The sequence below is a fragment of the Netta rufina genome (genome assembly GCF_964035555.1).
Source record: "Netta rufina genome assembly, chromosome: 5".
NCBI classification, from domain to species: Eukaryota; Metazoa; Chordata; class Aves; order Anseriformes; family Anatidae; genus Netta; species Netta rufina.
The window spans coordinates 61,986,351-62,107,532 of record NC_140128.1 but is presented as its reverse complement, the minus strand read 5'-3'; the positions used below and the strand labels follow the sequence as shown (position 1 = coordinate 62,107,532).

General features: G+C 45.7%; 1 protein-coding gene across 1 annotated transcript; it reads right to left on the bottom strand.

Annotated features, from left to right (window-relative positions):
- Positions 1-21,151: 21,151 nt before the first annotated feature.
- Positions 21,152-86,518, bottom strand: DDHD1 (DDHD domain containing 1; the record flags this gene model as incomplete). The annotated part of the gene is made up of 12 exons (XM_084287326.1): positions 21,152-22,051; positions 24,551-24,727; positions 26,017-26,269; positions 27,561-27,710; positions 32,286-32,361; positions 34,645-34,907; positions 46,747-46,853; positions 46,995-47,101; positions 57,823-57,970; positions 59,814-59,942; positions 71,701-71,874; positions 85,783-86,518. 12 exons carry the CDS (start codon positions 86,516-86,518, stop codon positions 21,870-21,872), a joined length of 2,502 nt encoding a protein of 833 aa, XP_084143452.1. The 3' UTR covers positions 21,152-21,869.
- Positions 86,519-121,182: the final 34,664 nt, after the last annotated feature.

Here is a 121,182-nt window from a genome sequence, read left to right as displayed (position 1 = left end):
TTTCCCTGGCGCTTTTTGGGCTCCAGCACAGGCTCTGCGCCCCCGTTGGTGCCGCTCCGTGCCATGCTGTGCTTGCGAGCCCGCTGTGCCCTTACTCAGCGCCTTCTCTTAGAGCTGGGGACGTGGAGCCAGGCTTGGAAGGGTGAGAAATAAAATCCCAGGCAAGAGCAAGCCACGGGCCCACGGGCAAGCAGGGCTGGGCAGCAGCACAAATCGCTCCCCGTGCCCTTGCGCCTCTGGCAGTGCGTAATAGCCGGTGAGAGATGTCCAAACATCCGTGTGGTTTTCCCCGCGTGTCTCCATCTCCTCCCAGCGCCCTCAGGACGCAGCCAGGGTTCGCTTTTTCACAAATGACCATTTCCGAGCAGAGGGAAGGTCACGCTCCTGGCAGAGGAAACGTGCTGGTAACTCCGCTTCCTTGTTTATTCCCGGCCACATTCATTCTTCCCCGACTGTGACATTTCGGAAACGTCCGTGTGACGGCTTTTCTCTTTTTTCTGGAAAAAATACGTGCCGGGTAACGGAGTTGTGCCACGGCTTCGCCTTGTAGGAACGGAGCAGAGGTGCGACCGCCTGCTGCATGCACAGGGTTATTCAGCATCCCTGCACTAAAAGGATGGACAAGTTTTGAGTTTAAAAGAGTGGAAGAAGCACTTGAGAGTGGAGGTTCAGGCTTTCCAGACTGTAATAATTCCCCCTGGTGACCTTGCAAAGACAATTAAGCATCCCCATGGCTTGCTCCCAGCAATATTTCCTGATGTCCCTGAGGACACCACTCCACTGGTGCAATCCCGCTGCTTTGCTCACCCACAGCCTTCCGCCAGGCTCATCAGCTCAGCCCCAAATTGTTTGTTCCCGAATGAAAGAAGTCAGAAAAATCCCCAGGAGTTCTTCTCCTCCTTGGGGAAGGAGGATGTGGTGCCCAGGGCCAAACACATGGGGCAGCGTCGCATCTCTTCCTGGAGGGGTCCCTCACAGGCAGGTCTTCAGGCTCAGGTTCTGGTGTTTTCAGGACGAGCCACTTCTCCTCTCAAGGGAAATGCAGCCGGGGTTTTTGGGGAAAGGATCCTGGTGCCATGGTGGGCATCCCTACAGACAGCAAGAGCTGCCCTCCTGGTGGCCAAGGACACATGGGACGAAGCCAGGGAGCAAGAGCTGAGGCTGTCACAGCCATCCGGCGCGGTGCTTCGTGCCCAAAGGTTACAAAACATCCCCCTGAGGCTGGAATAAATCCTGGCTTGCAGGAGATAGCTACTCTCTGATAAGAGACGCCGAGCCAGAGCCACCTTCTCCCTTGATAAGCCGAGCCCAGGGTTCATCACCCTGCAGCTACCAAACTGTGGCTCCTCGCCGTGCCGCGCGTGCCTAGCGTCAAGCCGTGCCCCCGAGCCCATTACACCCACACCACAGGACCAAAAACCCACTGCAGGGCTCATCATCTGCTCAATCTTTTCTTTCTTTCCAGGGACTGGAGACACCCAAGCTGCCGAAGCCCCAGGCCGGGAGGTTTTTGCTTCCCAGCCTCGTCCTCCACAATCAGCTCCGCACAACAAACAACCCCCCGGGCTCTCCTTTGCCGACTCTTGTCAGGCTGTAGCTTCCTGTTGACATTAATCCCTCTTTTTTTTTTTTTTTTCTGGGCTTTCTCTATCACACGGCCGTGTCCTTCCGATGTTCCAGCTGCCAGGAGCGGCCCCCACAGCGTAAGATTCCCAGAAAGGAGGCATTGTGCCCCAAATCAGGGTCCTCGGACGCTGGGTGTCCCTGAAAGGTCCCGGAGCAACCCCTGGACATCTGCCTTAGCCAGAGGGAGCTGTTGGCTTGAATCCACATGATGGAGAATTTGGGTAAATTCTGGAAAATTCTCCCCAGAGCTAATTCATCCCAGGGCTAATAAATGTTCCCCAGCTCCTCGGCCTCATAACCGCTGTGCCCAAGACCCCGCTCTCATCACGAATCTGCCTCTGCCTTGCCTGGGGTCAGACCCCAGCTCTCTTTATTAGGGGCTCCTACACCAGCTGGGCCGCTAGGCAAAGGTTTTCCACCTGGCCATTGCCAAATTTTGCAACTTTTCCAGCACCTGTACCTTTCCCTGCCTGTTTGTACCAAATTTCAGCCGCTGTTACCCTCTGGATGCTCCGCAAGGTGCTGCAACCTTGCGGGTGGTCAGTGTCACTCCTTTTGCTAGAAACTCCTTGTGGAAGATCCTGTGTTTTGATGAGGAAGACCCAGAAATCCATCAGGTTGTAGAGATTTTGGCTAAAAGTGACTTCACGGGGTGCTTCACTGCCGTACTGCTTCGCACTTCCCAAGAGAAGGGGTGACTCCAGCCCAAATGTTCAAACATCTCCCCCCGGCTCCTCTCCCCTGATATATAACACATTAAACCACTTTCTATTGTCCATCAGATTTTTGGAGCCTTTGTCACTCCCGTTCTGGCTTTTCTCCACCTCCTTAAGGCCTCCTATTCATCGGGCTTTACGAGGACAAAGTTCTGGCTGGGAGGCTGGATTTATCTGGGGGAGCCGAGGCTGCGAGCAAACCCAAATGTCACGCAAGGGGCTCCGGGGTGCCAGAAGAAACACCCAGCATCTGGTCCTCGCTGCTGGTCAAGAACAAATGAAAAATCACAAATAATTCACCCGATGGCTCCCACACCATCCTCCACAGGGCTGCCCGGGGAGTGGAAAGCTCGGAGTGGGAAGCGCCGGCTTGGAATTGATTTACTGGGATGCAGCGGGGGAAAAAAAATCCCCGAATAACACCACCGATTATTCCCAGCTGCTGTTGGGGGCTTTCAGGGCAGCTGCTGTGACGGGAAGCGGGGCTACGGGAAAAGCCACCCCACACCCTGCCCGGCCCCATCCCGGCTATATGCAGCCGGTGGCACCGTGTGCGCCCTGCCCCAGCGCTTCCCCTTATCTCTGCGGCCCCGGCTCTCCCCTCCCCAACGGTCCGGGGAGGCTGGCTCCCTGCCCGTGGGTTTTCCCTCCGTGGGTGCAGGGAGCAGCGAGGCCAAGCCCTTTCCCCTTACTCCGTGTTTGGGGATCCACAGCCGGGGTATCCTGGAGATGTGCCCGACCGTTCCCACCTGGGTGGATGCGCTCCGGAGCGGGTGGGAATCGATGGGAGACAGGCAGGGAGCCAGGGGCAAAACCCAGCAATAGTAGCCCCATCTCCTGCCCCATCCTGGGTTTTACTTCGCTTGAATTCCCCCAACCCTGTGCAAATTTTGGGAGGAGTTTCCCAGGGCACGGTTTGACCCCGTGGCATTGCGAAAATCCCCAAATCGTGACCTAGGACGGCAAATCTGGGAAGCGGCTGCCCTGGTGGTGCTCCAGGGATGCGAGGATGGGGATTCACGGGGATGATTTTCCCGTTGCAGAAACCGCAGCCTGGGCCACCCATCTCCTCTGGCCGGTACCGGGATGCTCAGTGCTGGCTGCAGCTCCAGCCTGCCTTGTGCCAGAGTCCCGCTCCCCACCCTGCAACCCCAAAAGGATGCTCTGGAGATGGTTTTACGCTTCCTTTCCCATCACCCGGGGGAACAACAGCAGCCTGGGGTGGGTGGATAGGGAAACCCAGCCCCCCTGCTGATGCTGAGAGCAAACATCCATCACCCGAGCCCCGAATCATTCAAAGCCTCAGGAATTAAGGACTCGGAGCCAGCCGTGCCGCAGCGGCGCAGGGAGCAGGGAGTTCCCCAGCTCTGCAAAACCCCAAAGGCCAAAGAAGCGGAGCAGCAGGCCCATAAATCCCACCCGGCCCATAAATCACACCCTCCCCATAAATCCCACCCCTGCCCGGGAAGCTCTGCAAGGCTGGCTGCGAAGGCTGGCGGAGGAAGGAGGGCGCTGAGGATGGATCCGACGGGGTTTGGCCGCCCTTGCTCCTTGGAGAACAAAAAAGCTCCCGACCGAGTGCTTTTATCAGCACGCACGTCACCGAGCTGCGAAATCGGGGCTGATAACGGGCACGTGAGCAAAGACACAGGCGCCGGGCGGGCACCGGGGCGTTTGTGCCGCGGAGCAGTCGGCTGGCGGAGCCATCGTGCGGCTCTCCCCTGCAGGAATCACCCAAATTTGTCTCCAGACCCATGCTCTGGGTGCAGGAGGAGCAAGCCAGCATCATCCCAAGCGACTGCCTCACTTGGGCACCCCAAAGTCCCCCAAACTGCTTTTCTGGCTGGTTTTTAACCAAGCACATCCCGGTGGGTTTGGGGTGGTTGGGAAGAGCCTCCCCGGGCACCGGGTGCCGGCGTTCCCTGGGTAAATCTGGGCACAAACGCTGCAGGCAAGGAAGCCGCCGGGATTTCTCCCATTTTACAGAGAGGAAAACTGAGGCTGGAAGGGTTTGGAACAAGAGAAATAACAGTAGAAAATAACACAGGGGCTAGATTGGGATAACAGTAACCCCAAACTGCTTCCTTTAGCAGGGAATTGAATAGAAAACCAACACAATTTTTAAAGGGGGGTAGTTTGGGGACCTTTCACTCGCCTCCCAGCCACCCCAGGTGCCCGGTGTGGCCACAGCGAGCTCCGGGGATGGATGGATGATGCCGAGGCAGCCGGCTGGCTTCGTGCTTGCTGGCTTAGGTCCTCGCCAGAAAGGTCAGCAGCAAGCAGGGTGGTAATGCAGTTAGTGCTGGAAAAATAGAGACAGAGCTGATCGGAGAGGTTTAATAAGGTGGGCGTTATTGAATCAGCCGGGCGGGATGAACTTCAGCTCCGGGCAGAGCATCTGAAGCACCAGGAGCTCTGCAGGGGAGAGGAAATCCAGAGGCAAACCCCATTTCCTTCACCAAGGGCACCGCGGAGGGGCTGGGGCTGTGTGGGGTTTCTGGCACAACCCCACAGCTCTGTGAACCCGGGACACGGGGGGACCTGTGCTGCTGGCTCATCGGTGGTCGTGCTGAGACGGGAGGGGGACCGAAGGTTGGAGGAATTCAGGCTGTTTTCCCTAAAGAAAGAGAGATTTGATAATACCTTCGGGCAGATAAAAGAGGGTTTACCTAAGGAAGGAAGGATAAAAGGGGGAAGAAGTGCTCAGGTCCCTCCTGTTTCCACAATGGAGAGGCAAAAAGAGAGGGGAAAGCGCCCAGAGTGAGCTCCTAGGGGAGACTGTTTGGGTACAGGAAGGTGAAGAACTGCAGGGGACGGGGGAAATCAGCATCATCAGAGGTTTTTAAAGCTAAGCCAGAAACCAGGTGTCCAGGTTGGCCCAGGAAACAGCTCGGTGCTCTCCAACCCCAGCCCTTCTGGGCCAGTAAATGCTCCTGGTGGCTCCCTGATGAAATAGGAGGGTGCTGGGGCTGCTCTCCGAGCTCGCAAAGAGCAACACCTTCATCCTCTCCAAAGACAGTCTCAAAACCATGCCCTGCAAAATAAAAGCTCTGTGCCGAATCCAGCGCTGAGGAGGCAGCACAAACCCTTGTGGCCTCAGGATGGAGAGCACGGCGCTGCTAAAAACCCACCCCCGGGGCCACCCAAGACATCAGAGACACAGCCTGGGAGGGAGCAGAGCTACAACAAATGCTCAGGGGCCTGAAGACTTCGTTGTGCCATGGGGAGCTGCTCTGGGAACACTCCCGAGGTGTGTCAGGGTGATACTGATGGGGTGGGAGGTGGTGGCAGGAGGGTGGCCGCGTCCTGCGTCTGCTGCTCCCCGGGGAATGGAGAGGCCAAAAGGAGATTGTGCCACGCTGTAACCTGGTGAGACCTGCAGCTCCCGCACAGCAGGCTGAGATCTCGGTGCAGAGTCAAGTGTGGTCACTGCAGGAAAGGGCAGAAACCAGCTGGGTGCTGGAAAAAAAAAAAAAAAAAAAAAGTCCCCAGAAAATCAGGTCAGGCTCCGAAGGTGGCTCAGAAAGCTGCGGGAAGCAGAACAGTGAAACACAGCTGGGTGAGAGGCGTCCCCATCAGAGAAGTGGCTGGGGTTGGGCTTCCCCTGTGATGGGTGTCATGGTTTCAAGTAGGACCATGGCGCAGAGATGCCCCAAAACAGCCCAGGAAAGCTTTTATCCCTCCTCTGGCTCCCCAGGGCTCTCCACACCAAGCACCAGCCGCTGTCAGGAAACCCCACCTGCATTTAAGAGCCCAAATCTTGGCTCAGCTTCTCCATCCCCATCGCCAATGGTGCTTGTGCAGGGACAGGCAGGTCCCAAAAACAGCCCCACAACTCAGGCAGGGGCCGAGCAGAAGCAGTGGTGCTGCCCCATGCCCAGATGGAAGCACTGCAGCGGCGTGCCGGGATGCGCAGCAGCAAGGAGATGTTCCCAGGACCTCTCTTGTTTTCCCATCTACACAGAAACACGGAAAATGGAGAGGAGGAGAGACCTATTTTGGCTGTCTGCTGTGCTTTTCCTCCCCGAGGGGTTTTAACCAAGGTCCTGTGAAGCCAACGCTGTTTATCCCGGCCTTGCAGCCTTTATTTTGCTCATTTTTAAATAACACAAACGTAGGGCTCCATCGGCTCCTCTGGGACACATTTTTTAAATTTATTTTATTTTTTTTTCCTTAAAGGCTGAGTCCAGGAGATCTGCCTGCCAAAGGATTGATTTTTTTTTTTTTTTTTTTTTTTTTTTTCCAAGCACAGAGGCCCCTTGCCTCCCTCCAGGGTTGTGGTGTGGCCAGGGTCTGCTCACATCATTCCTACTTATTTGGGGTGCTGGGGATGCTGCTGGCGAAGCAGGCAGTCACTGTTCCCGTCAATTCCCTGCAGGGAAGCACCGCTGCCTGCCCTCACCTCCTGAATGATGACATGGAAGGACGGCAGTGCCTGGCCAGGAAGAACAGTGATAGCAGCACTGGAAAGAACGAGGAAAAGGAAAATCACAGCGAGAACCCAAAGTTCAGCAAATCCCATGGAAAGGAGGCTGCGCCTTGCAGGAGCCACGGCAGGATTTCAAGGGACGGGTCGCCAGCACCGTGCAGAAAAGCAGCCTGCGGAGGGGTGGCCATAAAGGACGTGTCCTCCCCAGAAGGGTCCCAACAAGGACACGGAGCCCCCTGTTCAATGGAGATGGGGGGATCCCAGGATCCCTTCCTGTGAGATCCTGGGAGCAGGGCTCGCATCTCAGCTGGCACAGGACTGCCACCTTCTGCGCTCAAATGGCCTGGGGACAGAGCCACAGAGCCACAGGAGCTGGGAGAGCTCCCTGCCCGGGTCAGCCCCAAGTTAATTTTCCAAGAGAAGCTCTAGGAAATGAGAAATGCTCCAAAGGAAAGCGCAAAGGCTGGCTGGGTAATGCTCTGCTCCATCCCAGAAAGCCAAACAGAGAGCTCAAGCCAGGCAGAGCGGTTTGGGGGAGAAATAAAAAGGAGAGGAGGATGTTTCCCTGCAGAATAGCCATTCCAGAGAACGTGGGTGACATTTCCAGCAGGGCAAGGCATGCTCCACGGTCATGTCCCAGCTAATACAAGGAAGAAACGGGCTCGTTTCCAAGCGCTCTGGCTTCGGGCCAGCCGCTTAACTCTTGGCATCTCAGCTCCTCGGCTGGAAAGCAGGCGAGCTGTTCTGCCTGGCCTCTCCCTCGTCCCCTGGGATTTTTGGGCTCTGGGGGGGGGTGAGGACGGGAGGTAGACCCACAGCCCCACACAGCGAGCTGGCCGGAGCAGGGTCTGCTGGATGTGGCTGTGACACAAGTGGTGGTGATGGCTGGCTGTCAGAAACCCCATCCCATGCTCACAGGTGCTACAAAGCCTGATTTTGGTGAGGCCAGGTTCAGGAAGCATCATCTGGGTGATTTATGCTCGCTTTCTGGGGAGCTGTTTCCTCCTGCTCATCCAGCACCGGGGACTGCCCAGTGCTCAGGGCGCTGGGCTTTGGGGCTTGGACACGACCCCATGCTCCTGCCCCACCTTCTCCAAGGAAATTTGGTGGCAGCAGTGAAGGGGACAGCACTGAGAGCTCCCTGGGGCAGCAAGAGGATGTCTCAGAGCTCTCCCTTCTGGGTCAGGTGAACAGGCAAAATGCCAAATTCACCACAAGCGGGATGTGAAGTGCTCACCTGGACATCAGAGGGGACCACGAGCTCCTGGGCAAGCAGGAAAGCTGCCAGGCACAGCGGGAGGTGACGTGCAGGTGGCCAACCTGCCACCCCACAGCATATCCCCTGCCTTCCTCGACCCCGTCCCCACCAGAATTGGGGGATTTGGGGGTTCACGGAGGCAAATCCAGGCACAAAATGCAAAACCTTATGTCAGGAAGAAGTCCCAAGGCATCCTAAACCAGAAGCATATTTGGGGAGTGAGTCAGTGGAGAGGGGAAGCGAACAGAGAGTTGCACCCTTTGACTTGATGAAAAAAGCATATGGCAACAGCCAGGACTCTGAACAACACTCCCTGCTCCGGCGGCCGAGCCAGAAAGCAAAATCATGACTCAACCCTCGGGTTTGATCCAAATCTAAAGGAAAATCTCGTTCAGGAGGGGTATCTGCAGGGAGAGCCGGCGGGAACCGATTTCGCAGGTTCATTACCTAAATTGTTTGGAGGGAGTGAAATGATTTTGCAGACGCTTTCGGGCTCATTTTAAAGCCCTGCTTTAAAACACGGCTTCCACTGTGGGGAAACAAGTGGAACAACAGTGCATGGAGGACATTTACCCCCGTTACATTTACCCTCACATGCGTTTTCCAGACACCGCCGACTCAACTCGCGAGGACCTCAGCGCTTTACCCAGACACAGCTTGCAGCCAGAGCTCCTGCTTCCCCCAGAAGTATTCCCCAGAGGGCTGCGAACACGCATCACCATAAATCATAAATCCAAGGAGGCTGCGGATACCATCGTGATGACGACACGCAGCAAAAAAAAAAAAATAAAAAAAAAAAAATTGGCAAAACGCTCGCGGCAGCATCCCAACACTCTTGCTTTCCCTTGGGCAGCTGGATGCTGCCCTACAGCCAGTCCTCGGAGCTTCTTTCCCAAGCCCTCGTGGGTGCAGATGTCAAAAGCACAGCTTGTGGTCAGCCCAGCGACTTGGGGAGGGAAGGGATGAGATCCCTCGAAAGCAGCCCCGTGGTGTTGGGTGGGAAGCTGGCGGGACGCGGCAATCCCTCCCCGCTTTAGCCATCAGGATCCCAATTTGTGCAGCTCTGGTGAAGGATGAGATGTTTTTGTGCTGCTAGGGCAGGATGGCAGCCCCACCGCTCCTCTTGGGATGGGGCTGTGCACTGGGTAACCACCAGGACGGGCTGAGGAGGATGATTAGGGTCCCTGGGGATGCCCGTGGACCCCGCAAGCTGCCTGCTCCAGCCCTGGGACCGAGCCCCCCTGCTTGGGCAGCTCCTTCCCTGCTGCTGGGAGCATCAAGCTGCGACGTGTTCAGCACGTGCCGGCTGATAGGCATCAGGCTGCTGCCAAGCCCTGCCTTGATTTCATCGCTGCTGCTCCTGCCTGCTGCTTCTCCCACCTGCCTCCCCCCGTCGGCTGCAGACAGGTCCCTCTCCAGCACGAGGAGGTGGCAGATTTATTCTGGGACAGCACAGCACCCATTTTTGGAGGAAGCATCTCTGCCCTCTTTTCTTTTCCACAACCACCACAAAGCAATCCCCGTCTCCTTCCCTCAATGCACTCCAGCAAGACAGCAGCGGGGAGATGAGCAGTGTTTGTTTTGGAAGGGACCCGTCCTCCTTTGCAGCTAGGTCTGACCATTTCCGTCCTGAAAGCACGCCCGAAAAGCACTTTCAAGGTTATTTTTACACGCAAGCATCAGTTAAAAATAATGACAGATGTGAAAATCGTTTCTGACAGGTCCCACAGCACTTAATATTCTGGGAAGTTAGCACGAGAGGACGCCGGCAGTTTGAGGCTGGAAACGTGCGTGCTCCTCGTCTGGTCCTCCAGCACAGGGATAAAAGGTGGAAGGACAAAATGTTTCAGAGGGCTCATTTTCATCTCGCAGAGATTTTTGCCATTTTCAGGGGTTCTCAGTGGGAAATGCACCCATGTGGGCAGCTGATGTGCTGGAGATGTTTATTCTACCACCTAACACGATGCTAGGCACTCATGCAGAACAGGTATGGGGACTCGGAACAGGATCCCAATGTCACCAAACCTGAGGGCAGCTCTGTTTTGGCAGGGCTTGGAGCTGGCTGACAGGGACAGAGCACAGCCAGGACCCCACGGGCTGCTTGAGGAGGTCTGCCACGTTACTGGTGATGTATCAGAGAGCAGAAATCTGGATTCGTAAGGCACTTGGTAAAATTCAGTCATTTCTACTCAAAACAGCTATTACAGATTCAAAACCCAAGGTAAAGGAGACTTCTTATTGTGGTGGTTTTACTCAGGTGGGCAGCCGAGCTCCACCACAACCGCTCTCTCACTCCCCCTCTCCTCAAAGAGGAAGGGGGAGAAAATACAACACAGAGAACTCGAGGTTTGAGATAAGAAAGGTTTAATTAAAGGGAAAGGGAATGGGAGAAAAAAACAGAGACAAAAGAAGCAATCAGTCCGCGCGGAAGCACAGAGAGAGGAAAAATTATTCTCTACTTCCCATCAGCGAGCGGTGTTCGGCCACGTCCTGGGAAGCAGGGCCCCAAACGCGTAGTGGTTGTTCAGGAGGAACAGCCCCCTCCCCCACGAGAGCCCCCCCTTTTATTGCTGAGTGTGACATCAGGTGTTATGGAATATCCCTTTGGTTGGTTTAGGTCAGCTGCCCCAGCAATGTCCCCTCCCCATCACTTGCCCACCCCCAGTCTGCTGGCTCTTGGGGGCTTGGAAGGAGTCCTGATGCTGTGCCAGCACTATGCAGCAATAGACACAACACTGGAGTGATATCAGTGCTGTTCCAGCTACGAGTGCAGAGTACAGCACTGTGTGGGCTGCTGCAGGGAAAAGGTGACTCCAGCTCAGACAGACCCAACACAACTTCCACCCCTTATTCCATAACATTTGTGTCACAATCAGGTACAGTTTAGTATATAGATGTTCTCATCACCATTGTTTTCTGTCCATTGAAGCATTTTTATGTCTGTACTTCTCTTTATTCTATAGGTCTTTTCCCAAAATGCTCATAAAAACTGTTGATGGTTTTGCCTTCATCTGTCAAAGTGGTCACTCAGGGCAGGCGAAGTTGGTTTTCTTGACACCAGCACCAGCTTAGCTCACATCAGTGTTGCACTTGCCCGGTTCCTTGCAAAGTTGACCTGTCATTGGTTCTGCAGTGTCCTCCTACAACACATAACTTGGATGACAGATTAATTTTCTCCCAGTGTTAAATCTCCTTGAGGCACACACTTGATATCCCCATCTTTCTGCATTACCCACCAGGTATACCCTGGTCCTTGGGCAAAGACAATCCCACGAGTGGGTTTGCCTTTTCCCGAGGCAGGGGCAACCCACACCGCCTTCCCCATCCACTTCCCCACACGCACTACAGGGACTTTAGCTTCTCCCACAGTGTGTAGGGGTTTTGTTTCAGCAGGACCAGGACGGTTTTCAGACCCCCTGTTGTTAACTAGCCAAGTGGCCTCTGGTAGATTTATATCCCAATGTTTCCATGTCCCAGCACCCAATGCTCGCAGCATAGTTTTTAACAGTCCATTGTACCTCTCAACCTTCCCAGAGGCTTGTGGGTGATAAGGGATGTGATACACCCATTCAATGCCATGTCTCTTGGCCCAGGAAGTGATCAAATTGTTTCGGAAGTGACTCCCATTGTCGGACTCTATTCTCTCCGGTGTACCATGTCGCCACAGCACTTGCCTTTCCAGGCCCAAGATAGTGTTTCGGGCCGTGGCATGGTTTACAGGGTATGTTTCCAGCCACCCAGTAGTTGCTTCTACCATGGTGAGTATGTACCGTTTGCCTTGGCGGGTTTGTGGAAGTGGTCCGATGTAGTCAATCTGCCAGGCCTCACCATATCGAAATCCAAGCCATCTCCCCCTGTTCCAGGGAGACTTTACCCTCATGGCTCGTTTAATTGCAGCACAGGTCTCACACTGATGGATAACCTGTGTGATGGCCTCAATGGTCAGGTCCACCCCTCGATCACGAGCCCATCTATATGTGGCGTCCCTCCCCAGATGTCCTGATGTTTCATGAGCCCATCGAGCTACAAACAGTTCACCCTTATGTCCCCAGTCCAGGTCCACCTGAGCTATTTCAATTTTTGAAGCTCGATCTACTTCTTCGTTGTTCCGATGTTCTTCGGTAGCACGATTCTTAGGCATATGGGCATCTACATGACGTACCTTTACAGCCAGGTTTTCTACCCGGGCAGCAATATCTTGCCACAGGGTAGCAGCCCAGATAGGTTTACCTCTGCGCTGCCAGTTGTTCTGTTTCCATTGTCGCAGCCACCCCCATAGCGCATTTGCCACCATCCATGAGTCAGTGTAGAGATACAGTACCGGCCACTTTTCTCTTTCAGCAATTTCTAGGGCCAGTTGTATAGCTTTCACTTCTGCATACTGACTTGACTCACCTTCCCCTTCCATGGCCTCCACAACTTGTCGTGTGGGACTCCACACAGCAGCTTTCCACTTCCGATGGCTCCCTACCACACGGCAGGATCCATCAGTGAACAACACATATTGCTTTCTGTCTTCTGGCAACTCATTGTATGGTGGTGCCTCTTCAGCACGCGTTACTTCTTCTGTCGGTGCTCCGAAATCCCTGCCCTCTGGCCAGTCCATAATCTCTTCCAGGATTCCCGGGCGACTGGGTTTCCCCATTCGAGCCCGCTGTGTAATTAACGCTACCCATTTACTCCACGTAGCATCGGTTGCATGATGTGTAGTGGGGATTTTCTCTTTGAACATCCAATGTAACACAGGTAGCCGTGGGGCCAAGAGAAGTTGTGCTTCTGTACCAACAACTTCTGAAGCTGCTCTAATCCCCTCATATGCTGTTAATATTTCCTTTTCAGTTGGGGTGTAATTGGCTTCTGATCCTCGATAGGCCCGGCTCCAGAACCCCAAAGGTCGGCCTCGAGTTTCTCCTGGGGTCTTCTGCCAGAGGCTCCAGGTGAGCCCATGCTCCCCAGCTGCAGTGTACAGTATGTTTTGCACAGCTGGTCCAGTACGGACAGGCCCAAGGGCTACTGCACGAGCTATTTCTTGTTTGAGTTGTTCAAAGGCCTGTTGTTGCTCGGGGCCCCACTCGAAAGAGTTCCTCTTTCGAGTCACTCGATATAGAGGACTCACAAGCTGACTATAGCCTGGCACATGCATTCTCCAAAATCCCACAAGACCTAGGAAAGCTTGTGTTTCTTTTTTGCTAGTTGGCGGAGACATAACTGTTATTTTGTTGATCACATCCGTCGGAATGTGGCGACGTCCATCCTGCCATTTTACCCCCAAGAACTGGATTTCCTGTGCAGGTCCCTTGACTTTATTCTGTTTAATGGCAAATCCAGCTTTCAGAAGAATTTGAATTATTTTCTTCCCTTTCCCAAAAACTTCTTCTGCTGTGTTACCCCATACGATGATATCATCGATATACTGCAGGTGTTCAGGAGCGTTCCCCTGTTCCAGTGTCGTCTGAATCAGTCCATGGCAGATGGTAGGGCTATGTTTCCACCCCTGGGGCAGTCGATTCCAAGTATACTGAATGCCCCTCCAAGTGAAAGCGAATTGTGGCCTGCATGCTGCTGCTAGAGGGATAGAGAAAAATGCATTAGCAATATCAATTGTAGCATACCACTTAGCTGCCTTTGACTCTAGTTCGTACTGAAGTTCTAGCATGTCTGGCACTGCTGCACTTAGTGGTGGTGTGACTTCATTCAGGCCCCGATAGTCCACTGTTAGCCTCCACTCGCCATTGGACTTCCGCACTGGCCATATAGGACTGTTAAAAGGTGAATGAGTCTTGCTGATCACTCCTTGGCTCTCCAGGTGGTGAACTAACTCATGGATAGGAATCAGGGAGTCTCGGTTGGTGCGATATTGCCGCCGGTGCACAGTTGTAGTCGCAATTGGCACTTGCTGTTCTTCAATCCTCAGCAATCCTACAGCAGAAGGGTCTTGTGAGAGACCAGGCAGGGTAGACAGCTGCTTAATCTTCTCTGTGCTCAAGGCAGCTATGCCAAAAGCCCACCGGTACCCTTTTGGATCCTTGAAGTACCCTTTCCTGAGGTAGTCTATGCCAAGGATGCACGGAGCCTCTGGGCCAGTCACGATGGGGTGCTTTTGCCACTCATTCCCAGTTAGACTCACTTCAGCTTCCAATATGGTTAGCTCTTGGGATCCCCCCGTCACTCCGGAGATAGAGATGGGTTCTGGCCCTTGGTGGCCTGACGGCATTAGGGTACACTGTGCGCCTGTGTCCACTAAAGCTTTATATTTTTGCGGTTCCGGTGTGCCAGGCCATCGAATCCACACAGTCCAGTAAATCCGGTTGTCCCTCTCCTCTACCTGGCCAGAGGCAGGGCCCCACTAGTCCTGGTCGGAGTATCTATCAATTATTTCTTCCAAACGTGAAGCAGAAATCTCTTCATCAGGGTCAGGAGTAATACTATTCCTTCTACTGCCTCTGGGGGACTGTTCAACAGAAACTGGGGCAGCAATCCTCCTAGGGGCCCTCTTTGTTGCTGTTGTATCTTTCCGTAGCTCACGTACCCGAGCAGCTAGGGCCGAGGTCGGTTCACCATCCCACTTCCTCATATCTTCCCCGTGGTCACGTAAATAAAACCACAAGGTACCTCGCGGTGTGCGTCCCGGATTCTCCCTTGTTTGAGCTGGGGACTGCTGGCGCTTGATGGCCGAAAGATTTTTCCGTTTAGGTGAGGACGAAGCTATGTGTTCATCTAACCGTTGGGACAGTTTCTCCACAGCTGAAATGCAGCCCCGTACTGGGGGAGAGAGATTTTCTTCATATTTATGAAGCTGGTTGGACACGGTATCCACAGTTGGCCCCATCCCCTCGTCCCAACCCATGACTGCCAGTGTGCTGGCATGTGTTGGGGGTGCAGCTCGTACAAACTTCCGCCACATGGACGTTGTGCATTGCACTTCATCGGGGTCTTTAGGTGTCTGGGCGTTGTTTAAATCACTATAAAGCATCTCCAGCACAGCTAATTCCCGCAGCTGCTGGATGCCCTTATCCATAGTGGTCCATTTGTTTACTTGGTAGACAATATCCTCTTTGTGGGGATACCTTTCTTTCACTGCTGTTAGGATTCGCCTCCAGAGGCTGATAACTTGTGCCTCTCTTCCAATTACTCTATCAATGAGTCTTTCTCTAGAAAGGGATCCCAGCTGCTTGGCTTCGTTGCCTTCTAGCTGTTGGGTATTGGCCCCACTATCCCAGCATCGAAGCAGCCAAGTGAGGATGTGCTCACCTGGATGGCGACTGAAGTCTTTCCGTATTTCTCGCAGCTCACTCAGAGATAGAGACCGAGTAGTTTCTGATTCATCTATGATTTCAGTCTCTTCTTCGCGATGTTGCCGTGATAACGCTGCTTTAGAGCCACTTGCCTTTTCCTCTTCTCCCTCATCCGTAGAAGGAGCTTCTTCCCTTACTAAACGACCTGATCTCCGTTTCCACTGTTTCGTCTTTACTACAGGGGCGACTGATACCATAGATGGTCGGTCCTCTAGGGTGGTCACAGTGTGTGCTGTCTCATTATCAAATTCAGGAACCTCCCTATTCCCTTGAGGGTGCTGGGCAATGTTAATTGACATCTGATAGGCGTAAGCCAGACCCCAGCAGAGTGCAGCCAGCTGGTGAAGTTCTCTAGTATTCCCAGGGTCAGGGCATACGTCTTTCAAACATTCCACCAGTTTTCTTGGGTTTTGTACTTGTTCAGGGGTGAAATTTAGAACCATTGGGGGAGAAAACCGTGATAGGTACCTGCCCAAATCCCCCCACACACCTTGCCACCCACAACTTTGTCTGGGGACAGGTCCTTGAATAATATTCTTAATAAATTGCTTTACTTTGGGGAAGATGACAAACACTAGACCTAGTGATAGGAGGATAATATCTGACCAGGGGTATCCAAGATACTGAAAGGCTGCTGTAATTAGCCCACAGGGAGAAAAGTAGAAGGCACTGTAATTCCTAATATTTTCAATAAGATAATCTCCAGGAGACCAGGAGGATAACAATGCCGGGTCTGAATACCAAACAAAACTGAAGGCCAGTATGTTACAGCACAACATGATAAAAAAAACAAGCACAGACTTCAACACTTTCTCCGATCGGATGTAAAGGAAAAAAGAAAACAGAGAGTGGGCTATATACAACATATCCACACAGAAAAGTATTACCAGAAAACCGAGCATTATGACTACCAATATGTTAGTTGTAAATACTTCAATCAATGCTATTGTTATCTCAACCCTCGAGCCCCACGTTGGGCGCCAAAAAGGACTGTGGTGGTTTTACTCAGGTGGGCAGCCGAGCTCCACCACAACCGCTCTCTCACTCCCCCTCTCCTCAAAGAGGAAGGGGGAGAAAATACAACACAGAGAACTCGAGGTTTGAGATAAGAAAGGTTTAATTAAAGGGAAAGGGAATGGGAGAAAAAAACAGAGACAAAAGAAGCAATCAGTCCGCGCGGAAGCACAGAGAGAGGAAAAATTATTCTCTACTTCCCATCAGCGAGCGGTGTTCGGCCACGTCCTGGGAAGCAGGGCCCCAAACGCGTAGTGGTTGTTCAGGAGGAACAGCCCCCTCCCCCACGAGAGCCCCCCCTTTTATTGCTGAGTGTGACATCAGGTGTTATGGAATATCCCTTTGGTTGGTTTAGGTCAGCTGCCCCAGCAATGTCCCCTCCCCATCACTTGCCCACCCCCAGTCTGCTGGCTCTTGGGGGCTTGGAAGGAGTCCTGATGCTGTGCCAGCACTATGCAGCAATAGACACAACACTGGAGTGATATCAGTGCTGTTCCAGCTACGAGTGCAGAGTACAGCACTGTGTGGGCTGCTGCAGGGAAAAGGTGACTCCAGCTCAGACAGACCCAACACACTTATAAACTGCAGAAAGCAGTTAAGCCCCCCAAATTGAGATTTGCTGGTGCAGAAACACACTCAAAGAGCCTGTTTTAAGCTGGAAGTCAAAGACCTTTTTATCGAGGGGCATAGCGAAACATCAAAACTCCAAAAGTGAAAGCATGGGGCTACTCTGAGATGAGGAACTGGCTTCCAGAGAGAAACTGAAAGAGCCCTAAAACCGGCAGGAACAGATCAGACGTGGGGGCTTCGGAGCTTGTGGGGTCTTTGGAGCATCCCCTCTCCCACGTTCACACTTAGGGTCGATTTGGCACTGGGGATGGGCAGAGTCGCTGAAAGAAATGGCATTTATTTAGGAAACAGGTTTATAACATATATAAGGATATATTTACTATCCTTATATGTCTTATATGTCCTTATATATATGTCCTTAATATATAAGGACATATTTAAGGAGCAGATCTGCGGCAGATGCCCACAGAACCATCAAAGAAGAGCTCTCTGGGTTAAATCACTGAAGGTTTCAAACCCACAAGATGCTTCCCGGGACTCCTGGGGTTTGCTGGGGACCCAGAGGACTTCTTGGAAAGAAAGGACTGCAGCTGCAGCCCGGCAGATAGGGCAGTGCAGTGGAAACAGCTGGCGTTGGAAACTGCTTGCTAAAGGGCCCAGAGAGCACTGGCCTCCAGGATGACCCGAAAGCTTGACAGCCAGGCATTTCTGCCCATATATTAGCCGTCTCCTCTTATTCCTGGGAAGAGGAGGCTGTGTCAGCACACTGTCAGCATCAGAAGCCTCGCATGCTTTCCTAAGTGGTTCTGTAATGTCACGAAACTGTGACATCTATACAGCAAAACGGGGGCCCCACGGGAGAAAGGGGAATCCCACTGAGACTGGGGAACCCATTTTTCGAGAGGCCAGCCCAGATCTGCTGCTTACTGGCAGTGCTCTGAGGACAAATGCTGTCAGGCCCCAAACGAAGCTGACTGATGGCAGTGACAGTGAGGGAGGGCACACGCCCATCCTGAAAGCTCAACGCATCCATCTGGGCTCTGCCGGTGCTCAGCTTTTGGAGAAGTCTCCCAATAGTCAGCAATACCTGCCCCTGGGATTTCAAGCATGTTGCAAAGTGTCCATGGCACTTTTAGGTCCTGAGGATGCACAGGCCATGCTGAGAGAAGCACTGTCTCGAAGCAAGCTTCAAGTCCAGGGCCTGAAATCGAAGCACTAATAAATAAATAAATAAATAAATATGTTAAAAAAAAATAATAATAACAGCAACAACAGCAAACACAACAAAACAAAAAACTGTGGAAGGGGGAGGGAAAAAATACACCAGGAGAAAGTTTGCTTTTGTGGAAAATAATTATTAAATGCAGACCAAATGCGGAGTATAAGAAGAATGGCAGGCTGAAGTCCATCCCATAAACCAGAAAATAACTATCACACAGGTGCATGGTGAGGAGCAGGGGCATGGCTCTGTCCGACCCCACTGCTGCTCGGTTCCAGCCCGGCTCGAGCAGAAAAATGTGGAGAAACCTCAGCTCCAAGTTACCAACAGAAAAATGGGAAACGGAATGAAAGTTGAAATAAATTCCCTAGGCAGAGGATGCAGTAATACACACTAACTATTTAACTGCAAAGAGTTGGCAGGGATTAATGAACTAAAAAAAATATTGATGAATATTTCTCACCCATGTAGCTACGGGCATGTTCAGCTCTGCTGAGAAGTGGCATGGGAAAGGAGCACCAGGATGAACAAAAGTCATAAAAGAGGAAGAGGCAGCAGCCAGGTGTGATATAAATATAAAAATCTGTCAGTTCAGCCTAGTGCTGAAGGTGGCCAAATAAAATGGGAGAATAAAACAAAGGGCCCCCAGCACCAAAAACACTGCCAAGCAAAGAGAAGGGGAGCGCATACAGGGGATATGAAGTTAGGGCACAGCCACGAGAGCTGGGAGGAAAGGGATGGAGTCGAGTACTAAAAAAAGCGCTGACCATCTGCAGGAATGACCTCGTAGGAAAAAATCCCCTCCAAGTGTCAAATTTGGACAAAGAACTCAAGGCCACTTTTCAGAAAACAGCTCAGTATCTGTCAGAAGACGGACGACAACGCAGTGCGTTTCCCTTATCTTCGTTTCTCGAGAAAAAGCACCAGTCAACACAGCTTGTAAAGCTAAACATCGTTCTTGCAAATGAAAACAAGCCAGTAATTGGAAGCCAGGACATTCCAGCTCTATATTATGCTGCGGACCATCTGACCAGAAAGCTTTAAGCATGAAATTTAGACTCTAGCGTGCAGAGACGTGACTCTACTTGCATCTGTGTTGCACCGCAGCAGAGGAACGGGGCAACCCTTTTTCTAACAACTTCAAAATTCAATTACCATACGGTGTTTCATCTTAGCAGGAGGATAAGAGATGTTTTCTTGAGAATTAAAAAGATGAAAGCCTGCCTACAGCACGCTTAATGCGTCTGCATGCACTTTAGAATAGATTCCCATTTATTCTTTAGGTATGCTTTCTCTTTGTAATTAAGCTCAGCGATTAGTAGATGCTTCATGAAGTCACGAGTTGGAACAGAATCACAATCCACTAAATCAGAAAAAAATGCAACGTGATGAATGGGTCCTGGTCCTTCCTCTGCCTTCTCGTGGGGGACTTTGGGGGACTTCTCCCTGCTCTGCCCAGAGGTGCACAGCAGGCAGGCAGGGATCTCGCCCCTTATAGGGAGAGCAGCGAGCAAGCACCAGCACGTCCTGATGCGGGGGAAACTGCTATCCCATAAATCTGAAACACGTTCTGGACAACGGCAGAGTTCGCACAGACCACAAGAATTACAGGAATTAAGCCCCTTTTGTTTACAGCACTGAAAAAGAGATCTAACATCGATGCAGTGCTATAAGGGGATAGCACAGCAGTGACATTATCCAACTCAAAGTACTGAAGCACAGACTGTACACATTTGGAAATGTTTTGCACGCTCTAAATATAAAAGGAGATTCTCCTTTTATGTCTGAGTTCTCCTATTTAGGAAGAGTCAATTAAACAACTTATCTGGAAAACCAGTAATGTAAACAAAAGCCTGCTTTCTGGAGCAGAGGTGTCAATCTTCCTTCTCTTAAAGGGTTGGTTTTAATTTTTAATGATTGTTCATCCACTGAGGTAAACGTGCCAGACACTAGAGTTACAATTCACCGAGGCCAAAAGGGTTTCTTTCCAGAGTTCCACACTGATGCTTTGTGCTTTACAGCACCCACCCACCATTCTTCAGTTTTATTTCACTGCCTTTATGGTAGTGCTGTTTCTGTCACCTTCCCCTCCCCTTTTAGTTTTTATCTCTTCATAATTTTCCTAAATCCATACCCCCCAACACACAGGCCTAATTCCTTCCCCGCTGCACCATGGCCTGGGGCAACAAACAGCCTGAGCAGTATTATTTTGGAGAACAGCCGCCCTCTCCCTCCTGGATTTCAGAAAGGGAAGCCTGGGTGGTTTCCACATCTCTTAACCGCTGGCTGAGGCTGTCTGCTGTTTTGGGCTGATGTTCGCACATCTGTTTACATTGAAAACACAGCTATTCACCAACACCACGGCCTCATTTTTTTTTTTAAACATTAGTTTAGATTCTGCAGCCTCTCAATGTGCCACACAGATCATAAATACCCCCGCCAGAGGCAGCTCTGAGGCCATATATCTGACACTTCTTCTCCAGAGCCTCGCATGTTTTTAAAATCTCAGCAACGACCTTTTAGTATTTCATTTGGAGATTATTGCCTTTCATCACGACACTTCTCTCTTCACAACTCCTGAATTAGTTTCAGATACAAATCTAATCTAAGTTCTGGTGTTCTCAGGCCTCACCAAGTTTATTTTATGCTGCTCTCTTTCCTCTCGATAGGTTCCTTGTACATACACATATACACACATATGCATACAACTTTATACAAACACACACATATATACATTTAATAACGGCAGGCAAAAGACAGCTGGATCCTCTGCACACCAAGGCTCATGTGAGGTCAAAACCTTCATATTCTGGAAAAAAAATGCTTGGAGCCTAAAAAGCACAGGCCTAGCAAAGCAGTTACTTACCTTTGAGAAGAAGGTGACTAATGTCATTTGTGTGAAACCACAAATATTTATTTTAATGAAAAAATACTTAAAGTGTGCCACAGTGTCCATATATTCATTTGAATAGTAGTACAAAGATATGTATTTCTGAGAAAAAGTCTTAACACTGTAGAAAATAAATGTGGTTCTTAAATTATGTCAAAAGAAACCAGTAAAAAAGTAATGTTTTATACACTGGAATAAAATGAAACAGTTAGAGATAATAAATTATAATTACAGTATTTCAAATATTTGCTTCATGCTTTTTCAGCATTAGTTTCTAAATGTGTCACGTATAATATGCCCTCGGAAGCCAGCAGTCAGAATGGTCTTTCAATGGTAACGTGGACAACAGGATGTGGAGCTGAATAAAGTCCTAGAAAAATGACACCACCGCTTGTTATTTACTGATACATAAAACATCAGAACATGGCAGTTTTAGGTTTGTAAGGAACATATATTTTGTTAATGGAAATTAATTTAGTTTTTTAATCAACTAATCTTTTATACCTTAATGAACTAAACAGCAATTATGGTCATTAACAAGTATGTCACCCAAGCACACTGCACAACTGTGCTTACGTGATGCTACACATTGTATCGGCTCTTTATACAGTCAAAGTTAACAAGAATTTGGAATAATTTCAGGTCTAATTAAGCACTGCAAAATGTTTAAAACTATAAAGTGCTTTTAAATACAAATCATTTTTGCTCTTTAGAAACAGGAAAAAATCCAAACATGCACTTAAACCTGAAACCTCCATGCCATATATACTGCAGTTTAACAGTAAGACATCAGTTTTGTGCCATTCGTTTTAAAATTTCCTTTCCCATCCCTCCCCATCCCCAGTCAAAAATTCAAATAGCATCTAAATTGGATTTGTCGGTATCGTCTTGGTCGTGCTTGTACATGAAGGTTAGAAGGAAGAGAGCAATATCCAGAGATGACCAATAGGCAGTGTGTGATGTGACTGCAGACCAGTATCTGCTCTCCACAAGACCTTCCCTGAGCTCGAAATCAATCCTGTGCTCCAGTTCCACTAGAAATTGAACGAGAAACAGAAATGTCATTAGAACTGTATGTAGTTGGAAGAAATCCTTGCATATTTTTCTCTCAAACTTAAGTTCTGCTTGCTGTATATAAAATGAACGCAACCCCATGTTCACATTTAACAGTACACTCATATAAATCAACTGCAATTTTTAAAAACACATGCATACATTTTAACATACACGCATGTAGCAAAAACCTGACCTATGAGTGATGCTTAGTTCAGGAAAAACAAAAAAAAAAAAAACAAAAACAAAGAACAGAAACTAAAACTAAAGCTTGGAAAAACCTGGCGTTTTTTAAGTCGCTGTTTTCCACACAGTAATGATGGAAATCCAGTTATTTACGCACATAACTACACCGAAGTATCCAGGAAATGTTGGGACCCCCTTGGGAAACTGTCAGAATGGGTATGGCTCAGAACTTTCAGCAATAAACAAATTTTCTGCATCTCTAGCAGCTATACAGGGAGACTACACGCAATACTCCATGCCCTTTCTGAAAACGAGCAGTTCCTACATTGCACTAGCCCTTTTAATTTCCAGATTATTCCAAATACATTTCAGCAGTTATCCTTTCATTTCAATGGCTGCTTTGATTAATAACACATTCAAAGTAATTTTCACTGCGTGTTTAACTGGGCCAATGGCTAACCTATTGTGAAGGCACTTTAGTGGTTAGAAAATCTCTACAAGGAGCAATAGAATGAAAAGGACAAAACTAAAAGCCTGCTTAGCTACAAAAGCCAAAACCCCATATTGAGTAAAAAATGTAGCTATTTATCAAAGCCAATTTCAAGGAATTTTAATTCTTGGCTCCAAGACCGCATAAATGGAGCATCACACAAGCGCTGCCTCCGCAGTCATGGCACAGCAGCATCAGGGAATGACAGGCCTTCATATTTTTACAGCAGCATTTCACTGCCTTCCAAAACGCAGCAAGGAGAGGGAGTCGGAGCCTTTGCATACCAGGAGACAACCACAGTCATTTCCACTAAGATGCGTGTGTTCAAAATCAGTCTCTCTGCAGAAAAAAAAACGCCCCGACCAACTCCGTCTCCGTTACAGAAGCTTGGGAGGAAGCCAAAACCCACTGCAAACCGCGCGGCTGTTCCCTCAGAAATGAACACTTCGGCCGTGGATTGCATCATTCTGCTTGCAGCCTCGCTGGCCTCTGCTCCATGTTCTCCTTCTATGGAGCAGGGATGGGGCTGCAGCAGAGAGGGATGCAGGGACCGTGCAGAAGGCCCTGAAGCGCAACCCACCAAAAGGACCTCATCAGCAGCTCCACAACACTCGCTGTCACGTTGGTCTGATTTCCTTAAGTTAGTTAGTTTCCTTAAAACAAAGCCTCTGTCCTCGATACTGACTCAGGAAGGTTATCTGTTGAAAGTAGCAGCGATCAACAGGCTGCAGTGTATCATGTGAACGCTATCACAAGATACAACAGTGCTAATGCTTGTGACTGCTTAGATTGCAAAAAGCCCCGCCTTGTAATGATTTTATTTTTAAACTTCTCAAGGATGAGTGTCTGTAAAGGAAGTACCTATATTTTTTTTTTTAAAAAATGCATCTGCTAAAATTGCTCGCTATGTTCCGGGTGGTTCAGGCTAGGACAAGGACAGCCTCTGTTTCCAGTCATAAATGCCTTTGAATATGGATTGCTTCAGAATTGCAAATATACGGGCAAGTTTAAATAAAATCCATTTCATGGTACACGGAAAGTGGGATTCTCTGCAGGAATTGTTTTGCTTTCCCCAGTGACAGTCTAGAAACTACTGACGTACAGATCTCATCAGCTGGAACTCATACACACATATATGTGTGTGTATACACAACAGACACAAGTACATAAACCTCTTTCAAGAGGAAAAAAAGATAACGGGGAGAACAAAGTCAGTCCTTGGACAGCCTTCACAGAATCACAGCACGGCTGAGGCTGACAGGGTTCATCTGGTGCAACCCCAGCCCAGCAGGGCCCCCCCGAGCAGGGTGCTCAGCCCCATGGCCAGGCGGCTGCTGGAGATGTCCCCAAGGAGCCCCCCAAGCTCTGGGCAGCCTGTGCCTCAGCCTCTCCTCACAGGGAGGTGCTCCAGGCCCCTCAGCACCTTGGGGGCCCTATGTTGGGCTCTCCCCATCATGCCCGGGTCTCTCTGGTACTGAGGGGCCCAGAACTGGACTCAGCACTCCAGGTGTGGCCTCCCCAGTGCTGAGGATGGGGCAAGGATCGCCCCTCCTGACCTGCTGGTGACACTTTGCCTCATACAGCCAAGAAATCATTAAACTTCTTCGCAACAAAGGCACATCACTGTCTTCACTGTCTGAGATTCAAAAAGAACAGACTCAATTTTTTATCATTTTAGAGCAAACCAACAAAACTAAACAGAGGCATACGTTATGGTATTTCCAACCCCACCCCCCCAACACACACGCGCGGCCCACTGAAGGCCTTGTTCCCACAGGGGATGTAAGGGGGACTAGTCACTAACATGTGGGTTCGAGAAAGCCTGAGCTGCTTTGTGAGAAAGGCGGCGTTCCAACAGTAGTGGCCCTCTTGTCGTCCCCCTCTCCTCCATCTTTCCCGGCCTCAGGCGGCTGTGTTGTACTAGAACGACCAAATCTTGAAAAAAGCATCCCTCCGAGGCCCTTCCCAATGCTCGCAGCTCCTGCATTCAGTACGGAGAGAAAAAAACACAAACACAAGCACAAGAGCAGCTAAATCAAACTGCAAATTAAAGTCACTGTAGCACCCATCAATTAGAGCTGAATGATGGAAAACACTATTCATGCTTTTCTAGGGTGGGAACGGCTTATCTGACTTAAGCGTACGCTGCTTACCATGAGACTAATCTAGTGTAGAAGCAAAAGCTATAATTTGGAAACTGTAGTTAAGGGAACAAAAATACAAAATAACACTTTTGAACTTTCAAAGGATGTGTTGTAATTCCTCTTTCATAAAAAGTTGAGGACTAAGACAAAAATGTTTTATAACAGCGGTAGTACTTTCTGAACATAAGGATCCCATCGGGACATTTAAGACACTCCTTTCGTTAAGGGTTCTTATGTTGACATAAGCCTTACGGAGATTTAGAAATGCCATATCACCCTTACTATTTTGGTTGCTCAGGAAGAAGGGTACAAAAGTTAAGAACAAATCTGTGTTGTTTTCTCCTGACTTTGCTGCCACCTTATGGACAAGACATTAAAGTTATTATGGTAAAACAGCAAAAAGCAGTGTACTGTGAGAGAACACTGCTTTGGAACACTGTGTATTTTTACTTGAGGACTAAACTGCTCTTATACACTCTATTTATTAGATTGGAAAGATTCCTTGTGCTAGGTCACATTAACCTTCTTCCAAATATCACATAGAGAGCTAAAGGAAGTCCTTGAGTCAACAAAAACTGCAAGTGCATGCTCAAATATAAGCTCCAGTGAAAGTGAATTTAATCTGAACTAAATCAGAGCTTATTTTGAGTCAGAAAGCCAGAAGGGGACAGACTTCCTAACTAAGCAGCCTGAATTTCCCTCAGTAAAATGATGAATTAAATAGAACTGTAATACTTTATATGGAGTGATTTTTCTCCTATTTGTCAATGGCAGAACATGTAGTCACAAAACAAGCTTTAAAACATTTTTCCATGAAGTACAGTGGAAACTATTAAACCCCCAGGATATTACCTCAATAAGCCAGACAACAATAAGGCGGCAATAGCATAAACTCCCTGACCCACATCCTCTCCCTTCAAGACTTGACTCCAGTGTATTATGTAAACTATCTTTACTTCAAAGTAAATGTTAGTTTGGATTAAAACAAGCAATACACCTACACAGAACAAACACTAAAAATAGCCAGCAATAGCTTGCTGACAGTTGCACCTTAAACATCACACCACAGAGCAGTGAAGCTATACAAGAAGATGCTATATAAAAAAAGGACATAAAAAGCAATTACCCAATATACTGGCTTTGCCTATGTTTGTTATAGACTCCCCGTAGTGGCGTCGAACCATGACTGGTGAAGTAGTTGGGCTTGGTACAGTTGAAGCACTTTCGCCGTCAGTTACTGAGGTAGGTTCTTTTGTTGGGTTGAGAAAACTTGGCTTCATATGCTCATAAGGTAGAGGGTTTGCAGTGTTGTACCAGTGGATCTGGACAGGTGAAATGTTGCTGTAGTGTTTCAGAATTAAAGGTTCTAACCTATAGGCCTGCAAGAATAATTCAGAAAATACTGAGAGAAAATACTTAAGAAAAGTTCCCATACAGAGTCTTCTCCAACCTCAAATCCAAAATATCTGTAACAAGTAAAGCCTAGAAAATGACAAAGTAATGGCATTATACTCTGGTTCAATTATTTTCACCGCCTGGGAGATACATTAGCTGCCCAGTTGCTTATACACACACATTTGCATATTTTTCTGCAACAGCTTTGCTACCCATTCCTCTTACTGACACAAAAACTGCTATTAACAGATGTTTATCATTATGCTTGGAAAGACTACACTTCACACAAGTTAAACTGATTCTGCACAGTGAAACAGAGTGGAAAACCAACTATGTGAACATTTTGTTTGATAAATCTTCACTGATCCCTGCACAAACCGTGAACTGGAAGGGCATTTGTATGTCTATTAAAGAGTCACTTTCTATTGATTCTTTGTTTATTTTTCGTGTTTACTTAGCTATAGAAAAGGGTTCTGCATTTATTTATCCCAGAATTAAGTAAAGTTACAATTTGCTGACTGTAGCCTGACCAATCATCCTAGGTGTCCCAGGAAAATTCTGTTTTTGGAGTTGCTAGAGCTGAAGATGATCAGATGAGCAAGAACCAGCATGTTTGGAGTCAAAAGATACCCAGCTTCAGGTAGAGTTTAAAACCAAAAGCACCCCCAAATTACTATTCTACAGTAAGCATGAAACTCCCAAATCAGACCCATCAAAGAAGTTGCTGAGGCAATACAGATCAGAAGCCCAACATCCTGCCTTTGATAGCAGTGAATACTGTCTGCCTATGGAAGAGCTTAAGGACAGGGCAAAGCTATACCAACACTTCCTTCCCAAGTCCTATCCCACCCTCTAACAATCTGTTTGTTTTCCCAAGGGGTCCTTGAATAACGTCTTTGATTTTCTGCAGTATCTTGTGAACTGCTTGTGTGTGTTTCTTTTAACAGCAGTAGTCTCTTTGGACACGTGATGTTTAACAGAAATCAGTAAGTTATATAAAAGTTGGAACTACAGTGAGAAATTTCATGTCTTTGCAAAAGAAGTTGAGTATTCTCACATCTTACCGTTACTAATATGAAAAGAGAAGCAAAGTATATGATATTTAAGGCAATTATTTGTAGAAAATATTCAACAGTTATACAATAATCATTAAAACATAGTCCTGTGCTGTAACACACTTGCGTTGATTCACATGCTTTGAAGATCACATATTATCACACAGCTGATGCTTAAAAACACTCAAGGCAAAAGCTTGCAACTGCAATTACAACTCACCACTGGATCTGTTGGATGAAAAATATTTAGTAAGCGGTTACAAATTGTTCTGGGCAGAATATGATCTTGACTACCGCTGTTTCCTGGACGGATGCCACGCAATGCCAAAAACACTGCTAATGGAGATCCCATACAGAAGAAATTCTCAACCTAAGGAGAGATTTCATCTACGTTAATACGGGAAGTAATGCTTTCTAACATGGCTGGATTTGATTTCTCTGTTTCATAACCAAGAGACTCGTACAGTATTAGTAACTCAAAACAGGGAAGAGCACTATAACATAGTGTGACATAACAGGTTAAGTTTCCCATTTCCCTTTGCCGTCAGAAGAGAATTATTACATGTTGTGGTGCTGCATAGTTCAAAAAACTGAAAAACAAGTTGGATAATTGAACTGAAATGAGTCTACCAACACTGGAAGGGGTAAGGTGAGAAGAATTTGGAAGACACTTCGGAAATGTGATGAGTTTCACAAGACTGAAGTCTGATTTCTCTTTCCAAAGTCTACCACAGCTCCTCGATCTTACTCTCACCAAGTATGCCAGGACACATTTTGCTACGTACACCATCAAGGAAGTAGAAATGCAAGCTAAACTGAGGATTAAAGGCAACACACAGCATTCTCATGGTAGTCACACACACATATACAGGCTGGTACATCCTCTTAAAAATATCTGGTGTTCAGTGAACAGAATGGTGCTTGTCAAAAGTGCCACCACATCACGTGTTAGGAACCACTACCAAGGTACAGCACACCGAGCTACCCTGCAGGCTACTCCTGTTGTCCAAAGCTACCGTGACTTTGCTCCAAAAGGACTGCCTTTAGCAAGCTGAGTGAATCCGGACTGCAATCACTAACCCATCTGACACAGGTCACTGAACATGCATCAGTGGTAACGACTTTTGGTCACTACCAACCTGGGCCGGGATTCAACAGTGACCCAGAGGTGAATGGCTTCGTATCCCATTACCAATCCTCAGACATCGTCTCCTAGAAACATCAAATGTAAAACTCTGTAGTCAAAAGTATTTTCAGAAGTCAAAGATACTTTAGCTTTTAGAATATCTTCTTATATGAGAGATTAATTTTACCATTATCAGAACTTCACTGGAACTTTCCCAATTGTAGTGCCAATTTGCAAGGCACTGCAACCAAGCAACTATCGATGCACTGCTGCTGAACTGGCGAGAGAAATGATTTAATTCCTGCTAAGTGCACGTGGAGAATGTCTGGATTCCCACACGCCTTCACTGTATGTCAGCACATGGAGCGAGGGTGTGGAAATAATGGTCTGTTTCATCTATCAGATTCCAGCCCTGAACAAAACATTCTTCCTCCTCTTACTTGGCACTGGTACTCCACCTCTTCCATCCAGAAGAACGCACAAGTCCCAGTTCAATAGAAAAAAAAATCTAGGTCTTCAGTAAAGCTATTCAATGTCATATGCTGCAAAGCACTGCTCGCTGTCATCTGTGTTATTACTCTGGCCTAGTTCAAAGCAGCTCTTCTTTCTTTTAATTAAACTTTACAAAGAGCCTTACATTCTTGCAGTTTGGACAAAAAGCTTTCTCATCTTTAAATACAATAGGAACAGACATTCACTGTGTAATCCTTTAAACTGAGTAACTAACTTCTAACCCTGGCCATCTGATACGCCTGTATACCACATTGGGAGTACACAATTATGGTCTTTCTGCTTCAGGAAGAAATCAGAAAGTGACCGCCACCTTAACGCTTGCTTGGAGATAGTTTAAAGATGTTTTAATGAATTCACCTTAGGCAAGTACAGACTCAGTGAGAATCTCAAAAGGTAAATATTTGCAATGGTTACAAGGTACATGGCTTTTATTCCATTGTTTCTTCTGGTAAACAGAAGATTAACAGCACCCATAGACAGATGACATTTTCTTGGACCACAGTGTTCTTTCCTACGTATTTTCTTACATGTGCAAGCCTTTCAACGTGATCTTCCAGCTCTTTCATTTCCTCTGGAAATGTTTACAAAGACAAAAGTACCAAATGGAGGGTACTTTAAGGGGTGGCAATGGATCAATACCAAAGCAGCACACGCTAAAAATCGACAGTGAGTCTTCCAAAAATAAAGTCCTTTAAATTGCAGCCATTAGACTCTTAGCACTGCTGCAAAGTGGCTGAAGAGAAGACTACCATCTGATGAAACCTGCTGGGAACAGAGGACTAAAATCTTCCCAGAAAGCATCTATTAATTTTGATGTTTCTCCATGAAGCAGGAGTGAGGCACTTCACATATACTTCACTGTAAATGTTTAAGAGCAGAGAAGCAATTTTTAAGAACATGACCTTTCGGGATAGCACTTTTCTGCCGGTTATGATTCATAAGCAGAAGTCATAATTAATTAATTTTTACGTTAAGCAGAAGCTGAGCCAAATAGTCATCCATTCAACTTAAGACTGACGTTTTTTCACAATGAAGAGAAAAATAAAATAGCTGAATGAGACAACAGAAGTAAGACAGCGCAGCTCCTTTGTGCATAAATGAGTGTGGGGGATAGATGAACATGTTCAGTGGTGAAGTTAAAACAGAAGAGACAGAAAGCAATTACAGTTTACATTTATGTTCTGCCTTTTAGCCTGGAGGATCCCAAATTTCCTCCCACAGAGAGGAAATACAGACCTCTCCAGCAGCCTCTACCCATTCCTTTGCCCAGAAACGTTCTGCAGTTTTAACACAAAGAACAGAGAGTATCCATCAGTATTACATGGGGAATTTAACTGGACAGTTGTGCGTGGAACTACTCTGGCACATTTTTGTATTCAGTTTAAAGTCTTCCTCCTCTCCGGTAAGGTTGCCCATCAGCATCCTATTAAACACTTATAGTTCTTGTACATGTGGTAGAACACTAGTATCTTACATAAATTTGTTGTTTTTGTCAATATTGACATCACTGTTACATGAAGCTATATAGAAACCACAGGGTGAAGTACAAGCTGGAGCTTCTCCTGGAAGAGCTTCTGTAACCGTAGGTGAATTAGAAATGCTACGGAATCATGAAGCACTTCGGGCCAGCACATTAACAAGTCCAGACTTAAATTAATTTCCGTTCCCCAGTACTAGGGAGCAGCTGAGGCACATCCTGCTCTCCCCTTCTATATTATGATTGAATATCACCTCACAACACTGTTATCTTCATGAACCACAGAGTCATAAAGAGGTATGTATCACACCATTCCCCACGTTTTCATTTTCTGGCTAATCTTTTTCATTACAACTGTATGTACCCATTTGGTTGTGCAATACAGCCTAAGGAGACCAGGGACCACAGAGTCCAGCTGCCTGCATGGCACAGACCACAGTAATTTGTGGATCAAGCATTTGCACTGAATAGTAGTAACTCATGACCATCCAGAGCTCCGGCCTGGCATGAAAGAGCCAAGGCGCTTACTAGTCAGTACCTCCAAAGCAGTTCCTTCTCTTTCAACAAGCTAGTCATCCTCAGATAGCTGGACTGGCTTGTTCATGACCAACAATTTTTCAATGTCATCCTGTAGAAAACCTTCCTTGGCAGAGGTCTTTTGCCATCGGATTCACAGAAAGCCTCCTTCTTCCCCTGGAGGTCTCCTCACCTCCCCTTGAGGTCTGTCTCCAGCGCAGTACTCAAGCAATGGGAGTCACCAGAGTAAAACACTACTTTACACTAGGAGCACTAGCATAAAGAAGTCAAACGTCTTTCTTTTAATCAGGGTAAGAAAAAGGATGCACAGTGTTGGAAAAATACCTAGCAGCAATTTGGTTTGATACAGTCCTCTCCTTCCACCTTTCTTTTCCCCTCCCTTGCTGCTCCCTCTAAAAAGCATCTGTTCAAAGAAATCTTCAGTTTAAGCAGAGCTGAGTGAAGAGTCATCTTTGCACAGAGCTAAAGGAGTATCAGTCTGGCTCCAGCTTCTTTGATGGCAGAGATAATGGCACAACATGTGTTTTTAAGCCGTGATAAAAAATGAGAAGGCTATGACAAATTGAATTATGGTTAGTTTCCTCTTTTTCATGGCTCAGGATTGACCTTGGCTTCTGGAAGTGCTTCTGAACTCAGAAGGAAAGAAAAATGGCAAGTTAAGAGCAATGATCTATTTTCTTCCCATCTATCATGTCACATTTTTATCATTTAATATTTTAGGATATAGTAGAGCAAATATAAAGTGTTGCGTATACCACGAAGGAGCTAGAAAATGTCTTTTTCCAGTAACATAAATCCTAGCAATTTACAGAGCTGATTAGGAAGCAATCTATTAGGAAGCAATTCATGAGACTGAAAGTAACTTGTCCTAACTGTCAGACCAGAGTAATTTGGAAGGAAAATCCACTGCTGGAGGAAATTCAATCATATTTCCTCAGAGGTGTGACATGTTAGAAGGAGTCCCCAAAGAAAATGGATTAGTTGACAAAATAGAAGTGAAAATTTTTAAGATACGTGATTGATGTAGTTTGCCAAATGGCTTTTACCTTCCCACACAGTTGTGCGTGTGTGTAATGTAACAATCTATACAGTAGCTTATGTATTTACATATAATCATATATATTTGTAATAAAACATAATATGAATATAGTAACACGTTTACACACATCCATACACATTCAAACTCTTCTACCAACATTATGTCTATGGACATGGAAAAAAAAAAAGGCAGAATAACTCAAGTGCACTTTTACTGCAAGCAGAACATTTAGTAAACACCTAGACATACATACCTTAAATTTTAAGACAGGTGTTTTCGATATGGTGGATGCCTTTAAGCCTTGTAACCTCTCCTCTATCTCTCTCAACCTAGAAAATAAGGAGATCTTTCTGAGATACAAAAAATAAAATAAAATAAAATAAAATAAAATAAAATAAAATAAAATAAAATAAAATAAAATAAAATAAAATAAAATAAAATAAAATAAAATAAAATAAAATAAAATAAAATAAAATAAAATAAAACATAGCATTAACTTCTCTGATCCAAGCAGGCATTCCTGGAGGATCCAAGAGTTTTGTTTGCTAGGAACAAAACTGATGATGCCTGCTGATTTTTTTTTTTCCTTTGAGGCAGTCCAGTTGATTAAGATCAATGCTTGTGAAATCCCGTTTCTCTGACAACAGGAGGAATCAATCAAGACATGACAGTTTCCTTGTTCATCACCCCAAGAACTTGGCTATCTGCCTTCCTAAAGAGCAGGTGTCTCACGTCCTGCTTCCTTGGTGGTTTTGCACCCAAATCAGCTGGTTTTTATTTGTTTGCTTCCTTTAACCAGAGCCACAGAAAACCCCATGGCTCAAGCATTATGGAGCTCTATATTTTGGTGGAGTATCTGTAGGACAGCATCCCACATTTTCAACTATCATGAAAAAAGGTCATTTACTTGTTCTTCTAGTCACCATAAATTCAATAATAATAATAATAATAAAGAGCAGCTACAATACAAAATGCCTCCTATATAGGTAGAGCATTATGCCCTCTTCAGTGGAGGAAAAAACCAATCTCTTCAAGTTCTCCTAAAGCATTTTACAAACAAAAATGTTAAGCTTAACCTCTGTCATCCTGATGAGGGAGAAACAAGTCTGGAGCTAAAGCTTTCTGAAAAGTGGTACTCTCAAAAAAGTTAGTATGCTTTAACGAACATGTCTTAAAAAAGAAGGTATGTGGAATGCTCGACTGTTGTGAACTCCTTTCGAAGGGTTCCAATAAATTAACTCATGTTATTCTACAGTGTAGAATATTTATACATGCTGTCACATACCCTACTCAGGTATAAGTATTTCCAGAAATCCACTACATACTTGACAACCTTACAACACTAGGAACCCAGAAGAAAGCAAATATAAAACTGGCATCCTGTAGCATTTAAGACTGCATGACACTAAGGTGGTTCATGAACAGGAGAGCCACTCTATCTATTGCAGAAGTGCCTGTGTGAAATGGTACTTGAATTACCATGGATGAAACCTGAAACACTTCAGTGAACGCCTAAGGAGCTGGAGTGTAAGTGTGAAAATGGTAATTTTTCACTACTTACATGCCAGTAATATGCCTGAAAGCTTGCTTTACCACTAGGCAAGATTATTTGGTCTCTTACTTCCCTTCTCTCAGAAAGGTTGCACTTTATCCAGCCTTGCAGCTGTTAAGAGATGTTCTGTACCAATCTCTAATTACACACATACTGATTTCAAGCACTGCAAGAGATCTGATGCTGTATTAATGCTTCCCAAGTGCCACCAGTACTAAGATAGGTTTCTAGAAGGCACAAAAAGAACCATGACCATGATTTATCCTCGCCTTCCCACTGAAAGACTGAAGTTCAAGCTCCTATTATTAGATTCTCTATTTACAAGGGCCTCATAGCACCTTGAAATCGAGGTTAGAATGGGGAAGGGACCTTAACACTGCAGAGACATCATGATGATCTACAACATCCCCTAATACTGAGAATCCCTACTAACACTTGTAAGGCACCAAACCCAAGATCCAATCTGCCACAATGGGCAGTGCTGCTTTGCGTGCAGAACTGCATTAACATTTCCAAATGGCAGCAGGCAGAAATTGGTAAATGATCCGCAGCAGAGCAGTAATCCCATAAGCCCAATCACAGTAATCACAGCATCTGTAATCCAGCTGGTGCAGCTCAATTTCCAAGCTGAGCCTTGGAGAAAACTTCTCATTTTCTCCAGAAACTCAGAAATTTCACTACTCAGGTTCTGAGTATTTCAGCTCACTGTCCACCTGCGAGCTACTTTGCTGTGTTTCTCAAGTCTCTTGAGGGCTAACGACCTGACCTTCTCCTTTCCCTCCTGGCTAGGAGCAGCTCCCAGTGCCTGCAGGCAGTAAGCAGCAGCTACTTGTTTGGTTTTGGTACAGCCCTTAGGATATGGGTTCAGAGCTCTTATTAGCAGTACCAGCTACCTCTGACTGCTTAGTCCTGTGTTTAGCTCTTACCACTGCCATTCAGCATCACCAGAGGAACGGCAGCCACAAAAGATAACAGCCATGTTGGGTTCTGGAAACACCCAAAGGACATCATCTAGGGATGTGTTTTTTTTCCCTTTCATAATCAGAAGGGGATGCATTACCGTTGTTTGGTTAGGTAAAGTTCTTCAAGTAAACGTTGCTCCTCATAACTCATCCAGCTCTCTTCAAGCTCCTCCTCTTCCTTCTGCAGCAACTGCTCGTAAAGCCTGACGGGGTTCCAGCCAGTCATAATGTCATAGGTGATGACACAGCCCAGCGAGTGGGACACGATCGAGACTTTCCCTCCTTTCTCCTCAAATTCTGGATTCCGAGAGCAGAAAAGCGTGTAGAGTCGGTTCAGCTCCTGCTGCAGCCCCTTGACAAGCTGTTTTAAGACAGCAGAGGGAGAAAGTTTAACAACATCATCTTATCACTCCTGTTTGTGCATACTCATGCACTACAGAGACCAGCTTCTTGAGCATGCAGACTGAACAGGCACGATGGTCTATTTGTATAGGTTCAGGAGGTGAACAAAGCCTTAGGGTTGCTTCAACTCTTTTGCTGTTCTAGAAACAGACCTCAAAATGCTTACCTGCAGAACAGATGAACGTGAGGGGCACTGGGTTTCTGATGGCAGCAACATGACTGTCACTGACCCCAGTTGTTCACCTCTTCCCTCCATGCCCACCAGGAACCACCAGACCATGTGGTAACCCTAAAACTGCTGCACTGCACAGCCTGAGGCATGATATTGAAAGAAACCCTCAAATGAGTAACAGCCGTGCGTGAATTACTCAGCAACATCCTCATGAGATAAGCAATAGGTCTCTGTTTTCACTAGCAGCCCATTTGCTTGTTTCTTCCCCCATTTCTCCCTCTCAGCACTAAGTTTCTCCTCTGCTAGAGGTTCAGCTCCGTTTCTAACTACGGAGGCTGGAAGGAGCCTGGGCCACACGATCTGGAACCAGTTTGCATCTCTGCAACAAGCCCTGCACGTAAATGTTCCCTTCTCTATTCATCAAAACGAAATATCAGCATTCCTACCTCACTGCAAGGGACTGGGAAGATAAATCCACTAAAACTGATATGCTCAGACACTAAAGCGACAGCCTAAATGGGTTCTGAGAAAATATCCCAACCTGCTTTTGGATCTTTGTAAAGCATACTTCATCTCATTCAGCCTTTCATTATTCTGCCCACTGCCTATCTACAAGGAGGCTTTCTATCCTACTTCTACTCCTACCATATCACACCCAACGTATTTTTTCCAAAGAAATCAGAATGAAATAATGCTGGTAAAGAACAAAAAGCCTCACCTCAAGCAAAAGGAAGATAGGGGAAGAGAAAGAGTATAAATGAGACAGGTAAAGCTAGAATTTAAACATTTGATATAAACAATGCTAAGAAACAGAGTGGATATTTACTGGTTAAAGGTTTCTGGGAGATATTGGAGGAAAAATAGGAATGTAACATAGTTCTCAGACATCATAAGCTAATCTTATGATAATCTTATGATACTACCAAAATAAATACAGATTGGCCCTAAGTTAATTGAATCTCCTAGAGGGTTATCTGCTTCCAATCCTATACTTGTGTACATAAAAATAAATGTTAAGATTCACAGAAATATTTTTTAAAGAGAAATGAGAAAGCCAGAAGATTCAGAAATGTGACAAAACAAAAAAAGGCAGCTTTACTTGTGCTATTCAGCATGGCGACTGAGCAATGCTTCCCGACTGTGGCACAGAGGAGGACAAACAAGAAATTGCAAATCATTTCCTTGTTAGCAACAGGAAATTAGAGCTATAGAACATGTAATTTGAGCATGATTTTTCAAGTGCCTGAATCATTACTGAATATAAATATGAATGGCACTAGGACTGTCAGTGTCTGATGCACTCTTTACTGAGAGAGAAACCACACAAGCCCTATCCCTCACAGCACTGTGAAATGATTAACAAAGCCTTGCGACAGCTCAAAGAGGAAAATATCAACATTCCCATTTTCAAGTCTTTTCACTGTGATGCGTTTGGCACTATGCAGACTTTGGGTGCAGCTTTCACACATGAACAAACAGGCAGAGGTTTTTAGCAAGAGCTGAAAATAGAAATCAGGACTTGCTTTGGCTGGCTGGCATTTTCTCCGGTTAAAAAAAGGTTTTGATTACAATCCAGAACAAAATAACAGATCTGTTGAAACCAAAGCGGTTCAGGATTGTTGCCAGGAGCTCAGAGATAAGAGGGAATGCTGCTCTCTGCTGTCTCTGTGCCTGGCTGTTGTGGTACCCTCCGAGGGAGCTGACACACATTGTCCTGCCATCGGGGACCTCAGCAGGGAGCCTGGGACCCCCAGACACGCAGTAGGTGCTCTGGCTGGAGCACGGGCTCCTGGGTTCAGAGCAGGCAGTGCAGAAATGCCAAGCAGGCTGGTGCTGGACTCATCGTGGCTTCCAGGTACTCTGTCAGTACAGAAGGGAGAGGAGCAATGCCGTCTCATCTTAAAAATCCTTAACAAGCTAAACCTGAAGATCCTAAGCAATACATGCCAACATGCAATGTTTTTTTTTCTTTGATGGGAAGTTAGAAATAACAGCTCAGCTACTCTCCTGTGTTGCTTGTTGCATTAAAGCTGTTGTCCCCAGTGTGCTGCCCAACTTAACTCAATAATCCTGTGTTCTCTCTCCTTTACCATAGTCTTATTTCGGAGGAACAGCAGACACCTTCCAGGAAGGATCTTCTGTCAGCCTGCCCACAGCCCATCAGCAAAGAGAGCATAAGTAACCTTCTGGCATCATGGCATTTCCTTATGAAGCTTTTGTTCTCTTGCCATTTTGGGGCGTAATACAGCAAATTCCTGGAAAGTCCTGGTTGGACACAATATCTAACCTTGCTTTTGACTGTCCTGCTCCTTAAAAACATGTTGTTACTGAGGAGATAGGCAAAAACATGGACAGCAATGAAACTGTTTGCGGATTTCCAAGTAGCAGTATATTTAAGTTTGCAAACCAGAGCACAATATATTTAATTCAAACTAGATCATCTGACAGATACTGTTTGTAAAATCCAAATCACCAGTTACCTAACTTTGTAGATTTGCTCTAGTAAAGCCTCCAGGTTTTGAAGCACTATGACTGGTTAATTTTTCTGCTATGACAAAAACAACTCTGATCAGACAACTGATCCTTTCGATATACAGTAAAAAAAAAAAAACAACAGAAGGAAAAGAAAAAGCAGATTCGTTTTAAGTCCCAGCTACAAAATTATTTAGTTAAGCAGTCTATAAAGTTAAGATATTATTTAATCCTGATCTGCTTTCTTAGTCTTAAAAAGCACACAATACCCTGACCTGTAAAACAAAAGCTTGTTTTGAAAAGGGTTTTAGCCTGGCAAGTATAATGTGAAGTGCTTTCAGATCTGTTTTGTAGTTACAGCCCGAACATATCTTAACCCACCATTATAAATACCTTCTATAAATATCAATTGTCCTTATCAAAATCAACATTTCATTGAAATTAAACGCAAACAAAAATTTTCTCTCCTAAACTGGATTGTAAAGCTGACTTTTTCCCCCCTATCTACAGCTTGCCGTGTTTTTTTCCTCCCTTTAAATGGTTTATGGGAATCTGTTTAATGAAAAAAAGAAAAAAATAAAGAAAAAAAAAAATCAGGTCCCCTTTCACCGCCACCTGAGTGGCAGCTGCATGGTTTATACCTCGCTGTCAGATTGTAAGCGGAAGGTGCATCGCCCAGAGTCTGGTCTGGTGCTGGCAGAACTTCTCCTGCTCACACCTCAGCTATAACCGATGGCTTCCCAACAAGGAAGCCCTTTGCCCTCTGCTTTCCCCTGTGTTTCTGCCAACCCTAAGCCTCGCTGCCTGCTGCTCCATGGATCCATTACGTGCTTAGGAAACACCTGCTGTTCCTGCCTGAAAACAGGAAAGTAGGAATCATCCAGAAAAGAAAAAGAAAAAAAAAAAGGTGAGTAGTGGAATGCAGCATGAACCGACCCCTCTCTGTTTCCATCTCCCCTCTCCCCTCCTCATTTCCACCTTATTTTGGTGATCAGTGAGACTGAGCATTGACAAAGAGCCATTTCTGCAGCCCTTGCAGTACTGCTGTTCTTTGCCAGCCCCCCCCAGAAGGGCTTTTAGCACAGCTTTCCCCATAAAAAGGCTCGAGTTTCTGCCCAACCCGTATCACCATCTCCTAAAGGCTTCTTGCACAGACTAAACAAGCTCAAATATCTCACACAAAAAGGATAAATGTGGCAGCAGTCAAGTGAGTCAATTTTTTTTTTCCACGCAGCTGCTCCCACAAACCCTGCTTGCTGCTCTGACTGCTAATCTGCTGGCTGCTAAGCTCTGTGTTACCCTCAGCTCTTCCAGGAGGGACCAGTGAAATGCAGCAGGCTTACGTGGCTGCTATGAGCAGATCAAACCACTGTAACAACGGGAACACTTCTTATTTCCTCAAGAACAGCCCCATCAAATCCCTTCATCCCAGCTGAACCTTCTTACCACAACGTTAGTTTAGCACCAGCCTGAGGACACTGCAATATTTGAAAGAAAAGTACAGAAAATCTTCCAATCGTTCCTATTTTCCTTTCCAGAAAAGTCCTTTCCCTTTGTTCTGATTTCTGGGGAAGGAAAACCTGAGCACATTTTGCAGACCGATCGTTTCAGTGCAGAAGACTGGTGCAGGATTAAAATGCTAGGAACCTTACAAATGCACCACTGCAAATGCTCACGTATAACCAGAGAACATAAAACACGGATAAAAACGGACTTTACAACACCTAGAGCCTTTGATAGAGTCAAATTTCAAAGGCAGATTTTATAGCCAGTCATAATCAGGCAAATTAAGCAACCCACAATCCTCAGACCTGGTAGAGCTCCCTTATGTGCCATTACATTTTCAGACCTGCAAAAATAAAGCCACTTGAGACACAGCCTGTGACACAGCCTGACACAGCAGTATCCAAGTCATGGATGCATTTCTAAGATGTTTTATTTATCCCAAAGGGCAAGAGAGAGACCTGATTTCCAATGGTTAAAGATTTCAGTAACACATGGAGAAAAACAGCACAGGACCGAGCAGATGCCGCATGCTGCTACTGCTCTGCAGGGCTCTTTTGGGAAACTATTTCATTTTTGCTTCATGAAAAGCAGATTGATTATTAGCTGCCTGGAGCTCCCTTTATCAGCTGAACTTGTGCCAGCATATCTTCCGTGTAGGAAACTTAAGCTGACAGGATCAAGTTGCTGAGAAGTCACCAGCTTATATTCTGACAAACTGAGGTTAAGTGCTCTACGCCCTTCGCAAACTTAATTAAAAGCTGAGCAAAGAACGGTTTCTCTGCATATGTGTTGAGAGCCAGAGTGACAGTCATGCAATTTGAGGGGAAGACAAAGCTGAGGCTGACAATCCAGGCCTGATGGGTCACTGGGCCTGCTCTGATCTGGCCATAAATCCCCTCTGCTTTTCTGCTTTCCAATTACATGCCTGTCTGGCAGATCACTCCCAACACATAAACCAAACCAAACCCAAACAACTCATCCCAGCCCTTCAGGAGTCCTGGTGGCAAGGACATGTGCTTGTGAACACAAGATGGGAGCCTTGGCCAGACGAGACACACCACTGTCATCCTGGCAGAGGAGGGAGACGTGACAACACTGACCATATGGGCACAAGGATCAGGTCTCTAATTGCCTTTTGGATACCTGGGTATGCCTGGGCTGCTGAAGCATGAAGGGCAGAAGTAAACGTGTAGGCAGTGAGATACGCAGAGCTGCTGGCTGTCTCAGCTGAAGGCCCTCTGTGAAGGGCATTAAGAGCACCCTGTGCTGAGCGAGAAAAAAACAAGCCTCTAAATCCTCATCACCAGCATCCAAAACAGCTGTTCATTCCTCTTCTGATGGAAAAAAGCCTTGTGAGACACAAGTGTAGATAAGCACGCCAATTTCTTGCAAAGCAGAAGGAAGTCAGCTATGTGTGTGGCAGACAAAGGCCTGGACCACCCCGAGGAGGCCCAGGCAGCGGGAAGAACTTCACCTCCCTGCATATCCCAGTGGGCAGATTGCTGGGGTAAAAGTGGGCTTTTCAGTACATTCCAAATGTACCAGGGTAGAAAATGACACTTTCATTCAATATTCAGGAAATGATTTTTTTTTTTCCCAAAGAATAAAGACTACAAACCCTCTGCTGGCACCCTGACCACAGAAGTGACCCAGAGATTGCGCTGCTCTTACTCAAATCCTCAATGGCCTGCTCGTGGCTGAAAACAGAATATAGCACTCTCATCTCAACCTCTCTGATCTGTCAAAGCCACCAAAAAAAAAAAGTTCTTCTCTTGGGCTCTATCGATTGTCCTCTTCTGGCACTGCTCTCAGCTCTGAGCACCCCCTTGTGAAAATTTCAGAGTGCCTTTCTGTCCTCTCCACGAGATCCTCACCGCTGGATATCTTCTCACATGAACAGCTTGAAGCCCAAGGGGAAAAAAAAAAAAAAACACACAAAAAAACAACAAACAACAATAACAGATAACTACATATTAAAAGGGAGTGCAGGAAACCTGACCTCTGCACCACTCCAGCTTGAACAGCATGAATGTTTTTGTAGGCTTCGTGGGAAAAGAATCTGAAGCAGATCTGAGAACTGTGAGCTCGGCGAGCAGCTCCCTCCAAACGTCAAGAGAACTTCAGGAAGAGAGTGCAAAATTGTAAGAAATTCAGCAAACAAGCAATAAGAAAGCATGTGGGCCAACTAAAGGTGGAAGAAGGTCTTCAAAAGCCAATGAAAATCTGCAGCTCAAGGATAGATTGTAAAGGAGCACGAAAACAAAAGCAAGAGGTGGGGAGGCTGCTCTGACCCTCCAGGATACAGGAGCTGTCACGCTGCCTGACGGCATCACGGATGGATGCCAGAAGACTGTCACAACAACAGATGAGAGGCCAGAATGAGACTTAACTGTGTGAAAAGACAGGAACGGCTTCGTGTCTTAGCGACGTTACAGATAAAGGATCCACAGATCTGCCCAGACCCCAGCCTCTTTCCCACTACCCCTCTTTTTGTTGAAAAGCTGAGCCCAACCCATTTCTAGCCAAGTCACAGCAGTCAAGGCTAAGTTTAGGTTCTGGCAGATCCAGTAACCTACCACTTTATGAAGCTGACAAGTGAATTAATCAAGCTGTGAAAGTGCTGGCAAGCAGCTCCCTGTTAGGTTCAAGGAAATAAGCAAAACCAGTGTTGAAATAGTCCAGTTAAAAATCTCCTGCTTCACGTCCCTCTCCTTTTGAAGCACACACAAAAAAAGCTTTTTATTGCTGAAAGTAGTGAACCAGAGAAGAACATTTTGATTGCAAAACCTCTTATCAAAGAGGGATGAAATCTCTAGTAAAAATTAATTCCAGTTCCAACTTTGAAGAGCACAGTCATTAATCCCCTTTTTTCATGTGAAAAGCAAAGTGACAAGCCACTTCAAGGTGGCCAGTGCAGCCTGCCCAAGGGAGCAGAGCTATGTTGGCTGCATGTCACTGCATCCCCTGGCCTCCTAAAGCCTGTAACACTCCCCCATGTCCCTGACCCTTCATTTCCTCTCGCCAGCTGGTGAGAAACATCCAATGCCCACTGCATTCATTCCCCCGCACGTCGGCTGTGGCGGAAGCAATCCATAAACATCTACTGATCTTCTGAGGCTATTGCAATATTGGAACTAGCATTTTAAAGGTCTTTCAGTGACGGATGCAGATGATATGAAGCCCGTACTGCAGGCACTTTCTGCCAAGACGTATCAATAATTCACAGCATTACAATTAGCCTGGAAGTAAGCACAGCGGAGGTCAGGAAAATAAGCACTTAACAATATAATGAAGGTGACAACACGAAATTCGCTATGCATCAATTAGGCTTTTTAAACCCTGTCAGAACCATTTATTATTAAAGAAACACAGAACTACAGCAGCACGGATGTGACACAGTCACCCACTGGACACGCTAACAGCCCATATTACGTTACCAGAAATAGCACCAGCAAGGGCAGAATCAGTGTGAAATGACTGTTCATTTCGAAAGAGGCACGTGGGCATCAAAATATCAGCTTAGTTTCGCTTGTTATTACGTCTGCAATGTTTAAACAGGGACTCTGCTTTCCCCGTCACGGAGCACCACACAGACGAGGAGCTGCAGTTCATTTGCAGCCTCACACAAACGCCACAACCGAATGGGAGGGCTGCAAACATCCCCCGGACTGATCTCTGAGACCAGGCTGCCTGAGACATTCACTGAATTATTGATACCTGTCTAGAGTCACATTACATGTCAAAAATCCAGAAGGTGCTTCTGACATTTCCCTACCATGCTGCAGAAGAAACAATACCTGCAATCAGAGAGGGGGTTATCCACCAGGTTCCCGTAATGCCTCACTGAACAATCCAGCTCCATCCCAAGCAGCTGTCTGCTGTCTCATATGAAAGCTGATATGACAAGGTTTTTCCTTTTTTTTTTTTTTTTCTTTCCTTCAGTGGTTGCCCACTCGAATATCCCTTAGCAAGAGGTTTAAAGAGTGGTCAAAAGCTTTAAAGCAATGGCTACATTACTTCCAGATGTGGGGAGAAATCCTTTGAATTGGAAACATAATTAGTATCAAAGTATAGTTAAGCACTGTCAGGTGGATAACAGATTTTGTTCTTCTCTAGGGTGAGCTCACTGCATTGTTCAATTCATTTCCAGGGGCACAGCAAAGTTTAATTAGCTCCTTTTGAGAAGCTTCTAAGATGTTTGGATGGAAAGCTTTAGGAGCACCAGCAGTATCCAAAGACTCAGGTTGGTGTTATGAAGTGGTGTGCAGGAACACTAATTCTGAGCAACGTGGGACTACGAGAATACTTGAAGACAAAGCTTGCTTCTGAGCTGAAATGAATACTCTGAACAGACTGACCACTGAACATGGTGGGGAGATGGATACCACAACGCTGGTTTTCCACAGGAACACTCAGCTTGATGATGCTGTCCTTAAACCGTGCAAAGTCAGGTCACAGGAAATAGAATGGGATAAGAAGGAGTAACTAAAAAAAATACAAGTCTCATTTCTGTAGCTAAAGGTAAAATAAAAGGTCAAAAGATGTACAACTATTTAATGACTAGGAGTTTACACAACTCCTAGCTAAGTGAGCAGGGATGTGATGAAGAGGTCACATCCCTGACAACTCAGTGGTAGAGCATGAACTCTGTAGCTGAGAGAAGAAGAAAACCCAAATCCAAATATTTTGGCTACAACAGATTCATTTCAGAAACCTGTTGTTCAAGGTTTTAACATTACACCTGTAAATAGTGCTTTTTGGACAAATGCTTGCAATTCAAAGTGTACAACTTTGCTTTGAGAAAGCTGTAAGATTTACTGATGCAGGCTGAATATGGCAAGGTAATGATCAACCGGGGTGTATTGTTGGGGTGAAATGTTTCAAGAAAATTCATAGAATCACAGGATGGTTTGGGTTACCCTGGCTCAGGCGTAGGACCTTGCACCTGAGGGCCTTGTAGAATCCCATGAGGTTCTCACAGGCCCACCCCTCAGGCCTGCCAAGGTCCCTATGCATGGCAGCCCTTCCCTCCACATCAACAAATGTGCTGAGGGTGCACTTAATCCTACTCTCCCTGTCATTAATAAAGATATTAAACAGTACCAGTCCCCATACAGACCCCTGAAGAATGCCATTTGTCCTCGGTCTCCACTTAGACATCGAGCCATTGACTGTAACTCTGAGTGTGACCATCCAGCCAATTCCTTACCCACCGACTGGTCCATCCATCAAATCTCTCCAATTTAGAGACAAGGATATCATGCAGGACAGTGTAAAATGTTTTGTACAAGTCCAGGTAGATGATGTCCATTGCTCTTCCCTTACTCACCAACGCTGTAACCCCACAGCAGAAGGCACCAGATTTGTCAGGCACCATTTGCCCTTAGTGAAGCCATGTCACCAATCACCTCTGCTTTCCCTGTGCCTTAGCACAGTTTCCAGGAGGATCTGCTCCATGGTCTTGCTGGGCACAGAGGTGAGTGTTTGTTGTGTAGTTCACTTGATCTTCCTTCTTCCCTTTTCAAAAATTAGGGTTATGTTTCCCCTCTTCCAGTCATGGGGGAATTCACTGGACTGCCACAACTTCTCAAATATGAAGGACAATGGCTTAACAACTTCATCTTTGAGTTCCCTCGGGACCTGTGGATGCCCCTCATCAGGTCCCGCAGACTTGTGCACCTTCAGGTTCCTTAGAAGGTCTCAAACCTGATCTTCTTCTACAGTGTATGGTTGTTCATTCTCCAAAAATTCAATTGATTTAGTGAAGAAAACAACTTCTGTAATCAGATCTAAATATAGCCACAGCACAGTTATTTGTCAATTCATACCTGAGGGATGGTAATATACCTGCAAAACTACAGCTCTTCTGGGCAATGAATTCAATTTTTCATGCATTGTTGGCCAGCACACTTAACCTTTACTTGCTAATCCATTTCCCATAAGATGCCAATAGGCATGCCAAGCCTCTAATGCACTTTAAAAATCTATTTTTGAGCTGCCAGAGAAGTTTTCTTCACTTGCCACAGAAGTTCACAGTGGTCTCAGTTCCACAACAGACAAGGAAACCTGATACACAGCTGGGAACCCAGGAGCTCTGAACAATGAACTTTGCATTACCAAGCAACAACAGAGCACAGCTTTCAGTACACTTATTCCTTGTGTTGGAAGCTTAAAAGGCTCGTAGCAATTTCAAAACCACTGCTGCTATCAGGAAAGTTATTATTATTAGGAAGTTTAGGTTTCACAATTACGTTGACAGTCTAAAGTACTTAAACGTATTTAATTTTAATGAAAGGTAGCATCAGGTCCTCTGGTAAGCTTTGAAAATACCTTCCACAACCCCTAGTTTAACCACGCAGACTGAGCATGAAAGCTGCAAAAACACTACCATTGCTCCATATATAATGTAGTCAATAAAGAAAAACCTAGAATTGCTATAGAAAGTAACCCTAAAACCTCCCTACAGGGCTTTTCCAGGACATGTGGCAAACAAAGGATGCTCTTGGGGTGATGCACTGTACACTTTTTATGGGGTACTTTGTCATTTATTCAAGGCTTTTCCATTTGATGAATGGGGTCACACTACAACTACACAGACTAAAGCTCACGTGCCTACACAGACAGGGCAAGAAAAAACAACAGCTTCTAGTATATGAACAGTCACCTAACAAACAGGTGACCATCCTGCTTTTCTTGCAAGGCCGAGCTTATACCTCTAATAAAACTGGCTTGGGCACGTTTACAGATGCTGTCGGCCCATCTGACTTCACATTTGACAGAAATTAAATGACATGTCCACAGATTTTGCAAGAGGTAAGAAGATGCCCAGCTCTCTGGAGTCCCATTGCTCAGAATGTGCAGATGTATGAAAACACTGTAAAAAACCTTCTCATTTCTAAACTGCTGGTTTCTGCTCCAAACAAACTACTCTGATTAAAGTTTTTGCTGTTTCTCTACTTTTCTCTCTGTTAAAACTCTGTATTTTGATTACTTGAAGTGTAAATGTTATTTTTTTATGTTCATAATTTCTCTAAAAATACATGCCAAACTTAGGAGTCCCTTAACAGCAAGGATATACAAGGATCATCCTGCTGGATGTTCTCCAGATATTTTACACACATACTGGTAGGACAAAAGGAGAACCCAGTATCCCTAACTTTACAAAATTGAAGCCTCATGTCTTTCAGAGATGCTGAAGCTGCTGATTACTCCTCAATGATATTAAAAACCACCCTAAAATATTATATGCTTGCACACATGGTAATATTTCTTATTTTCTACTGTAGAATCACAAAAGACATTTCTATTGCTCCTCTGAAATAGATGCCTCTCTGTTCCTGTCTCAAATCCTAGGAAGAACTCTGCCAAATCCAGGTTATCTTCTCACAGATAGCTTCCCACAGGAAAACAAACCTGAATTTTGCCTATCCCTTGGATACAAGGCCAGCATTGAACTGAAAGCTTCTCCTGTCTCAGAAACAAGAAGTGAGGAGTGTCAGGGGTACAGAAGAAAGATCCCAGAGAACTGCACTTGCTGCCCATGCAATACCAGCAACTACAGATGATCATTATATACTTCCGAAGTTTTAGTATTCTTTATTCAGGGTCTCATGAAAACAAAGAAACAAACAAAAAAGCAAACACTTACTTCATCCCTATAAAGAGGGCTTGTATAGTACATGATATCCATCGCACTGCTGTTCAGCATGTCCCTTAAACCTCGTACTTTATCTGGAGTAATGGAGTCCACAGTGTCTGAAAGAAAAGAGACTTGAGTTACATGCAGGAGAATGATAAAATCCCATCAAGGCACATGCAGAGGACACAGCGTGAAACTTCTGGGGACAATTTTGTAGACTGCAGCTACTGGAATAACAAAAGAATCAAGTAATGTACCTCCATCCAGGGTAAGTTTTGACCTCCATTCAACTGGAAGAAATTCAACATGGGTTGCAAGATTAGAAAAATACTTCTCTTCTATTTTTCTTGCAGTATCTCGCATCCTTACAAAAAGAAAGAAAGAACACGTTCCTGTTAAGACTACTATTGGTGATCTTATCAAATAAAGTCAGTGCATCCACTCATTTCTCATGTTACTACTTTTACTACAATGCATGCTTATTAACGTAGGTAAAATAAAATTGTGAGGTGAAGTAATTCCAGTACGTAAATTATCTTATAATTGAAAATTATGCATATTACATGCTCAAAAGAATTTATGAACTTTAAATATATTTTACTATAAGCCTAATAAACCGTCCAAATTCAATTGAAAGACATCTGTTAATGCTGGCTGGTTTGGGCTAGAATGTGATCTAAAAATTAAGAATTCTATCACTGCCTTGAAATCCTGAATCCACTGAAATGAACCATTTAATCCATCACATAAGGAAGACAATTCAGTGCTTTTAAGCACAACGAAAACTATTAACAATATTGCTTGAAAAGTCAGAATTTTAATTTCTCGTATCAAATTGGAGGGCTTAGGAGTCCTCAGAGTGAGAAATAGGATAATTTATTAGCATTTCAACTTACAGTAGCAGATGCAGAGTCTGTGTTTTTAAATTACTTTTCATTTTTAAAAGATATCTCAACATGAACATTGGTGGACGCATGTCCTTGAAATGGGCATAAAAAACTTAAAAATACCTCAAAACAAAATATATCTGACCCTCTCTGCTGTCTGGGGGAGAAAGGGAATACTGGCATATTACATTCCTTTAAAAATGCTACTTTACTACTGAGGCATGAAAGACCATCAGCAATGGATGAAAAATAGCATGAAATTCTAGAAGAAGATGGTAAAAAATCCATGCATTCTATCAAAGACATTTAACAACCAGAGGAAGTGTTGTATTTTCCCTTCTTTCCTTTACGCTATACTTAGGTCCCAATGACATTAGCATTTCTGAAGATGAGCACAACAAACTAAATCTGACCGAGGGGCAGCAATGCTGCATTTCCAGCAGCTGGTTTCCAGTTAAAAATCAGAATTTTGTTTTGAGGCAAAGCCCAGAGTTCCAACATGTTTTATTCTGTTTTCAAAGCAAACCCCCTCCTAACGATTGCTGCAACCAAACGCACGATGACATTAAATCTCTTATCAGTAATTCCACAAATCCAAATGTGCTCCAGGTAAGTTTAACCCCCTGGCTGAGATACGTTCCTTGAATATATGAGTGCTCCTGTTCTGCTTCAGTAGAAATGCAACAGTTCAGCCTAAATCACTACCAGCACCTGAGACAGTAATCGCTTCAGCTGCTCTGTTTGATGGGCAAAACTATCCGCACTGAAACAGCATCGGCACTACGCAGGGATCCTGTATGGACAACTCATATCAAATTCCTGTCTTGAGTTTAAATCCATCTTTAGCTCTTTAAAATAAAGCTGTCAGTACACAGCAGGTAGCTGAGACATGAAGTCGGGAGCTGCTCAAATCTCCTCCACGAGGTTGCCACAGGAGGTGACAATTCAGATAAAAAGGAAGAAGCACTGACAAAAGTCATTCTTAATTTCCCTCCGTAGTTGTTGCCCCGCACAGATCCGCCTCACTAACAGGATTTATGTCGTGCAGGAAAGCTGAAGGTGGATGTGGCCAGAGGAATGGACGCGGAGAGGAATTTCAGCTCCTACCAGCAGCTCGTGAGGGCTGCAGAGGGATGTCACGGTGGCTTTGGGCAAAACACCTTCTACTTTTTGACTTTAGCCTCATCAGCTTCACAGCGTGGGAGAACACGCTTCACCGAGGAAGGGTTATAAAAGCCAATGCCTTGCAAAAACATTTTCTACAAAAATAATTATTTTTCTTAAATCGTCTTTTCTTTTGTTTTCCTCCTCAGGATAACAAAAAACATATGCTACAAAAAGGCAGGTCTGTGATACACCAAATTTTTAATTGAAGTGGGCAGTCAAAAACATTTTCCCATCCAAAAGTAGGTGTTGGTTATGAAAGAAAGGAAAAAAAGGGGAGTATCCTTTGACACACTGTGTTTCAAAATAGTTACTGATGGCGTGACCAAGCAGTTAAGAAATGCAACTAATCAACATCTCTATTATTAAAGCCTGGTTTGATTGCACTCCTAATCTCCTAGTATCTAGTCCAATGAGATGGCAAAGGTTTACACACAGAATGTCCTTTCTGTATGCTGGGGGGGAAAAAAAAAATCAGCAAGAAGACATGCTTAAATCAGGGCTGATGAACCTCTTTGCTTAGGGCTGTGCAAGCTTTTTTGAGTATTTTTTGCATGTCATATGCAAAGCAAGCAAGCAGTAAATATATACACACACAAGTAGTGGTGATTATGTATATTAAATGAAATAAAGAGACAAACCTTACCTAGGTACTCTCTTTAACCTAGGAGAGTAGATCCTAAAAAGGATAAAGGAACAGTGTTGCTTTGCCCTAAACAGAGCTTTCAGTGCTCCTCATGAGCAATTCCAGCATGCCTTACAAGCAGTGTTTGTACAGGGAGAGTGACTGGTACTGGCTTAAGAAGGGAATTGTTAACATTTCTGTGCCGGTGTGTGTGGACTACACAGGCACAAAGTGACCCAGCCCTGCAAAGCACAGACCAAGCTGCCCCACCACCACGCACACAATGTGCTTTTGAGGACACTTGGAGAGCCTAAGGACACTTTGAGAGCCTAACTTCAGCTCCACAGATTATCAATAGGATAAAAAATTCAGTATGTATAACATTCGTGGAGTCCCTGTGTAACCAAAATTAAAGAAAAACACGCCTGTTTGAATAAAATCAGATAAATGCTCATACAGGGAAATGCAGGGACCTAAAATTCATGAGAAAAGTACTTGGCAATGCTGTCGGTTCTTTAGTATGGCTAAATCTGCTAAATTTTCTGTGCAAGAAGGACAGTGGTCAGCTAACTTGCATTCAGAAATAGCAAGTTTAGCAGTAGATCAGCAAATGAGCCGCAATCTAAAGCTGCTAGACTTAACAGCAGTAAAAACACAGAAATGTTATACGAATAAAGCACAGATTTCTACATAGCAACGATGATTTTGTATGAAAGAACTTTCGTGTAACTCAGACTTAACAGTTCAGGGAAAAACATCTAAACAGTTCACCCCATTAGTGGCTGCTATAAACATTACGAAGAAATAGCTATTAGAGCTATTTACAATCCCTGCTTCAAATAGGATGGCCTTCTTTTATCCTGCTGGTTATTAATCTGCTGATTTGATGGTTTTGTTTTCAAACACAGATGGGCAGCTGTTAGGTTTTTAGCCCCCAAACCTCAGGAGGTTACGGGACAGCGCAAGTCACCATCGAGCTGTGTCACGTCCAAAGCAAGGAGGTGGACAAACTGGAACCCACTGTCGGGAAACAAAATGCTCCCTGGAGCTCTTTGCCATGGAGTTTCTTCCTCTTCCAAAGGGCTCAGGTCTTACTAAAGCTGTTCATGGGTAAACTGATGGAGGATTTTTAACTGAAAGTCTTGTTTCTAAAGCTAGACTTAAAGAGTTTGGAAAAACAATGCAGCTAAGAAATTCTGTCAAAGCTTTTGTGAAAGCTTCAGGTCTCCCCTCCTAACAACTGTGCCAGTTTTGTGCCCTTTAGCAAAATACAAAATGCAATTTTAACTTTTAGCCTCCCACATCTTGATGGTTTCCCACCCTATCCGCTGTGGTTGCCCAGACATGGTGCATCCTTTGGCAGCAGAGCTCCAAACTTCGGCTAAAACAGATTACGGACAAACACTCAAACGCACGTGGGCATACTAGAAAATCAAAAGGCAACTCCGTGTGCATCTTCATCCTGTCTTGCAGAACACATTCTAGCAGAAGAGGTGGTCTGTTTCAACAGCTTTCTGTTAGCTGCCACATCACTGATGGCAGAGCAAGCATGCAGAAATCCCATTTCCAGTGCTGGTTTAGGTGTGCTCCTCCACTGCAACACACTGCACTGCACGTTAGCCTTAAGGAGCTGGTTAATACTACAAAGTGCTGACTGTTTTCAGATTACAAACTATATAGTTACTAAAAACTTCAAGTTTTTTGCCTACCACTAAAAATTCCTATGCAATCCCATTCAGCATTACTGGCCAAATACTGTCTGGAAGAGGTGCAATTATTCTCTCCCTCATTATTTTACAGCAGCAATATCACACCCATCTCCTGGTCCCAAGAGCCACAGAGGCATTAAAACACATTAGCAGGACAATTCCCAGTGCAGCACATCTCATTTACAGTGAATGGCACTAGATGGCATCTCCCACTGATTTTCATCAACAGTTTTATATTTCAGATTTTGACCAAAACTGTGGAGTAATTGCCAAGCAGTGTGGCTGTACTCACACACAAAACACCAGAATATATACCTGCTGTATATACGCACATCTGTTTTGCTATTAAGTCCTTTTTTTTTTTTTCTTAATACCTTCTTCCGGCTTTAAAAAAAAATAAAAATCATTTATTTTATTAGATGGCAAGTCCCTCCAGCCACTTGCTAAATTAACACTAACTGAAGCGATAAAACCTCATCTGAACAGGCAGAGAATTATTCCCCTCTCCAATACAAAATGAAGTTGAAATATTGACCCCAGAGCAACAATTACTTAAATATATACATCCAAATACATGATAACAACTAAAATTTATGATTTTTCTATGAGAAAAACCATTCGAGCACAGATGCAGTGCATGCTTTGGAAAGCGTTATGACCTACTGCTATTTTGCATGCAGGAAGTAATGGCCTGAAAATACTTTGAGACACATGATAAATAAAATGTGTTTGGCTGCCTATCTCTGATAAAGCAATGTACTAATACTCCCAGAATTTTATAGGTATGCATCCTTGCATAAGTATAATCTAAGGGTGAACTAACATATTTACAATTACTGCTTTTTTTTTTTTTTTTTTTTTTAAACTCTTACACTACTTGTTTTACTGTGCTGCAGCATTCAAATAGTACATAAGAAATTGAAATATTGGAGAGCTACAAACAAGTTAGCTTCATCTAGTTCACAAACTTTGTGCAATCACCTTGAGCTGGTAATGCAGCAAAATAACTGAAGGGTTCAAAATGTTACTCATTTTCTTTCCAAGTCATCTTTGCAGACTCTCTTCATTAAGATAATCCATAGCCAAGAATAAGGGAATGCTCCTGAATTTAAGAAGCTTACACCAGCCAGCTTCTTACTCTGAACTCTTGATTTAGGAGCTAAGGCAATGGGGCGAATGGCTGGGAAAAGGAAAACCTTGAACAGTTTTCTTTCCTCTTCTCAACGTGAAGGAAATCCATGCTCTAAATGCATGTTCTCAAAGTAAAGTGGGAATAATACATAATTGTGTACATACTTTTATGAAAACTTAAAAAAAAATAAAAAATAAAATAAAAATGCAACATACTTTATTCCCAGAACACTACACTTTGCATTTTTTGTTCATCCATGGTAGAGATCTACTTAAAGTCTAAGAAAATAGTCTATAAAAATATATAAAAATCTAAAATATATATTATTAATAATAATAATAGAGAGGCTATAAAAAATAGAGACTTGTTCTGCTGCTAACCCAGAAATAAAGCAAGCTAAAGCCATTCGTGGGTCACACACCTGGTAAATTATGCTCAAAAAGCATTCCCATACTGGTTTCATTACTCTGGAGCTCAGCACAGCAGAGCACAGCACTCCCTGCCTCTTTGAGGAAACAATATCCCAAGTTTTTGAGGACACTGGGGGCTGGGTTGAACTAAATTTGGTAAGTTGAAGCGAGTAGTGGGCATGAGTAATAAAAAGTGAGTTTAGCTCAATCCAGAGGAAATGAAAGGGACGCTGTGTTCAAAAGCTCAGCCACGTCTCAGAAATGCAAACTCGAGTTTTATTCAAGGCAGATTTCAAAGAGCAACTGCAAGACACGTGTTGTCTTCTGCCCCTGTTAGTCAGGGATTCATCTGCTCCCGGGCCTTAACTTATTCAGACCGCTGCTCTAGGATATAGGGAGACTCATTTTACTTCAGAGGAAAGATGAAAATTCTAGGAGGCAACCAGAATGAACACAGCCGTGATTCACACTTCATGCTCTACAAGCATAATGGGACTCTGGATGACCAAAGGAACCCAAGCTTCTCGGTTATGACTACGGGATCCCCAGGACAAGATTGTGGAGGTCCAGGTACTCAAAATGCAGGTGCCTCCCTACCCAGCAGCACGGATTTCCAACCAGCAGCAAGGATGTCCTTCGGTGAGATGCTACCTTTGGCACTGAAGCAGATCAGGCACTCCCTGTTCCCACTGCCTTAACCTGACGGTGCCTCCAATCATCCAAATAGGGTTCTGGGTCTTTGGGTAACTGCAGTGATCTGGATTATGGGGCTGTACAGTCAGTTGTGCTGCTGTGGGTAGGGAAAGTGGAAGGGAGCAGGAACAGATGCAGAGTTGTGCCTAAGTCCTAAGCAGGCTATTGTACTTTTGGTCCAATATGCAGTCGTGTTAGATAATTAATAAACACACACAGAACAAGCTCGTACAAGAGTATTAATACCCTAACCATCACCTTTTACCTCTTCGGCTGAACTCATTTACCTTCCAAAGAAAGCTCAAGTTGAAACCGGTACAGCCACTGTTACCGCCTGCATGCCTAACTGCAGAACGTGCAATTATTGCCAGCACCAAAGAATGGAAGACAAACACGTAATATGTAATGAAATGCTACCCTTAAATGGAAAATAAGCACACCTACCAAATGCATGAAAAGCCAAAAACATTGAAAACGTTCTACTAGGAAATCTTGATTTAAGATTCAAGCAGCAAATATTCAATGCATTGAAAGGCCTCTGAGAGGCTCTGCAAGGGCTTGCGTACCACTGGAAATTTACCAAAACAGCTATTCTGAAGTAATTATAATGATAATCCACAATTAAAAAGCTTTCTAATGGGGCTTGCAATAAAAATGTAATTGGTGATTATGGAACGCCAAGATGATGTGCTTGTGCAGACAGCAATTTTGGGGCTACGAGCAGCAGCACAGGCAAATACAAATTTTGAATCAAAACAGAAGATTCAGACAGAGGCAGACAGATACCAGGGTTGGAGAAAGAGCAGCCAAGAAGCATTACAGCTATTATGGAAATACACAGACCAGTTACTCCATTCAATTATTAAGCACAGGAGTTTATAAAATTGAGAGGGTCAGCCTGTGGTAGAACAAGAAGATTCTTTTTTAAAGGAGGTTGGAAACATGGATAGCAACATTCCCAAATTCTATTTAGTATATTTAAGGACACCCCTCTCCACCCCTCCCACCACACACAACCTTAAAGCACAACTTCATCAAAATGAGACCAGGCTGCGGAGCACAAATATTCCAACTAAGTGTGAAAGTATGTACAATTAAAAGATTATCTTCAAATTATCATCTTTTAAACGTTAACATTGTACCACACCAGAAATCCAGTAATGTCAGAATACTGCATCTGATGGCAAATCCTTTTTATATTACATACAAATACAGAATATAACTTCTTCCATTAAAAAAATGATTCCTTTTCTTCTGGAGCATCTCACAGAGCATTATTCTGTCCACGTTAGCTCAGCTGAATCATTGATCCAGCCTGGAGGAGGTACTGTCTCTTCTCAGACAAGTTTTGCTGTTAATATCAGCAATGACAGGAGCAGCTTGTTGTACCAGCTGCTGTGCTACATTTAGATAATAAATGTGTTTAACTTGACTGTGAAGAAACAAAATCATGTCACATCTTTTAAAGACCTGTTCATTCAAACGTTGATAAAACGCATCTTTTCCATTTACCTACTTAGAGGATGCCCTGCAACCCTAGCATCGAACCACATTAATGAGTAGACTGAACTCCATTTCTTAATGAAATTAGCGCATGCAATTTTAAATTACCCTGGAAGCAGGGTTCTGTTTTCAAGTCTGTGACCAACAGTATCTGCCTAATGATGCAGATACATCATGAGCTGTACCAGGTCCTTCTCGAGGCAGTAATCTGAGGACAGCATATCAAGTGAGCTCTGGTAGGGTCTCTCAACCCACCTGGGTTACAGAGAGAGCACTCCATGTCTGGGTTATAAGCTGCATTTTTGCATTTCTCTTTCTTTTCCCCTTCTTTTAATACCACTTGTTCAAGTGTGACTATGATTTTATGCTTTGAACTGAAGTGTTGCTCTCACACAGGCTGAAATAAATACAAAAGTTTTACACTAGGGTAGATTGAACCAAAAAGAACCAACAATATATGTACGTGGCAAAGACGAAATGCAGAAGAGAGGTTTTTCAGGATGGGAGAAAAGGAAGGAACCCAAGCAATCATCCCCATCCAGAGATCCCACAGTCCCTTCAAGCACCATACCAAAAAAAAACGCAAGGTGTTGTGCAGTTCACCTCTTCTTTCTACCCACCAGACTGTTGGAATAACACAGTTTACAGCAAGCTTCGCATTTACTTGCTTATCAAAGACACCAGACAGACCAGAGCAAAAGCAGCTTTCTATTTCTAAGGGACACACAATGCCTACCCCAGGGTTCCCACACAGGTAACATCTATTTCTCAAGTGACACACAAAGCTGAGCGCAGCCCAAGACAGTGGTGAGCTCTGGGGGCTGCTAATGCTTTCTGCCACTGCTGGTGATATCCAGATATTGGTGAAGGAAGAAAGGAGGGATGGTGACACTGGTGGGCAGACTTAGGGCTTAAGTTCCAGATTTAGCATGGCTGCAACTACAGGCTTCCCATGAAAGCCTGCCTACCTGAAAGGAAACAACAATGAATTATTTGCTCTTTAGATTCTACTTTAAAGGGTCAAAAAATACTTCTGCCTGTCCTTCTAATCCTTTTTCAAAAGGCAACATTTGACTTCTCGTGTCCCTAATGCACAAGAACATTAAAAAAAAAAAGTTAAAAAGAAAAACACACACACACACAGATCACAGATGAAAGTGCTAACAGAAAGTGTTAGTACGGCTTGTGAGAACTGCCACACTGCCGGCCTGGCAGACATTTCTTCTAAAATCTCTTCCTAGAACATATGGGATCTTCTCTACTGATAAGTTTTTTAAGCTATTAGAAAAAAATGAGATTTCAATCTAACACGATGCTTTCATTTTCTGATTTTGCACAGACAATTTATGCCAATAATTAGCATTTTAAAAGAATACGCAGTGCTGTCTGGTATTTCTTGAGGGTATCTGAGACCAGAGCAGAATTTACTGAAGCACAAAGAGTCTTGCTTCCCTTTTAGATAAAATGTGTCATAGAATGGGCTGCCAATTAAAGTCAGACTTCTTATGGAATGGACACCTATGCGCTGTGTCCTGAGCTAAAATTAATCCACACAGACAAACCCTGTATGTATTTTCAATGCAAAATAGGGTTGGAGGAAAGGAAAAGACAAAACGACTCCAAGGTGGAAGTTTTATTTCTGGTAGCTGTTAAAACAACAACTTATATTTAGGACGCTTGCATTACCAGTGCAATTGGCTCCTACAAAAATGTAAGTTTTTACATTTATCTTGGTGACTAGTTTCAGATTTTTATCAAAAAAGGTTTCTCTCTCCAGTTTTGCTTGCTTGCTCTTAAACACCACAAATGTAAGAGAAGCGAAGTGCTACACAAGGAGAGTAGGGAGTAGCAGGTTGATGCTTTGAGATGACAAATGACACAGCAGTGAAATCAAGAGGCCTAATCTACTGTACCAGAGGACATGAGTGGAACCACGAGCTGAATGAACACAAGAGCCTGCTGACACGATGGCACCTCTGTCACTCACATGAGTACTGACCTACATAGTTGTTAATTTACCATGAAATCAGCAATCTTAGCTCTACACATGCCTTAACAAGAGGCACTGGGTGTGCTACTATTGCTGTTGACTTTGAAGGGAAGCGGAACTATTTGGGACACATGTAGTAAACCATCCATACAACAGAGATCTGCAGTTAGCACTTTTAGCCTCCTCTTTCAGCTAATGAAGCGTTCCTTAACACCACCTTGTCCCCACAGTGCTGTCATCAAGACTTTACAACTCCTTCTAATATTCAACAAAGGTGTTTTCAGGGACAGCACTCTCAATAACTTGGGAGTTTCTCCTCCTATTCACCAGCACTCTAAGTGGCCTTCTGAATTAGCTCGGATGTCAAATCAAAAAACATCTGCAAACCAAGCTTCACAAAAGACTTTTCATTAAAAGATCCCATAAGCATTTAATTCTGTTGTACTTTTCATCAGACTTCTGTGTTCAGAACTCAGTGAGTAGACTCTCAACTTGAGCTTCCCACTGTATTAAGTAACTCGGCACTGATAGGAATGCCAACATTCACGCAATCCCCTCATTTTCCCTCTCTTACCAGCATGCATTTCACTTGCTCGCTGTTCTGACAACCAGCAGGAGCAATGAATGGAGATTCCCCTTCATTTTGATCAAAATCTCTCCTCACCCAGTTGGCAAAGTCACTGAGAACCAGTGCTAGAAATCCACTGACGAGCCCCCTGAAAGTCTTAAGCATTGGTCATGAAAACTGGATGTATCTTTGCTCTTCTGGCTTGCAGCTCCTCTCACTAGGCCCATACAGTTGAACTGACATAGGAAGTAGTGCACCCACAATATAAAGACTAGTGAGTGAGAGGAAGAGTGGGGAAAGGAAATAGGAAGAGATACAGCTTAAACCGAAGCGTCTGCTATCATTTATAAGTCAGCGTTTCATTCAGGCTAGAGTTGCTACTGCAAATAGTATGAAGGACTCACATAGCTGTATTTTTGATGATCCTTCCTTGGTCCATTTTCTGCCCAATACCATGCACAACAAACACAATGTGACTAGTTTGTGGTGGCTTGTCTTCTAAGGTAGCTTCTTCTACATAGCCTCTATGTAGCCTTGTCCCACTACTTGAAGCTGTAGAAAAAACATTATCCTAGATCAGTTACATTCTACGAAGTGCAATGGTCTTACACGTTGACAGATGCTTCATTTGTCTCAGACCAATACATTAAAGTATTCTGAAAATACAATTATACAAAAAGAATTAGCATGTACTTTTTAAGAATCTGCAGTTTCAAACTCCTGAGAGATTTGAGCAACTAGGTGCAATTAACTGTATCACTCGATGCATTAATAGGCTATTTCCACTGTAAAGACAACCAATTTCAGAGCTGTTTGGAAAAACAGCTTTTGGAAAACATTTGTATAATTGTCCATCCACTTTTACAACACAGTGCTCTGCTTCTATGTACCTCAGCCATTAAACTTCCTTATATTTTCACCTTACTTCTACAGCATGAAGTGATCATTGAAATGTCTTGCCAGCCAGTCGATATGCGTTGTCACTCTTTCTCTGACCCCATTAAGAGAACTGGCTGAAAAGCTTTGCAATTTTTCACTCTGACGGGAAAAATCTACATTTTATTCCAAGCCCATCCATCCTCAGATTTCCTCACTCATTCCCCAGCTGAGTGGCCAAACCAAAAATCAATGATGCTGGCAGATATGGGCATCCTCTTGCCGTCCTGCTGATGGCTTGTGAAACCCACTGGCACAGCGTGGCTTCATCCCCCTCTAGTGACAGACCCATATAGAAGGCAACAGCCTCATGTGAACGCTGGCTGCGCAATGGGAGAGAAGGATGAATCCAGCAAGCCCTGCAGATGGCCATACAGAGGAAGAAAGCATCATTCCTCACGTGAAAATCCCAAACAAACAACTTGGTTTTCTTTTAAGGAGGAGGAAAACACAACAAAAACACTAAGGGTGGTTTTTACACAGGACAGATTTATCAAGTGGGCTTCTATTTGATATTTCTTACCCCAAACTGCTTAGGACAGAGTTTGTTTATTATTTATTACACACTGCCCAAATCATGTTCTGGATACAGACTATTTCATTTCTTCTGTAATTTTGTGCAACAGCATTGAATTATATTAATTCTTGGCAAACATTAATTAAGTATCCACCCAAGAGCCCTGTAGGTTAAGAGGGCATTAATTACAGAACAGAGGCATGAGATTAAAGCCAAACCTATTACTTGATCTTGTCTCTTCAGAGACCAAAGAAGAAAACAAATGGAATTTGTGTATTTTCTTGTTTTTGTAGCTGTCCAACACTGCACAGGAACATTACTGTAGAGAGGACAAGTTCCAGATTTCCACATTGGCAACAATCTGCCTTTCCTTTGAGGGGGAACATCCTCTCTTCCAACCTTCTCAGTCTCACTGGCTTTATACCTGGTAATTTTGAGCTTAAATGAGCTTGGTTTTGTACTGAAAATACCTTCTGTCTAGGCGTAGCTGCTCACCCCTCCTCGCAGTTCATAGGTCTGTCTAATGAACTGAAAAAGACAAGAACTGGCAAGAGGGGAATCTATGATCCTGTATTTAAGGAATGCATCACAGTATGCAAGTACACGACAGCAAAATTAAGGTTGCAAAGGGAACTGTGATTCTTATATTGTGTCTGTTAGTCACTGCCATTGTTGTATTACAGTAGTAAGCTTATGAAAACTGCTGCTTCTAAAGTAATAATAAGAAATGTAATACAAATATGCCACAGACTATTCATGTATAATTACAATTATGCACAACAACCCAAGGCACCTATTACACCCTTCTACAAAACTCCAACAGCAAAAATGGGCCAGTCACATATTATAACTTCAAACCTGAAGTCTTCTTCTAGTCTTAAAGTAACAATCTTAAAATACCGATATTTAAAAAAAATCTTTACAAACTCTGAGAAATATTACCTTTGGAAAACCCCAACTTTTGTGTAACAGTTCTTGCAATTTTAGATGTTGTTGCATCACTGTAAAGATACACTTCATCCACACTGTGCCAGTCCACGTGGTTGCGACTCAACTTTAGACTATGAATAGCTGCAGCAAAAAGGAACAATATTTAATTTAGATGGATAAAAGGAAAACAAAAGCCCATTCAAACACAGAAAGAAGGGTAATTCACACACACTTTAAAATCTAGAGCTCTATTACGCCTACATTCACACTACTTGAATTGTAAGATATCCATCTTACCAGGACAAACAGCAATTTGAAGACCCACTCTGAGGACATTTCACATCATTCTCCTGTCACCCTCACCTTGGGCTTCCAAAATATATCCATAACTGAAAACAAAGAACAGGGGAGGCAGGGAGATGCATCCCAAAAATACTGCTGGCTGGTGTGACAACCAGGTAGCTGCCCCATGTACTCTTTGCTAGAAAAGCTCAGCTGCACTCCTATTTTCTCTGTCTTGTGACTGCTCAGTGGGATCCCTGGTTTTGACCAAGGCTACGGAGCTCCACAGCAACACAGAGGCTTTCAAGGCTCTGTTACTCGAAGGCTCCACTGCATCTGCTAGCCTTTCAGAAACGGCTAGGAGATGGAAATGCAGTTCAATGAGAAAGCCTCTGAATGAGTAATTTCTGGCACCGAACAGAATCTCGCTCTTTCAAAGCCCACTATGAGCTCTATAGAGCATTTGTGCAGTTCCTGTGTTTTCCAGATTTGGAACTGATTGAATTCTGGGACCAACCTCATGACACTGCCCGATTGTCGGATTAAGCACAGCAGGCATGTTGTAATGCAAGGCAGAAACTCTCAGCTGAGCTTGGAGCTCGAGTAAGCAAAACCATATCACAGCTCTATTGCTTGTAATGCAGATTTCACCTAGGTTTGGAAATCTGCTGCTTAGGACTCATCTAATGCGGGATATGCAATACTTGGAAAGCTGACAACTAACAGCAATAGCCCTCTGACAAGAAAGTGTTATTTAACTATGTCATTGGTCTTGCTAAAAAGCCCAAAGTCATGGAAAACACCCAGAGGAATTTTATTTTTTTCCGTAACAAGTGGAGCTCTAGCCTGTTCCCTACTTAAAGTCACTCGTATGTTTTGTACTCTAAAAACATTCTGAGAAAACTTGAGCCATCATGGTTTCGTATTTTAACTCTCTTGCAGCACAAACCAGCCACATTAAATTAAATGTTGTGACCTTTCTCCTATAGTATGTGCTTTTTTTTTTTTTCCCCGAGGCAGACAGAACTAAGCCTTATGACAAACTGAATCAAGTCTCTAAGAAACAAGGGGATTAGAAAAGGATGACCCCTTTCGCCACAGTATATAACTGATACACAAAAAGTAACTAGAACTACATGGCTGTTTGACACTGGCAGAGCAGAGAAGAGGAAGGGAAGCCAGCCTGACTTTGCAGGGCAGACACGTCAGCCCAGGCTGATGACTGGCCAGAGCACGAAATAATCTAGTGAGAACTCAATGAATGAGCAAACTGCTTCCTAAACACCCCTACAGGCAGAGAGATGAGTTCATGCCCAGAAATCCCAGTTTAGAACTGGATAAGAAAGGAAATTCCCAACAAAGCTTCCTCTTTCAGGCTTGGAGTCAATGCACCAGTCTGTGATGTCCTGAGAGGCAGGGAGTCCAGTGGCAAAGTGACTTCTTTGCTGATCTGTCTGCAAACTCCTCTATCCCCAAATCCACGATCGCTGCAGACTTCTTATGCATCATCCAGCAGGTCTTTAACAGGCTTGTTCCATTCACGTTCTATGAAATCACTCAGTATGTTCCTGGGGAAGCTGACAGAGGAGGGCTGGAAGCATGATGCCTTTGAAGATTGCGTGTTCAAGGTCCAAACCGTGCCCAGCAAGAAGCAGAGAGGCCTGTGACTGAATTGCTTATTACCACCACTGGAAAGGGAGTGGTTTGGGATGGGTGATCCTTAAATGCTGTATGCAATCAGGGGTGGTCCCCCCAACCTTTTTCAACCTTTTTTTTTTTTTTTTTTTTTTTGTACAGCACTTGGACTATGTATCCTTCCTTTCCATCTAACACCAAAAATAACATTTTAAAAAGGTGCTTTGTCTTGAAAAATTAGATTATTATGAAAATAATGATTCTTAAAAATAAAGAAAGAAAAAAGATGCAAACCATGCTTCGCAGGTATGGGATAACAAGGACTGCCATCGCTATTTTGAACCTGAACATGGGAAAGAGAGAATGTTTTTCCTGAAGATTTGATTTACATTTTGTTTTCAGACACAGAGGCTGACTGTGATGTAAACCTCTTGCACGTTGCAGAGGTAGCCAAAGTGACAACTCCGGAGCTGTTCACACCAAGAAGCGACACAGAGTGTCAGAAAGTCACCAAGGCATGTCACAGTTTGCCTGAGGAAGCAGAAGGTAGCAAGCTGCAGAATTCAGATCAGGCAGTGGGTACAGCACAGGGGAATGCTTTTCATGCTCATTCCTCTGCCTTCTGGCCCTCCAGCAGCACGCTCGCTGTGTTTGTGGCTTCATCCCACGGCACCAGGTTAGGATGTTGCTGAGCTCCACTGAGATCTGACTGTGACTAAGGCATCTCTGAAAGGCAGGCAGAAAAGATGAAGATCTCCTCGTAAAACCACAGGACAGGAACCTCCCTCTGGATCTGACTTCTTGCAGCTTTGTTTTCACATGAGCTACTTCACTGACACTAAGAAGATGCACAGCTTCCTTAGCAGGAGTTGTAGATGCGTCTTCCCCAGTTGGCAAAACCCCTAAGCAATCTGCACACAGCTCAGTTTTATGGTTTGCTATTAAAGACCAAGCCCGTAGAAATGAGACCAAGTTTTGCTTTCTTCTGTAGCCAGAAACAAACCTCTTTTTTTTTTTCAGGAATACCAACCAAGACAGACACCTAGAGTATGAATAAGAAGGCACAGCCCCACTGCAGATGCAAGACAGGCTGCTGCTAGACAGAGAGAAGCAAAGATGAAATGAGATGGATCAAGAAAGGCCTTCTACTGGCTAAAAAATTTTCTATTTTTCACTCTTTTCTATCACATAAATCTCCAGTTTCACCAAGACAGATGAACATAGATGGAAAAAACCCTCTACAAAGTCTAAATATGAAAACAGAGAAACAACAAAAAAGAAAATACGAAGTATGTATTCCTACAGCCTTGAAGAACCTGGTCTCAATTAGACAGCAGAAACTCATCTGGAGCCAAAATGACTAGAGAATAACTGAGGAGCAGGAAGCTTGTATTGTTTTTTTTTTCATGCCAATAGCACAAAATGCATGGAGAAGCTGGGGACGTGCACACTGCACGTGCACTGCCAGTGCAAACAGCCACCTGGCTCCTGTAGCACTTCCAGCAGAAAGCACTGGCAGACAGGCACTAGAAGATGGCATTTCACAGAGCCAAGAGTTTTAAATTAAGTATCTTTTAAGGTAAGCACCTGGTTTCCACTCAGTGCTTTCATCTACCTGCCAAGACCAAAGCATGGGGCGATTCTTTTCTACCAGTTTCTGTGCTCACGTCAAAATCAATAGAGGAAAGCATCTTTGAAGTGCTAAGAGCTCCACAAAGGCACTGTCACTCCAGTTAGGGATAAAGACCAGAGAAGGATACACACAGTTTGAAATCCCTTCCTGCCTTCCCTCCTCCTCCAAATTTATTTTTAAATAACTCTGTGTTGCAATCAGCCTCAGTTTCTGCACAAAAGCTGGCCAGATCATACACACAGCTGAAAGCATAATTTGGCCATTATTGTTCTTTTTTAAACAACTTTGAAGTTCTGGTATGTAAACCTGAGGTACAGTTGTGGACTTTAAATCATTATTTTTCATTTAATACACAAAAGAACATGAAAAAGGCTGTTGCTTTTAATCAAATTGGGCTGTTTCACATTGCTGTCCTTTTTCTATGGCACTTCACCACCTCTTAATGCATGAACACCACTAATTGCTATAAAAGCAACTCTAATTCAAGCCCATTCACCAATACAACTGAACATGATTTGGTGAAAAATACATAGAATAATTTAAAAACTACAAGGACAAAATGAAAGGCAGAAGTCTTTTCTTACTGTTTAAGACAGAAGTTACACTCTTCACCTTTAACAAATCTGAGTTACATGTGTGGGAAGAGGCAGGAAAAAGTTGACTATGCACCATTTGGAGTTCAGGCATTTGCATTTGGACTCAGTTACCAAAAAATATCATTATAGGAAGTCAAATGGCAAGTATTAATGCATGTCAAAATATGTTCTCATCCTTCAAAATATTCCTAGGAACTAAAAGAATATATGGCATGACAAGAAGATTTCTAAACCTACCATGTGTGTTTACATTTTAAATCAAAGGTGCAGTTTTCAGAAGTCTATTTCCACAGTCACTAAGAGTTTAATCTTAGTTTAAGTATTACCATGCTTTAACGGTGCCGGAGAAAGAGATCAGTGACAGGTACTTTTGAGCTTCCTGCAATCATTAATGGCTCTACTCCCACCTTCTGAAACAAATTTGCACATCAGCTGCTGCAAAGTTCACAGTTCAGTGACACAGCAGCCTTGATCATGCATCCTGTACAGCCTCCCTTTTTTATATCACGTGTCCAAAGTCTTATTTCATTTCAGTATACAAAAGCTGCTATAAAAATAATTTACAACACAAAATTAAAGATGCATGCATTATCCAAAAAGTGGCAAACAAAATATTATCTAGTATAAAACTCTTCATTCAGTTCAATCCCCCATTCCTTCTCTGACATAATTTATCTTAACACCAGGCCTGTAGAGAAAGTTGCCTGTAGGTTATTGAAAAAGCCAAACCACGTAGTAAGAGCATAACAAAAGTTTATAGTTTTTATCAATCACAAGCAATTATAACAGAGATTATAGCATCATACTGCTAACATCTACTTTCTCTATGACTTACAACGCTGCTACTTTTCTTCTAGGATTGGTGATGCTTTTTCCTTCCCTTTTGAAGGAAATGGCACGAGCACAGCTCAAGACATTGAAGCATGTAATTCTAACACATTTCACTGGTATGAGCAAACTAGAATTTAAAGCTTCCTAAAGCAGGAGTACTACAAGGAAAAAAAAAATAAAAATCTACAATTACTGTACCTTGGGAACGCTTTCGCTTAAGACATGCAGCATCTGAATTCTCCTTATATCCTCTCCATTTGAACAAAGAAGGGAGGGAGAAGGGAGGGAGGTAGTAGTGAACTAAAAGTAAAAACACTGAGCTTCAAAGTAAAATTTTTAAAAGGGGTGTCATTTTTTCATTAATGTTAACATTTTTAGGAAAAAAAAAGTTGGTGCATTTATTGAAAATGTATATACATTTAAACTGGTTTTGTAGCAAAAGTGTCAGGTCACATTAGCCAAATTCAATTTCATCACTCTTCAGAAGTGGTTATAACATCACAACAAAGCTAAAGGCATTATTAGTAAAGGAAAGCTGTGACACAGCACAAGCAGTCTCCCTGAGTGCCTTTGCATTAACGTGTACAAAAGCATAAACACACTATTTGGTATAGGGTAGAACACAGAAACCCTTAAGTATACTCTAAGCATTTAAAACCAAAAAAAAAAAAAACCAACTCCATTTTAATCACAGCTCTATTACTTTCCCCAAAGAGTGTAAGAGGATCATTAAAAGTTAGATTAGCCAAAATATCCTCCTGTCCCTGTTTTGTAAGTCCTCTAGAAGCTGCCTTCAGCACAGCATGCACTTTGCCTCCGACAGCCCTCCCAGCTGCAAACAGGAGCTTCCCCTTGATGGTAAGGCAAGTCCATGACTTTTATTAGATTTTTAATTGTCTTATCTCACTAAGAATACTGAAATATTGCATAGCAGACCAGAAGATTCTTTTTCATGGACTTACCTTCACATCGGAGCTGTGTGATTATGGTAGAAATATATAATGTAAGTGAAAGCTGCTGCTGAGCAAGTTAAATTATGTGGTCAGGAAGCTGCTTCTCTTGGCACGTACATAACAAGAGAAAAGTCCTCAGTTAAACTCTATTATATCAGGTACTTTTTACATCTTGGGGGCTTCCTAAGCAAAACTGACAGTGAGGTGCTACAGAAATCTATTTCTTCTGTGCTAATTCTCTGGGGTCCCTCATGCTAAATAGTTTCAGAATGCTCTAGCTTCAAAAAATTAATGCAGTTAAGAGGGTGTGCTTAAATCCAGTGAGAAATCAAAGTTTCCAGTTGGGCTTCTGAATCCATGAAGTCACTAAAGCTGCAACGATCGGTCAGCCTGCTGGAAAACAGGGAAATTGCAACTGAAATGACATCTTCCCTTTCAAACACCGGGAGTAATTAGTACTCTGCAGCCCAGCAGCTTACGCCAGTGCCAGTGGGTGATATTCCACACTTGCGTCAAGGGCTTCTCACGCATCTTCCTACCCTCAGCTAACAGCTCTGCCAGCAGATGCCTTAATACAGCTGCAGGTTAAGTGTATTACTGCTGTACATCTGTTTTCTACAGGAGAAGAACACTAGGCTCATAGTTCCTGCACTTGGGACCTGATGGAATAATTTAGTCTACAGAGTATTTTACTCGCTGTGTCAATACAGCTCACAAGAGGAATACACACAGGATATTCAAGTCAAGTGTAAGAGTTTTTTTTAATAGTGACAGTGGTAAAACATTGGTACAGACTGCCCAGAGCTTCCTTGGATGGAGATGATCAAAACCCCACTGGCAGCACTCTGAGCAGCCTGCCCTCATCGGTCCCGCTGCTTTGAGCAAGGGGGTTGGACTAGATCTCCACAGATCCCCCTGATCTTGACGACTTTGGCTCTAGGAACAAGGCTTTCACTTGTAAAGGTTAACTTCGTCAGCTGCAACAACAACAACGAAAAAAGCCTTTTTTTTTTTTTTTAATGAACAGGGAAAAGCGTATTTGAAATCTAAGGCAGAACGGAGCATCTACTCCAAATGTAATTTTTCTATTTCTCGTGGCATCTAACCACACACCGAAAATCCATAACAAAACACAATAGACTTAGGCAGTTTCAATATCAATGCATTATAGAATTTGTTCTGATTCTGACTCAGGGGATTTTTTTTCCACATTTCTTATAACCTAACACAGAATCGATCACAGAGTAACTTCCATGGAAAGGACTTACTGGGTCTGCTCCAATCCCCCCAAGTCAAGATCAACTTTTAAGTTTAATCCTGTCCAGCATGATCCCCTCTGTGCAGCAGACAAGACTGAAGCTTTACCACATACCAGGCAGCTGTGGGTCCCATGGACAGAGCCTCCAGCTGAAAGTCAGCCTGTTCTGTGTCACAGAAGCTGCTCCTCCATCCTTGATCACCTCCCTGCACCTGGGCAGTGGGCTGCCTGCTGACAGCTCCTCTGTGCCACAGGAGCTCATAGCAAGGGGTACGTGGGCTCTGCCCACACAGCAAGGCAGGAAAATCAACAGTAAAGTTGCAGAACATCACTGCCTTTATGTGGCTGGATGTTGTTAGCAGAACATCTCGACTAAGGAGCTTTGAGAACCTGCCATGATCTAAGTGCATGGTTCTGTTTTCTCTTTCAATGGCCTTGACACCATAAAGTCACTACAGAATGATGCTCCTTGAAGAAGTCCTGAGCACGCACGAAAAGCAGCTTCTAAATCTTATTTTATTCTGTGCATTTTAGGCTTACTGACTGCTAACAACGTATTACGTTACCCTTTTTGGATTCCTTTCTAGATGTTTTCATCTCAATTACTGCTTTGCAGAACAAGTGTTATAAAAAAGGTCTCTCAGAAATATTTATAGAATTATTTGACAACAGTAATACGTTTGAGTATTACAAATGGGTTTATCCAGTACAAGAAAGGTCTGTATTACTGCAGAAAGACAGAAATATCTATCCATTCTCAGTGTGATCAAATAAAAACCTCAGATATTTTCATATTTTAAGTGTTAATATTCATATTTAAAATTTTGAATTTAGATCAAAACATCACCTTACATCTTGTGCTGATATTAATTTATGTCCGATGTTTTTAAACATTTTTAGAAGTAAAATTAATTGACTTAAGTTGGAAGTTTGAAGAATGAGTTTTCCTTAAGAAAGCTATGCAAAGCCAATACATAAGAGAGCCTAGTGTTACCTGGATGAAAAAAACAAAAACAAAACAAGTACTAGATAAATGAATTTGAGGGCCCAACATTGTCTACTAGGAGGACAACAAATCAGACCTGGAAGCCCACATACACTGCTTCAGCAATGCAGCATCTCATTTAGGGGTGTAATGTGTCAGACTCATTCACTTTTAGCAAAGTGTTGAGCAAACATTAAGCTCTACTCCCCACTACAACTACTAAATGACAGCTAATCAAAAAAAAAAATAAAATTAAAATTCCTTAAAGTAATGAGAAGCCAGAGGATACTTTCCTGAATCTGCTGATACTATACTTGTGATTTGCATCAATTGCAGCACAGGCTGCAGACATTTGCCTTCACAACAGAGTCAACACAGAAATGCAGCCAAACCTCTGGTGCTCATCCTCAGTGTGGTTTCCTCCTGTAGCTGTAGTGGTTACCTTGTCTTACAAGACAGAAGAGCAATGCCCCTTCCTGTATCTATCAACTATTAAACTAACCCTTAACACTGAAAAACACATCTGGAATTCAGCCAGGATCGAAGCAGGCTCCAGGGTGATGAGATGTGAAAGAGAGGGCAGTCAAGCTAGGGAGGAGGGAGGTGATGCCCTTGCAGCATTTCCTTCCACTGGTATTCTGGTCACAGTCCTCTGGCCTGGTTTGAGGCATCTCAGGGGGCAGAACATCCTGCACAGTCGATGAGGAGAGAGAGGCTTGTGCCCTCACCATCCCTTCTCACCATGTACACATCTGCCTGGTCTGTGGTGGCCTGGGGAATCAGCTGTAGCATCCCCACACCTCACATGCACGCTGCACTTCAGAGATCTCCGGTAACTGGCCTCTTAAGGCATTACAGGTGCTAAAACATTCAGGGCTAAGCATCCCTCCAGAAATCTCAGGAATTTGTCTCATTTCTACAAGCAGCAGGAAGAGCTCTGGTAGCTGGGAACCTCATCTATGAACTCCTACAGAGCATAACCTTCTGGGAACAAAATCCAGATCAACTAGATATTGCAGGACTACTAAAGGTGACATTAATCTGCTTGGACAATGCCAAGGAACGGGCACAGGTAACATGCATAGTGCTCATTGCCCCTTTTTGCAAAGCTGAACTCGTCTGTATGGCTGATTCTACACAAGCAAGGGGAGCAGCACCACTCAGCCTGTGCTTAAACGGGGTCAATCCAATGCCAGCGATGTGCTAGCAGGCTACTGAAAAGCTGAGGGTGCCCAACACCTGCTAAACTTGCTCATAGTCCTGTTTTCTCCAGGAAAAGATTTCAGAGAACAAAATAAAAGCACATGAACTGTACAATGAATCTTAGATGCTAGCTTACAGGACATCATATGCTGCTCCAATGTAGTAGGCTGAAAAGGATTATTAAAGTTATCCCAAGCAGGAGCAGCAGAATGGGAACCTGCTCCTAGCTTCTCAGCCTGATGCCATCAATTACAGCAAAAACTGGGGGAAAAATCAGGAACCACCAAGTTTGTCAGCTGAGTATCAACAAGTTTCTCATTGCCAAGCTAGCTTTTCATTATTTATGATGCAAAGTGGCATGTTCAAATAATAAAGTAATTATATGTAAGTAATAGGAGGCTTTGTTACAGCAGATTGCCTTCACTTCTGCTGAGGAGTCATGTAAGATGGCTGTTTTTTCACCATTTACAATGTTTTATCACAGCATCGTGAACAGCCATTTTGCCTCTCAGTGATATTTTACAAATCTATTCTAACTTCCATTTGTCATACCAGCTAATAACAGCTACCTGGAAAATTTGGTGGGACCAACTGTATTTAATACAGGATGCAATTACAATGATTTGTAGCAACAAGGCATTTAAGGAATTTAAGCTGAATTCAGCACTTCGGCTAGTTAGGTTTACTTCACCACAGACCATGCAAGTCACAAAGCTTCTCCCAGTGCTGTGTGCAGATGGCAATCATAGATGCCAGCTGACCAGAGATGTTTTAGAGGCACATCATCGTGACAAAATCACTTCCCACACTTTCTGTTTAATAATTTTTCTGCAACTCCCCTATTACTACAAAAAATATTGAAAGGTTTTGGTGACTTTACACGTATTCTGTTTTCAGGTAACGCATACAGAGCTATTATTTTTTACATTAGTTTTCAGAAAAGCTCTGGTGGAATCTCTCTGGAATCTCTTTCTGGTCTTTTATATTTTTGTAAGTAACAGGGACTGTATCTTTCTCACCACTTTCCTCAAGCTTTTCTGCCCCAAATCTGAAAATTTCTATTCCATAAGCCAGACTTTTGCTGAAAAAAGCCCACCTGAGCTCCAACCCTTATACAATGAGGTGCACTCAAGTGCAAACAGACATTATTCCTTCCTTCCATGCAAAGTTAAGCTACCAAAGGCTGGAAGCACTCAGCAGCCATAAAGATGTGCTTTCCAAGCAAAAGCATACTGCCCTACCAGAACAACACTGCACTCATGGGGAGAGTACAGCTGTAATAGCAAAGCTGAGCTTTGTTTCAGTCCACTGAAACAATAAATATTAGCACATTTAAAAACAGGTAACAGTGCCCTTCCAAAGAGGGTTTTTGCTGGCACAGTTCTGTGGCTCAGGGGTCACACAATTTCATGTACCTACCTGACAGAGCTGTTAAAGCAGAAGGCTACTGCAGACTTGGCCAGAGGGAAAGAATTTTTAAAGTGGTACAAATAGAAAAAAAATAATTCAGAGTTTTTGCTAGCTTTGAGGGGAGTTAGGAACTTAACTGCTTCCTGCATTACTAACAAAGCTCTGTAAGTCAAAAATTGCTCTTCTGATTTTCCCTACAGTTATTACAGAAGAACCCTGAATACTATCTTGCTTCTAAATTATTAACGAGGTTTTCCTTGCGTGGTCACACAGTTCCCACAGTACTCCTCCATGTTCATGGCCAAAACACCTTCATTCTCTAACTGTTTTGTACAAAAAAAGTTGAGTTCTAAAGAAGTTTAAACATAAAGCTGCTCCGTAAAGAATAACACAACCAAAATGCTACTAAAATGTACTTGCAGCTCTTTTTTTTTTTGTGGAAGTGGAACAAGTGACAACCAAAACACAAAAGCAAGGTGTGAAAGCCAAAAATACTGAGTTTTGCTGTGCTACGCTTACCCAGAGCAACCAGTTCAACTGCATGCAATAGACAGACAGTAATTTCAGAACACTGTTCTTAAAAATTTTAAATACATTTGACTGAGATTCCCAAGAACGCTAACTGGGCATCCTCAGCCTGGTCATTAAGTATAAGGATTTACATAACAGTACAAATGCCTAAGATTTTCTATAGCTGAAAACTACTCTAATAAAGTCACAGATTGAACTAGAATGGAAAACGATCCGTAAATGTCATCTGTAAAATTGATGCTCCCTTTAGGGCAGAGTTAGGAACATGGGCTAGAGAGCTGAGAGCCAGTCTGCATTCAGACACTGACGCTCTTCTTGGCCCACAAAGAGATTTCAGTTTGAAGTAAGATTTCAAACAAAGCAAAGTGGGAGCAAAAAGTTGATCCATGAATATAATTTTAGCGTTCATCAAATGTGCTAGCAGGAAATCCTACAACATTAAGATGCACTGGAGAAGGGGAGAGCAAACTGAAGCCTACAATATTGCTCATTACATAGGATGGAAAAACCACCACAGATCATGCTCTTATAAAAGAAAAAGACACCAGCTGTCCAGAAAACATACTATAAAAGTGATCTTACCTTCCTTTCCATCAACAGGTTTTGATACTTCCATATCAAAGCTCTCCTGCAGCTGCTGGCCTCTGAAGCGGTTGAGATGCTCCTGCTCTATTAGGTTACTTTCCTCCTCTTCCAGAGGTTGCCACGTACCATCAATAAACCATTGTCCACGCATTACAGGAATCTTTTCAGTTTCTAAAAAATCAAACAAGAGATTTTTTAATGCTACAGATCACAGACTGACAGCAGATAAAAGGGAAAGGGAACTCGGTTGTGTTTTGATGAAAGAGTTACACTCCCTCTGCTGGGACCCCTAACAAGGTAACCACAGCTGCCTTGAGAAACACCACGTCTTCCCACGGGGCTGTGTGTTTGAGGATGTGAAGGATGGACAGAAAGATGTACATTCTGCAAAATTTCTTCAGGGTTGATTTCAAAAAAGAGCCCAACTTTAATGGGATTATTCTCCTCTCTACCCAGCTGCCCTGTATTTAAAACGTTTCTCTATGCAATTTGACCAACATGAACCAGGGGTTTCAAAGTCATAAGGATGATGCAGAACGAGGAGACAAAACCACACAGCTTACCCTGACTGCACAGAGCTTTGTTTCCTTTGGGAATAGCACTCAAAATAACTCCGTTTGCATATCACTTAACATAAAGGATGCATTTCAAGTTATTTCTTGATGAAAATCAGTCTTGCAGTGAGGGTCGTTTTCAGTCCCTGTCACTCTAGTTTCATTTTCAGCACTCTGAACGAGGAGGCTGGGTGCAGAGCATTTGCTGCCCACGTGACAAGACAAAAGTCTCTGGTATCTATTCACCAAACCATGACTGATGCCCCGACTAAATACTGGGGCTGCAGGGAGCAGGAATTCTCCTATTACACAGCTCCCTGAAGGAAGCTGAGACACCACTATCCATTTTAGCTAGCTCGGCTCAGAATTTCTCCTCCTATACCTGAAAGACTGAGAACAGGAGTGCTGGGTGTTTGAGCTGTGTCTGTGCACCTCCAGCCTCGTGGGACTGGCACAGAAACCCAAGGGGCTGAACGAGACCCCCGGGTGATCCCACTGCTGATTTCCAGCGCACGCTCACGCGTGCTGCTGCATCCTGCAGATATAAAGGGAAACTCAGCCAAATGCAAACATTTGGTGTGTGTACAGACTAATGCACAAGCTCAGCTCTCCAAAGAAGTCCTCAACCACAAAAGGAGAGGCTTGGAAAAGGGGATGGGAAAAAAAAAGCTAGGCTTTACTGCCCAAAGATCCATTCCGACTTGGAAGGTGGGAGAACAACCGGTAACAGCTGAAAGAGAAACAATGGATGCAAAAAAAAAGTAAAGGAACATTAACGGGGTAAAATGCAAACAAAAATCAAAAACCCAACCAACCAATGAAAAAAGTCAATAGAAAGCACAAAGACTTCATGGTTCCTGAGCAAAGGACAGAAAGCAGAGGCGCCTGACCTGGCACCAGGCTGGCAGGAGCGCAGCGGGGCTCAGCAGAGCTGCCAGCAGATCTCTCATTGCCTGAGCACCACATTGGGGTGGGCCATGTCCCACTTAGCTGGATGTGGGGTTGCTGGATGCAGGTTCAGAAGCCTCTGCACTGCCCTCTGATACAGATATACCCCTAGCACACCTTGTGCCCATGGATGCGGATACACAGCACAAGTATTTTAAGTACTTTTCATGCCAGCTGCTCACAGGTGAGAATGTGTAAGTAGCAGAGATTTGCCAGCACCTCCCTTATTTACTTGGAACCTCTGAATTGTTCTGAACTCTCCATCCCTTGGACCATTGCATCGACAACCTACGAAAGCAACAGGAAAATCTCCCTGCAATGATCTCCCCACAGGGCAGGAACGCTCCAAATGTTCCAAAGCCGCTTTCAAAACCTTTCCCGTAAAAGATTTACAGGCAAGCAGCATTCCTCCAAATGCTGGTCAAATGTTCCGACCTCCCTGCACCACCAGCTCTGCACGAACACAGACCACAGCCTGGTTGGCCTGACCAAAATGCAACCAGAAGCAGCACAGGACCCGGTTCTGCCATTCAACTTCTGTTCTCCCAGCTAAAATAGCTCTCCCCAGCAAAGCTGAGTTGTTATGCCCCGAATTTCTGATGTTTCAGGTACTGATGATCCAACCAGGTGGATAAAAAGGCTGGGGTGCTAATGAAAATGAATGCAAACCATCAGCAAAACAAGAGGTGGCTTTAAACTGCAGGAATCAACAGTCACTACAAATTTTCTGTGAAAATGTAAACTGGTTTTGGAACCTACCTCAGTAAAGTGTGAAACATCAGTATTTGAAACGAGCTTCCTCGACATGAGAGCTTTAGCCACAGCAACGTTACACTGAGCTGCACCCAGAACAAAAAGTGAGTCTGAACAGGAGCTGCTCATCGTGTGCTTGTCTTAACCTTTGCTGCGTCCCCCTACATTTTACACCCGTCAGATATCCGCATTTTTCAGCAGAGCTAATACACACACATATCCAGTTAGGCTGCTCGTACAACAAAGCACTGTCTGTAGCAAAAAAATGAAGCACACATAGGATGCGAGTGCACATAAAGGATCCCATTGTTGCTGAACCAATGACACAGGCATGTCAGATGTCGATCCTTACTGGGAAAATCTGCAAGCAATTCCTTAATTCTTGACTAAGCATTTTACGAGGCTCCACTCACTGAATCCACAGAAAGATTTTTTTAAAAGGCACATGAATACTATTTTATACTCGGCACCGAATGAATACAAGACTCCTCTTTTTCCTTTTTGAAGGGTTTCAAGGTTTTCGCATGGGAATTTCCACCTCCAGATTTCTAAAATTCTAAGCATTAGCAATTAAAATAAACATTTTCAGGCTATTTCTGCCCAAGAAACTTTCCCACAATGGTTCTTTAAAAAAAAAAAAAAGTAGATGGCAGCATTCAACAGCAACTCTCAAATAATAGATGGGCAAGAGCCTCCTCCAGAAAGGCTCAGCCAGGATGAAAAAAAAAAGGCATGATTGAAATAAGAAAGAATTTATTGTAAAATCTTTACAGTATAATTCAGTTTAGGAATAAACTAATGTATCTGGCTCTAGGGCTGGAAAGGGCATTTATCTGGAAAACACTTCATCTATAAATCACCCTCAGATCCAAAGACAGATTATTAGGGAGCTTTGTTTTCAGACCAGGGCTTTAAAAACTGAGCAAGGTTATTCCACAGTCCAAAGCTCAGTGGGATTTCGGGGAGACCTAGCAGTTGCTGCCCCGCAGCCTTTGAACCATCTCACCCTGCTCCTGCAGCCACGGTGCCTCTTGCCTCATTCCTTGGCTCCTGCTGGGTGGCAGGTTTGATGGTTGCTCTCCTGCTGGGAAACCTCCGCAGGAAAACCTCTGGGTGCAGGAGGCAAGCGAACGATGTTTCCTTCCATCAGGGGCATGGCTTGGGAACTATCAGAACTGAAATCACCAAATTTATCACAGATGACAACAAACTGTGCCATATTGCCTCTTGTTAGAAGTTGGGAAGAACAATTTCCCATTAATATCTGGGTTTTGAAAACGGAGCAATGTTGGCTGTACCATATGAGCAACACTGGATTTTGGTTTGGGTCAAACTAAGCAAGGGGTACATCAGCTCCGAAGCAAGAGCACTGTGCTAAAGGCAATCCCAAGCCCTGCCTTGGCTCGGGTGGGGAAAGGAGGCGATTACAACACAGCAGAGATTGCTCCCTATCAGCTGCTTGGCTGTGGGAAACGGCAAAGGTGTGCCTTGGTAAACAACACTGCTTCATCTCAGACAGGTGCTGGTACTTAAAGATTACACTGCTTCAGCCAGTGAACTCAACGCAGGCTATCACATTGATCACTATTAAAAAGTGATGTACCCAAATAGCCATTTTGAGACCCTGTTTCACTCATTCCTATCCACGCTCCATAAATTAATTCGTGTCTTCAATGTTCAGATGATTTTAGAAGGCTTAAGCTAAAGTCTTCCAGCATTTTTTTCTTTTATGGAGGAATGAAATACAAGGCTATTTACATCATAATACATTTTTGTTCCCCCCACCAATACAGAACTCAAGATCTGTAAGATGAAATGTTGTTTATCTTTGTCCCTACAACCTTGATCCCTAGGAAAGGATTTGCCTCGATTTCTTTACTGCCTTAAGTCTTACGCCATATAATCTGCAGCTGGCGATGCTCCAAGCTAAAAGATACCAATAGGTTCGGCTGGTTAGACACTTCCAGGGCATATTTACACAAGAAGTCCTACAGAAGTTTGAATGGCAGAGATTAGGAGCTAATGAAAAGCACTTTGTTTTAATTAGTCATACATATTTTACCACTTCTGGAGAAAAATAGTTTAAGTGACTGCAACAAAGGGTTTATACATTTTTAAACGAGTCCTTTTTTTTCCTGAAAAGCTAAATACAAGAGCTGTAATTATGTGAGGAGACAAGGATACATGCAATTTACACCCTGAGAAACACCTAAATCCTCTTAAGAAGAAAATTGTGTGGAAATAAGAACCACATGCAACACATAGTACGGTGCAGTAACCTATATATGTTATACTCCAGCTATTCTTCTTTGTGAAGATCTTTGAATTGTGTGACCACCACCCAAATATCAATTGCACGGAAAAAGCTATGTAAAGCCTTCAGGATACAGCAGGAAAAGTAATGATGGAGCAGATTTTGCCTGCTCTTTTCTTCTTGTTCTATTTCTACGAGAACACAACCATTTGTTTTGCTTAAAATGGCAAAATACTAAAAAAAAACTACATTTAAATAGTGTACAGCATAAACTGTGGCTCATAAGCCTCTTTCACGTCCCTTGATGAGAGCCAAGAAAACTTGCAAAACTAAGACCAGAGAAGCTTATAACTAAAAGTTTACAGAGCTTAAACAGGAAAACCAAAGGTCTGTTTCAGAAATATCAATACAAGCTAGCACGCAACCTGGAGATGCAGAGATGCAATGAAATCAGAAGAAAGCAAGATGCAGTAAGCTTGGTTTTGTTGCTTTGAAGCAGCTTGTTCAGGTCTGATGGCAAAGTCAAGGCATTTCTAGCTCCATCCACATGCCAGGCTCCAGCCAGCTGTGACAATTTACCCACAAATGAGATCTAAAAGGTTAAAATAATCTTCAAAGTCTCAAAGGTCAAGATCAAAACTTACATTCTGCTGAATATGACAAAGCCAAAGGGCTGGACAAGTAACGCAAGTTCATAAAGTGTGGTCAGCTTGACATGCAGGACTTCTGCTTTCCGGTGCAGTAATTTCTGTTCCTTCAATTTGGCTTCCTTGCTACCACAGTTGTGAACAATGTCTAGTGCATGAGGATCCTATCTGCACAAACTGAGTGGAACTGTGAGGCTACAATATGTGACATCTCAGCTGAAAGCTATTTAAATAATGAAGGGAGGTGCCCACACACTTACTGAGGAGGGAAAAATGTACAAGAATGTGTTTTGTTTGTTTTGATTTTGTTTGTTTGCTATTAACAGTTCTTCTAGAAAGCACTGAACATTGCTGGGAGTGCTGCACTCCAAGACGTGCAATGTAAAATACACACAGGAACCTGCACATTGACACGAGCCACTGAAATAAACCTATTCTACAACAGTATCCTTGATGCTGCTCTGGACTTTTCAGCATTTGCTATTCATTGCTACTTTCTCAGTCCTTAGAAAGTATATTTTCGGCGTGTTAACTATTGCACAGGCCATCAGACTTCTCACTGGTGTGAAAGGATAAGCTCTGGTGTTATCCAAGCAGCACCAGCACGCATCCTACCCACCTAAAAACACTCGCTGTGACTGCCTCTCCAGTGGTAATGATGCTCCTACCTTTGCTAATGCAAATGCACAGAGCACAGTTCGCAGGGTAGTAGCTGTTCCTCTTACTTAGTTCCCTTATGACTGGGTTTGTAGTCTCATAAAGAAAAAAAAAAAAAAAAAAAGGAAAAAAAAAAACACTCATGAGAACAGGAAGCTTAATTAGGAGAATAGATGGTTACAGAAGCTGATCATGAGATGGAAGAGTCCTGTGTTTTACTGACCAGACTGCACACGGGGTGAACAAACAGATGTAATAAAAGACAAAAAAAATAAAATTTTATTATTTCCATAATCGTTAAGTAAGGGACTTTTTGCTACAGCTTAGTGTTCTATAGCTTTCTAGCTATTTCCCAGTGTATCATTTCAGGACAGAGCAGGCTCCCGGTATTTAAATAAATGGAACCATTCTTTAATCACGGCCAGGACGACCTTCCCTTGTTTAACTGCAAACACAGCAAGCTGCTCTGCTCTTCCAGAAGTAACAACATAACCTAAAGAGGAATTCAAGGGTAAAATCTTGGCCTCAGAAAACTTAATAGATGTAGCTACATGAATTTAGAGAGACAGAATTTCACTGAGCATCCAGATCAAATGAGATTTCATTCGCTGAGTGGTAAAGGATATTATTCTGCTGGTCCTTCAAATAATTCTAAATTGCTTTACGGAGCCAATTTCAAGATTACAGGTGGAAGTTACTTTTGAGTTTCACAGAGACTAAACATATTAAGAGCAATCTGATTGGCATAGAAGGGATTTTCTTTCCCAGCTCTGATCTGCAGGGCAGCTACACATGCAAGCCTCTGCACTCGCTTCAATGTCAGGCTCTGCTAGAGAGGACCATGTATTTTGCTCAGCTGTGAAGGTGAAATCACCTGTTTTATCAGGACCACACAAAGTACTCAAGCAACAGCTTGTTGTAGCTTTTCCCTGAACCATTTTTAATTGGTTTACACTAAGGAGCAACCCAAAACAAAAAAAGAAAGGCTGATCTTTGGGGCTGGTTCAAACATCGAGTGCAGAAGAAACCTCTCAGAAACAGATGAATACCTTCAAAGTCATCTCTCATCTCGATTGCTGTACATCACCCCAAACTATAGCCTGTACCACGTTCTTCAGGAAGGACTTTTCTGTTTTTATATAGCAGTTTCACCATCATCTCTGCAATCACTCTTTGCACAAACTTGAACCCAACTGTTTAATACAAAATCTTAAAGCCCACCTCACTAGCCATGTCAAAGATGTGTTGGAAACACTCAAAAAAAAATATTTGGACTGTTGAAACGTGAAACAGGGTTGCAGCTTTAAGTTTAGGGCCTTATTTGTATTGAATCCTAATCCATTGTAATAGCTGATCAAATTTCAGTGCTGATACTCTGAAGTGAGGCGCTTCCAGCAGCAAAATTTGTTGCTGCAGTGTTGCAGTCCCAGCTGTAGGAGCTGGTCCCTTACCAGCCCTTTTCCAACCCACAGCAGCTTGCATTTTTTGAAGCAGCACGAGCTCAAAGCTAAACTGAACCGCAAAAGAATGACCATGCCACATGACAAACACGCGGGGAACTCCTAAAAGCTGAGCACATGCTCGAATCCCACTGAAAGTCACGGGACTTTTGCACAATCGCACCCTCAGCTCGAAGTGCACGTGCTCTGCTGGGAGGTGCTCTTCAGTCGGTCTTTGCTAGCAAGCTCTCTAGCACCAAGAAGCAATGATTATGTATGTAGTTTGAGCAAGCAGGTTCCTATACAGGAATATTAAAAAAAAATAAAAATTAAGATTTTTTCTGTGCACGCCTGAGACCTACCAGTACCACTAATGAACACGACGAATGTGTTCAAGGGCACACTAACCCTTTCTCTCAGCTCCTTCCCTCTTCCTCCTCTGCAGGGATTTTCCTTCATCTCAGAGCTCACTTACCATGCAATTCACAACATTTACAGTCTGTGTGTGTCTCCATGCCAGGTGTGGCTTCAGCTACTTGCAACCCACACTCAAACACCTCATACCACCCTACTGACCTCCTCTCCTGCCAACACTTGCAACCATACTTCACCCGTACCTTTTTCAGCCTTACACACCACTAACAGAATTGCTCGTGCTTCTAATTTTTATTTCTCACTCTTCTGCAAATTTTTCTTCCATCAGTTCTTCTGCTTATTAACTTCTATAGAGTCAGATCTTACAAATACTCCTGTCAGAACAAAAAATGAGCTCTGTCCAAGTTCTCTTTCCCCTCAATTTATTTTTTCTTCCTAAACAGCCTCTCCCTCTCACAGACATACACACAGAGATTCAATCCATTTTTAATCTGGTCCTGGCACCTCCAAATTAGGTCCCACCTTATTTCTTTGATATCGCCACAGTTGAGTCAGTACTCAAACCTACATGAAGTCAGAACAGAACTCCTGATCCTTCTCATCCTACAAACATGTTCTGCTTTCCCAGTTACAGTGGGTAACACCCTCCTGTTCTTCACCAAGAACCTTTAACCACTGCATTCCCACCACGTCTGCATTCTTGCTGGATGAGATCGAGGAGGAAAAGTGATAAACAGCATTGAAGGGCAAGCACAACTCACTTTGTAAGCTGAGTCTGTTCTTAAACTACTCAGCTGTAGTTGATACCATCCATCAGAGAGTGATTCTGGTCATTTATGGCAGTAAGAGAACAGATTTTTGTTTAAATAATGCTTGCAAATCACAAAAATAAAAGCTAAAGTCACAAAAGAAGCTTGTCCTCAAAGATGCATCCAAACCAAATGCCAACATCTCCCACCTTTTCAAAAAAAGCATCCCTGAAGCCCCAGATTACCCATTTTGAAACCAGGAAAGGCACCAGAAACCAGAGCATATTTACACACAAACGTACTTTGTGTTTTGATACAAATTTCAGATCTGCAGTACTCACTGTGTGTTAGGTCTTCTGGGCAGGAAGAAGCTGGCTGGACCTAAGCTAACAAGAACTTCTGGAAGGAAGGTAAAATGAAGAAAAAAGGCAGAAGAGTAGAACCCAGGAAAGATTTTGATCAGCAAAATTAGAGCTTTACTTTGCTATGTATGCTATCAGTACTTTATTAGCAAGTGAAGAGTAACATATCTGGGGAGAAAAGCAAGAAAAGAGTATTCATGTATTCATCCTTCAAATGAAACAGCAACCAACTTCAGCTGGCCAACACACCAAAAGCAATGCTCTAAGCATGCCATAAAAGCAACTAAAAAAAGTGTTCAGCTATGAAAAACAGACTAAAAAAATAAAAACCATGTACTGATATGAACCACTCTTGGTTCCAAACCCTCAATTTTCTTCTCGCCTCATAAATCTGTTTTAATACTTTTTCTGTGTTTCGGAATAGAAGACAAAACCCCTAAACCAACGACACAGCCTCAGAACAGCAGGCATTGATTAAAGTAGCCAGGCAAGTGGTCTCATGGGTCCCAGGCCACAGGATGGGTTCTGGGTTGCTGGTGTGGAAATTTGTGCTGCCGAGGGAAGGCACAGCACCCGGTGCTCCTGCCCAGAGTAGGCAGCAGAGAAGCACCTCGCAGCTCCAGCACGGTGATTTTTTTTTGATTTTTTTCTTTACAGCACAGTCCTAACAATGACCAGTGGCTGAGGTATGAAAGGGTTCGTATCTTGCTGCTGACCTCTACCTCCTACATCAAAACAAGCACACAAAAAAAATAATTTGCTAACAAAACAGCCTTTTGTCATCATCCGATGCCAAGCACTAACCACTGTCCTCCAAGATTTTCCAGTAATCCTGGCTGATTCTAGGTTCAGAGGGACGCCAACGCTCCCCTGGCTTTCACATCTCATTTTGCAAAAAGCTCAACTGGCAGAGGCTTTTTACAACCTGCGAACCACTACCTCTTCTTCCAATTTACAAAGCAGCTCACAGAAGTATACACTTCTCAGAAATCTCTTTCAGCTCAAGCTCAAAGGCATCTGAAACAGTTTTGAGCCTGCCCAATTCCAGCCTGAGTATACAGATTTTAAAATCAAGACCAAATGATCCCCCCCAGCACTCACAGAGGGGCTAAGCCCAGTAAAATCTCTGTTTAATGAGTACAACAAAGTTACTTTACATCTCCAGTCAAGGATGATCCTTGTGAACCAATTTTTTTTTCAATACAAAATGTGGTTATTTTATTTAATAGACTTCTACAACTACTAGGTACGAAAACTTGCGTGCTATAAAAAATAACAAACAAATCCCTTACTAAACCTGTGTGCAGGAGGGGAGTATTTTATCCTTCCCTAAAAGACAATCATCCAAAGACTCCCCAAATGGCTGCAGAAATACACATTTTGTTGTTGCTTCTCCCCACATACCGACAGATTTGGACAGAAGTCCTACTTCAATTTTAAAAGGTGCCACTGCATGACAGAGAGCAGCCGAGGTGATGGGTGTCCCCAGCACAGCCAGAATTCAAACTGGAGAACACGCTGGGATGGAGATGACTACCTGGAGAGTGAAATTTATAAGAAAACACTGCCAGAACTAAATACATGCAACTTGACAACGTAACCATCAAAAAGCAAGGGAAAAGCAACTACCAGACAGGCCAACAGCCGCACAAGACAAACTTGTGAGCCAAGGAACAGGACGGAGACACCCAGAAGTCCTCAGTTTTGGATTAAACAGACTCAACCACGCTAAGTAAATTTACAGAAAAACAGGTGTAAAACAGCCCTCTTCAACTGGGAGGGCAGAAGAGGTCTGGATAACGTAGAATGATTCACATGGAAGATCCACATATAAAATATCCCTTATATCCACAGAAAACAAGCAGTCCAACTCCAAGCTACTCACTTATCTGGAAGCTTACAGTAATAATTTCAGTCCTCTTGTGCTGTCTTTGCAAGTTTTACAATGCTAATTAAATAAATCCCAGAGGTCACAAGGTAAGGATAAAATTCTCAGTAATTAATCTGCTCAAATTGTAACTCAGTCTGATATTCCTGATGCTACGAACGAATCCTGTGACGAGCTGAAGAGTGAAAAACACATTTCAGCAAATGCCCAGCTAGAATCAACATCTTCCTGTCACTGAGATGACACAATTGCTAAAGAACTGTCAGGGCATCCAATATTGTTGCTGCGAGATAGCAGCCTTCCCTGAAGTACGGTACAGATGTGAAACAGAACAACAAAACGGGCCAGTCCAAAGATAAAAGCTTTTGACCTTTGCTCTGAACCGAAAATGTGAATCAGCAAAACCAGAGAGCAGTTGCTGTACCCTTTCGCGTGCACCTCAGCATATTTTAAGTCAGTTGTACTCGTTGTTTTTCACGCTCGTGCAGTCAGAGAGCATGTTCCTCCTCCTTTACTCGCGGTCTTGCCTGGTGTGAGATGTGGTTATGCCATCAGCACCTCCCTCCCGTATCACAGGGAACCAGCGTAGGAGCTACCCTTCGGATCCAAACCTGCATGCACCGTATCAGAGGGGGGTAATTGGGGAATAACAGCCACACCAAGGTCTTCAGAAGAGCGAGAGGAGACAGAATCCTTGGGATCTGACCTTGCTGTCTTCTCGGGCCTGGGCGCAGCAGAGAACCAGGCAGAGAGCACCAGGCAGCAGCGCAGCACAGCCACGCTGGCCAGCTGCCTACGGGGGCACGCGGCGCCTCACCTGGGAGGAGAGAACGGGAGAAAGGCGAGAACTCTCACATTTACAGGGCAGAGGCAAGGCAACGTGCGAGCAGAGGAGGAGTTAGGCCAGAAGACGCTGACAGATCCCTGAAACACCAGAAGTTTATCTCAGCCTTGCAAATGAGCGGGCCCGATAAGAAGAAAAGGCTTGAGCACTCTTTTAATCAGCTTTCTGAGGGCTAGAAAATATCCCCTTCGTTAGTCTTCTCAGCACCACGGGTTTGTTTCTCTCCTGCCCAGCACTGCTTCTGGTGCTAGCCTTTGGGAATCTCCGCTTCCAAACGTTGTCTCTCTGCATAGCACACGTTATTACTTGAAACATCTGCTCCTCGGGCTTAAGGAGACTGAATCAGCTTCCAAAATGGACGAGGCACTGGGTCAAGAAATTAAACCTTTAAGCTGCTGCTGAGTACAGCCTCGTGCTCTCATTACCAGGAGCAATCCTGCCTTACCTGACGGCTCTGCTCACTCGCTCCCCTCTGTCCCCGTGGCACGGCCAGCAAGGGGGACAGCAGCAGCTTCTTCACCCCCTGGATTATCTGCATCTTCCCAGTAACTATGTGGCAGATGCAGCAAGAACCAACAGTTGAGACTTCAGGGTGCTAACAGAAAAAAAATAATGCACTTTCCGAACAAGGAGCTGTGCCCAGGCTCTTTTTTAACTCAAAACATGCGTGCACTGGGAGCTCTGCTTGCCCCTCGAGCTCACTATCCATCTGCTGGGGCAATGATTTGAAAGACGAAAGCGTCACACACCACAAGTGAATTGTACCACCTGGTATTGTCTTTTATAGTCTCCCTCCTGTAAAGATGCTGAGAAGGAAGAGGGAAAACAACCCAAAGCCCTAGTTTTCAGATCTGCTCCTTTGAAGCAGTTCTGCTGCTCCTCTGTGATTCTCTTCTGAACATGCAGAGGGGATCTAAGAAAACTGCCTTGCCTGCTTCCAAGTGCATGCCAGGACAATGTCTACTGCTTGCTTGGCCAGTCTGCATCTCTCACCCTACTCCATAACATCTCCCTTGGCCTGGAAGGACAGCAAGTCCAGCTGTGAGACAGGGACAGAGGGTAAGCGGCGCTACTGCTCATCTGTTCCAAGAGAGCAGATGTATGCTCATCCAGCAAGACCTCAGGACACAATTCCTTCTGAAGGAAGAGGCAGAAGAGCTGAGGTGCCTGCTCCTTCACCTGTTCCCCTAAGTCCCCTCTCCTCCAGCAAAGGCGGCAGATGAATGCAAGGGACAGTGCCTCTTGAGGAAGGGTGACAGAAGGCGTACATCACCACCTCCTTTTGAAGCTGAGGTGGTAAAGCAAGCACCCCTCTGCTGGAAAGGTAAGAAATAAGAACTGGTGCACCTGAGATGCCTGTTGCATCCCCTTGAAGCAGAAAGAAGTCCCACGTTATGCTCCGGGCAGAATGATGGGCCTGGGGGAGATGAAGCACAACACCGTTACCTTCCTAGCAGAGAGGATGAGAGCAGGAGAGAAGCCAGGTGTCTCTTCCATCATTCTTCATCAAAGAGAAGGGATCAGAAGCATGCATGTGGCAGGGAGACTGGACAAACAATTGTTCATTTTCACCCTTCTGAACAGTGGGAACACATACTGAGGGACAGGGGGAGTAGTGATCTCCACCCTCACTCACCCATTCCCATTTAGGAAATGGGAACCATCAGCAAAAAGGTTGTCACCTTCCCTCCCACTTTCTCCCGTACGTGTCAAGAAACAAGAGGATGCTCAGATCTCCCATTCCACCACCTCTGTATGCCAGGGTGTGCATGCCCAGATCCCCCTTTCCTTCAGATGCAGGTGCACAGTGGGGAAAAAGAGGGAAAGCTCCCCGAATCCCTTTTCAGATGGAAGCGTACGAAGAAGCGCCCAGTGCCCCCTCTCCCCCATGAGTTTGCATGCGGCATGGGGGGCACCCAGTGCCTCCTGCCCTCTGGGTGCATTAGGGGGATCCAGTGCCCCCTCTCTCGAGTTTATGGTGAGGGGTACCCAATTTCTAGGGGGACCAGGCACAGTGTGTGTCCAGGAGGGCAGGATGCCCGGTGCTGCTGGATGTCTGAGACTTGGCCTCCTCGCCCCGTTATCTGTGAGACAGAGTGGTCCTTTCCCCGCAAACCCCATGTCCCCAAATGCATGTGGGTATCAAGCAGCACCCGTTCCCCTTCCTTATGTGACAGGCAGCACTCAGACCCCCCGTTCACCTCTGTGCGTGTGTTATGGGGGCAGAAAGGGCCACCTGGTAAACCCAGTGCCCCGTGCGAGCAGGGCGACCCTTTTTGGGGCGGACAGAGGGCAGAGACAGCCCCATAACCTGCTTGGGCAGAGGGGCCCAATCCCTGCCTCATGTGGTGTCTTTTGGGGTGGCGAAGGGTCTGTGGCTCCCCTGCTGAAGGGCCTGTGGCTCCCCAAAACATGCATGGCGGCGATGGGGCTATATTTTTGCCGTGCCCCCCACCCCAAAAGGGACGCCCACGGTGTCTGTGCGTGAGGCGTCCCCTCCTTATCCCTTCGGGGGACACTCAGTGACAGCCCCCACATAACGGGGAAGCCCATGAGGGCCTTGTGTGTGCGTCCCAGCTGCCAGAGGGGGGTTCCCCGGCCACACTCACGGTTCCAGTAGACGGGATAACACTCGGCGTTGACCACATCCACCTCGTACAGCCCGCTCCTCACGCACACCGGCTCCACCGCCTCGCCCTCCTCCCGCGGCTCGGGGCCGAGGGCTCGGAAGGCCAGCTCGATCCGCAGCGAGTCGTAGCCGATGAAAGGCTTCCAAGTCTTGCGGTCCTCCCGGTAAAACCAGCGCACCTCCTCGGCGCCCAGCTCCCGCACCACCTCGTAGCGGGGCCGCCCGCCGCCTCCCCCCCCCCCCGAGCGCGGCCGCTTCCTCTCGGGCAGCGCCGAGGCCGCCGGGGCGAAGCCGCTGCCGCCGCTCTCGCTGCTCGCCAGCCCCGCTCCCTCGCTGCCTTCGCCGCCGGTGCCGGTGGAGTAGCGCAGGGAGGCGCCGGATTCGGCCGAGTCGAACTCGCCGCCGCCGGCCGAGTCGCTCAGGCTGAGCCGCCGCGGAGGGGCGGCCTCCGGCTCCCCTTCGGAGGACGAGGTGGAGAGCGCGGCTCGGAGCTGGTGGTGCTGGTGCTGCTGGTGGTGCTGCTGCTGGTGGTGGTGGTGGAGGTGGTGGCGGCGAGGCGGGCGGACCAAGGGATGCTCCACGCCGCGGCTCTCCTCCTCCTCTTCCTCCTCCTCCTCCTCCTGCCCGTAGCAGCCACCGCCGCTTCCCCCGCCGCCGCTTTCCCCTCCGCCTTCCCCGGGCAGGTCCCAAGCGCCCTGCGGCTCGGGGTAATCCATGCCGCCCGGTGCTCTCCTCACTGCTCCTTCTTCTTCTCCTCGCTTCACCTCGGCCGCCCCCGCGCCGCCCGGCTCGCGGCTGCCGCAGCCGCCGCTGCCGGCTCCGGCTCCGGCTCCTCCGTTCGTCCGGGGGCGGCTCCGCATCGTCACGCGTGCGGCGACGCGGCCGGGGGCGGGCGGAGGCCTGAGGCGGAGCGGGGAGCACCGGGCGGGAGGGCGGGCGGCGGCTCGGGGGCCGCGGGGCGGCGCTGCCCTCAGGCGCCCGCCGGTGCCCGGAGCTCCCGGGGGGTGGCTCTGTGAGGCACCCCGAGGGGCTGTGAGGGGCTTTAGGCGGTCTTGAAGCGATCGTGAAGCGATTGTGGCACTCTCCTGAGGGGGTGTGAGGGGTGTATCGTAGTCTGGGGGGCTGTGGGGCGCCCTTTCTGCTGGCTGGTGTTAGTGCTGTGTTTGTAAAGGGGGACAGTGTGGGATTTTGGAGGCTCTGGAGGGTGTCTAGAGAAGGGTGATGAAGGTGGTGAAGGGGCTGAGCATGAGTCCTGTGAGGAACAGCGGAGGGAAATAGGGGGGTTTAGTCAGAATTGGAGGTTCAGGGGAGACCTTACTGCTCTCTGCAACTACCCAAAAGGAAGGTGTCGGCTGGAGGGTCGGCCTCTTCTCGCAGATAACAAGTGATAGGACCAGAGGGAATGGCCTCAAGTTGTGCCACGGGAGGTTCAGGTTGGAAACGAGGAGACATTTCTCCTCAGAAAGAGCAGGCAGGCGTTGGGACGGGTTGCCCAGGGAGGTGGTGGAGTCACCGTCCCTGGGGGTGTTCAAGGAGAGGTTGGACAGAATCACAGAATTTCTAGGTTGGAAGAGACCTCAAGATCATCGAGTCCAACCTCTGACCTAACACTAACAGTCCCCACTAAACCATATTCCTAAGCTCTACATCTAAACGTCTTTTAAAGACCTCCAGGGATGGTGACTCCACCACTTCCCTGGGCAGCCCATTCCAATGCCTAACAACCCATTCGGTAAAGAAGTTCTTCCTAACATTCAACCTAAAACTCCCCTGGTGCAACTTAAGCCCATTCCCCCTCATCCTGTGGTGCCTGGGGCGTGGTTTAGTGGGTGACAGTGGTGGTAATGGAGCAGTTGGACCAGATGATCTTGGAGGGCTTTTCCAACCCTAATGATTCTCCGATTCCATGATTTGTATGAGGACCCTCCCCACCCATATCTAATGGGGTGCTCACCTCTGTGTGTGCTTGGGGGGGTCGCACCCTGTGGCAGCAACCAGACCCTGCAGGCGAACGGGTGACAGCCACACTCAGGGAAAGGCTGTGTGAGGTGTCCTCATGGGGGATGCATGTGCAGCAAGGCCCCAGTCCTCCAAACGCTAGTTATGACCACCAAAATGGGAGGTTTTGGGGCTCACCTGTGCTCATTGATGTGCCCCCAGTACGCCCCTCGCAGTCGGCCGGAAAGGGGTCCAGATGTATATGGGTGCTGCATGATAAAACACCCATCAGCCTGTGTCAGGAACAAGGGTGAGGGAGGGTGCCAGGGCTTCATACCTGTCTGAGACCAATCCCGGCCCCCACCACACACCCATGGTTGGATCACTTCTCTGTGTGCAAGTCTCCCCCCATCCTTTCTCATGGCCATTGTGTGGGTGGGAAAGGGCGAGACTCCCAGAAACACACCCCGGCTTACTGGGGTGGGGTCACCTGTTTATGAGAAAACCCCCTTTTCGCAACACGCCCGGGAGCGACGAGGTGGTGCGAGGGTATGTGAGCGATACTCCTATCTCACCAACACCTCAGGGGAGGAGGGAGCTGATAACCTGTGCTGTTGTCACATCTGTGTGCGCAGCATCCCCGCTGCCTTACACACCCATCCAGGCATTACAGCCAGCAGCTCACCGTGTTGGTCTGCAGCCTCCAGCCCTCTGCCCCCTGCAGTCGGTCAAGAACTACCCCCAAAAAAAACACAGCCAGCGTGCAGGCAGGGAAGTATTGTCAGTGTCACATACATCTCTGTGCCTCCAGCCCTAAATCCCTGCCTGTGTCATTCCCCTTCTTGATTTACAGCAAAACCTCTCATAGCCCTGCATATCAGTTGTGGAAAAACAGGGTGCAGTGTTCCCTGATTCCCCCATCTCCTACTGGAAATGGGATTTCACATGTTTAATACACCATTCCCTTCCACTTGGCTCCATCCTACAGTCTGCTGCAGCAACAAGGGAACTTCTGTGTATTGCGTGGCATTGTATCTCCCAAAATAGGCTTGTGCCCTACCTCCTACATCCGCTGTCAGTGAGGGAATCCTGTTAATGGAGTGTGTTAAAACACAGAGAGGCCAGATTAAGTTCAGGAAGGATGGCTGAAGCTTTTAAAAATGTTCACTGTGGGTGAATGCATCTTGAATGCATCGGCAACACTTTTCAATCCTGAAAGCTCCAAGAATTTTGTTAGCTTTCAGGAACCTCCACCACAGGAGCTTTGTGCGCGCTTGTTCTACCTTCTCAGATGGGGAAAGAGGAAAGAGAGAAGATAAGGTACAAGCAAGAAGTCACCAGAGGAAGCTGTGCTAGGGCATTTGGCTTCGCATCCCTGTAGCTACAGGGATATGATCTGTTTAACTTAACCTTTGCATTTCTCATGAAGTCCACAAGGTAAGCTCTCCATGAAACCTGTCCCAGACTTTCCTCTGCAGTGGGGAAGAAAATGCTAGTTGCCTTGTAGGTTGTTTTGAAGACACATCTCATGGGATTCTCTCTTTTCATCCTTCTTTCTGCCAAAGCCAGTGGGATTTCATGATCTTTTGTCATTCAACAAGTGTTTCACTCTTCTTCAAGTCATCCTACTCAAGTTCTCCCTCCTTTTGCTTCTTGTCTGAGACAGCAAGGAAAGATTGCCCAAGTGAACAAGGGGCACATTAAATGTTCTTCACCTTATTGATATAATTCTTTCAGATGATTTGATCTGTGATTCCATGGTTTATTTCCTGATGTGCATTTCTGGAGGTGTTTGTCTGCTCTCCCTATGCAGACTCTATTTTCTTGTCCATAGTGTCTCTCTAGACAATAGGCAAGAAGACTTTGTTCATCATCATCAAGCTGAACCACACCATCGAGAGTTGCAATTTGACTTTTCCATTACAGCCATCTTGGAGATCAATGGAGATACATGGCCTGAAAACTGGCTTATCAAATTGCCAACAAAGACACCCAAAAAAGTCCCATTATCGTTCACTTTGAATTTGTGGGGAAGGTCTTGAAGGGGTAGACTGGTGCAAATGGAAGTTGAGAGTCCAAACCTCTCTTATCTGAGCTCGAAAGAGGATTATTTTCCTCTTTATGCTGTTAACAGCTCTCAGCTCACAGGCGTAGAGTAGCGTGAAATCTTCTGACATGACACAGGACTCAACTCCCATCACCACAGATCTACATGAAATAAAAAATAAATGTATGAACTTCCTTTACGACGAGAGGACAGAAGTTTCCTTGCCGTGGAACAAATGTAGTGGAAGAATGTATCTGTCTGTATGGAAGTTTTAAAGCAAAGGTACATTAATTTTGAAGTGTCATTTGTATAGCACTGTGAATTTCCATGCAGGCTAAGACCAGTGGCTGCTGTGTTTGCTGTACCATGGGACCTTCACAGAAGGCTTCTGCAGACTGTATATGCATACATATTTTCTTCCTGCAGAGTTCATACAGTTAGCAATTTCCATTGAGAGTATAAAGTAATGCAAATCACCTCTGAATATCCTCCAATTTTAAAAATTACTTAAAAAAAAAATGTGCACACAAGAACTGGACTTTAAATTTTACCATCAGCTTCACTAAAAACAAGAGTCACATACTCTGCTGCTTTCCAGGGTACAGACTAAGCAAGAAGTCCTTCTGAATTTACAGATTATGTCCACATGATCCTGCACTGTGCTGGATAATTGCTCCTACGCGTATGACTTTGCACTTGCCTGTCCTAAGGCTTCCTTTAACTAACCTCATTTTACCAGGTAGCTTGGATTGCTTTTGTCACTCTGCTGTCTTTGTTTTCCTGACAAGCTACTCTTGTTAATGCAACTTTAAACAGCATAGTCAGTTTTGAAATTATTATGGTTCACAAATGATGCAATCATGCTGTATTTTCTTCCAGATCCTAAATACAATGAATAGCACAAGTCCAAGTGCTTGCAAGAGTCCATTAGAAACAGTCTTTATTCATTGATGAATCCTTTATAACAAAGCCATTTTAAGATCTTTCCATTAGCTATTTTTAAGCCATTTATTATGCACTCATATTGATTTTGTATACATTTTTTTCTTCAAATCTGGATACAGTGCAGCACTGAGTCAACACAGCTACTGCTATCAACTGTATCCGTGATTTTATTAAGGAACAAGGTGAAATTTGTTCTTTGACAGGAACCAGTTCCCATGAAAGCTGATGATTACCTTTTCATTACATCCCCGCTCTCCATCTCCTTATTAATTGGTACGCACCACTTCATTATACCTAGGTCAGAAGAGGTGTCAGGCAAACCAACGTGAAATTATGTGGCTTTGCCTCAGTCACGCTCTTCAAATATTGACACAACACTGATTTTCACCTTAGAAATGCTCTTCTGGCCCATTTCTAAACTCTCACATTCCCACCCTGTGTGAGAACAGTCGCCTGAAGAGCCAGCTCTTAAAACCCTGACGTGCAAGTCCTCTAGACCTGCTGCTTTTAAAATGTCACTTGTGCTGTTTAATGTTCTTTTTTTAAGTTGCTTGCCTGGGAAGCATTTCATCATCATTATATAATGTGGAAACGGCATTCAACTTTGTCCCAAATGCAGGCAGGAAATATTTATCAAACACTTCTGCTTTTTCAGTTTCACAGCTATCCAAATATATTTGGATACACTGAGAGTGTTAGTAATTGGACTCTGCTAAAATACTGTTCATCAAATTAAGCAGGCTTCCAAAAAATCTTTGCTTACAACATGATATTATCTGCACAGGGAACATTAACTCTCTGGCTCCGTTAAAAGGGACGTTGGTCAACTGAGCTAAAAATCCCCCCTGGCAAGAGTTTTGTCCTAGTATCGGACATGGGAGGCTTGTCTATGTTTATCTTTTCCTTGAACGCCAGTGGGTTCAGTACAGCTCCTATGCCAAGGTCAAATGTGCCTTTCTCTAGATCTGAGATGTTCTTCCAAGGCCATGGCTCCGTGTCCCTTTTTCCTCTGCTGCAAGCAGCAGCAGAATATCCTGCTAGCTGTAAAAGATGAGAATTAGGGGGCAAGGAGAGGGTCATTTCCAAGATTTCAAACACTCTCTCTCAATGCAGCATTGTTCAATTGTATTTTTTTTTTCTTTTTTCTTTTTTTTTTCTTTTGCCTTTGTTCCAGGGTAAACAAAAGGAAGAAAGCAATGTAATGACCACTGGCAGAAGTGTTTACCCTTTCAGACTTCGTTCTGGCAAAGCCCAAGTGCATACTGAACGTTAAGTGCTCACCTGTGCATTGGTGAGACTCACAGAAAGCCGTGCACAGGCAGATTGCTGGCAGCGTTTGCAAAGAAAAGGCTGAACTAGAGCTGTGCCTGAGCTCAGCGGCTACATCTCCTCCTGAAGGTACAGATTTTGCCCTTCATACAGTTGTGAATCAGTGCAGGGTGAGTGCCACATCCCTGGAAGTGCCCAAGGCCAGGCTGGATGGGGCTGGGGGCAGCTTGGGCTTGCAGGAGGGGGTCCCTGCCCATGGCAGGGGCTGGAATGAGATGATCTTTAAGGACCCTTCCAACCCAAGCCATCCTGTGCTCACAGAGGTGGATAAAACACCTCTCCCAGAAATGTGATTGCAATCCAGATGCACGTCCTGCACCAGCGAGAGCCCTTCAAACCGAGCTTCTCCTCCTGGATCTTTGGACTTGATGATCTTGAAGGTCTATTCCAACCTAGATGATTCTATGATCCCTCATAGAACATTGACATAGTCCAGCTCCACAGCTGTCAACAGCTACTCCATGTACACTCTGTCCTGTAAATGATGCCATCTCATTTCTAGGCTATTTCCTTTCTTCCTGGAATATTCTTCCAAGAAAGTTTGTTTTGCCACATGTCCCTTAGCCCTGGGATTTGGGCAGTTGCCAGTGTTAGAGGGGTCACTCTCACTGAATTTCTTTCTTCGTTGCTAGAGATGGTGAGTATGAATGATGTAGAAAAGGTGGTGTAGAAACTTTGTGGTGTTTTTCACCAATTATACCAGGATGCAGAAAATGCCCAAAGTGTGGGCACATGGGAGACATGGTAGTGCCAGGACCTTGGGAACACTTGGCACTAGAAGTGCATTTGGGTCACTGTCAGTGCAATGGGGTGTGAAATCCTGGCTTCACTGGGACCTACATGGGTAGTGCCAGGGTTAAAGTCTCAGCTGCTCTCTGTGGCTCATTCTTCCCCCTCCCAAGCGTTTATTAATGTCAATTGATCACAATCCACCGGCTGTATTTCTGGCTCAAACTTAAGATAACTGTTAGGCAGGATGAATCATAAGAGATGCAAAATGCATTACCTAGTCCTCACAGCACGCGCTGTTATAGGAAAGCATAGTAGCAACGCTCATCACTGCATCCTTGATAGAGGTCCTGAAGGGCATATTTGACTTCGAGCATGAGAACTGTGATGGAAACACTCACGTAAAGTCAGATACTGTCTTAAATAGCTTACTGAAGCAGAGTCTGATTCAGAAGCCCTTTAGGCCGGCACCTGATGCACGAGATGAAAGCACTACATCTTGGTGAGATGACACCGGATAGTAGTGAGTGACCTTGGATCATCTTTGTCATATTGCCCTGGTAGGAATGTCCTTATGACTATTTTTTTTAGTAGGTAAGATGGGATCTTTGCCTTGTGTGGCTGTAGCATGTGTGGAAATGTGCAGGAGGGTTGTGGAAAGCTGCTATGGTAGCGTGCAATGTCCCTGGGCAGTCCTCAGGTGACAGCTAGCGCCAGGCCTGATGCCAGCTATAAATACACCACACTGCATTCACTACGTGGAAGCGCTTTCTTCAGGAGCCTTCAACTCCTACAAGCCTCAGCACACTCTAATTTTGCTCTTTTCTGAATGTTCCAGCTCCTTTGTTGACAGATGTATTCACTTCTCCTCCGACATGCTGCTAAAAGGTCTCCTCCTTCACATCGTGCCTGGCAGGAGGCTTGGACTGTGGTTCTGCAAACCTGAGAGGGACCAAAGGCTGACTGCTCCTGTGGTGTGTGCAGGCAGGAGATCTCCTCTCTGTTCGTGGTGGAAGTCTTGTTAGAGCCAGTAACACAGGGCCTGGCAAGGAGAGGAAGAGAAGGGCCTTGAGAGTGAGCTCTCCCTGGTTAAACTCATTTTGCCTTCACGTTATCCAAGATCACTCTAGCCTTACAGCCTGAAATGAGACAGCCTGTACTCATACGGCACAGGGGGATCAAAAAGGGAAGGAACAAGCATCTGGCGTGGAAAATCTGCCTCTGGTAGAAAATCTGACTGTGTCGGGAAATCCAACTGCAGTGGAAATTTTCCAAGGACTCAGGTTATTTGAAAGGCCACGCAAACAAATTACCTCCCTATCTCTTTGCAGAGGTAGACAACCACCTAATCACAAAATACACCTTTTGCTTCCCATCAATTTGTATTCTTTTACACCAGCCTGCTGTCCAAACATCTCACATTCATATAGAGCATGGTGACATATAACAGCATGTCCAAAACCTCCTGCCTGGGCCACGTGGATGGGGACACAGCGTGGCTGCTCCATGGACAGGATTCCTCCTGCTTCCAACGTGTGGATCTGGCATAAATGAAGTAATTGAACTCTTTCAGAATATTTTCCCATCTTCATAAAGTTGAATCATACAACTTTCCAGAAACTTAGGGAAAAGCTTATTGGTTTTAAAGGTCCCAGCTCACCGCAGCCTTTTCAGCCCACGTGAACCTGGTGGATGGTTAGCAGCCTCCGGTCCTGCTTTTACATCATGCTTGTAAAGCAAGCTGTAATGGGTGGATCTGCAAACAGTGCTGCTTGTTATGATCCGTGCCCTGTTCCCCACACAGGCACTTGCACTGGAAAACAGGTGCCTGCCCTCTCAAGTTATCCAGGTGCAAGTCTGGGATTTGGAGTGGGTGAGGGATGAGCAAATGATTTGTGTCGCTCTCACCATATCTGATTCCACGCCCTCATCAAAGGGTTGGCTTTCCTTCGGGTCTGTATCACCTGGATGTTACATGGGATTTGTACTTCACAAGGGAGATTCTGGTAAGAGAGGCACACATCCAAAGCTGGTGTCAGCACTACAATTGCCTCGCTGAGCAGCACGAGTAATGACAGGTTTAATGACATGAACGTCCGTACTCAGATGGCAACGTCCCGTGCCCCATTCTCTTTTTACAGGGATTTTAAATCAGCTTTTTCTGCTGGGGGGAGTAAAATCAGAAGCACATTCTGTATTGCCACCTGGCCTGGCCTGGGTGGGCAGATCATGACTTGGGAAGGTAAAGCCCCATCAGACAGAATGGATTTGTTGCCATTAAACCTTGACAAAACTGCCAGCAGACGGTCTGTTTGTTTGTCACTTTCTGTTCTGGTTCTTAACAGATGCAGAGAAGAACATTTTGAGGAGGGAGGGTAGCTGGATGGCAGGGACTTGGCTTTATCCACATCCATGGGACTCATACAGGTGTCAGGATGCTGCCTCTAGAGCTTTCATTGCCTCATGTCTGAGACAGGCTTCAGTGAGAGTAGCCCAGAGAAAGTGACTGTCCTTCCTGCTGCTTTTTGCTATGCCCTGAAAACTGCTCAAAAGGAGAGACAACTTCCGCTGCTCCTACTATTTTGTGAATTTTGTTTTCCTTTTCCTTCTCCATCAATTGCATCTGCTTTCCTTCTTTCCCTTTCTAACCTGGAAGAGCTAGCCAAGAATCCGTATTTTGCAACTGTTGTAAGTCTGATTCTGGGAAAGCCATATCCAAGGAGAGAGCCCAAAGCTAGCAAAAATGTGTCAGGTTTGAGGGCTGTTGCTAAGGTGAGGGAAGTGTCTGTTTCTTCAGCAGCCAAATCACAAATGAGAGTCAAAGTCAAGCAGTGATTTCTATTTTTATTGGCCTTCTCTGTCTACTTTGCATTCATTGTACCTTTTTGTAAAAAGAAATCACTATCACTTGTATTGCCTGCAGAAAGCCAGAGATGATGATGATGATGATGATGATGATTATGATGATTGGCACATGGTGGGACCAAAACCAGAAGCAAGGACATCAGCATATCCTTTGGGGATGAGTTATATGGCAGAATAAATGCCTGCAGGATGAGGTCTCCCTGACAGCTGGACTACTGTAGGATTTTGTTGTCTGATGTGATCACATCACCTGGATCAAGGTATTAGATCACTTTTTTCCCTTGTGGCCCTGATCATTGAACATCCTTGCTCTGAAAAGAGTCTGAGCACTTTCACCATATGCTTTGAGGACAAGGACTGCTGAAAGTGCTCTGAGCTATGGTGTCCCAGCAGTGGACTCTTGGCCATGGTTTTGGGCACAGCTACACAAGCAAACACAGACACTGCAAAAGTGCAATCCCTTCTCCTTTATCAGTCTCTCCATGGCAATCCCCAGTGTAAAAGGCCTTCTCCAGGTGGTTTCCCTTATCTCTGTGGTATGCTCCAGCTCATTTATGCCATCTAAATTAGTAGCAATACTTACAAAAAACAACCCCCTGCCCTGTGGCCTTTTTCTTAGTGCCATGCTGCCTCCCTTGCTCTCACATGCATCTTTTACTTTTTATGGGGCTTGAGGGCTCTTTGGCTTGTGGACATGCCAGCAAACAATACCCGGCTCTGTGTCCATGAACAAAGCACTCCCCACGCAGCTCAGCTCCCACCAGCCTTGGCTTTCTCTCGTGTTTTCAGCAGTGCCCCCTTCCTCCTACATGAAGCTCGCCCCTTCCTTGGGTTCTCTCCTTCAGGTCAGCTCGAAAATACTGTGCTCAGAGCAGCCAGCAGAAGCTCCTTGTTTTCACCTCTGGATGCTGGTGCGCGTTATACATCAGTCAATTGCACTCAAGTGGAAGGACCCTTTGGCTTTACATGAACTCATTAGTGAGCTTCTCTATGGGTTTGGTTCAGTCAAGTCAACAGGAGCCTTTCCAGGGTCTTGCATGTGCTTTGGGACCAGCCCTTCATGGTTTACTCATTTTACTCAGATGTAGGCACCTGAGGCCCCTCCAGCTGCCCTCTCTACCCCGAGGGATGTTTTCTGTCCCCATCACCCCAGCCCTGCAGTGGATTTTCCTCTGTCTGTGCAGCAAAAGTCAGGGCAGGCTCTGTGCAGCCAGCCCCCATCCACTGGCCCCAAGGTATGAAGCTGGTGGAAGGGTTGCTCCACACCGAGCAGCCCAGCCCTCTCCACCCTGCTCCTGCTCCGTGCAACCTGCTCCTTCCTTCACCCAACAGAGTAACAGAGACTGCCTTAATGTGTCTGGAAAGATCACTCCAGGTAACAAGTTTGGGGAATTCAAGCTTCCTTCTGGGCTGATTTCAGCCCAGCAGGTGAAACATTACTCGGTTAATTGTTCTTTAAGCTCTGAAATGGTTTTTCTATCATGCTTTGATTTGCAGACGATGATACTCATTTATTTCAGATCATGCTTTCCCTGTCTTTTAGCAACAGCACAGCTGGAAACTCAGAAATGCCTGGTTAGGTTGGAACATACCTACCATGTCCCAGAGGCTTTAGTGGCTCTTCATAAATATGATTATGAATGATTTAAAGGCTTTATCCAAATCAGAGCACCACAGTGCTATGTGGGGTGCCAAACAAAGAGGTGCAACTGTGTTTGTCCCCAAAATGTGCAATTTCTACTACACTATTGGCAGAGAGTAAAGCGAAGTATTGAACAATGGTGTGGCTTGTGGAAGACACGGGGGTCTTTTGTAGGGTCTGGACATGAACCCAGCTCAGGAGGTATCTGGCTGCTCTCTGAGCTTTCTGGCAGGGCAAACTTTGTTCAAACAGCAGCTGTTCCTTCTCTCCCTTCTGTCCTTAGGGCGCCTCTTAAAGAAGGAGCGGGGAAAATTCTCTGTGATGAAAACAGCACTACATGAAAGGGCTGAGGCTCGCGTCCCCTGCAGCCCCATTCCTGGCCCATCCTTCTCTCTTGGCAGAAGGAGGGAGGTAGTGCTGGGGAGAGAAGATATTAGTGCACGCATTTCACCCAGCTCCAGGAAGGCACAACTGGGTCCATGCTCTGTGATAGGCAAGTCCAGACATTTTTAAGTACAGCTAAGCTGGCTGCAATTCTGTGCTAGATAAATGCTGTTTGTGAGTCGATTGATAAAAATCTGCCATGTATTTAAATAAATGCCTTAGGAGTCTTTTTTTTTTTTTTTTTCCTTTTTTTTTTTTTTCCCTTTCCCTTTTTCTTTTTCTTTTTTTCTTTTTGCTGGAGTTTGCTAGCTTTTCCACAGCAGGACTATCCCAAGCATTTGGAGCCCATCTGCAGTAACTGAGCATCCAGCATTATCCAAAAGGAAGTGACAGGGGGATCAGGGATTTAAACTTCCTACCTCCCGTGGCTCCTTACAAGCATCATTGAAAGTGATCTTTTCAGACTTACCCTGCAATGATGAGACACTCCGTGTTTGTTTTTTTTTCTCACCCCGTCTCCACATTTTCATTTCCAGATTTACTCACCAGCAGAGAGAGCTGCTCATGGAAACCCAGCCCTTCATCGCTGCTGGCAAAGTGCTGATTTTTCATGTCGTGTAGCTTCTGTGGAACACCACCAGGAAATAATACAATAAGTGATTTAGAAATCCACATAGAAATTTTAGTAATAAGTAGCAATAAGTCTAATTACAATAAACCAGCACTTATCTGAGTCTCTCACACAAAATTTGTGCTTTTCAGATGCAATTCTGGTCTCTGCAGGTATCTAGCAGCGTTGACAGAAGAAAGGAAATGTTTAAGCAATTAGAACCCTTCTTTTTGTGGCATGTTTTCTTTCCAAGACAATCAATATCCTCAAGACATCATCTGCAGTGTATAAAACTACACGTAGAAGTCCTGAGGAACTGGAACTGCACCCAAACTGTCGCTCTGCACACAGCAGATACCTTACTTTCACTGCAAAACTCGAATCACACATGATTTCTTGAAGGTCAATGACCGTAAACTGAAATTTTTTGTATTAGGCAATGTTAATCGGATTGAGGCTGATCTAATCAAAGATGTGAGGAGTCGGCTTCGGCTCTGCTTGGCAGCATGAAGCCTGCTAATCCAAGTGCCACAGATGCTGAGACATTCCTTCATATGCTATGAGCCAAGCCCTGCAAACTGCCAAGTGCTTCCTCTGAAATTCATGGGAACCGGGAGTGCGTGGCACCTGGCAAGACCAAGCTTGCTGCAAAAACCCTTTGCAGAGGACAGGGTTTACATACCAGAGCCTGGTGTAGTAAACTGAGTGTGGCCCCAGCCTTGCTGTCTGCCAGCACGAGCCGAGAGCCGAGCATGGTGCAGGGAAGCTTGTAAACCAGGGTGGGGAGTCTGCAGCCCGAGCGGGTATGGACTGGAATTTCATTCATACATCCTGGATCACATGGCTCATTCTGCCATGGTTTTACAATAAAACCTTAGCTAACATGTTAGCAAAGCTTATTTTGCCCTGAGAAAGGAAAAGGTTCCCCACTGTTATCAGTGAAATACATCGGATCCATTGCACAACTCTGCTGGGAAACGTGCAGGGGTGCTCAACAACTACTTATCCAGCCTGTGTCTAGACTTGGCATTGACTTTGTGCACCACAAGAGAACTGAACTTGATTAAACCTTCACACCAAATCCAGACGGAGAATGGGAAAAGGCAGATTTCCCTTCTTGATCTGTGAGTGCCATTTTCAGGAGCATGCAACTTTTGGGGCTCCAAATTCTGGGTGTGCAAAGGTAAACACGTGCTGATGAGACACACACCCACATATTAAGAGATGGTCCCCACAGCTCTGCAGAAGGGTAGGTCACGTATTGTGGAGTTGTGGTTTTGACTAAGAGAGGATGTGATCTCAGGGCCAAGACCAAAGGCAAAACAAAGGGACTGAAGGGCAGAACTTCCTTGCCAAATCTTTGCTGATAGTTCGTGCTTTGAAGCTCATCCCTTTAGTCATTATCCTGAAGCCAAGTTCACCAAAATGGTCATGAATGTTTTTTAACCATTCCTGCAAGAAAATGCTTCTACAAAACCAGCTTGCCAGGTAGTTGATATCCTTTCTTACCAGTTACTTTTATCTCTGGGTTGAGCAAAGTACATGACATATGCTTTCATCTGATCTGGAGGCAGGTTGAGCAGAGAAGGAACTGGTTGGCCGTTGTGAGATGGAGAGGAGATTACAGGAGCATTACATCAATTCTGCACAAACAACAAGCTGGCTGATTGAGCCCGTGAGAGGCAATAATCAGGGCTCACCCCAAAATATTTGGTGCACCTGGTTTGTTGGGGGTGTGATGAAACCTTTTACAGGGAAGTGTTTATGAGCTCCGAGACTCCTGTTCTTCCAGTGCCCACCAGGGACCTGACGTGCCATGCAGACACGCTGCTCAGCCCGGGACTGTCTGCTCTGGGTGCTCACATGGGGGCACCCTGCTCCTGGAGCACAGAGCAGATATTTTGGGGTGGGTCCTCATGGGGTCAGTGTGAATCTACACGGTAGGTTCTACCTTACTTCATGTTTTCCATCATTTCACCTACTCTAGCACCCATGAGCTGGATAATGAAATTTGACCTAGTACTGACGACTACTAACAGAGGGTCATTAGAAGGCAGTTTAAGAGATCGTTTCCCTCTTTACACATTTACTGCTTTATGTCAGCTGTTAGGTCCTGTTGATTTTGCTGTTTGTAGATCCCAGTTTTTCAGGGGAAAACATTTGGATATTTTATTATCATATGGTGTGAAGGCTCGATCCATAATTCCTCCAAATAAGGGACATGTAAAAGGAAAGTTGCCTCTTCTGATATTAGGTCCTTCCATAATGCAGCCAGGATCATTTTTCAGCAACAGCTGGTCCAAGGGTCCAGCAGGGACATGACCTTTGCTTTACTTTTGAGACACTCAAAATAAAATTGTCTTTTTTGAGGATGTTTTGTAGTAGGCCTGGACTGGCTACAGGTCTCAAACTTAAAGTTGGTGCCTGCCCCTAGGCCTCTGCACCAGAGATTAGTCTTGCCCCAGGAGTTAAATGGCACTTGGGGTAGTGTTACCCATGGCTATGCACCACCATCCAGCTGTACTTAATGAAGCAAGGCAAAATCCTTGAGAATAAATAAATAAATAAATAAATAAATAAAAATCTCTGTTTCTCATTGGCTTTACTTCTTTAAGACATGACACAAACACCCCATCTTGGCTTATTTCTCGAATTACTGGTGTGTCACATTCATCTCAGCGAGGTCAAGTAAGGCAAGCCCTTCTCTAAACATCCATAAAATAATTTTGCAAGCAGGATTCCTTTCCTACAAACCAAAGAAAGTTACTGGTTGATATGTAGACTTTTTGAAAATAATATTTAGACAGCTTAATCCAATGGCACCCAAGGTTTTTGCTGGACTTAAGGTTTTAAGGGGTAGACATGATGAGGAGCAGTCTCCTGCCTCTAGGACTACTCAGGTACCTGGCATGGGACACAAGCTTTGCAAACAATCTCTGTCACAGCACTGGCACAGGTCTACCGCCAACAGACCAAATACAGATGAGAAATGATGGTGGGAAGCAGGATATATGAGTTGTATTAGGGCCCATGGACCATGCATATGACTTGTGTCCCCTTTGCAGTTGCCTCCAAAAAGAACCAGATGAAGGAAGTGTTTTTGTGGGCCATCAGCTGTTTGTTTTTCAACTGAAGATTTCTGATTAACTCAGGTCTTGCAAAACAAGGGGCAGTAAATACCACTTGGGAGCTGTCACATCCTGGCTAATGACTTGTGGTGAGGTGCAAGTGTCTCTGACAAAGCGCCATCCAATCTTGGCCTACAGCCTCCAGCAGCAAAGAAGTCTGGTTTTGAAGCCTGCGGCATTTTTCTTAACTAACTTTAACCGTGATACTATTGATGGCTATCTCTCAAGTGGCTGTTCCAACTACATCTTGTGTCAATGCACATGTGCCATGTATTTATTTACTATATGCTTATCAGTGTACAATGTGTGAGGAACCCTGGGCTTTAAAATGGAGACTGCACAGATGCCATTAAGTATGAACAGCTTGAATTGGGCAGGCCCTGGAGAAGGGTGGTTGCTGGCCAGGATGACGTTCAGCAGTACATGGGTACAACATTGTGGTTTTCCACTTTAGCTAATAGCTACACCAAAGCAGAGCAGCCCCAAACAACAACAACAACAACAACAAATATAAAACCAGCCAAATTCTCAATAGCTTCCCTGGAGCTGGGACACTACCATGGGATATGATGTCCTGCAAGCTGTTCCATGCAGACAGACCTCTGGTTTTGTTCAGAACTTCACTTGTTTTCCTGGGGAAGCAGATGGGCTCTGAGACCTGCTGAACAGAGTGGTGCTGGAGCAAGAGCTCCGGGGAAGGGACATGCAGTGTCCCTAGATGAATGGGATGATGATGATGAGCTGTGGCATGGGCCACTGGCTTCCCAGATCCTGCAGCCTTCTGAAGCCAGCGGGTGTTAACCAGCAGTCAGGGGAGTTCAATCCTGAGCATATCGCTGAGCACTGCTTCAACATCCCTGCAGCCTTCAAGGGTGACAAGCGATGTTAACCACCGATACTTGGATTCCACCTTTTTCAAGTGTCACTTGGTGGAAGATAAAGTACCCTCTCTAATGCATGGCAAAAAGGTCAAAACTGCTGCCATTTGGGAATATGGGGCTTCCAAATAGGGCTTTCCTGGGGAAAAAATTTCCCAGAATTTTTTGATGTTTCCAATCCTGGAAAAGTACTGCTTGGGCTGCCAGAGGTAGATCAGAAGGCAGAAAGAGGAAGATGTCTCATATGGCCACGAGATGGCAGCTGGAGCCTGGAAGTTGCTTGCAGGCACGGTAGCTCCCACAGAAAACTCCCTCATTTGCCAGCCCGGTTTTAAATCGCCCAAGACACGAGACTGCATTTGGGAATATGCACCTGCACTGCTCCGCTTTGAACATTTCGCATGTGTGCTCGGAGTGTGTGAGCTCCAGAATATCTGATTACCCCTTTCATTTCCCGGCTCTTCTGAGCCTCCCTCAATTAGTCAGTATAAAAAAATGGTTTAACCAACGTAATCCCTGTTGATAGGAAAACAGCAGTGCATCTGTTTGTACACTGTGTTATGATTTAGTTTGCTCCAAAGCCTAATTCAACAGAGAGCTGCAGCCAGGTGCTCTGCCCGCCTCGTGCCACGACCACTTCTGTCTGCAGTTTCTCCTGAAGCTGTGATCTTCCACTCACTGTGTTAAATGGCCAGCTGTGTGTGTTTTAAAGGGAGACGGGGCCTCATTGCAGAAGAGACCACCTTTTTTTTTTTTTTTTCAGCAGCAGTTTGAACCAGCCCTAGGAGACCCTTTGTCCCTGCAAGATGGCCCAGCAGGGCCCGGGCTCCGTGCAGGCCCGTCATGCTGAGCAGAGCCAGGCCTGAGGTCTCTCGGCCTTGTTCAGGTCCTCACAGAAGCCAGAGAAACATGGACTAGAAGACAGGATTAGGGCAGAAATGAATAATCATAGAATCACAGAATAGCCTGGGCTGAAAAGGACCTTAAAGATCATTTAGTTTCACCCCCCCTGCTCTGGGCAGGGTTGCCAACCACTAGAGCAGGCTGCCTTGAATGCCTCCAGGGATGTTAGGAGCATTTACATGGGTGAATCTTAAAACCATAGAGAAAGCATAAGTGTTGGTCAAGGTAGTGGTTTAGAAGTCCATCTATAAAGCCTTTCGGTCAAAAGCCAATCTGCAAGAAAAATGCCCATGCGTTTGGCTGCTTTCCCAAGTGACAGCATGGTACGCTCGATCCCAGCCTCTCTCGGCTGCTGAGCATATGCCAGTGCGACACGGTTATCCTGTTATTTGCATAATGGAAAACACAATAATACTTCCACGTTTCTGCCCATGGTGAGAGCTCCATGTGCAGTGAAGCTATTGCTGCCCATCTTCGACCCATTCCAGCATTTCCCCATTGAAATGCTGTTTTCCCAGCTGAGGTGGTGATAATCATGCTGCAGACTGCTGCAGCACCGACTGGTAACAGATGAGCACCTGCTGCTTCAGAAACACCTTAAAAAAATATATATATATTCTTTGATCTGATTCTGATCTGTGTCAGGGTTAACACAAGTGGAGCTAGAGGAAGGTGGGACTGACCCACACCCCAGACTAGGGCAGAGCTGTCCCCTGTACCGGGTATCCCCAGCCAGCCCTGCACATCCGCTGGAGGCAGAGGTACCTGCTCCTCCTCCTGCACCATCGTGCTCATATATGCCATGAGCAGATAGCTCTGAGGAGCTGTCACGCTTCTCGCTGCAGCGGGAGGGATTTCTTGGCAGTCGGGAGCAGTAGGAAACGGCCGCGGTGGGGACGCCGAGCAGAACAAGGAGGAAATTGTTATCGGCCGCGGAAAAAGGTGAGGAAGCATCACAGCAATTTTTGCGCTTCTCAAATGGTTTGGCTTGTGAAATGGGAACTGCCACTGCTCGGGGTGAATTTGTGGAGAGAGCTCTCCTCTTTCTCAAGTGAGAGCATATTTTACAGGACAGGGGAACACAGCCAGATAGGAGCTGTTAGCTTCTTTCTCCCTGACCTACCGTGAGTTATTTACAAAGGTTTAGACTTTGTTAAAGCAAAGATGAATTTCTGAGCCTGCCGGTTAATATCTTGCAGCTGCTCTTCTGAGGCCCTGTCCGAAGACCAGCAATGTTACCAGGCACCTTCCCTCTGACATCAGGGGGCACTGGGATGGGGTTTATGCATTTGGCAGAGGATTTTTAGTAGTATATTTAAACACTAGAGAGAGCAGCAATGATTCAAGTCAGGTTGAGCGTCCAAGACTGGCTTAGAGCTTTCTCGAGCACCGAGTCTTGCGGATTTGCATTTTGTATGTAACGGGGCACTAACCTTGGGAATTATGTGGTCCTCGTGAGACAGGGATGATTCCTGCTCTACTCTCTCCTCGTCTTCAAAGCTGGTGTAGCCCAGTGACATCCCTTTGCTGTCCCTGGGGCTCTGAGGATCCAAGTCACAGAGCTCATATGCTGGTGAATTCACACTGCTCCTGCTCCACAGCTTTCTGAGCATAGTCCATAGCCACAAAGCTAATTGTCCAAGGGCACGAGCAAACATCAGCTTCTTGGGATGATTTACTTGTGCAATCTGATGCACTGGGCCTTGTGTTATCTCCTTATGAAACTGGTTCTGCAACCGAAAGCTAAGATGCCAATTAATGAACCATGCAGAACAAACAAGGAATTAAGAGAATAGGAAAGCGATCTTGCAGATCACATCAGGGATGATGAAACACAAAGATCGTAAGCCAGGAGGCGGCTGAAGAAGGTACAGAAGTAAAGAATTCAACGGACAGGAGATAACAGAGGCTTGCATCATGCAGGGATTAAAGGAGATGTTGAAAAAAGTTAACCAACATAATCCTTGGTCATTGCAGAGGGCAGTATCGCCCTGCAGTACAGCTGTTTGCAGCCACTGGTGGCAGCTTTGGGTTGGGATGTCGCTTCTGCAGCTGGCCAAAGGCTTGCAGAACTGCCAGCCCATCCTCTGTCCCAGGGCACAGAAGCTGGGCTGCTCTGGGCCATGCCCAGCCAGAACAGCTGTGCCCTGTTGGGCGGAGGCTTCAGGATCATAAACAGGGCTGAAAACTGGGGCATCCCTGCGGGTTTGTTTCCACAGTGATCCCCAGCTGTGCACGCCAGGGCTGTGATTTAGCAATTTCTTCCTGGTGGGTGTCCGGGTCCTTCTCTTGTTGTGCACTCTCAGTTTTTCAGCATCCGTACACAAATTCCCAGGCATGGCACGGGATGAACACACAGAGCCAGGGTCTGCTGTGAGCAGGGGTGTGTTCCCCAAAGAGACATAGAGGGGCTGAAAGCGAGAGGAGCAAACAGAGCCATTCTCACCTCTCTAGATATCAGTCACTTCCTTTTCTGAAGCTGTGCCCTTTGGTGCTGCTCCTCCATCTCTTTCTAGCAGGAGCAAGTAGGAGGATAAAGCACTTTTTCAGCAGTGCCTGCAGCTGGAGCAAGGTTCCCGGTGTGGAAATGGGACCTGTGTCACCTTCCCTTTGGCCATCAGAGGAGGGTGCTCTCCTGCCACCTCATGGACGTCTCGGAGAACAGAGAGGAATTTCTCCGCAGGAAGAGGGGATCGTGATGAATTTTTCTTCAAATCTGTTTCAACAGCCGAGAATTTAGCTAAGTATTAAATAGATTAATTTTTTCTTTTGCCTTTATGCAGGCTTTTGATTATGCAGTTGCCGTAATGAACTCAATGTGGTTGTTTCCGATTTGGCCCTGTAGCATCTGGCAGGGAGCCTCCGTCTGAATGCGAGTCTTGCTGCATCCAGATTTGATTCCTTTTCCTTGGCACGGCTTTCCCTCCTGCTGATGGAAGCTTTAAAGAAAAAAAATACCATGACATCTGAAACACTGCCAAAAAACATCAACATGCTTTCTGGCTGCCATCTATTGTGCAATGCAAACCTCTTAAGATTTAATATTTCTGAAACTGCGGTGCACCTGCTTGCAAGAAAAACTACCTTGTCACATGATGACATGTTTTGTTAAATCACTTTTTTTATTTATTAGCTTCAGAATGTGGGTTTCTCCCCATTCTCCCCTTTTTACCTCCTCCGCCCCAAGATTTCTCCGTGAAATAATGCTTCCTTCTCGAATTGTAATCTGTAATTATACGATGCATTTCCCACCCTCTGGTTTTGGCAGATGCTTGTCTTCTATCTATGGTGAGAGCTTCGGTGCACTGGGTGCATTTGGTTGTCTCCTGCCACTGGACCCAAGCACCAGTTAAATCCCAGCTTGGCCCAACTGGGAGCTTGCCAGTGCCTGCAAGGTCACTTTGGTTCAAGCAGCTCTTCACTACCGGCTGCTGGACTGAAGAGGGCTCTGCTGCCTGGCCAAAGCACAGCTCTCCGGGCTGCCACTGAAGAAAGTTTCCTCTTCTGTTTAATTGTTTGATTTCTATTTTTTCGGTTGTTTTTCAAGGTAGATTTCAGTTCCACAGGTGCTTCGCTGGGTTGGGAATCCAAGACAGAGCTGGACAGGCTCAGGTGGGCTGGGAGAGCTCAGAGGGGCAAAGCCTCCCGAGAAACATGTGGGATCTGTTCCTTTTGCTCCCACCTGGTAGATCAAAGAATTGTTCAGCAATAACTACCAGCAGGTCACCTTCCAGGTGTCACAGAGGTACGGCACGTTGCTCAGGTTACACTTACCCCGTTGCCAGCACTGGAGCAAGCACAAATGATGTGTGCTGGCTTCAGGGATTGCTCTTGGAAGACCTGCCCCTCGTTTCTAAAGGGGTGGCAGCATGGTCTCACCTCCTCCTGCCTTTGTCCAGTGTTTCTTAAGGACCTTTGTGCTTCTTCCACCCTCAGAAAGTGGCACAGAGTAGAGAGTTCTCCATAAATAACAAAAAAAAAAATGCTCTCTTGCTTTTTATCAAGCCACCTGGCCCATGAGAGAGGTGGAACTATGGGGTCTGCTGGGTTGCAGCCCCTGGGGATCCCCAGCACCTTTGCAGTCACCGATTTTTCCACCACATCTGCAAAGTGCAAACCCTAGCAGCAAGCTGATTCAAGGAGGGGTTCACACTGCTGCTCCGAGCCTTGTGTCGGCGTTACCAGCCCCTGTGACATTGAACTGGGAGGAGAGGACACCAGCTCTGAGCTGGTGTGGGTGGCAGCTTGCGGTGGCAGGCAGATGCGCCCGGCTACCGAACCACCTGGAGCTTTCAGCAGCTGCCGAATAAGCGGGGACCCTTGGAAAGTTTGTCAATATTTATCCTCGCTGCATATAGCAGATGAGTGTCAGCAAATTACAGGCTGTGCCACCACAGACAGGCAGGCTCTGGTTGCGCGGAGCCGGGCTTGCCAAGTGTCCTTATTGATGTTGCCTTCATCAGCTGTGCTCGCTAGTAAATCAGCTGCTTCAGCTCGACGTTTTCCTCCATGGAGGGGCTGGGAATTATCTCAAATCACTGCAGAAATTCTCGTGCAATCCAGAGCGGCGTGGCAACATGGGGGTCACTGTAGGAGAATGTAAGTGGTCTGAAAAAGGCACTGGACCTTTGGAGAAAAGCAGCCTGTCCTTGGGCACAAGGCCATTTTTTTGAATTGGCCAAATTCTCTTCCATGGTCTGAGGCTGAGCATTTTTGCCCCCACCTGCCCTTCCTGCTCTCTCCTCCGTAAAAGTGGGCAGGCTGTGCAAAAGTGGACAGGCTCCCACTTTCCCTATAACCAACTCTGGCTGCCCCAGAAGCTTTCCCAACTCCTGCCCTCCCCACACACGTGGAGAACATGTTCTGCTGCTGGGACAGGCAGCTGGCTGCTTTCTCTTTGCCATCCCATGGACACAAACCCGAGTCTACTCTATGGCCTCACTGCCCCCGAGTCAGTGCTTTCAAGTGATAATGAGCTAAAGGGAAGATCTCCCCTCCCTTCTTTTCCATCCTCCTGTTGAGCAGACACAACATTTCTCTTCGTTTGCCACAGAACAGCACAGGTCCCAGTTCCCATATTGTGAAGCCCTCTGCCATAAATCAGGCTGATAGGTTTATTCTCTACGTAATGGGAAATTATGACAAATGCAGCTGTATAATCTAGTTAGTAACTCACCATAATGACTACTTCTAGGGTGATTTATGGGTTTTGTCATATGTAAGCTTTCAGAACATTAGAGATTACATTTTTCACACTTTTTGTTGGAATCTCAGTTTATTAGACTTTACTGCAGCATTAATCACTTGCAGTACAACCCCAGACTTCACAAACGCATCGGATCAGCATGAAAAAGGCAGAGAAAACAAGGGCTGTTGTGAATTAATGAGCCGGGTAGCATGTCTCATAACCAGCAGTGAAACAACCTGTGTTCTTCTTCAAGCCGCCGCAGAAAGCCCCGAAGTCGGCGAGTCTTGGACGTGATGTGAGCAGGGCAACGAAGTGAAACACCACAGCCAGGCTCGAAACCCCAAGGATCTGCGGGGCTGAGTCTATCCTAATTAATGGTGAAATGATGTGTGAATCTGTCCTAAGTGTTCAAATAAAGAAGATTGATTCCCAGTTATAATACGGCTTATAAGTAAAACACTAGGATTATATAGGGGAGATGTATGTGTCGTGAAACAACCGATAAATCAGGCAGACAGTTCCAAGGTCTACTGTGAAGGTCTGGGAAACTTTCAAAGTTGCCATTTATGGAGTTTGGTGTGGGATAAACTGGACTAAAAGGCCATCGTTACCCGAATTGCTTTGGTTTATGGTGTTTTTTTGCAAGAGGCCCGTTCAGATAACGCTTTATAATACTCCGGGAAACGTGGTGAAAAAGTCCCTACAATCCATCAGGAGCAAGCAGAGGGGAGGCTGGGGGTGATGAGGCGTGTAGGGACGTAGGGCCCCATTACAGTGCACAGGGGACAGGCCTGTTTTGGGGTAAATCAGCATAGTTTGGGGAGTTGCAGCTCAAACCTTTGCTTGCAGAAGACTTGAGGCATGCTGAAGATCCTCAGAACCCATCTGATTCGGGATGTGGGTGCGTGGGTAAGGTGATCTGCAGGAGGTGAGGAGTATCTCTGCTCACGGAGCCCCTGGAGAGCTGCAGACACCGATAACTGATAACGGCACGGGCCAGGGAGGTGACCTGGGGCTGGGGAACCTGGTGTCCCCTTTCTGCTGCTGCTTTCTGCTAAAGATAACAGCCTGTTACCAGGTGATAAGCGGCTGGTGAGATTCAGTGCTGCATGTCCCTGTCTTTGTCTGCACCTCTTCTGTGCCGGGCAGGATGGGACCCAGGGTGAAGGGATGTGGGGTATGAGAGTTGAGGTGGGCAGCCAGACAGAGCAGCTGAGGTGTCCCAAACCCTCACAAGCCCCAAATACAGCCCTGCCCCGCTAGTGCCAGGAGGGGAGACTGAGCCACACCACAGCGTGCTGGGATAGATGGGTGGGTGGGTGGATGGATGGATGGATGGATGGATGGATGGATGGATGGATGGATGGATGGATGGATGGATGGAGGGAGGGATGCCACGGTGCTCAGGGCAGTGATCTTCAAAGAGAGCTCCTGATCCCGTGTGTCTTGTGGTGTCAAGATTTTGCTGGGAGAAGAGAAGGTGTAAAAGGAAACTGCTGAGGCTGGTAGATGGCCATAACCCCCTCCCCACGGGTGCTTGCTTGGCCATCTGAATGCATGGCATTTATTGGGCTGTGCATGGACAGCTGTCTGTGGAAATGCTGACGTGTGAAAAGCCATCAGTGGGTGGGCAACGCTGCCTCGTACCACCAGCAGCTGGGCTGAGCCTTCTTCAAAACTTAATACGAGTCTTTGCTGTCAGGAGCAACAGACTCCATCCCTCATTAAACCAGAGCCTTTTTTTTTTTTTTTTTTTTTTTTTTGAGGAACACAAAGAGCCACTCTTGTTTATTTCATTCGCATTTCAATTTGCCTTGTTTGGGTAGTTCAGGACACCCGTTGCATGAGAAGCATGAAACGTTGCATATTGCCAGAGTGTGGCATCTGTAACTAGACGGAAATACTGGTAAATATCCTTCGGGAGGCTCAGGGACGTGGCAGCCAGAGGCTGACATCCTCCAGTGACGTCTGGTGGCAGACAGGAGGCCAGCTCTGCACAGCCACAGCAGATCTTCCCTGGCAGGTAAAAGCAATTTAGCTCATATATGTGGATTGTATCTAAAAGACACAAATTGGCAAAAATTCGCACTTGTTTTTCTACCTTTGGCTTGATGCAGGCTGGAAATTATTATTTTATTTTATTTTATTTTATTTTATTTTATTTTATTTTATTTTATTTTATTTTATTTTATTTTATTTTATTTCATTTCATTTCATTTCATTTCATTTCATTTCATTTCATTTTCTTCTTTTTTTTTTTTTTTTTATGATTCTGATGCACTCATTCCAGGCTGCAGGCAGCGATGCTGATCCTGTATGGATATGTCAGCAGTGTCCCCATGGGAGCCCAGGGACAAAGCAAGCAGGAAGAGCATCCCCATGATTATAGGGCTGCAGGTGCTCACTCCAGCATCACCTTGAGCCCAAGGGACCAGACTGACCCACTGGTGCCTGCCCTCTGCGTGGTCCAGGGGCTGGACAAAGTCCTGCTCCAGCTCAGCCCTCGTCTGTCAGCACCAGGGCATCGCTGTGGTCACATCCCAGACTCTGCCTGCGTGGCGGGGGAGAGATTTCAGCCTCAACACAAGCACACGATGGCTGGGTGGCCATGGGGTTGCCCATCCTCAGACAGATTTTACATCCAGAAGTGACCTACAGATGGAGGATGCTGGATGTGGGCACAGCAGAAAACACAAGGAAGCCCTTTGTAGCATCAGACCCTTTAGGTCTAAGCCATGTAGCAGGGGTCAAAGCCAGCTCAGAGCTTCCCAGCCTGTGCCCATCAGTCCTCGTAAGGAGGTTCGGGGCAAGGATGGGGGGTGCCCTGCCACAGCCGGGGGACCTGGGGGGGCCAAATTCACCCATGCCCTGAGCCAGCCCTGCTGGATGCTGTCAGCCCTGACGCAGCCTGCAGGAGAGATTTGCACCCAAATCTCCATGTCCTGGGCTGTGCTGCGCAGTTTGGGAGCACGGGGCTGGAGAGGGCACCCCACAACCCCCAGCAGTGGGGTGGATATGGGGTGGATGGGTTAGAGGTGCCTGCCCGGCCTCAGCCTCTGTCCCTACACCCATCTGGGGCTTGGGAAGCTCCTGCTCTGCAGGACCATGTGCAACTCTCATCCTCCACCGAGTTCAGCGTAGGTGGTGGCACGATGCTGTTAGAAATGGTTTCTCCCCATGCCCACATCTCCACGCGCTCCCAGCCCTGGGTGCTGGGTTGTCTTCTGGGGGCAGAGCACGAAAGATGGAGAAACTGGGGAAAAGCCAGTGAAAAAAACTGCGTTTCTGCTCACATCGCCGGATCTGCTCCGAGGTCATGGAACTGCCAGCAAAAAAGAGCCCAGATGTTTCTCGGTCTGCACAGGCAGGCTGGCCAAATGCAGGTTAGCAATACCAAACTGCACATTTGTGACGGGGAGGATGCCCTCGTTGCAAAGCCCCTGGCATAAAATACACGCTGTGAAACGGGAGGTCGGGGCGCCGAAGTGATTTAAGAGCCTCTGCCCCGACTCGAGCATTTTACAGGGGTCTTTGCATTTGCTGGGTTTCTGGGTTCTAATATCAATGAGAGAATTAAATCATTATATTAAAACATCAAAACACTAATGCTTTGTTTTCATTGGCACGAAGCAAAATGATCTAACTCAAAAGCCATGAAATATCAGCCTTTTTTTTTTTTTTCGCCGATGAATAATAAGATCTCCGGCTGCTCGTGATTGTAAATTTAATAATGTCAGTGATTTGAAAGGTTTGAATCCTAAACGTGAAGAAATGTGTTTTACCCCTTCCATCCACTGCCTGTCTCCCCCCTCCCCTCCCCTCCTGTCAGGAAGTTTTGGGGCAAATAAGCCAAAATGCATCGATCAGAGCCCGTCGGTCTCGCGTACCAGGTGAGTGCCAAACTCTGCTTACCCAGCGCAAGCCTCCATCTCCCAGGTGGTCTGCATTTGCTTATAGCTGGGTCCTGTAAGCAGATTTAATATTTCATAAGCACTGCTCCATCTCATGCCTATATTATTGACACCACATGGAAGTCAGGAAATTGGTTCTTTCTGGGAACAGTTTGCAGAAATATGCAGCCTGTCAGCTCCTTTCTCATGGGGTGCATTAACAGAGGGGCTCGCAATTACAAGTAATGAACCTTCTCCAGATGTCTGCAGTGACTCAGCTCCAACTTTATCTTCGATGTACGAGATGGACTTGACAAGATGGATTATTTGTGGATATAATATAATAACTTTGCAAAACGTGGAATTCCCAATTATTGCAAGACAGGCTAAGCATTCGGTAGGAGAGGAACGCCAAGGTTTATCCGCTGGATAAACAACAACAACCAAAAAGGAAATAAGCTGTGCCATTTCCCCCTCTTGAAACTACAAATGTTCCCATGCTGTTTTAATTCTTCCTCTTTATGATACCGTTTATGTTACACACATTAAAGTTAAGTCATGTCTTTAATAAGATGGAAACTGGAAGTGAGATTTTGAAGGAAAAGGAGCTCGGCGTCCTAAATTTGCTCTGCACTTGGAGAGCACAGAAAAACAACAGAAAGGATGGGATATACCAAAGAAAGCAATTTTAATTGTCATCTTCCATGGAAAATTGAATCCAGTCGTTCCCCACTGCTGTGAGTGCCAACGTGCTGTGCTATATATGGCTGGGTGCTTATTTTAGCAATTCAGCTGAACAGAAAATAGTGTAACCAAAGTGAAATTTCTTGGGTAAAGCTCTAGCTGCAAATGATGCATAGGGTTTCTCGGGTTATAAATTTTAAGCTGGGTTTTTCGAGGCCTGCACCGAATAATTGGGACAAATCTCTTTTACTTTGGGTATGATTAAGAGCGATAATTTCATGCTAATGCCCTCTGAAGGCATACTTGTCAGGCGTGGATAAAGGGATGCTGAATTATCTTTCTTTTAAATCACACGTCTCCTGGTACCCAAGTTGTAAGACCGGGCTCTCCTTGGGGAAGTATTTGTATATCTTCTTGGGCTGAGCTGCAGGTTTGTTTGATGTGGATCTTCAAGATAAAATTACTGCGCTCCAGATGTTACAGTTTAAATGTTTGTACATAGGGATTTCCTTGGTTGTTGAAGAGAGGAGACTCAAAACAGACTCGATCATTCATGCATCTATTTCTAGCACATGCTTTGCTATGTTTGAGGAGGCGAATGTCAAGAGGAGCTTTTATAAACAGGCCTTTCTTTCTTGGGGCGGTTTGTTTACCGGCTAACGTGCGGCGCGGGCTCCTTCAGCGCTAACAGCAAACTGTTGATTCGAACTATCACGCCTCTCTCAGCAGCTCCAAAATCTTTCCTTTCTCCTTGGGAAGAGAAAAGAAAGGGGGCGATTCTGTTCCGTACCCACCGCAGGGGGGATGTGCTCTGTCCTCTGCCTTTTTGCAGCGAGGGAAAGGCCGAGCACCGAGGCACCGCGGGGATTCAGCGCTGAAACAAAACTTGTCCAGGATGGTGAATTTCATGATGCCAAACGCCGTGCCATCAGGCAGCCGATCAGAGGAAATTATAAATGTTATGGGATTCTCTACAGGAAAGGCTCACACAATCACATACCTGCAGGAGACGAGCTCTTGGTGCTTGGTGGGATAGGAGAATCTGCTTGGGAAGGAGCAGAGAGCTTCCCTGTGGTGGGGCCGCTTCCCTACCGTGGCTCTTCATGGGTGTCCTCAGCAGTTTGGGACAAAAACGTGTCTCAAAGGAGCAGCAGACATGTGTTGAGACACAAGTGACTTCAAAGGGAACAAAAGCACATCAGTGCGGTTGATAATTATCAAAAGGAAAAGCCAGCCCTTTGTAAATAAGGAAAAAAAATACACCAAAAAAAAAACACTGCAGGAGTGGGTATCTTCTGCCACGGGTTTTGGTGGCATCATAAACACCAGTGGGGGAGCAGGGCTGGGTCTGCTGTCCTCGCCTGGGTGTCCGAGAGGTCCACGTAAGGGGGACGGAGGGAGCCTGGGGCTGGCTCAGCAGTCGCTGTTCTCATCTGGCCATTTTGGGTGGCCTTGATGTCTCAAGTGATGGCTTTGTCAGCATGGAGATGCAGAGGGGGGGTTAACTGCTTCACTTCCATGTATCTACAGACCCTGCTGTTGACAACAGATGAGAAATTTGGGGGAAGAACAGACAACCCAATTAAACAGCGGGACACAGAAGAGGCAAGGGCAGAGCGACGAGGAGCAAGGATGTGGAGACCTGCCCTGAAGTTGCTCCCAACCCTCTGTGCCCCCCAGAAAAGAGGGAAAGGGTCCACTAAAGCCCCATTTGGGGTGAAAGCGGAGAACACCTGCACCCCTCCCCTGCTTCCCAGGAAAGAGGGAAGGCATCGGGGCGCGAGCGCCACGTGGAGCTGCACAACACCTCCCCTCGCCCTCCTCTTCCACGTGGGCAGTGATGAAAGATGAGGAGAGCCTGGCGCACGCAGCCACCTGGTGGCTTCCACCCAGAGCATCTGGGGCTCAGGCTGCCTCCTCCCGGGCACCTCGGCCCCCCGGCTATGGTGGTGGTCTGGGATCTGCCACGGCTCCACATCTGCTGGCGAGTGGGGCCCACGCCGCCGGCCCCAGGGTGCGAGCGGGCGGCCCCCGTCGGATGTTTCCCAAGCTGCTCGGGCGTTTGTAGTGAGAAAGGAATGTTCTTCCTGTCCCGCCCCAGCCCCGTTCAAAGCCCTGCCTTTCCCAGCCAGCCATATGAGTCCCTTCCCAATATAGTCTTCCCTTCGGCTTTATTCGGCTTTTGCAGGGGTTTCGTTAGGCTGTAGGAATGGAGACAGCTCAGGAGGAACATCTCCCCACTGTCCCCTGCGAGGTGACCTCGTGTGCCTGGTGGTGACCATGTCCCAGACACGAGGTCGCCACAGCCAGGCTTCTCCTTGCTGTTGGTGCTTCAGGGATCATAGATTCACCCATGGACAATGGCAAGAGGCATTTTTCTTTATTCTGGTTCTGCCTTTTTTTTTTTTTTTTTCAGCTTGCAATGATTTTTAAATCAAAAATATGCACCTTTGCTATTCTGCACAAACTCCCCCAAATATCCTCTACACAACATCGCCCTGCAGTTCCTGGTGTAACAGCATCAGGGCTGAAAGCCTTTGGTGCATGCAGGTGCTGACAAAATCAGTGGGAAAGTCACAGCCTGTAGTGCAGCAGTCCCAAAGCTCTGCTTTATGGTAGTTTCATGACATTATGTGTATAAGACAAAGAAGGCTTGAGCCCTTTCTCTGTACCCGTTCTGAAGCAGGAGGGTCAGGAGCAGACTTGTGTTGCTGTCCCAGCTGCGTGAAAGGCAGCTGAGCTGCATGCTTCCTTTCCTGAGCTTTAGTCCCACAGCTGTTGGATGCGTTTTTGTGACCTTCACCCAGAACACTCATCTCGAACCATGATTTTGGGGTGGTTTGACTGAGGGTGGCGAGCTCTTTGCTCACTGGCAGGAAGACTGAGTGACCAAGATCATCTGGAGGCTGTTCAGGGTGAGCTTTGAGAGCAAAGCCCTCATGCATGCATACAAAAGTGGTGCCTGCTGTGAAAACCCCATTTATTTTCAGATGGGAAGCTGGGTCTTGGGAATGCTTCAATCCCACAGCCTGAGGACCTGAATGCTGCCCCTGGATCAGACAGAGTGATGCAGGTGAGTATTGAAGAAAGTGAACTCTGCAGTGCTTTTAACACCTCCCACAGTGCGTATCGAGAGCTGGCCTGGGTATGTGTCCCTCCTGGCTACATCCACACTGACTGCTCACTCTCACCAGGCATCACTGCATGGCACCTCAGCCATGAGTGGCAGTCTGCAGCTTGTAGGTCCCCAAAAGGATGGTTTTCTACTCTGTAGCTAGCTTTTTGCTGCTGAGTGGCTTATTTGGTTCACACCCAAGGTGCAAACTGGCATATATGCAAAACAGGCAGCAAGGAGGCAAAATAGTTTCTGGGCTAGAGTTGGTCATGGCATGATGGGGAGGAAAAGAGGCAAATAGTGGAAAAGTCAGTATAAATGTAATATTTTGGGCTAAGAAATAGTGAGGGACAAACAGGTACATTTTTTTCTGGGATACAAGAAGCTGTGCCACTACAAATAGGGCAACAAAACCACCTGCAGCTGTGCTGGCTCCTCTGCCCAGCTCTCACCTCCGGGAGACCAGCAGCACCCTGCAGCACGAAGGGTGGTCTCAGGTGGCCCCGTGGCTGTCCTCGGCGGTCCCCTTTGTTCCCTGGCATGTGGCACTGGTGGAGCAGAGCTCATCCCAGCCGGAGCAGCAGGAGCAGCAGGAGCAGCAGGGCTCCCACCGTCCCGTCCCGGAACACTTTGTCCTTGGATGCTGCTCGCGGTGCGGCTGCGAGGACAAAGATCGACGAGCCAACATAAATCATCGTTTGAAGTCTGCAATGACAACATGGAGAAACATTAATGGGATCGTTTAATAAAATCCACATTGTTTCCATCGGGAAGCTGTATAAACAGCACTATCAGGGGCTGCCTAAGCCAGCCCTTGAAGGCCGCGAGTGCGTGCCGCTCGGCTCATGCTTGTTGCATGCGGAGGGAGGCAGGGAGCTGGATCGAACGATTGATTAATCAAACGGTAGTTTGGCTCGCAGGGGAGCTGGAACGCAGCTCTAACACACCCTTCCCTTCCGCGTCGAGCTGGCCACCTCCTCCTCCAGCCCAGCTGTAGGTGAGAGATGCTCGGAGGAATGCGTGACGCCTCTCGCCTGCATTTACCCGCTCGTCCTGCCGGCACCCATGGGTCCCACCCCACTGGTCCCCACTGAGAGAGCTCCCTGGCTGCTCTTCTTGTGAAAATTGGTTAATCAGTGCCAGTTTCCCCATTTCCTGCTCCTTGTCATTTAGGGACTGTCCCCTTGTCCCAGTGTGCCATGTTTGGAGGGAGGCTGGGTGCGTCTATGTTCATGCATTTTGGCCGTGAGCCAGCACCCGGATCCATCACAGCCAAATCAATCTGACCATGATGTGTATAATGATCCAGGGGGATCAGGGAGGTCCCAAAGCCTATACACAATGGATATTACTCAGGACAGTGGTCTCGCCTCTCTGCCAAAATCCCCTGAGGCTGCCCTGAGGAGCTGTGGCTGCCCCATCCCTGGTGGTGCCCAAGGCCAGGCTGGATGGGGTTGGGGGCAGCCTGGGGCCCTGCCCATGGCAGGGGCTGAAATTAGATGATCTTTTACGATCCCAAACCATTCTGTGATTCTATGTTTTTCTCAACACCAGATGCACAAGTTGGCCAAAGGTCCTTCCTGGAGGTTTTGGTGATGCCAATGTGTTGACTGCTGCCTTGGCAGAGGGAGATTTTCCTGCAGAGAAGCGAAGGCTGGAGGAAAAACGGGCTGCGTTGTCCATATTTTGCAGAGGGATGAAGCGTTTTCCTGCATTCACTTGGGCAGTGCTTTGATTTTTCTGGTATTTTTAGGAACTGCAGATCTGAACTTGATTGTTCTGAGCAAAGCCTAAAGACGGGCAGAGCCGCCAACTCGTGGGATTTTATTGCCAGCTCTGTGGTATTTCTTAAGTCCCAGTGCTTGGCGTCATGTGACGAAGTGAGAATTTCAGGGTTTGTTTAAAAAGTTTTCTCAAATAAGGTGTGAAACCTGAGACACCTCCAAGACTCAGAAAATATAAAGAACAAAAAATATTTATTTATTTTTTTTTTAGGTATACTGGTTTTTGAGTGAGTGTTTCAGGGAGCTGGCCCTGATTTTAAATGAGGCAGGTTATGCTGAGAAAGTGTAATTTTAGTAGCAAGGTAACATCTGTGGGGAGAGGGCAGCGCAGGGCACGGTGGAGCCGGACCTTTTTTTGGAGCAGACCAAAAATTCAATTTGCCCGTTTCTTTCCAGTGGTTATAAAGCCTGTGGGGACCACCATAGATGCAGGTACCTGAAAGAGGTGCAAGTCCATATATATCTGCATTACCCCTGGAGGACTTGGTGGCCTTCACCCTTCAAATATTCAGCTGGCCATTTCGCAAATCTAGCAATCCTTCCCGTGAGTCCTTAGGTGGAAACCTGTGGCTGTTGCACCTTCCAGTGAGACTGAGAAGCTCGATTTATGCAACTTCAACTTCTTTTTGCCTCCTGTAATTTGTTTATCTTGTGCTGGTGCCCCCCATCCATGCTGGATTACAGACCCAGCAGGGGAGATGCTGTGCTGGCACTCAGTACCAAAGCAGCCCACCAAGTCCCACAGGGCCTCTTGACTTTTGTTAGCATTTGCCTTCCCTCTCCTTGCAAGAGCACGTTAAGATCTGATTCTTGGCTTTGTCAGAGCCCATCATGGGTCTGGACACCCTGAGATATCTCCCTTCTCTGCTATTCTGACGTTTTCTGGCTGATTCCAAGCCCAAGAAAATTCCTCTGCATTATTATTATTATTATTATTATTATTATTATTATTATTATTATTATTATTATTATTATTATTATTATTATTATTATTATTATTATTATTATTTTTCATCTGTTGCTTTTTGTTTGTGCAGCAGCAACTTGCTGGGGTTTCTTCTAAAGCCATGCACAGTGCTCCCAGATGTCTTTGATCAGCCAAGGCAAAACATTTAGGTGTTTTTATTTTCTTCTGAAGTTTGCTTTTTTCCCCTGAGTACAGCGTGCAGCCCTGCTTGCTGAAGGGGCTTTCCTGTGACAGCACCACTTTCCTTCCTACCTGACACCTAATGGTTTGTCAGTTTGATTACTGAAGGGAAGGATGTCTTGGAAGGGAGAATTTGCTTCCATGGGGGTGAAACCCTGCTCTGATGGAGCCAGGGGATTTCTGCATCTGGATCCAATGGGACTGGGATTTCCAGCCCTATTCTCTCTTGGGCTTGGGAACAAAAAATGGATCATAACATAGCATAGCAGTGTGTTACTGAAAAAAAAAACAACATGAATGATCTACCAGCCCTCCTGCACTGTCATAGTTACACTTTTTCTAGGTTTGTTGTTAGCTCAAACACAGTCCCAAGGGACTTGGCAATGCCAACAGCAAGCTGAAGCCCAGTTTTCCCCAGTACATCTCCCCAGCACGCTGGGGGCACTGGGCAGAATCAGCCGATCTCTGAGAATTTGCTGGTTAGTTTGTTAACTGTTTGGCAGCCTTCACCCACCCAAAATGACACCACAACTTTAAAGAGCATAAAGGAAAACAGAAGAGAGAAAGAAAAATCTTTGCTGAATCTAATTAGTTGAATCTAATCAAGGGCTACAAACATAACCATGCTTGAATTATAACTGCGTCATTATTTCTTGACTGTAGGGCAGAGTGAAAGAAAGAATATCCTGAATGAACACACCCTGGACTGGTTTGGATTTCTTTCCCATTTCAATTTAATTCTGATTTTTCTGACCCGAGCTCCTGGGGCTTGGGATGCGTCCAACATCTCCGTAATGGTGTTACTCCACCTGCAGCCTCCACTCCAGCCTGCGTGTCTGTCTGAAACCGCGTATTTTTTGCAATTGGAGAAATATCTGAAGAACCCCTCCAGGACCAGGCCCCACTGTGCAAGAATTTGCACCAACACCTACCAACAAGGTGGTTTCAGCTCAAAAGACTCGTGGCTATTGGCAGGAGGCCCTGGGCATGAGCTGAGATTCACCTGCTGCCCTCAGTGTACTTTTTGCTTTACCCTCCTGCTAACACAGTGACTTGGATCCTACAGCACCATGTGCACCCCCATTTGTCACTAAATTCCATTCTGTGACTACTTTAATGACAAAAGAGGCAGTAGAAGTGTAAATAAGGTCTTAGTATTGGCTTAAGACTATGTCCAGATTTTAGGTTTGGGACAAATGTACAGAGGGAAAATACTAAGTGTGATCCCTGTGTGTGACTTCCAGATGTAAGGAAAAAAATTTCATGGTGAGGGCAGTCAACTATTGGAGTGGGTTTCCAAAGATGAACTGGAAAAAGCCCTGAGCATCCTGAGCTCAGACATTGGGTTAGGGACCCACAGATGCTCCTTCCAGCCTGAGTTACCTGTGATTCTACAGCACTTGGGTTGATCAGGTTAATTTCTAGACGATGTGGCCACCTGCAGCTGATAAGGGAAGGAAGCAAGCCACCAGGGAAGGAAGCAACCCCTGGGGGGAATTCCCCCCTTCCTGGGACAGACCCTTGGGCTCTGAAGCAAAGTGAGGGGGTGAGAATGTGAATTCATGGCAATGTGTGTAAGGAGCTATAGGCTGTCCTCCTTCCCTCAGCAGGATCATGGCCTTGGGGCACCCAAAGCTCAAGGGCTTGCTTCTACTTTGCTAAAATTGCCAAAACTCAGCATGAGCAGCAAAACGAGCTGGAAAGGAAAGCCAAACAACCTTCAATCAGAGAAGACTTTGCTGATAAGGAGAGACCCTGTCTGGGGCTCTGGTGCACTTGGGGAGGGAATAGTGTATCACAGGCTGGAAAGGAGTCACCAGTGCTCTGCCTTTTGCAAGCAAAACAGACATCAGACCAGCAGTGCTATGCGGAAGACATGCAAAGCTATCCATCTGCTCCACACAGCCCCAGGAAGACCTCGGCTGGATATTGAATCCAGCTTTTGGCACTGCACTTGAGAAAAGATGCGGACTCCTTGGAGAGGGTCCAGAGGAGAAGAACAAAGAGGAACAGAGCTCTAGAAAACATGACCTGCAAGGAGACACTGAGAAAATTGGGGTTGTTTAGTCTAGAGAGGAAAAAACTGAGGGAAAACATGATAACAGCCTTCAAGTATTTTGACTTTCCTCACTGGATAGGAGATAGGAAGCAGTCCTCGGTGCCTGCTGGGGATA